This window comes from Cryptomeria japonica, chromosome 7 (genome assembly GCF_030272615.1).
Source record: "Cryptomeria japonica chromosome 7, Sugi_1.0, whole genome shotgun sequence".
Lineage (NCBI taxonomy): Eukaryota > Viridiplantae > Streptophyta > Pinopsida > Cupressales > Cupressaceae > Cryptomeria > Cryptomeria japonica.
In genome coordinates this window covers 376030274-376174452 of record NC_081411.1, presented here as the reverse complement: position 1 = coordinate 376174452, position 144179 = coordinate 376030274, and positions in this window count along the sequence as shown.

The window sequence follows — 144179 nt, the reverse complement described above, 5'->3', positions numbered from 1 at the left end:
CCTTCTCACTGCATTTCTCTGCATGGTTGAAGACGATGGTAGATATGGTCATTTCTAAATAGCAATACATTCACTTGACTTAATGTTTATGCACAAAATTTTATCTCATTAAAGCACAAAAGAATATGTACCATCACCAAGAGAGGGTCTTGTCAATGGCAAATTATCTAGCATGAACCAATATATCATCAAAAATCATAATGTGATGTACTATTGTATATCATCAATAAAGACCTGCATGAGCATAAAAGTTTTTCGATAATTATATCATCAAAAATTGTCAGATAGTGTTCTCTAATAACAAAAATTGTAAAGCTCATCAAATGCATGATAATAAGTCATGTTGCAAAAATACATCCCTTCTGATTATATTGTGTACCCGCTATGTGCATGCAAAAACCGTGTTGCTAAAAAAAATGTTCATCAATAGACCTTCATTTTCAACACATCCTTAATATACACGTAACAAACTTGATCATTAAGGTTTAATGATCATTGTTTGAAATGAAATGCATGATAAACAAAATAAGGCACCATTAAAGACCTACTACTCAAGTGTGCCTAAAGGGTCATCTCTTTGTTTAAGAGTATCCAGTATTGCTTCATGATCAACAGTAGTCACTATCCATAGCTCTTTGGTCTTCGGTTTTGCTTGATGCATCAGCAACTTGACATTTGTAGCTATAATAAGGTGTGAATACATTATAATGGTTTTGTGTCTCTCATAGTCTTCAAATGCAGGTATGCAATTCTTTCTAATCATGTATGTTCGCAACTAAGTTCCCACAACAACAACTGAACATGTAGGATATGTGAACCCGACATCATCTGTCACTGGTTGTGTTAGCTTTTGTTTTCCCTGTACACATCATGCCAATCAATATTCTGATCTCTCTTCATTCCCTTGCGGTGCAACAACTGCAAAAACATGTCTTGACTATACAAGATATGATAGACGATCATACTCAAGTGAACTCTCCATGTCATTGTTTGACAAGGATATTGTTTGAGATAAAGGAGTTATATAGTGGGGAACCCACGTATCAACCCACTAACTTGACTCACACTGATCCCAATCACACCGAACACAACTCTAACAAAAACAAGCCAACGCTCATGTCCAAATGGTCCATGTACTTGCATCTGAGCTGAGAAATGAATGCATTTTTGAAGAATTTTTAATTGTTTGACAATCCAATCTATCTCCCATTGTTCCCTCCTCAACCAACCAAAAGAATCTGCTCACTGCTGAATCAAGAGTCCCTCCATGTGACAATGCTGAACTACACCAATCAACAATAGAATGTGCATCAGAGAAATTTGCACCTGAAACCGTCATTTGCTCCTTAACTAGAGCTCTCTTCAAACATGCACCTGCTCCATCATACTCTCCCTTCCCATGCCTTGCCTCAAAAAAACACCAAATATGAGGTTTACGCCTCTCCACATGCATTCTACTCAACCAATAAAACATACGAGCATTCTTGAATTGACCTGTATAGTTATCTGACCATATTATATGTCGATCAATTGCAATATCTTTCTCATGCAAGAACTCAAAAAAATTCTTGAAAGAATGTTGCACATACTCAAAGGAGTGTGATCTATCATCACTCATATAAAAATGATACTCCCTGATTATCTTCATGTCCTCTTCTGTACTATCAGGAGCATGTCTATATGTAATGTGAACAAAAGTAGCAATCTGGACTGAATTGTAGTACTGAGACTGTACCTCATTCTGTGGTTGCAATGTATAGTTCTCTGCAAAATCAACCACCGATATAATAGTGCCAATCAGGAAAGAGGTCTTACACATCTTGAACTCTTGATCCAACCACTAAGACCTATGGGTGTGCCTTGCATACTTGTAGAAAAGATTTTCCTTAAAATCCAAAATAAAATCAGCAATACTCACTTCTCTTGAGACTAATTCACATCTAGAACCTTCACCTCCACTCTTCAAAGTATATTTCACTATCTCGTATCTTTTTTTCTCAACATAATTATTTCCAAACTCGTGTTCACTGCCCTTATGAAAACATGAAACAATCTTTGACAACCCACCACATTCTGAGCACTTCTCATTCAAACAATCATTTCTATAGAAATAGCAGCCATCATCTCTAGGGCATAAAAATAGATCTTGCAAGTCTCTTGATGATCTCAGATATAACATTGCACCAAACTCCTGCAACATCTTATTAGTATGCATCGTAGAACGAATATGACATAAAAGTTCATGGTACACTGAAAACTCCACATGGTACTTGCAACAACAGGTATTGTGAATCTTAAGAGGAACACAATAAAATGGTTTCAAATATTCAAAGGCCCTTTGTGATATTTGCAAAGTTGGATGTAATTCACAAAAAAATTTGTACAACATTGTTTGGCTTGATTCCAAGAAATGTTTGGGATGTGGTGTGCGGTCTCGGTTGCTGATTCTTAATTTCAAAACATCCTTTACATTAGGTGACACTCTAGAATTAGAGTGCCAAAATTGTTGAATCTCTTCCTTCACATTGTCAGTCAACTTTCTATCAACACATGGAAGCCTCCCACCAAATGCCCATTTATCTTGTTGAAGTGGATCGTCAAGTCTTTGTCTTCGTGCAAGTGCTCTATCCAAAGTTTTATGGTTTATGTTAAAATCAACACAAGTTTGTCTCATTTGACGAGCTTTCCTCAATTGTTGGCTTACTAAGGAGGTTGTAATCACTCTTTGAGCGGCTCTCTTATCTCTTTCTTTGGTATTCTTTCCAATAGAATTGACAGCGTCAAATAGATTTTTTGCAATAATACAATTTCTCTCCATCTTCTTGTTCATACGAATCTTCAATTTGTTTAGCAATGGTCTCATCTTTATCATCTTTAGCAATTGAACAAAGAGTTGGCATTGCTCGGTCAATGTCTTATTGCTAAAATTTTGGTTGAAAAGTTGTGTAGGCCACAACTGAATGGTTGTTGTTGACCTCTTGCCTTCAAGATTCACAATAATGTTCTCATCGATTTCAAATAACCATTTTGGGGTTCTTGAAGGTCTTGGATTTGGAATTTGTCTTTCATCCATGAGAGGGTCTTCATTTCTAAAGTAATTAGGTATTACATATGGTTCACTTGGTTGAGCAATTCCACCTTCAACGTTAAAGTTTTCCACATTTTCACCTCCTATGTCAAAATTTTCAGCATGTTGAGCATTTTCATTATCACATTTAACATTTTCACTTTCAAAATCTAAATTTTCATTTTCAATAACTTGTGGCACATTTTCAAATTCAATTTCCTCTTTAGTTGAGGTAACATTAGCAATATTTAACATACCTTGTCTTCTCCTTCTATGACATTCTCTAACTCTTTCTCTATACACTTCAATTTGGTCATTTGAAAGTTTTCTTTTGCATTTAGACTTCCGACGACTACTACTCCCCATTTCCCTCCACACATGCTCCTTCGTGATTGACAATGTAAGTATTCACTTTAAGAATCTCCCAAAAGCACAAATTTGTCTCTAGCTGTCTGAAAACCTGTGATCTTTGACAGAAAACAGAATAGGACCTAGTCTGTGGGCCATTGAAATCTACAAAATGGTCCACAAACCCTTTTTTTCTTGGTTTTTTGTACAAAAATCGGATATCGGATAAAATCGGATATCGGATTTTATCTGATATCCGATTTTAGTACAAAAATTTGTGGTCCCCCAAAAAATTCCTATTGCCGCCATTTATATAGTAAACTGCCAAATTGCAAAAATCCGATATCTAATTAAATTAGATATCGGATTTTATTAGTCATATTTTAGAGAGAGAGAGAGAGAAGGAAAGGGAGAGAGGGAGAAAGAGAGAGAGGAGAAATGGAGAGAGGAGGAGAGAGAGAGAGAGAGAGAGAGAGAGAGACGAGGAGGAGGAGGAGAGAGAGAGAGAGAGAGAAGAGGAGAGGGAGGGAGAGAGAGAGAGAGAAGGAAGGAGAGGGAGAGAGGGAGAGAGAGAGAGAGAGAGAGAGAGATGACCCTGTAAGACACAATATGATCCCTTAGGACACAATATGACCCAAAGCGACCCAATATGGTGTCATTAGGGGTCATATGGTGTCCTAAGAGGTCATAGGGGTTCAAGGGACATCATATGACCCCTATGGACACCATATGACCCCTAACGACACCATAGGACCCCTTAAGACACCAAATCATGTTGTTAGGGGTCATATTGTGTCCTACGACCCCATAAGACACAATATGACCCCTAACGACATGATTTGGTGTCTTAAGGGGTCTTATGGTGTCGTTAGGGGTCATACGGTGTCCATAGGGGTCATATGGTGTCTTGGGACACCATAGGACCCCTTATGACACAATATGACCCCTTAAGACACAATATGACCCAAAGCGACCCAATATGGTGCCATTAGGGGTCATATGGTGTCCTAAGAGGTCATAAGGGCTCATGGGACAATAGATGACGCCTATGGACACCATATGACCCCTAACGACACCATACGACATCTTAAGACACTAAATCATGTTGTTAGGGGTCATATTGTGCCCTACAACCCTGTAAGACATAATATGACACCTAACGACATGATTTGGTGTCTTAAGGGGTCCTTTGGTGTCGTTAGGGGTGATATGGTGTCCATAGGGGTCATATGGTGTCTTGGCACACCATAAGACCCCTTAGAACACAATATGACCCAAAGTGACCCAATATGGTGTCATTAGGGGTCATATGGTGTCCTAAGAGGTCATAAGGGTTCATGGGACACCATATGACCCCTATGGACACCCTATTACCCCTAACGACACCATAGGACCCCTTAAGACACCAAATCATGTCGTTAAGGTTCATATTGTGTCCTGTGACCCCGTAAGACACAATAGGACCCCTAACGACATGATTTGGTGTCTTAAGGGGTCTTATGGTGTCGTTAGGGGTCATACGGTGTCCATAGGGGTCATATGGTGTCTTGGGACACCATAGGACCCCTTAGGACACAATATGACCCAAAGCGACCCAATATGGTGTCATTAGGGGTTATATGGTGTCCTAGGAGGTCATAAGGGTTCATGGGACACCATATGACCCCTATGGACACCATATGACCCCTAACAACACCATAGGACCCCTTAAGATACAAAATCATGTCATGAGGGGTCATATTAATATGACCCCTAATGACATGATTTTGTATCTTAAGGGGTCCTATGGTGTCGCTAGGGGTCATATGGTGTCCATAAGGGTGATATGGTGTCTTGGGAGACCATAAGACCCCTTAGGACAAAATATGGCCCCTTTTCCCTATAATATGACACAAAGCGACCCAATTTGGTGTCATTAGAGGTCATATGGTATCCTAAGAGGTCATAAGGGTTCATGGGACACCATATGACCCCTATGGACACCGTATGACCCTAATGACACCATAGGACCCCTTAAGACACCAAATCATGTCATTAGGGGTCATATTGTGTCCTACAACCCTGTAAGACACAATATGACCCCTAACGAAATGATGTGGTGTCTTAAGGGATCTTATGGTGTCGTTAGGGGTCATACGGTGTCCATAGGGGTCATATGGTGTCTTGGGACACCATAGGACCCCTTAGGACACAATATGACCCCTTAAGACACAATATGACCCAAAGCAACCCAATATGGTGTCATTAGGGGTCACATGGTGTCCTAAGAGGTCATAAGGGTTCATGGGACACCACATGACCCCTATGGACACCGTATGACCCCTAATGACACCATAGGACCCCTTAAGACACTAAATCATGTCGTTAGGGGTCATATTATGTCCTACGACCTCGTAAGACACAATATGACCCCTAACGACAGGATTTGGTGTCTTAAGGGATCCTATGGTGTTGTTAGGGGTGATATGGTGTCCATAGGGGTCATATGGTGTTGTGGGACACCATAAGACCCCTTAGGACACAATATGATGCCTTTTCCCTACAATATGACCCAAAGCGACCCAATATGGTGTCATTAGGGTTCATATGGTGTCCTAAGAGGTCATAAGGGTTCATGGGACACCATATGACCCCTATGGACACCCTATGACCCCTAACAACACCATAGGACTCCTTAAGACACCAAATCATGTCATTAGGGGACATATTATGTCATATGACCCTGTAAGACACAATATGACCCCTAACGACATGATTTGGTGTCTTAAGGGGTCTTATGGTGTCGTTAGGGGTCATACGGTGTCCATAGTGGTCGTATGGTGTCTTGGGACACCATAGGACTCCTTAGGACATAATATGATCCAAAGCGACCCAATATAGTGTCATTAGGGGTCATATGGTGTCCTAAGAGGTCATAAGGGTTCATGGGACACCATATGACCCCTATGGACACCATATGACCCTTAACGACACCATGGGACCCCTTAAGATACCAAATCATGTTGTTAGTGGTCATATTGTGTCCTACGACCCTGTAAGACACAATATGACCTCTAACAACATGATTTGGTGTCTTAAGGGGTCCTATGGTGCCGTTAGGGGAGATATGGTGTCCATAGGGGTCATATGGTGTCTTGGGAGACCATAAGACCCCTTAGGACACAATATGACCCCTTTTCCCTACAATATTACACAAAGCAATCCAATATGGTGTCATTAGGGGTCATATGGTGTCCTAAGAGGTGATAAGGGTTCATGGGACACCATATGACACCTATGGACACAATATGACCCCTAACGACACCATAGGATCCCTTAAGACACCAAATCATGTCTTAGGGGTCATAGTGTGACCTACAACCCTGTAAGACACAATATGACCCCTAATGACATGATTTGGTGTCTTAAGGGGTTTTATGGTGTCGCTAGGGGTCATACGGTGTCCATAGGGGTCATATGGTGTCTTGGGAAACCATAGGACCCCTTAGAACACAATATGACCCCTTAGGACACAATATAACCCAAAGCAACCCAATATGGTGTCATTAGGGGTCATATGGTGTCCTAATAGGTCATAAGGGTTCATGGGACACCACATGAGCACTATGGACACCGTATGACCCCTAATGACACCATAGGAACCCTTAAGACACTAAATCATGTCGTTAGGGGTCATATTGTGTCCTACGACCCTGTAAGACACAATATGACCCCTAATGACATGATTCAGTGTCCTAAGGGGTCCTATGGTGTCATTAGGGGTGATATGGTGTCCATAGGGGTGATATGGTGTCTTGGGACACCATAAGACCCCTTAGGACACAATATGACCCCTTTCCCCTACAATATGACCCAAAGCGACCCAATATGCTGTCATTAGGGGTCATATGGTGTCCTAAGAGGTCATAAAGGTTCATGGGACACCATATGACCCTTATGGACACCATATGACCCCTAACGACACCATAGGACCCCATAAGTCACCATAGGACCCCATAAGACACCAAATCATGTCGTTAGGGGTCATATTGTATCCTACGACCCTGTAAGACATAATATAACCCCTAACGACATGATTTGGTGTCTTAAGGGTTCTTATGGTGTCCTTAGGGGTCATACAGTGTCCATAGGGGTCATATGGTGTCTTGGTACACCATAGGATCCCTTTGAACACAATATCACCCCTTAGGACACAATATGACCCAAAGCGAATCAATATGGTGTCGTTAGGGGTCATATGGTGTCCTAAAAGGTAATAATGGTTTATGGGATGCCACATGACCCCTATGGATACCATATGACCCCTAACGACACCATAGGATCCCTTAAGACACTAAATCATGTTGTTAGGGGTCATATTATGTCGTACGACCCCGTAAGACATAATATGACCCCTAACAACATGATTTAGTGTCTTAAGGGGTCCTACAGTGTCGTTAGGGATGATATGGTGTTCATAGGGGTCATATGGTGTCTTGGGACACAATAAGACCCCTTAGGACACAATATGACCCCTTTTCCCAACAATATGACCCATATCGACCCAATATGGCGTCATTAGGGGTCATATGGTGTCCTAAGAGGTCATAAGGGTTCATGGGACACCATATGACCCCTATGGACACCTTATGACCCTTAACGACATCATAGGACACCTTAAGACACCAAATCATGTCGTTAGGGGTCATATTATGTCCTACAACCCCATAAGACACAATATGACCCCTAACAACATGATTTAGTGTCTTAAGGGGTCCTATGGTGTCATTAGGGGTCATACGGTTTCCATAGGGGTCATATGGTGTCTTGGGACACCATAGGATCCCTTAGGACACAATATGACCCAAAGTGACCCAATATGGTGTCATTAGGGGTCATATGGTGTCCTAAGAGGTCATAAGGGTTCATGGGACACCACATGACCCCTATGGACACCATATGACCCATAACGACACCATAGGACCCCTTAAGACACTAAATCATGTTGTTAGGGGTCATATTGTGTCCTACGACCCCGTAAGACACAATATGACCCCTAACAACATGATTTGGTGTCTTAAGGGGTCCTATGGTGTTGTTAGGGGTGATATGATTCCCATAGGGGTCATATGGTGTCTTAGGACACCACAAGACTTCGTAGGACACAATATGACCCCTTTTTCTTACAATATGACCCAAAGCGACTCAATATGGTGTCATTAGGAGTCATATGGTGTCCTAAGAGGTCATAAGGGTTTATGGGACACCATATGACCCCTATGGACACCATATGACCCCTAACGACACCATTGGACCCTTTAAGACACCAAATCATGTCGGTAGGGGTCATATTATGTCCTACATCCCCGTAAGACACAATATGACCCCTAATGACATGATTTGGTGTCCTAAGGGGTCCTATGGTGTCGTTAGGCATCATATGGTTTCCATAGGGGTCATATAGTGTCCTGGGACACCACAAGACCCCTTAGGACACAATATGACCCAAAGCGACCCAATATGGTGTAATTAGGGGTCATATGGTGTCCTAAGAGGTCATAAGGGTTCTTGGGACACCGTATGACCCCTTAAGACACCATATGACCCCTAACGACACCATAGGACGCCTTAAGACACCAAATTGTGTTGTTAGAGGTCATATTCTCTCTCTCTCCCTCTCTCTCTCTCTCCTACTATCTCTCTCTTTCCTTCTCTCTCTCTCTCCCTCCCTCTCCTCCCCCCCTCTCTCTCTCTCCCCCTCTCCTCTCTCTCTCTCTCTCCCTCTCTCCCTCTCTCTCTCTCTCTCCCTCTCCTCCAGTCTCCCTCTCCTCTCTCTCTCTCTCTCTCTCCCTCTCTTTATCCCTCTCCCTATCCTCCTCTCTCTCTCTCTCTCTCTGTCTCTCTCTCTCTCTGTCTCTCTCTCTCTCTCTCTCTCTCTCTCTCTCTCTCTCTCTCTCTTTCTCCCTTTCTCCCTCTCCTTCTCTCTATCGCTTTAAAATATGACTAGGATATCAAATTTATGCCACGTGGCAGTTTACCAAATAAATGGCGGCAACGGGAAATTTTTTGGGGACCACAAATTTTTGTACTAAAATTGGATATCAGATAAAATCTGATATCCGATTTTTGTAGTCAAATTTTCAAATTTCAAATTTCGGCTCGGGAATGCTTTGGTATTTGGCTTGGAAGTGACAAGCTTGGGAAGTCAACTAAAAAAACGTGTTTTTTAGTATTCCTTGATTTTCCAAACTTTACACTGGTGGCTGATGACATTTTTTGTAACCAAAATTGATAAAATGAAAAGGGTTTTTTAAGGACGTCCCCAACTTTCCAATAATATAAGGCTTGTCTTATTTCGACTTTAATAAATAATTATTATTTATTTTCTGATTGATATACTAATTGAAAAACACTCATAACTTTCAAACAATATAACATTTTTTGAAAGCGAAACATGTCTCACATCCTATGCTTCGTCTAGTATAGGGTAAAATTAAAAAAAAAAAAATTTCATAAGGTTTTGACCAAGTTAAGGTGGTCAGACGTAGGAGTTTCTGAATTTCTGAAAAGCTGTAGTAAAAAATTCATAAATAATTATTTAATTTATAAAAAATTAAAAAAAAATATGTGTCACATCTAGACATGAGTCTAATACTTATATTATAAATACTATAAAAAAATATTAAGATTTGATTGTGATTAGGGTGGTCAGACATACGTCTACTTCTTATTTTTTTCCTGAAATTTTAGTACCACTGCATTGAAATTTGAATTTTTCATCAAATAGGATTTTTTTTCCAAAAACCAACTAGTAGCTTAGAAACTACATTCAGTTTTCTATATATTCTCTTCTTACATATTTTAAAAATAATGTTCACAACTTATTCAAATTTTCATGTCAAGTTGCATAACTCTGATTTCTAAAATTTCATTGCCACTTAAGGGCTTGTTTTGGCACACCATGATCCTACACATACCCATAGTTGGCAGGTGCTTCTTCAAACCATAGGGAAAAAGAAAGCCAAGGATTATAGGTGGAAAGAGAGAGCACTATTCGACAACATGCACTTATGTGAGGCTGAGATCCAAGACAATCCTTGCAATGTTGAACTTTCTCAAAAAGTAGCCCTAGCTAGGGATAACCTTAGAAAGCATCAATAGACTTAGACCATAGGGGCCATGATCAGGGCTCGGGTTCATTGGATGCAATTCGAGGATAAAGGATCCAAGTTCTTCTTCAATATGCAGAAGCAAAAATAGTGTAGAGAACAAATTGATAGGATTTGGTTAGAGAATAGAGAAATTAAGGATCTAGAGGATATCAAGGAGGCATTCTTTCAATTCTACAAAGGTCTCTTCACATCTAAAGATTCTGCTAATTCCCAAGAGGCAAGGGAAAAATGCAGAAGGATTATCCCCTCCAAGATTTCAGTGGAGGATGCGCAGATATTAAGGGGGCTCATCACTGTGCAAGAACTAAAAGGTGCCATTAAAAGCCTGAATAATGATAAATCTCTGGGCCCAGATGGTCTGATGGTAGAGTTCTACAAAGCTAATGAGGATTGGGTTTGTCATGACCTGTATGAACTTTACTCTAAGGCTTTTGTCACTAGTTCCTTAGGGGAACAAATTAATAGTGGGATTATCAAATTACTTCCCAAAGATGGTGACAAGTCTCTTATAAAAAACAGGAGACCAATAACACTTCTTAACATATCTTACAAAATACTAGCTAAGACCCTTGCGATCAGATTGGAGAATATACTTCCTAAGTTCATTTGCTCCATGCAAATAGACTTTATCAAATGAAGATATATCCTTGAAAATCTAATTACCAGTTGGGAAGCCATGGAATGGGTGAAGACCTCAGGACAAAACATGACCATTTTTCTCCTAGATTTCGAGAAAGCATATGACAGGGTAGAATGGGGGTTCATTCTGATGATGTTAGAAACATTTGGTTTTCCAACAAAATTTTGTAAATGGGTGATGGTTTTATTCAAAGATGCTTTGGCCTAGGTGGAGGTTAATGGTTCCTTGTCACAAAATATTACTCTAAGAAGATCTATTAGACAGGGCTGCCCCCTAGCCCCTGCTCTCTTCGTTATTGCAGCCGATGCTTTGTTTTACATTCTAAGAGACTCTACTATCTCTCCTAAAGTTTAGGGGGTCCAACTTCTGAATGGTGAGGAACTGATCAGTGCACAATTTGTTGATGACACGACACTCTTTATAGAAACTAGTAAACAAAATATGGAGGCCCTGGAAGGGAAAATCAAATTCCTAGGAGAAATATCAAGGGCTAAAATCTCTCAGGGTAAGTCTACCATGCTTGGGTGGGAGGAGCGGCCTCTTGAGTGGCTACAACAGTTTGGGATCCAATGGGGAGGGCCCAATAAAATAGTCAGATACTTAGGAATTCTATTTGCCATATCTCGATCCCTCAAAGAGATGTGGCATTGGGTTAGAAGCAAGATAGACAAAAAGCTTAACAAATGGGATAATAGGTATCTCTCGCTCGCCGGGAGAGTGCAAGTGTGTCAAAAAGTTATCTCCTCTTACAACATTTACTACTCCTCAGTATGGATGTTCTCCAATTACCACATCCTAGAGATACAAAAAACCATTAGGAACTTCCTTTGGTTTGATGGAAAAGGTAAAAAGAAGATGCACTCTGTGAAATGGGAAAGGTGTCATAAGGACAAGATTCTGGGAGGGCTAGGACTAAAAGACTTGAGAATCCAAGGGATTGCTCTTGCAACAAAATGGATATTCCAGGCACTAGATGGTAATGAACCTTGGAAGGTTCTGGTTAGGAATAACATTTTGAGGGTTGTACTGAAAAAAGCCAAATCTTGGAAATCCTTACCTTTTTTGTGACCTTGTGGTTGGAGACTTCGCGGTCTCAGTACAAGGGTCAAATGTTTTCAAGTCTATCTGGAAGGCCTGGAATAGTATTAAGCCCTTCATCAACAATCATAGAGTCGACAACAATGAGCTAGTCCATGGAGCTAGATCGATTTGGTGGAAGCTCTTGCACTCCTCCAAACCATTGGCTCTTACGCAGGGGTGCTCTGCCAAAGCATGGGTGGCAAAAGGCATCTCCTGCTTTAAAGACATTATTAAAGATGATAGGCTACTTGACTGGGATAGCCTCAAAGCTAGATTTAACCTTCAAGGCTCCCATAAATGGACTTATAACATGCTGGAAAAAGCTTGCGAGAAACTTTACTTGCCCAAAAAGTGCACGAATGATATTGACTGTTGCAAGGAACTTTTGTGGAATAATACCATCTTTGTATCTAATATTATAGCTAGCTCTATATATAAGACACTAACATATGATGAAGCAATAATTTTCCATGTTAATAAATTGTGGTTTGCAGATTTTTCAGTTAAGCAATGGCAGAAGGTTTTTACTAGACTATGGTGTAGCCCTGTTGTTCCCAAAGAAAGGTGTTTTAAATGGCTTATGATTATTAACAGGTTGCCCCTAAGAAAATATCATAACAACTGTGATATTTATAATATTTGTAGGGTTCCCAATTCAGTTAGACATATTTTTTTTTAATGCAACATTGCTAGAGAAATCTGGTTACTGTTTGGTATTGCTATTTCTAATCAATTTACTGTGCTTGATGTTATAGTCAGGTATATTAAGGGTCTGAAAAAAGACACTAACCTCTTTTGGTATGTTCTTACTTTTGAGATTTTATGGTACATTTGGAAAATCAGAAATGAAGATAAGTTTTAGGGCATAGGTAGGGCCCTTACTGAGTCTTTTCGTGGACTCACCCTTCACCAAATTCTCTTACAGGTATCAGTGATGATGAATTTAGAAAAGAACAAATTCTTCAGGTTCATAAAAGATGGAAAAACAAGGATGTTCCTTCACAAGATGGAAAACAGATACAAATGGAAGAAGGAAATCAGAGGGAAGCAAGATGTAGACCTAGCTCTGGAGTCCCTAGGAGTAGAGGTTGCCAGAGCTAGAGACCTTGTTTAAGACTAGATCCAAATGCTCACAAAACTTCTTGATGGACAACAAGCTGTGTGGATGGAAGACCGCAGTGGATGGACTACATAGGTTGATGCATCGCAGGAGTAGATTCTGTCTGGATAATTGGCTGGCAACTTTGAAGATAGTGGTTTTTTGTATTAAATATTATAGTCTCATGTTCTAAAAAATGTATTCCTCCATGTATATATCTTAGTAGACAATCTGCTTACTATTTTGTAAATGTGGAGCGGGGGTCTAAGTAGACATTCCAGACACTCTTTTTGTAACAACGTTTATTTACTTATATGCAATATAAAAATTTAAAAAAAAACTGAATATGAATACCTATTTGAATCCTGATTTATATATTTAATATTTAACAAACCATGGTCATTTGACTGCAAAACCTCGAGATTATATACTTATGCAGAAGTGCTCGAAAAGTTTAGTAGAAGAAATGTAAACGTAAACAAAAAGTTGAAGATGTTTCAGAGTCATTTTTAAAATGGGGAAAAGAAAAAATGAAAACTAAGCTATATACAACAAGAATCTAATTACATACTTTATACTGGTAGCTCTTGGAAAATCTTCACGAGAACCCCTACAGCAGTCCTATAGCATTCTTTAATTGTTGGAAAATTAATCATAGTAATCAGTGCTGTTTTTCCTAGATTCGATTGTGTTTTCTGATGAAAAATATAAAAACACAATCAAATCTAGAAAGAAAAGAGAGAAAAGTAATTATACTTAATTCTGACAAGAAACATTATTAAATGGTACTAACTTGCAACAAATCCTGGGTGGCCACCTATTGTAAATATTTCCTTTTCAGGTTGTTTAGATTGTGACACATTTACTTTTGAGTCGACAACTATTAATAGAAACTTATGGGGGCGAGTTATCATTGGACTTGTAATCAGGAGTATTAATGTTATTATTATTATTAGTAACAACCATTGGATCATAGCTCTATGATTATTGGATAAAATGTTCCAACAGTTCAAAATAACAGATATGTTTCTTGTATACAGTATTTTATTTTATTCAATAATTATATTTTGAAATATTTTATTTTAATTTATCTTTAATTCAAATGTGAGGTGGTTATTTTCTATCATATTATATTATAAAAGATGTTATATGAAATTTTTTTGATTGGAGGATAATTAACATTCTTATCTATCACATATGATTCATAATTGTTAGATGATCAACTCCCACCACCCAACTAACAATAGTCACAAAGGGAAAAACTTGATATGACAATTTATGAAGGATTATAAACAAAATAGGCTATAGAGAAATATATATTTGAAGACACACAAACAAGTCCAAGAATCCAAGGAGACAAAAACATGTGGCTTAGAGGAACATAAATTAACATCCATCAACCAAGTGAAATCTACAATCGGACAGATGAAATAATATATTTAAAAGATAATTCATCTTTTTTTTGCATTGATATAATTGATAACATTAACAATTTATAATAATATTAAAGATATAAATGGTATCTATGTTAAATTGGTATTAATTGAGAAGTAACACATCTATTTAATAGAGTTTTGGATTAAATTAATTTTTGTTTATTTTTATGATAAATAAGAGATGGAGAATCAATATGAATACTATAAAATAGTTTTCTTTTAAAAGAAATCCGAGACAAACCTTGTAAATTTATAGCTTTGCAATTAATAGAGAGAACATGAGAATCATTTAGAACATAGATTTTAGTGAAATGATATATTAATACTTATCTTTCAATATTTTACAAAAAAATAAGTAAATAAAAAGCACTATCTTATCGAGTTCAACTTTTATGAGTTTCATGATTTGCTTTTTGTGCAATTGTCTTCCTACATGCAAAAAGGTAAATGCATCTCTTGACTTAATGGAAGTGGATGAAGTATATCAAGCACAATATTAACATATTGTTTGTTTTTTGGACATGCATTCATCATCGTATACTTTTATTCCAACCTAGTAATTATGTTATCCATTACATTCCACCATTTGAGAACCTACACTTAATAAGGAAACTTGCATTACATTAAACAAGAACATTAAGAGAAAGCCTTATATGTTGATAAGAAAAAAAAATATATAACATGTAATAATAGTTAAAATTAAATACTTTGACATTTTATTTATTTTTATGGGCTCTGTAGTAGTCTAAACAACTAACATGTGTATGCTATTAGTTTTAAGAAATGTGTTTAAAATTGTTAACTACATTATAGTATTTTTATTTTTTTATAAAATAATAAATTCCAATTTAAATTGATAAATTTTCTGACATTTATTTAATTGATGCAAAAAATAAAATTAATATTTAATAAAAAAATTAGTAGGTTATTGATACCTTTGATGTATTCATGAATATTATATTTAAAATTATTAATTAAGAAATAATATGTATTAGGTAAGATTTTAAACCTATTAGAGTTTTTAATTTTTTTATAAAAAAATAAGAGATAGAAGATGAGCAACAAATTTATATAAAAAATTCAATTAAGATCAATTATGAGGAATTATTTCACTAATACTTATATTATTGAAAATTTCTAATAACAATAGAGTATATCATTTAAATGACTTCAACTTTGATGAATGTCATTATATATATATATATATATATATATATATATATATATATATATATATATATATATATATATATATATATATATATATATATATATATATATATATATATATATATAGATAGATATATATATATATATATATATATAACATTGCTAATTACAATAAGATAAATACATATCTTGACTACAACAAAGGGTATGGATATTATCAATCGTAATAATAATAATAATATACCATTTTTTGATTGGATATTGGTCATAATACATATTCCAAACTAGTAATTATATTCCCCTTTACCCTTTTTTTTACTTTAGTTCCCTCCACTATATTTGTAATTGCAATATATTTTTTTCTTTTTAAAATTTTATTCTTCTCACAAATATTTTCATCTAATGGTAGTGGTTAAAAGTTAAATTTTATTAAAATTAGATTATGATTTCGAAATAAAAATTAATATATTTTAAAGTTTTGAATTATTATGATGTAAGATAAAATATTTAAAAAGAATTAGATATAAAAGAATGAAAATATTAAAATTTATAAATTTAGAGAGGAGAAAGTATAGATCATACTCTTAGGTATTATTTTATGACTCTTTTTATGGATGTGGTGGATACATTTTAAAATTTAATTAACTTGTTTTAATTAGTTTATCCTATTCTTAAATCATTCATGATGTTAAGGTATTCATGACATGTTATTTATTTTAGTATCAAATAGTTATCATCCATTTTTTAGTACTTTTACCTCATTGGAATTGGATAGATGGCCCGCTATCCAAAAAGACTGGCGATGGGTCAGCTGCTCATAGGATGTGATTAATACTTCTAGATTGAAATTCAAAGTTTATGTTTGAAATATTAAAAATTCTACATGGTATAATTGTTACTCATTAAGGTATGCACCAAAAAGCTTGAATTAATGTCTCGGTTTGTATATTAAAGGGTATCATTGTGAGACACTTTAATTAAAAATATCAATTATGAAAAAGTTCCTTTAAAGTGGTTAGCTATCACATACCATGGATTAAATTAAGTTGTAATTTAGTAAGAAAGAGACTCACCAAATCAACATACTTACTATAGTTTGTATCTCAAATTTATTTTTAAAATAAACCTCAATGACTAAGTATCACCAAGGAAGTCAAATACTCTCTTCTCTATACATAACAAGCCTAAAAATGTATTTGTTAGTAGCACCATTTCTTGAAAGTAGATATACACTTTACTAAATTATTTTTATAGGAATCAAAAATTACATTCTACTTTAAATATAATTATAAAAGGAAAACTTTCCTTATACTATAAATTATGAATTATCTATCATTGGACAACATTTAAAAGATATTTATGTCACATTATTGTCTTACATACACATATATAATGAGAAGGGGGTGTGGGTTAGTATATTCCAAAACTCAACTTGAAAAACAATTCATCATTAGGACCATTACCACATCTTAATTGAAAATTAATGCAAATAAGAAATTGATAAATAGAATCACACAACACAAGAGAACACTAGATATATGTAGAAACCGAGAAGGAAAAAAATACAATGAGAATAGTTGCTTAGATCTATTGGTAAAATCAACCTCACAAAGAAAATAAAAAAATTGCACTATTTTGTAGGAACCAACCCACATGAATTATAACCTTAAGTGGAGATACAAATCCCCAACTAAATTTGTAGGCACCAACATACAAGAGACATCAATCCCTAATCCAATAATTGAGAAGAAACTAAAATAACAAGGCACCAACCTTAGATACAACAAGACATGAATACTATGGACCTTGCAAACTTAGAATGAACCAAATTTAGTCAAATCTGATCTGCTACAAATAATTCTCTTAGTCTATATAGCATCTGCCACTTAAGTCACACACCTTAATTCATCTCTACTAATTGAATATGTAGTTTGCATAATTCTTACACCATGCCTACTTAATAGAGCCACTGGGAAAAAACCTAGATCAATAATATATATGGATTTCAACGATAATTACATTGACAGGTCAGCGTAGAGAATAATTTTAAAGTCTACAAGCTGGGAACAAACAAATTCGTTAACCAAACTTATTGTTAGCTTAATCCTAAAGCTCACAGATTACAACAGGAGTGGGAATACACTATGCATTACCCAACATAGAAATAGTTATTTCCAAATAACCTTCACATACTTCCTCTCGCTGACACATATTAACTTTCTCTAGTGCATCAATCCAGCATAGCAGCACAGTGAACACTTTTTCGCTTCTCACTATGTATCCTCTTGACCAAATATTTTGAAACTTTGGAACATGATACTTCATATGTAAAATTACTTTACTGACAAACCACAACCCATAACTTGCAACTATGGTAGAATGTGGAGCCAAACACCATGACAATGCAATTGAGTTCATATATTGTTTCCAAGAAGAAAACCTTAAAAACATATCACAGATACATTCAGACCTCCTCAAATATACTAGACAATTAGGAACAACTAATACCAAAATATTATTATAACATAACGTGATCTATCCAACAATAATTGACTATATCCTTTACTATACTCAAATACTCTATCAAAACTCAAACTCTATGACAAAAATGAGAACAATTATAGCACCTTTGTCTTGCAACTTTGACATCAATGATAACACTATATCCAACACATTGACCTATGAAGATTCACAAAATAAAGTACTGATGGTGACAATCACTACATTTGCATGAATTGTAATAATTTTGGGGTTGTATCTCAAGTATGTAGTGATGAATACTAAGAGGGGGGGTGAATTAGTATACCAAAAACTATTGTACTTAAACACTTAAATAGTCTAGTAGTAAACCGGTAAAACAATTTAACAAACAAATTGGTTAACACACATGCAAACCAAATAGAAAATAAGGCATTCACCCATAGAAGCATAATCACCATAACACGAGATTTTGACATGGAAACCCAAATGGGAAAAACCACGGTGAGATGAAACTCACAAGTAATTATCTGTAGAATAGTAACCATACCGGTTAAGGTCATACAATGTTCTTTACCAGAACAGATCTTATTAGGAATCTCAATCTCTTTTAGGAGATAAGTCCAATTAAAGACTACCTTGTGAGAGGATTTCAGATCCACAGATGTGAACCACCTTGTTAGAGGATTTTGCAAAGGCTTTTCTGGGCCTACCTGGCTAAGGGTTTCTGACTTGTCAAAGATGTGAGTAATGAACAAATGAATGATCTAGCAAATGGCATAGTCTACTTGATTAGATCCATTGTAGCTCATAGCTAATGCTCTTCAGCATTACTTCAGTCTTTAGTAAATCCACACTCTATTGTAGTACACAAACTTGATCTTCTTAGTTAAGATCACACATACAAGAGCTTCGACGACCACCAAAACCTAACAGCTACCCTCATACATACACATACAAAACCCTAGATATGATGTCCTTAAAAGGAATTTGATTTCATGTCGGTCCAATAGGATTACATTGCAAGTTCCTAGGTTCATTGTATCTAGACACATTTGGTAACATGACACAAAATCACCATCAAAGTGTTGGTGGATGGTAACTCATCATAAAAATATACTGGTTGGTAACTCAGAGTACTACTGGTTTAACAGATTACTGGTTGACAAAAATTGAAGACTGGGAAAAAGATAACTGCCGCTTCTGGCTCCTTTGCTCCGCTCCGCTTGAGATCCTTAAACCACTTGATCTCTCTATGCTGCTTGGGTCTTTATACCACTTGAGATTGGTAAACACTTTTTGCATAACATCAATAGTCTAAAGACTACAACATGATACTGGTTTGGAACAATTACCGGTTGAGCATAATTCATGCATTCACAAAGTGATCTCATAGCAAGTGTGTGTCCATCAATGACAATCATAACATAATCATCAAAATGACAACAATCTCCCCCTTTGGCATTGATGGAAACACTTAGGAAATTTTTTTGACATCTAAGTGTTTTACAACAAAATTACTCCCCCTAAGCATATACACTATCCCTTTTGCAGAAAATACAATGTATACTACTTCCTTTCAGAGATAAACATGAAAGTATACATAACATGCATCAAAATATAGAATACTACTCCCCATCAAAATTTTAAAAAACAAAATACTACTCCCTCTTTGCCAACAATTGCAAAGTACAACTAAATAACCCCTGTTCCATTAGCATTAAAAACTGATTTAAAGTCCTGCATAAATGTTTTCATGGATAAAGACAATGATTCAAGCAATGAGGTAGCAACCTCATTCTCCGTTTGCATTTGATAGACCTACTCTTCCATGGCATCCAAGGTACTCATCTCTTGAGTGATCATTAGGGCATCCAGATTTAGATAGCATTTCTAAAGAATTTGCAATCTTGGCAGTAGGACCAGTTGGAGTTCCTACAAATTATGTGTCTGGTTGCTTATCTCTACCTCTATTCTTGTAGACTGGAGTTGAAACCAGTGCGCAGTTTGTCCATGTGTGGAGAAGGAATCATATGGTATCTTGAAGGTGCTTATAATTGACTGCATGTTAGATTGCAGTTTGGCTTTCTGAGTAAGCACAACATCACAGAATAGATGAGGTTGACATATCTTACTTAGCAATAATTTTCCCTCATCCATTGCATCTCTAATGTCCTTATGTGCCTTTTGTAGATCAGACCGGATCTCTGTTAGCTTTTTTACCAAGGAAGTGTCCAGAGCCTTTTAATGCTCCTTCTTGGCATTTTCTTCTGCAACCTCTTCCAGGCTTTGCACCTGGTCTTCTACAACTATGCATAGGAGCTTTAATTGTGGAAGAGAGGAATCGGTACTAGGGAGGTTGGTATCGGGTATCAAACCAGTAAGAGTGTCCACCGCATCTTGGATCACATCTTTCTCTTTCTTCCTCCTTATTACTTCCAGATGTTCTTGGGCAGCCTTAATGCTCTGCAACAACTCTAATTCGTTTGTAGACTGGTAATGTCAGCCGGTTTGGCTTGACTACCAGTTTTTAAGGCCTTCCCCAAAACCAAGCTTTGATTAACTCAGTTGACCATGTTTGACCCTATTTATAAATGCTATATAATACAATAGAATGGACTGTGTTAGACCGATACATTTGTGAGAAAAGAAATTGAACCAAGTTATAGAGTTATTTCACCCGGTGGTGTATACTTTGATGTATTATGAATTGAAATCCTATATCTGGATTTAGAACTTATCGGATTGCATGATTTGGATAACATTGATGTAGGATTGATGCGTCATTTATATGCTTATGATATAGGACTCTACATGAATCTAGAATAGGATGAATTTGAGATAGTGTATGTCATTATTGGAATTGTAGGACTTTACTATGATGATAGAAATAGAATGCATGTTTTATGTATGGAGTAAAATTATGAGAATTGTGATAATTGCTTATGTGGATTTATTTGGATATAAGATGTATTGTTTTGTGTAAGTGTATATTGTATGCAAAATGTTTGATGTGTATTTTTATTCATGTGCTTTATATAAGGTTATTCAAAATTATTAATGTACATTTGAGTTGCACAAGAAAAGTTATCCATGTGACCATGGAAATATTATGGAGAACCAAACCTAGACCTATGTATGTTCGTAAAACCAGGGTTTGTCTATTTGGAGAGACAACACCCCGTTTGTGTCATATTTTATTCATAATAGTAAAATGATGCATATGTGTTAAATGTTATTTAATTGATTTATTTATATCCAACAAGAGACACGATTTCATGTATAATTTTGTAAAAGTATTTTCTTTGTGTCACTTGACACATGTGTGGATTTATGTTTGAGTTTGTAAATTTGTCCCTTGGAGGGAATTGTTTAACTATAGCTTTTTCAATTAATGTAATTGATTCCATAAATGCCTTGGGTAAGGAATCTTTGGGATGGTCAACGTAGGTTTGACCCGAAAATAAACTTCAGAGGGGTTAAAAAAGGGTTAAATGGACACCTAGGGGTAGTTTAATAGGGTTTCCTAAAGCCCATAAGGTATACCTAAGGGTTAGGGGTAATTTTAGGCAAGTTTTTACTCCCATGTGACCTTTGAGACACCCTAAAAAGTGACTTTTCTAAGTTGTGCGAAAATTGAAATTAGAAGGCTTGAGCTAAGTTGTTAACCTTCCTTTTTGAATGAAAGTTCCCTTTTCCCATTTTACCTTACCTTCCTTTTCAGTTTTAGAAATTGGTGAGAACTCTAACTAGTGTCTTCTTAAGAAAGAAAGGAAGATTTTGTGGGTAATCACCCACTCTCCATTTTTGGAGACAAAAGAATTTTGAAAAGAAAAAAGATAGATTTGGGATATAGAATTTGGCTAAGGGTAGAAAGAAAAGATTGGTGGAATTGGGCTGCTCATCCTCAACAAAACTAGCATACCTTTGGGCAGTTTAAGGTTGGTTCTACTTTCTTGTAATGTTGTCTTATTGTATGTTGTTTTTAAAGAAAAATGCATGTGAAAAAAAAAAAAGACTGGTTTTTGTGCATGTATTTCTTGGAAATTTATTTGTTGTTTTGTGCTTATGCAATGTATGTGTTTTGGGAGTAATCAAGACCTCCTACTCTTGGGAGAGAGGATGGTCTTATGGGTGGTAGAAGTGACAACCCTCGAGTGAGAGGTTCTCATTATGAGAGTGATCACAAGGGATTTTATGTGACCCTTGCTGCATGGCTTGTTTATGCATTGGGGGTCATAAGGAGGGAAATAAGGCATGAATGCCTTGGGGAGCATAAGGAATGTGGGGTTGTTACACTTGATGTAATTGGTTTGCCATGAGGTGGCTATATGTTTTGGTTTGCCATGAGGTGGCTATTTATTTTACCATACTTGCAGTCTCCTCAGGGTACTTGGTCCACTACCACCCTTGAAAAGACATCACAATGTGTGGTGCAGTGTAGCCTTGGTTGGGAATGTGATTGTGGTTGTTTTCCCTTGTTTATTTGAGTTTGCATGTGTGTTACCTGTCTAGGGCTTGGTTCTCTGAGCTCGGGGGTGGCTACTAGTTAGCCTAGGCTGGGAGGTGAGCACTCCATGGTCACAACCTTTGATTTATTGTAGGTTGTTAGAAGAAAATTATCAGGACATGAAGATATGGTTGGAATTATTTGTTGTAGGAAGATGTTGTAAATGTAATTAATATTCTGTGAATGTCCTCATTTATTTGAAAAGAGAGACCTATTTGTAAAATGACAATAAAGATTCGGGGATATATTTAAAGATATGTAATATTTATTTATGTATAGGATGCTTCGAAAAGAAAGAAATGTATTCATTCCTTTTATGTATTTTAAGCAAAACATTAGAAAAGAAATGGAATGGAATTTGCATGCATGTAGTAGGCTGGTAATAAAATATCTTAGATCTATTCATGGGAATGCAAAACTTAGTATTTAAATCTGTTATTTAAACTAATTGCAGAAAATAAAATCAAAGATTTTATAGCCATCTCTAAGGTTTCTAGATTAATAAATTATAGCTATATTTAGTTGCTATTAAATTTATTTAAATTTGTCAGTTAAATAGTCTATCTCTGTTTTAAATCAATCTGTTAAAAAAGTTCAAACGAAACAAAAAGAAAGAAATAGTATATCACTGATTTATGATAATTTATAACTATAAAACAATTATATATATATCACATTAACTAACTTCAGAGTAAGAAAAAAATCAAACTATTCAGATCAGTTTTCTTCTTTTAAAAAAAAAATATAATATACAATATCAGTATTTTTGTAGAGAAATGGATCTGACTGAGTTTTAAATTATTTTTATTAAATATATACATACATACATACATATATATATATATATATTAAATAGTAAATATAATTTAATAAAATAAAATAAAACAAAACAAAAATAAATAAATAAATAAAAGATTTTTTTTGCAAAGTGGAAGGGGTTTCGGGACGAGGGTCGAACCCCCATTGTGTACCCGCACAGTGGCGCGGTGCTAAGGTCCGCCACTGTGTGGCACATAGTGGGCAACGCTCACGGCGTCGCCACTATGTGGACACATAGTGGTGTGGCACCTTGGCCACCAATGTGTGGACACACAGTGGTGCGACGCCCGGCTACCGCCGCCGCTGTGTGTTCACACAGTGGTGGCTGGGAAGAACCTGCCACCCCTCTCCATTAAACCAACCCTCCACTCCTCCCCTCCTTCGACCGCCCTCCGCCATAACTCCATCGTTCGACCCTGCACTCAAGAACAAATAATAAAATAAAAGCCCTAACCCAAAATTTGGGGTTAGGGCAAGTAAGGAGGTTTTTAAAAGAATAGAAAAGCTTTTTTTTTATAATAATAAAAATTAGGGTGTTCGAAAGATGGTAGTAGGAATTGAGAAATGAAAAATATTAAAAGGGTTTATTTTATAAACATAGAGAAAATTAGGGTTTCATCATTATTTAATTTTAGTTAAGTTGAAAAGGGGGCAAGTATATTTTAGAGAATGAATACTTATATATATATATGTGAAAAATATGTAGTTTAAATCATGCAAGTAAAAAAATTGATTTTTATGTAAATGTTTATTTAAAACCTTCATATTTTATAAATGTTAAATAAACATTTTAATATAATGAATAGGTGAATTATTGATTAAATATTTTTGTAACCTATATATGTTTTTTTTTAATAAACATATGGGTATACTTTTAAAAAGGATGTTTAAATTTTAATTATTTATGGAGTTTAATCTTTAGGAAATTTTAATGGGTTGATAAGTTATTTTTGGGTTCCCATAAGTTAGTTTGGGATTTAATGGAAATGGTAATGAAATTTTTCTACAACAGTACTATCATCATTATTAGGTAAATATATTTGAGAGGTTTAATTGGTTGAATTTAAAGCAAGAGGGAATGTGATTATTGAAAATGAAATATTAAATGGTTTTAATAAATAAATGGGATAATTTAATATAGTTAATTAAATAAATAATTTAAGAGGGTATTGTAGTGACATAATATAATTTCTCTATGATAAAATTAATGGACTAAGGCTTGCAAACCGTGTTAACCCAAGTGGATACTTGTATAAGATAATTTGATTACCATAATAAAGATTGGCACCTTATTTGTATCTATTCAAATAGATAATATTAATGCAAGGAAATAGCAATAGTGTTGAAACAATAGAAGCCTATTTAATTAAGTTATTAAGGAAGGATATAGTAACCGGATGGAGGAAACTTGATAATTAGTAAATAATTGAGATCAAACCTAGTAATTATATTAATGTCTATTTGGTAGAATTGGATCTAATTAAGTACTAATAAGCACAACTGAAAAGAAAAGGGACTTTTGAGAGAATTTAATATGTCCCTTATAAAATATAATTGTTTCGCATGATAATAGGAATTATCGTAATTGTTATGTTAGTATTTAGTATCAACTAAGAAATCATTGGGGCAACTTGATAAGTTGTCACAACTAATTAAGTATATGGATGCATGTAATTAAGTGTAAAAAAATAAAAAATAAAAAATAAAATTTGGTTGTGTTTTGCCCAAAAAGTTTATTAACAGGATGATGGGAGCTTGATATTTATTAAATAATTGATGTCGAACCAAGTAAATTTATTAAAGACTATTTAGTAGAAATGGATCTATTTAAGTATTAATAAGATGCTACTGAAATGATAGGGACTTATGAGTGAATTTAATATTCCCTTATAAATTTTATTCGTTCCACGTGGTAATAGGAATTATCGTAATTGTTATGTAAGTATTTAATATCAATTAATAATTCATTTGGAACAACATGTTAAGTTGTCACAACTATTTAAACAATGGTTGCATGTTATATAGTGTTTAAAAATAAATAAATTATTGGTTGTGTTTTGCCCAAAAAGTTTGGGCATGACACGGTTGCCTTTGGGGTCTCCATCTCAGTGCTCAGTGCCACTCCCTCTTTCTCTTTAGCTCTTTTCTTGTCCTCTTTTGCCTTCTTTTTCTCCTCTTCTTTCCGCTTCTCTTCTTCTTCATCCTCTTCCTACTTCTTCTTCTCCTCTTCCTTTCTCTTCTCCTCTTCCTTTTTCTTCTCCTCTTCCTTTTTCGTCTCCTCTCCCCTTTTCTTCTCCTTTTCCTGTTCCGCTTCCTTTTTATTCTTCTCTTCTTGTTGTTTCTTATTCTCCTCTTCTTTACTCTTTTCTTCCTCTTTTCTCTCCTGTTCCGCTTTTTTCTTCTCTTCTTCCTTTTGCTTCTTTTCCATTTCTGCCTATTTTCTATTTTCTTCCTCCTGTTTCTTCTTCTCTTTCTCTGCTTGTTTCCTCTTGTCTTCCTCCCATTTCTCCTAACCTTCTATTTCTATTGGTGCATCCAGAGTAACATTTTCACCATTCAAGGCATCAACATCAATCGGGTGCAATTGAGTAGTGTCCGGTTCTCCTTCACTGTCATATACTTCATCTGGTTGAGTGATTTCTGATTCTTGCTCAGCCTTTTTGTTGGCTTCAACCACTTGGTGCAATCTTAAAGCTGATTGAGCAAGGGAGTCGGTATCTTTGACCACTTCTGAAACTTTTCCTTCCAACAAAAAGAGTCTTCTTCTTCTTCTCATGAAGAAGAGGCCCTTATATCTTTCCACCACTTCATACAGTTCTATTTTGGGCACATTAGGATAGTATTGTGCAAATACTTCCTCTCCTATTTCTTGTTCCTTTTCTATAGCAATGCGCCACTTGTTATCTAAAGAAGTATACAAAGAATTTGGTGTCTTAGATTTACTTTTTGATGGCCACTGGTCATTAATACATAGATAATTGATAACTTCCTGTTCAACTTCCTTCTTTTCATCATCATTAAAATCATCAAAGTAGTCTTTCAAATCACCAAGTACTTTTCTTCTAATATTCTTAATTGTTCTTTGACAATGTGTCAAAGGTTTGTAAGAGGAAATATCAATATTTACCAGTGCCAATTTTGCCGGTTCATTCTTTGTCTTTTTCATCATTTGCCTAGTCTTCTTAGGCTGTTCTTCAGAGGCAGTGTCCTCTGAGTCTGGTGTATTGCTTTTTGTCTTCTGCTTCCTCTCAGAGACTTTGACAGGTGCCACTTTCGGTTTCTTCTTTGCTGGTGACCACTTGGTCACTTTGGGACTTGCTGTGGTAACCGATGCCGATGATGAAGGCACTGCCTTTCCCTTCTTTACTGAGGGTTCTTCAACCAGTGTAACCCTTTCCAAATAGGTGCCAGTTCTCTTTGCCTTTGGATCAAGGGGTGAGGCGATTAGGGTAGAGGCATACCCCTCTAGCATGTCATACGTTACCTCATATCCCATTGGTTCCACTTCTTCTTGTCTAGGCTCAACTGCCTCCATTATGCACTCATCAACTTCGATGGTGAAGCAAATGTCATCTTCATATTTCTTGACAATATCACCTGATATTCTCACCCTTTGGTTCATTTTGCATTTGAACTCATCAAAGTATTTGTTCAGCACTTCTGGATAACCGGTTCCTACTGCTTGTAGGGTTTCCTTGATTTGCTTTGTCACCGGTTGGTTAGTAGACCATTGAATATCACCTACTCCTGGAAAATAGACTTGGAAGTAGAAGAACAATCCAACCAATAGTTGTCCAAACTTAAATCTCAAGGCATTGTCCTGTTTGATCGACTTGAGGTTCAATAGAAGTTGTCTTTGCATATAAGTGCACAGATCAAATGATGCATCTTCCATGATCATCCTGTAGGCAACATTTACTATTGCAACAGAGGCAGAGTTGATTCTACTGGCATGGAACATCCAGTATCCTATCACCATACACGCATATTTGACCAGATCATCCTTGATGGAATTGATAGCCATTCCTTGTGAATCGCTCATAGAACCGGTGAGCTTAGTCATTTTTGTCTTGCTAATCTTCCTTAGGGCTGGCACTTCACTGACATTGTAGAAACCAATGATGGCATGAATTTCTTCAGGTGTAATATCATGCGTCCACTCTAAGTACATTTTATCACAGTGTACTCTGCTCAGAATAATTCGGATGTGATCATCTAAAAATTCTTCAAGGAAATAAACAGCATTGTGAAGTTTCTTCTTTTCCAGAATGCTGAATTCTAGTTTAATCTTTTTGTCCTTCCCACAAAACAAACTCGACTGAGAATGGATCATCAGAATTCCTAGATCTTCAATCTTACAATCAATGTAATCAGAAATGCCTTCCTCCACTATAACACCAGTGGGTATCTGAGATAGGGCATCGTATTTTTCCTTCCGTTGAATGAAGTCTATTGGATCAACGGGTGCACTAGGGCTAGAGTGATGCAGAAGTCATGTTAAACAAAGAATTTTGAAAAATATCTTCGTAAGTCAAAATTTAGGGCTCACAATTTAAACTTTGCTACACACTCCTTTGGTTGGTGAAATACCACTTTGTGTTCTATACTTCACCAACAGATGTTTGCTTCTGATTCTTCTTCTGGATTTTGATAAATTCTTTGAATCGCAATCCAAATCGCTTTTCTTCGCTCTGTGCTTGAAAAATTATTCGCTCGTGAACTGATAAGTGAAAAATGACTTTGAAAAATTGTTTTAAACAAGTTCTTCACCTACCACAATAAATGCTCCACTATTAGGGCCTAAACCCTAATTTTCCTTTTACCGTCTTCTGCCAATTGACAGGTATCACTTACCAGTTGAGGTCTTTTACTGGGGGTTGGAGATATTTCACCGTTTGCTCCTCCTAAGCTTTTCTGATGCTTAGTTTTCTAGTTCAATGACTTCCACACTAGGTGCAGAAACTGGTTCAACTTGAATCACTTCTTCTGGCTTCTTCTTCCAGGTTTTCTTCGTATCTGCTTGAACAATTTCAACATCAATCTTTCCTTCCGGAGTGACTGGTATATCATCCAATATACTCTTTCTTGTTCTATAGAATCTTGATGTATGACACAATTTGTTGCAATGATAATAAACCATTCTAGGTGCTTTCCAAGGTCCATTATTCATGTTTACATTCTTCCTTCTGCATGTTATAGTAGTGTGACCATGACCATGACAAATCCTACAGTTTGCTCTCCATCTGGTTGCCGCTTACCTGACTGATGATTATAGGTATTAAAACGGTTTGGATTCTAGTTCCCAGAGGGTTCAAGAAAAACTCCTTGACTCCTTTTAGGATACCTTCTAGTACTGTCCATGACAGACCTGCATTCAAATGCTCTATGCCTGAATTTGTTGCATGCATAACAATTACCATTGAATCTATTGGGTCTAGGCTTATCATTTAGAAAATAAGGAAAATTATTGTAAGTCTTACTTCTACATACATTAGCAATGTGTCCTTCCTTGAGAGCTTTAAAGTAAATAGGTTTGAACTTTTTCTTACCTTTATCTTTTGGTGGCGGTTGTTTCTTTGATGCTCCATCTTTTGTTCCAGAGGTCTCACCTTCCTCATAATTAGATAAACCAAGTCCATTGGTATTCTTTACCGGTTTAGCTGATTCAAGCTTCTGCTCTAGCTTGACAGTGCTCTTATTGAATTTGGCAAGTATTTCCTTTGACTCAGTGAGTTTTTTGGAAATAGCAGCATTGGATTCCTTCAAGGTTGCATTCTCAGAGATAGCCATGTTTAGTTCACCTTGCACTTCTTCTTTTTCCATTTTTCTTTCATGAAGACGAGCAGTAAGTGCACTGAGCTCTTGCTTCAGCTTGGGGATCTCATAATCTTTGTCTTTTACCATATCTTCAGCTTTCCTCTAGTTCTCAAGCTCTTGACACATTCTGATAGTTAGTCCTTTAAGTTCCCTTCTTAGGTTGGCATTGGACTCATTCAGTTTTTCAACTTCTTGGACTAGGGCTTCCATGTCCGCTTCATCGGAAGAATTGTTTTCAGTTAGCTCCATCAGTTTTTCAGCATGCTCTCTTCTTTTTGCCTGAGAGGCTTTATATTTGACTTTAAGTTCATCATAGGCTTGCTCAGTCTAAGTGAGCCGATGAGTAAGTTCCCTCACAGTGTATTCCCCCATATCTCTTTCCAAGTGGTTAGAATTATAGAAAGGTTGGCTCTGATACCAATTGATGAATACTAAGATGGAGGGATGAATTAGTATACCAAAAATTACTCTACTTAAATAGTCTAGCAGTAAACTGGTAAAACAGTTTAACAAACAAACCGGTTAACACACATGCAAACCAAATAGAAAATAAGGCATTCACCCATAGAAGCACAATCACCATAACACAAGATATTTTAATGTGGAAACCCAAATGGGAAAAACCATGGTGAGATGAAACTCACAAGTAACTACTGCAGAATAGTAACCAGACCAATTAAGGTTAGACTAGTTAAGGTCCTACAACGTTCTTTACTAGAATAGATCCTATTAAGAATCTCAATCTCTGTTAGGAGATAAGTCTGATTAAAGACTACCTTGTGAGAGGATTTTAGATCCACAGATGTGAACCACCTTGTTAGAGGATTTTACAAAGGCTTTTCTGGGCCTACCCAGTTAAGGGTTTCTAACTTGTCAAAGATGTGAGTAATCAACAAGTGAATGATCTAGCAAATGGCATGGTCTGCTTGATTAGATCCATTGTAGCTCATAGCTAATGCTCTTCAGCATTACTTTAGTCTTCAGTAAATCCACACTCTATTGTAGTACACATACTTGATCTTCTTAGTTAAGATCACACATACAAGAGCTTCGACAACCACCAGAACCTAACAGCTACCCTCATACATACACATACAAAACCTTAGACATGATGTCCTTAAAAGGAATCCGATTTCATGTCGGTCCAATAGGATTACATTGCAAGTTCCTAGGTTCATTGTATCTAGACACATTTGGTAACATGACACAAAATCACTATCAAAGTGTCGGTGGATGGTAACTCATCACAAAAATATACTGGTTGGTAACTCATCATACAGTATTACTGATTTATACAACTTTTCCGGTTACCGGTTGGTAACTCAAAGTAATACTGGTTTAATAGATTACCAGTTGACAAAAATTGAAGACTGGGAAAAAGATAACTGTCACTTCTGGCTCCTTTGCTCCGCTCCACTCGAGATCCTTAAATTGCTTTAGCTCTCTATGCCGCTTGGGTCTTTATACCACTTGAGATCGGTAAACACTTTCTGCATAACATCAATAGTCTAAAGACTACAACATGATACCGGTTTGGAACAATTAATAGTTGAGCATAATTCATACATTCACAAAGTGATCTTTCATACATTAACAAAGTGATCTCATAGCAAGTGTGTGTCCATCAATGACAATCACAACATAATCATCAAAATGCCAACATGTAGTGCACTATAGCATCACCAAATTCTCTAGGAAAAATAAAAAATCTATTTTAAAATATTTAATAAATTCCACATAATATACAAATTATTTATATGACAATAATTAATTAATCAAATGAACTATAGCTTCTATCACAAATCCATCCCAACAAAATACACCTTCTAGCAATACCACATTGTCTTTTCTAAATTTTCTCACCACATCATTTGCAATATATTTGTACAATACCTATATAGAGAAATTAGTGTGACAACCAGGCTAGAACCCACAAGGTTCATGAGACTCTGTGTCACATGTTAACTCTTTAGAGATATACTTGTAATTAGTTATTCTTCACAATTAATTCCCAAGATGAAAAATAGTCAATGAAAATATTTCATTTCTTAAGGTGCTTATTCAAATTCCAAATGAATTTGATCTCCATGACTTGAAACATTATCTAGTATACATAGGTTACATCATGTGCTAAATAAATATTAAAGTAGAATACATTATATACTTATTCATATGCTTTTAAAATTACTTCACATAATATTATTAATAAGCTTCTACATATACCAAAATTTATTTATATTCCCATATAAAGATTTATCCACTAAGTTTTTAATTACTAGACATTATATTAGTGGTATCTGTGCTATGCTCAAATACATCATTGCTAAGTAGGAAATAAAGACAATCACGAATTCCTTAACTATCTAAACAATTCAAACTTAAAACCAATGAAATAATGCAATTAAGAAATAGGAATGTAAAATGTGTTAATCAAAACTCCCTATTCCATGATCACATATGGCTTCTATTGCTCTTCTTCTCTTTGTGGTATGATGGCTCTCAGATATTGCACTGGCAACCTGCAATTGACACAAAGATTCCAAGTTTGCAATCTAGAGGAATTGTGAGGATTGAATGCTCAATTTATAGATTTTTGGAGAAGATTGATTGAAAGGTGGAACATAATGATCAAGAGGTGGAACTTAGGTGAGCTCACATGAAAATTGATAGTTGAACTGCTGACTTGGAGGTGAAACAAAATAGATTGAATAGATTAATTGAGTCAACTGATTGAGCAAAATCTAACTGAAAGAAGAAAAGGAATGATTGGAAGAAATAAAGAAGATGACAAAGAGAACTAGAAGATGGAAATAGAGACTGGAGAGATAAATGATTTAATTAATTAATTTAGCATGTGCTTGCACTTTAACTTAGATTTTCAATTTAATATTTGCATGAAATTTTTTAAATTCAATTTATTATTTGAATATATTTAGAACTTGACTTTGATTTTCAATTCGGTTTTTGAAATCATGCACATGTATTTGAATTTGGAAGAAATTAGAAGAATATGAAATTAAATGAAATTAGACGAAATTAGAATTTGGGGATTTGGAAATGGAAGAATTAATTAGCTAATTAATTAATTTAAAGCAACTATTTAATTATTTTTAAAAAGGAATTTAATTAATAATAAAGATTATTTAAATTAAAGGATTATATTACAATTGATTAAATAATAAATATTTAATTAATATTTAGAAAAGGGTCAATGATTAGATGATTAAAGATAGAAATTGAGAATAGAATTTATTCAAATTAGGGAATTAATCAAAATTAATTAAATAAAAGATATTTAATTAATATTTAAAAAATGGTTAAAATGATTAAATGATGATAGAATAGGAAATAGAATATAGTAAGATGATGATGAAATATGAAATTAGAAGAATATAATTAATTAACTTAATTAAAGAATTAAAGAATTATTTAATCAATTAGAGGAATAATTAGTACATGATCAATGAGATATTTTTAGGTGTCTACATTTGCCCCTCTTTGAGAAATGTCAAAACGATATTGTTTTAAAGAAAACGGAAAATTCTACCCAGTATGCCCTGGTGATACTTAGGGTGTAATGGCCTCTTGAGAGATTGTTTGTGCATTAAAGACATGAATGATCTCTCGAATAAAGAAGAATGTGAGATAGGAGAATAGTTAGAATGGTTAGTTGATTAGAGATAGAGATAGGTGATGTGAAGATGATATTGAGATAGAATATGGGAGAATGAACCTTAGAATGAAATAGAATAATGTTAGATGATAGAAAATTATTTAGAAAGAAGATGATGAGAAATGAATCAATAAACTATCAAGAAACAAACGAGATGAAATGAGAATGAAATTGAATGAATCATGAACCTGTGTCATTATTTATTGTGCAATATATATTCATCATTGAGCCTTATTATTGAACAATGAAGTTTAGCACGTCAGGGTATAAGGAACCAAGATGCAAAGATATCTTATTGTAAAAAAAAACACGTAGCAGACAAGGAGTGAACCCTCCATTCTAGGAAATACACAAGGGGTCGAGGTATGTGTGGCATTCAATAGCTGAGTGCTCGTATCACAGACACCAACTAGAGCAATTTTCCTAGAACTTCATTAGTTCACACCACAAACAACAAAGAAAGAAAAAGATAATGCCCATCATGGCTCCTCTAGTCACTTGTGGACATCCTTGAGTAGCATAGGAACATAATTTGTCACCAAATGATAAAAGATAAAGACTGACCCGGACAAAATTCAGTAGCTATACTAACCTTGTGCCTTCATTCTCAATTGCTTGATGTGATGGTTGATAATGTCTGATCTCAGAAAGTTGCGAACCCCATTTAAGACTGAACTATCTGATTTCGAGTGTATCCTCTTCTGTTTAAGACGAGATAATGATCACTTTGATATGGATATGATATGATTGATAAGACAATTTGATCAGTTGATTGCAAATGTTTGACTGGATAGTCGTATCCTTTGTTAACTTCGTACAAAGCGTTTGCTGGATATCTGCTAGGGTTTTTCTTTCTTGCAAGACATTTTATTGCAAGTTTTTTGATTGATTGATTTTTTATTTTTAGTTCTTTTCCAAGAGCTTTTTCGATGTTTTTGGATTATGTGGATTGATATTTGAATGTTTTTGGTATTTTTTCAGGATTTTTTTGCAGATGTTTTTTATTTCTTTCAAAGAGCATTATATGAAAGTTTTTGGTTTTTTGAGTTTTTCAGTGTTTTTGGAATTTGAGTTTTTTAGTGTTTTTGGATCTTGAGTTTTTTAGTGTTTTTGGATTTTTTCAGTTATGCCCCTAGTGTGCAGACCTATATGACATGATGATCTGCACAATTCATGTGGAGACAATGAATTTTCGACATGACCTATGTTAATGCAATATGCATGATGAAGATGCATTTCCTATTCGAACAAGGTTGACTATGTTTGTTTAGCCTTTTGTAATACACCAATTGAAATGGAGGTGCAAAACATTTCATAGATAAGCGGTCAATCAATCTCTAAGGTCCTTTGGAACATCCAATTCAACACACTTAGTGACCAGGATTTACAAATGGAGATGCAGAAAACTTCCCCATTGATTCTTGAAACTTTGATCTTCTTTTTCCCATGTGTGTACAGATGAGTTAATTCCTACTCTTGTGTTCACTAAAGATCCTTAGCATCCTACATGACTAGCTACATGGATTATCGTAACTTCAAAAGCATCCTGAATAGAGCCTCGCTGCCAGCAAGCTTTTAGAGCTTCGACAAGGTTATAAACTATAATCTATCAAATATTACTCCATTGCTAGTAGGCATTCATAGCCCTGATGGAGCTACTTGCATATTCCCATAGTCAATCTTTTTGTCACACTTTGTATGCATGATATTTCAGTTATATATCATTTCTCTTTTGCCTTGAGATGGATATTTGGCATAGCACTTTTTCTTTTTATATTTTCTTGCCTTGACTTGTAAGTAATGAAACCTACTTGGGTGTGACAATTATAGCAGCAATGAAGTAGAATTTTAGATTTTTCACTAGTCATATGATCAACTAGGTGTCTAAAATGAATTAGAGATCTTCTTAATATGTTTGAGAGATATAGCAATTGAGAGATTTTGGGTTAACAAGTCTCAAATAGTGAAATCACTACCCAACCATAAGTAAAGCAGCATCACAAGGTAATGTTGAAAATGAACGACCTTAGAACCTCAAAGACTTCATGTCCGAATATGTAAGAAAGGAGATGACCCTTGCTTCTCTTGAATGCAAACAGATGACAAACTTGGATAGTTGTCTTGTTTTATTGATGCTCCTATATGAAAATGTAGAAACTTTGAGAATGAGATGCATTTGAAAAAGAAACTATATGTGATGCAGTACTTTGAATAATATGATATGCAATGTGGAAAGTAAAACCTAAACTAACCCAACCCTTAGGTATAATATCGTTTAAGGTGCTTGCTGCTCATAGGATCGAGGAGTTTTGTGTATGTAATTCATCAGTCTTTGTTTGAAGAGTTGGATAAAGATGTCTTTTCCAATAGAATATAAGGACTCATCTAAGTGTACATGTTCAGTATCTCCAATGTTGAATTCTTTAGTTTTTAGATTTTGTGGATCATCAAATGGAAATCCATCTTTGGAACCCATGAATTCAGCTATAGCGTCATCATTTTCAAAGAAATCCAATCATGGTAGATTCACTTTTCCCTAGTCTACAAGTGTGGGTATGTGAGACAAATAGATTCTAGTTCTAAAGTTGTGACATGAGCAGGTGTTATGCTTGTTTTTGTTGATGTGTGTGAAGAGGACGATGAAGTCAATCAGGTGTTGATCTCATTAGTTGGTGTTATGCTTGTTTTTGTGACTACATTGAAATCTGATGATGGCACACATATAATTATTGACAAGTTGCTCTGTGTAGTATGATTTGGATTGGTGATTTCATTGATAAGGGGTTTATGAACAACTTGTGTAGAGGGTTTGGAATCATTAGGAGAAATGGTAAGTTTGTTTGAGAGGGAATATTGTGAAGAACATGGAGGATTATGACATGGAGATGAAGGGATGGAGGGATCTTGATCAGGATTTGGAGAAATAATGGGATCTTGTTTAGGACATGAAGTTAAAGGTATGATTTGATCTGGTCTTGGAAAGGAATTATTATGAAGGATGGAAGGGATGTCTCGATCTTTCCTAGGAGGTGGATGTTGGATGGGACTTGAAACGATGCTTTGATCTTGAGATGGAAGGGTTTGATTATGAATGGAATAGAGAAGAGCGAGGGGAATATATAATGCCAATCCATGATGTTTTCTTGATTGGTTTGGACATAGGATCACAACATGTAAGATGTTTTCTCCATTTCTTTAAATGTGACAATGTTTGATTGAATTTGACCAGCTTGTTTGAGTTGAGGTTGAGTTTGATCAATCCTCTGATTGTGATTTGGACATTAGGGGTATGAATTTCTAGGATGATAATGCAAATGACAATGAACTAAGATAGACGTATATGAAGTCTAGACAAGGACTAAAATGAATATTATAACAATAATAAAATGAACTAGGAGGTCAATGGGACACAAATAAGGACTTACGAGAAGATTATGACGACATATATGGGAACTCTATGAGGATGATAATGATGACATAAATAGAGATTATGTAACTTCTACGGATGATAATAAGAACGTAAATGAGGACTATGCAAGGACTTAGAATGATAATAAGGACATAAATGAGGACCATGCAAGGACTTAGAACAATAATAAGGACATAAATGAGGACTATGCAAGGACTACCTATGGTCACAAGTGTGTAAAACTTTGAGTTTGCTGGACTGTCTGATGTTTCAAAATGGACTTTGTTTTTAGTACTCCTCTGTGTAGGACAAGTTTTGTGGTTTTCCAAGTCTGAGACCAATTATTTGGAGGTAGATATAGTTGACTGAACTGGGTTTTTAAACAATCTCAGAGAATTCAGAGATATAGAGGATAGGGCCTGAAATAGCCCAAAGAAATGACTCAATATTGGTCTGATACAATGATACATAAAAAAGCACATAATACAATCCTAGGCTGGAAAGTGGACACCATTCAATGAGGCCCTTATGAAATACTGAAGCAAAATGAACATATAGAGAGTCTGGCAAGACTGGCTCCACTCCACGACACACACTTCTTGGGCATACCAGTCTCTCTTACCCCGAAGATCCGAAGATCTTATAAGCGAGTGATTTTTGTATCATAATACAAGGTACTTGAAGGGTATCTATGGGGTGCAATTCACACTCCCGGAATCACTGAATGTAGAGTTTTGGGCTACTAAGTTGGTTCTTATTGTAAAATCTTGAGGGGTCCCAATCCAATGATGAATTATCAGAGCAAGCCACTTAAGACTTTATTTGAGCTTATCGGTGCATGGAAAGCCCCCACATACATTGAATTCACTCAACACTCTAGCTGCCTATCCAGTATATTTATATAGCGGCTTGAAAAACCCACTCGAGAGTATGTTGGGAGAGATGATATCCCCAATGCATCCCAATTCAAAGTACCTTTGTGGGGTGATGAAATCCCCAGTCAAAGATACCCCTCACTACATGGAATAAAATAAAAATTGGGTGTCATTGTCACCTCCTTCCTTTCTCCCAAGATCCTGAAGGCGGGTGGAAAGTTAGTTAATGCAACAGTAGGTCCACCCCAAACATGATAAAAATTATTTCCCTTAAGAAAACCAAATGTGATTTAATCTAATGTAGCCTGATTCACATTCATTTTAAAGCCCAAATAAAGGTGTTGAATATGCATGTGCATGTCCATTTTAAACACCACATTGAAATGTGAAGGCATGCATGTCAATTTTAACCATTGTTGATTTTAAGCCCAAATCGAAGTGTTATACATGCATGTCAATTTTAACCAATGTTAATTTTAAGCACCAAAAGATGAAGTGTGATATTATGCATGCGTGTCCATTTTAACCATTGTTGATTTTAAGCACCAAAAGATGGAGTGTGAGATTATGAGTGCAATTGATCTAATACTAATCCAATCCTTTCTATAAATTTGCCACATGCTACAAACAAATGATTAGCAGTAAAATCAAATCAATAGAAAATAGAGAATCAAAAATTGATAGAAGTGAATGCGTGATTATACCTGCTCGATTGCGTGACTCTAGATAAATGATTGTGTAATTCTGTCAGATCGAATGCATGATTTTGACACGACAATTGCATGACTTTAATAGATAGATAACACAAAAAATAAAAATAAAAATTGAAACTAAACCTGATCAGAAATCTACAAAACCAATTGTGAGGCCCTATCTAGATCTCTCATCATCCATTCAATGTTAATTTAATCATATTTATCTTGATATGAGAGAACTAAGTTGTTGTATCTGTCGAAGGCTGGTTGATCTTCCCAATCTTGTATCTTCTTTTCTGCTTTGAGAACCCTTTGATAGCATTTGGCTTATCTTCTTTGTTCCTTTGTCCTTCTAGCACCTGAAATCCTGAATTGTACCTTACGTGCCATAAACCATTAAAATAAAAACATGCAATAAAAATAATTTGTTTCCAGATTTACTCAATTTCATGCAAAATTAAATAGATCAGAGAACAGAAAAGGAATAAACACAAAATTATCAAAATAGAAATATTCAAAATGAATGCATGATAGTATCAGAGCGATCACATGATGTTGTAAGGGTGATTGCATGATGGGTTCCGCATGAATGCATAACCCTATCTGGTTGATTACGTAGATTTTTCTATGTGATTGCATGATGATGTAACCACAAATGCATGATGAAGAGGTCTATCTTGAAATCTATGCAAAACCTGCAAAAAAGGAAAAAAAATTGTACAATCTACAAAAACAACATAGAAAATAGAGAAGGTTAATTAGTTGTTGTTCACATCGGGTTCACCAAAATGTGCTATGCTCAAATACATCATTGCTAAGTAGGAAATAAGGACAATCACGAATTCCTTAATTATCGAAGAAATTCAAACATAAAACCAATGAAATAATGCAATTAAGAAATAGGAATGTAAAATGTGTTAATCAAAACTCCCTATTCCATGATCGCATATGACTTCCATTGCTCTTCTTCTCTTTGTGGTATGATGGCTCTCAGATATTGCACTGGCAACTTGCAATTGACACAAAGATTCGAAGTTCATGATCTAGAGGAATTATGAGGATTGAATGCTCAATTTATAGATTTTTGGAGAAGATTGATTGAAAGGTGGAACATAATGATCAAGAGGTGGAACTCAGGTGAGCTCACATGAAAATTGATAGTTGAACTCTTGACTTGGAGGTGAAACAAAATAGATTGAATAGATTAATTGAGTCAACTAATTGAGGAAAAGCTAACTAAAAGAAGAAAAGGAATGATTGGAAGAAATAAAGAAGATGACAAAGAGAACTAGAAGATGGAAATAGAGACTGGAGAGATAAATGATTTAATTAATTAATTTAGCATGTGCTTGCACTTTAACTTAGATTTTCAATTTAACCTTTGCATGAAATTTATTCAAATAATTGAATTTATTTTAAATTCAATTTAGTATTTGAATATATTTAGAACTTGACTTTGATTTTCAATTTGGTTTTTGAAATCATGCACATGTATTTGAATTTGGAAGAAACTAGAAGAATATGAAATTAAATGAAATTAGATGAAATTAGAATTTGGGGATTTGGAAATGGAAGAATTAATTACCTAATAAAATAATTTAAAGAAACTATTTAATTATTTTAAAGAAGAAATTTAGTTAAATAATAAAGATTATTTAAATTAAAGGATAAAATTACAATTAATTAAATAATAAATATTTAATTAATATTTAGAAAAGGGTTAATGATTAGATGATTAAAGATAGAAATTCAGAATAGAATTTATTTAAATAATAAAGATTATTTAAATTGGGGAATTAATCAAAATTAATTAAATAACAAATAGTTAATTAATATTTTTTTTGTATTAAGTATCATAGAACAACATTACAATATTTAAACGTCCTAGCTGGAAAACACACAACCATCTATCCGGTAGGACTCACAATATCAAAAAACCATGGCTAGAAAACCCACAACCCATATCATATGTCCATTACATACAGGTTACAGATGAAGCATATGAAATAATATAGAATATATCCCAAAATTTACAAAAATAAAGCACTGGAGGTCCCATATTAGCAGTATATCATAAAAGGAATAGGTTATCAACTAGCTAAAAAGGAAGGAGGAGTCGGGATTAGTATTATCTCCTAGAGGGGGGAGCCATGCAGTCCATCCCAATTCACCCTCACACCACACCTGTACATGTCCCTGGATGAACTAGTCTCTAAAAGGGTGGGTACGCAGTCCTTCCAACTCCATCTAAGTGAAGTCCTCTCTCTACTGTCTTGCCTCCATCTCCAACATAAATTTAATTAATGCCTGCTCAAAGTGTGTCTTATTACTTCCCATTCGGTCCTAGGTAGACCCATGAGACAACTCCCTGATGAAGACATATGTAGCACCATCGTTCAACCATCTGTCAAATTTTTCCTCATCAAGCTAGAGAACCACTATGACCTACATAGCAACAAGGTAAAGAATGAGTCTCCTAAGAGACTCAGTGAGGTATCTACCCTTGCCAATAAACACATCATCATTCCTAGATTTCCAAATGATCCAAAGAATTTCCAAGGAGAGAACATACAAAAAGAGATTATCACATTTCTTGTCACCTTTAATATAACCAAGGAACACCTCATCAATAGTAAGACATTTAGTATCAATTGAAAGACCAAACAATTTCCACACCTCTTTGGCAAAATGACACTAAAAAATGATATGTAGCAAGAATTCAGGGAGACGACACAATTAACACAATAGGGGGGTTTCCATTATTGTCTTTAAGAGGGAGCTTGTGAAGTAGAAGTTTCCAGGCAAAGAACTTCTTTTTTGGTTCAAGCGGAGCAAACCAGAATCTCATGAGAGAAGAATGCCACTTTTTAGAATCCTAGGTGAGGTTCCAAAAATTATTGAGATGAGCTAGGATATCTTTGGAATCAGCAAGGGAAGAGTAGATAATTTTGGTTTTCATTAGAGGGAGGGGAGAGTTGTTAACCCAACAAAGGGAAGAAATAGGGGAGAGCGAAGGAGGGGAAGATGAGGAGAGGATGGGGTCCAGTGTAGTCTTGAGGACATTGTAGGTTCTGGCTTGGGAGATGGGGAGGTTGAAAGATGAACTAAGAGAATCCCAAGAAATCAGGGAACCATCTTTCAAGATGTGTTCAAAAGTAACAAGGCCCAAGTTGTGCCATTTCAAGGCAGAACACCCTTGAAGGCAAGCCAGTTGCTTCCCATTCTGCAGAATATTCCACCATATAGATCTATCCAAGTTGAGAGTACCCTTATTATCAACAATGCCACTGTTACTGGTAAATTGTTTGACATTGTTCCAAGCCCTCCATATGGACTTAAAGACCTCTGATCTAGTAGGAAAGATCTCAAAATTGCCAGCAATCAAGTCCCACATGGGCAAGTTCCTCCATTTCTTTGCCTTTTTAGGGAGGGAGCACTATATATTGTGTTTGATCAGAATTTTCCAAGGTTCATTGCCATTAAGGGATTTAAAAATCCACTTGGAAGCCAAGGTAATGCCCTGAAGTTTGAGGTCTTTGAGGCCCATGCCCCCCTGCATCTTAGATCTAACACACCAATCCCATTTTATAGCATGATGTTTCCTATTCCCCTTCCCATTCAATCATAGGAATTTCCTGATTTGTTTTTGAAGATAATTGAATTTGTAATTACTGAATAACCAAATTGAGGAGTAATAGATGTTGTATGAAGACAATATTTTTTGATAGACCTGAAACCAACCTGCCAGGGAGAGGTAGTTTCTGTTCCATTTATTTAGTTTTTTATCCACCTTATTCCTGAACCACTCCCACATTTCTCTCAGATTCAGGGAGTCAGAGAAAGGGATACCCAGATATCTAGTGATTAGGTTTGGTCCTCCCCATTTCAGGTCAAATTTAGAAAGCCAGTTAGGTGGGAGTCAGTCCATCCTAGCAAGGTTGATTTATGGAGAGAAATTTCGTTGCCTAAAGCCTTGCAAAAGATTTCAATGTTGTGCAGTAGAGAGGATATGCTCTCCTCTTCCAAAACAAGAAGGATAGTTGTATCATCAGCAAACTGAACATTGATAATTTCCTCTTTATTAGGGAGAGAGATGCCTTTGACCCTAGGGGTCATATTGCGATCTTTAATAACATAGTACATAACATCAGCAACCAACACAAATAAGGTCAGGGAAAGTGGGCATCCCTGTGTTATTGACCTGGAAAGAACAATATTATCAGATTTGATTCCATTTACATCAACAACAAAATTGACCTCATAGAATAAATTTTGAATAATCCTACAGAACGTCTCTAGGAACCCGAGGCTCACCAACATCTGAATTATGAAGCTCCATTCTATCCTATCATATGTCTTTTCAAAATCAATCAACAATATGGCCCCGTTCTGCCCTGATTCCTTAGCCCACTCGAGTGAATCCCAACAAGTGATCAATTTTTCAAGGATATATCTGCCTTTAACAAAGCCAGTTTGGGTAGGATTGATTATCTTTGGAAGGATTTTAACTAGCCTATGAGCCACCACTTTGGCCAAGATCTTATAGGAGACATTTAACAATGTGATAGGCCTCCAACTCATTAGAAATGTCTTGTCCCCCTTCTTAGGGATGAGCTTGATCACCCCTGGTTGATTTCTTTGCCCAAAGTTCCTTGATTAATAGATTCCATATATAGGCTATGTAGGTCACCAACAATCCACTAGATATTATTCTTGTAAAATTCCACCTGAAAGCCATCTGGTACAGGGGAACTGTCATTGCCCATTGAGGAGATGGCCTTTTCAATCTCCTCTTTTGAGATGGGACTCCCTACAATATCAATGTCCTCCTCATTAAGCTTAGGTGGGATCAAATCCTTAATGAGCACCCTAGTAGCCCTATGTTCATCATTTACATCTGCTGCAGTGAATAAGTTTTGGTAGAACCGAGTGAAGCACTTGAGGATCTCCTCTATGTCAGTAATGTGGGTATTGTTCTCTCAAATAACACTAATTCTCTATTTTGCCTCTTTGACTTTAAGCATTTGGAAGAAAAATTTGGCTCTAGTTTTCAACCCTCTAACCTTCTCATTCTGAATTTTCCTAAGCTAGTTCTTGGTTGACACCAAGGTGTTAGTAAGGCTTTCATCATTAGGTCCATCCTGGAGATTCATCTTTGCATTACATAGATCTTCTTGTAGTAGCCTCTCTACCCTCCTGGCATCCTTGGCTTTCTTTTTCCCTACTATTTGGCAGAGGGTGGTCTAACTTTTAATTTTCAGATTCCATTTGTCAATATTAGAAAGTCAGTGTTGCCTTTTCATGTTAAACAATCTGATAAAGGCTAGGGCAGAGTAGAGATCCTCATCCTCCAAGAGCCTAGTGTTTAAAGTGAAGGAAGTAGGTCTTGTAGAGGGGGGGTGACCAGAGGAGGAGAGATCAATACCCATTAGTATGGGGTGATGGTCTGATAGTGTGTATGGGGAGACAAAGTATTGATTCCCATGAGTTCCTTTGCCAATGTCAAAATGATTTTTATTGAAGTAAAATTTGTCTAGCCTGCAATAGATTCTCTTATTCAGCTACTAGTAATTACACCAAGTATACCACATAGTGTTTAGATGGTCTTTCCTTCTAGCAATAGGGTCAAAAAGATGTAGTTTATTAATCATTTTGTCCCACTACAACCTTTCCATACCCTTCCATTCAAAATTGTTTCCTCCTTTTTTGTCATTTGCATGTTCAATCATATTGAAATCACCCCCCATAATCCAAGGGATATCCTCCAAACTAACTAGCCAGTTCCAAATCTCTCCCCTCTATAGTCATTAGGGGCATATACAAAATAGATTCCAAAATTTTGGTCATCCAGCTAAATAAAAACCTAGATAGCCCTGGCATAGGGGGAATTGTCCCCAGTTAATCACTTTGTTTTCCCATCTAGGACTAAGTAGTATGGTTGTACCACCTTTACCCTTGGAATGGTTAGTGAAAAAAGGTGTAGCCTCTCTCCAAATACAATTGAGGCCGACTTGCAAAGTGAAGCCAATAGACTTTAGCTCTTGAAGAAGGAGACAATCCATGTCTTTATGTCCATTAGGGAATCTCTTGATGATATATTTCCTATCAGGAGCCTCAAGGCCCCTAGTGTTCCAAGGGATTATTTTCAGCATGGCTAACTTTATTGGGTGGTGTCCATTTGGGATTTAAATCCCTCAAAACATTTAGGCCATTCCTCTTTATTTGTGATATTTAATTAATATTTAGAAAATGGTTAAAATGATTAAATGATGATAGAATAGGAAATAAAATAATTAGTAAGATGATGAGGAAATATGAAATTAGAATAATATGATTAATTAACTTAATTAAAGAAAAAAAAAATTATTTAATCAATTAGAGGAATAATTAGTACATTATCAATGAGACATTTTTAGGTGTCTATAGTATCAAATTATTGTATCTACATATTACATACCCTTTTGTGTGTGGTAATAATGCTCAATCTATGGCATCAAAACTTAGGATGCATCATATTAACCAATGCAAAAGGAGGTGCATGCAATGATCAAGAGAAAGATTGAATAACTCATAAATAAATAAAAATTCATGTTCTTCACCAATCTACAAATGTCCTCAAAAGGTAAGTTCCATCAGCTCACCATCAAGAAAATATTTTAGTATTCAAGTCTCCTTACTACTGAAACAATCCTAGATTTTCTAACATTCAAGACTAAGATTTATATAGATACCTAGATTAATCAAATATAATCTTAATTTACCATGAATGATTTCACTAATGAGTAAAACAAAAAAATTATCCTAAGGTTTTATTCATCTATCAAGAAGTTATGGCAATCACATTAAGATTCATTGAAGCCTACTAGTATGAGTTTCATCCTAAATATATTTTTAATAATTTTTTATATGTATTGGGTATAATTGTTCTAATAACATTAATAGCTTATCCAAGCATATGTTGATCTCTTCTAAGATCTTTGTACTATAATAGTTTAATTTTACTAAGAGTGAATATAGTCCTTAAAATCTTGCAATGGTCATTGACTAACTACTTATGAGTGCAGAAGGTTAATGAAAAAACATAATCCATACACTTAATGGACCAACAGATCCATTATTAAGTAACCTACTATCCTAAAGAGTTTCATTTAATTAGTGATCAAGGATACAACCTCTTCGATGATGTTGGCACTATATGTGTATCCAAGGACCCTCTAAGCTACCTATCAATTTTATATAGGTAAACAACTAAATTCAAGGAATTAACCAAAATGTGAACTATATTGGAATTGGACCTATCCAGACATAGCAATGTATGTGGGTAACTGGCAAAGAGAGTCAACAATGGTTGCAAGTAGTGTAATATCATTGCTTTATTCCAACTTTAATTTAAAATCTTACGCTACTTGTATCTCTAATAGATTATATATATCTAACTAAAGAAGAACAATCATAACAACTAGTCTATCAAAGAAATGAACAAACTAACTAATTCTAAAAATAACAATATAATTGACGAGCTGAAATATTAGCTCCTTTTAATCCTAGAACTCATTAGTTTTTGTCATGTTTTTATTTATATGATTGGATGGTAATGATGTATTGAAGTTTGACTATATGCATTTCAGATGTTAATTGAGCCCATTAAATCATGTTTTGCCCTTGCCAATTATTCCTGCAACCATGTGATTCATTCTTGTTGCCATACAGATTGTAATAGGAGATATAATGTTTGAAATTAATAGATGTTATGATTAATTAAAATAAATATGTGTATGCTTGTATGCTCTTTCTTTTGAATTGCAGGAATAAATGAGATGTTGCGGAGAAGGTTCTCTTGTCATGCCAATTGCAGTTTGAGATAATCAAGGAGGCGACTAAAAGTTTAAATCAACGAAGAGGATAATGAGAATAAGGAATGACAAAGGAGAAGTAGGTGCGCAAGACTCATTTATGTATGACTCTAGTGGGACATCAATCTTGTCATACCGCCACACTATGTTTTGGTTGTGGTTTGGTTTAGATCCACATTTTTAGTGGCTTAACTTTGACTGTTCTCCTTCATGAATGTTATCCACCTCTTCTCATCGGTGTGATCTTAATTATAGGAAGTTATTGTTTTCCTTTAAATAAGTGTCTTTGTCTCTTTTTAGAGGTTAGAAAGAAAAGAGAAGAAAAAGAGCAAAAGATTTAGAAATAAAGTTGCAAAGTGTTTTGAGTTTCTTTTGATTCTGAATAATGTAACGACTTTTGAGAAACAATGAATAAAGATATGTTATTCTGAGCACTTAGAGTTATTTTGGAAGCTTGGAAGCACTCATCCAAGGGGGCCTACTTGGTGAGTGTTCTTGTGCCTTTGTTAAAATTAGTTTTCTTCTTTCACTGCAGTAGACGTCCCTGCAGCCAAAGCAAACAAAGTAATTCCTGTTTGACAGATTTGGACTTAGTATTTCTTGAGTGAAATTTATGTTAATGCAGAGCTTTTTTCCTATAGCCATTTAGTTGTTTTGATTCTTACTTTTCTCGCATAAATGTTAGTTGCTGCAATAATGTCGGGTAGCTATCACAAGAACTTAGTGCATATATAGTGCAGACCCATTTCAAGTATTACGTCGCTGGGTTGACAATCAAATGAACACCAGCTATGGAGATAGTAACTTAATAGAGTGAATGCCCAAACTTTGGGTTGAGACTTTACCTATAGTTATTATTCTTACTGTTGGATTGAACATTTTTGGCATCATTGCCGAGGATGGTGTCAAACTAAGAACCTATTATGGTTATTATCTTTTTAGTTTTCAGTTTAGTTGTTTTTGATAGACCCAATTGTTAAGTAACTTCTATGAACCTACATGCATAGGCAAAGAAGAGATACTGAAGGTCGATTCATCCCCAGTCATCCTAATCATGCAGAAATTGACCCCCCAGATGTAAATCCTTTTTCTGAACTTTATCAAATTCCAGAAAATTTAAACCATCCTGAATCTGAATTTCCTAAGAATGCCCTCCATTTTCTCTTTGGACCTCCAAAAGAAGAACTTCATTTAGTGAATTCTCCTAAAAGCCCAATGCAAGGAAATCCACCTCCTGGTGGGAATAATCCATCCCCACCTTTGGCACCAACATTTGAGTTTCCTATTTCAAATCAGCATGATAATGCTAATCTCAAGAACATTCCAACTTCTTCCCTCCCTAAATTCTATGGATTAGTGATAGGGGACCCAGATACATTCTTGTTTGAGTTTGATGTCCTTTATAGGAGTTTTGATTATACTACAGATGCCCATAGACTCAAAATATTCCCTACCACTTTCAAAGAATCATCTTTAAGATGGTTTATGAGTCTAGGGAGTAGTACAATCACTACATGGGATGAGAAGAAATGATTGTTTCTCACAAAATACAAGGATTATTGTAGAGGCACTAATCTCCATGGGGATGATATTTTTAGAATGATATAGAAAGAAGATGAAAGTCTTGAAGATTATCTGGAGAGGTTTCTATTCAATGTCAAAAATTCCAAGCATAGCACTCTAAATGAAGATTCTCTCAAGTTGATATTTTTGAGAGGAATTGGTGATGAATGCACTGATGCTTTGGATCTTATGGGAGGAGTTGACATAACAAAATCCAAATGGAATGACATTGGAAATTTTTTTCAAAATTATTCCAGATCTGCTTCTAAAAAATAGGCATTTCAAGCCAAGAGTTTCTTCATCAACATCTAGAAATAGAGTTTTTAGAATGGAACTTGGCCATTTGTTGAAGGACTTTAAGGAGGATATCATAAATAATATGGCTACTCAATTGGACACACTCTCACCTAAGAAGAAGCATGAGGAAGGTGATGTAGTTCTTGTAGAATTCTACCCTCATTGTAGACAAAGGAAAAGAGACTGCAGATGTAAAATAGTTGCATATCTTGAAGTTCTTGACTTCAAGACAATACAAGGTGATGATGAACAAGTTTTATATGTTTCTCAAAGAAGGCCAAATTTTCCAAGACAAGGTATGCCTTCTGATCCACTTTCTTTTTCAAGTTATAGTGGAAATTCCTATGCACCAAATAATCAATGGCAATCTCCATATGCTCAAAATTTTGGTAGTTATCCAAATTGGTATGGTCCTCAAGGCCAAGGGCAACATTTTGCCAGTAGAACTCCACAGTGGCAGCAACCACAAGGATATTGGTCTCCACCTCAGGGAAAATGGCAACAACTTCAAGGAAATTGGCAACCTTCTCCTCAATGGAGGGGGAGTCAACCATGGACCAATCAGTCTTTTGGATATCAACAGCCTATTCAGTAGCCACAACCACCTACAATAATGCCTCCCTCTATAGCCACTACCATTCCACCTAAGCCCACATAGTTGCCCACTCAACCAATGTCAAATCCTAATGGCAAATCTCAACAACAACAATAAGTTGATTTAGCTGATCCTAATAAATACCTAGCCTATTCTCTATCTATAAGTGATATTCACCTCAGATCTGGGATAACTTTGCCTAATCCATCCCCTCCAGTTATAACTAAAATACCCAAAGAACAAGAAATCTCTAGTCCAATAGTCCCAATACCTCAAAATTAGCAACTACCCCCATTTCCTCAGAGGTTGCAAGAAAAAGAGATTCTTCCAGAACAAGAGAAAAGTTTTGATATTATAGATCAATTAAAACATGTATGTGTTAAAATCCGATTGTTACAAGCTATAAAGGATGTCCCTATATATAGTAAGGCACTTAGGGAAGCATGTGTAAAGAAGCTTGGCAGAAAGAAGAAAGATTTGCAAACAGTGCATGTAATGGGTCAATTGGCAGATATTATGCTAGGAAAGGTTTCAATTCCTCAGTATGTTGATCCTGGTAGCCCTTTTGTGAAAATAGTCATTAATGGCACTCAGATAAAGAATACTTTGATTGATTTGGGAGCATCCATTAATGTTATGACAAGGGATATTATGCAGTGGCTTGAAATCTCTAGTCTCAGACCTACACCTACAGTCCTACAACTTGCTGATAGTTCTACAGTTTGACCTGAGTTTATGATTGAAGATATAGTTGTTGCTTTGGATTCTTGGGAATACCTTGCAGACTTTATGATCATATCTCCTAAGGCCACATTGGGAGGATATCCAATGATCTTGGGAAGACCTTGGCTTGCTATAGCTGATGCATATATTGGATGTCGAACAAGGGATATGACTATTTCAGATGGAAATACTACCCAAACATTAGCTTTGTATTCTCCTGCTCAACCCCAATTTGATCAACAACAAGCCATTTGGCCTAAGTTGGGAGAAGAATTTGAAGAAGGAGTTGACTCTATCAAACAACTTATGATGATTAATAGAGGACCATTCATCCAACTTCATGATGATGACTCAAATATTTATAAAATTATGACAAATGAGTTAAGACAAGAGCAATAGTCACAGGACTTAGTATCAAATATTTCGGAATCAAAATTTTCTACAGCCATTGATATATTGCATACTTTGTTGCCGCAGGAGGTCTGTACTTCTCATTTTTTTGATGTATCTCAGATTGATCTTACTATCAAAGTGAAAGTTGATTCAAACAAACATTTAAATATCAACAATAATCTTATAGAAACTCAAAGAGTAGCACTTGTGGACTTGCTGAAATGTCATAAACATGCTTTTGCATGGGATTATAAGGATATGCATGTAATTGATACTACAGTTGGTACCCACCATATCTGCATAAAAGAAGACTGTAGACCACTTAAACAACCACAAAGAAGAATCAATCCTGCATTAAGAGAAATAGTCAAAGAAGAATTGCAGAAAATTTTAAATGTTGGGTTTATCTATCCTATTTTAGATAGTCAATGGGTATCACCTTTACTGATAGTTCCCAAGAAGGGAGGAAAATGGAGAGTATGTGTTAATTACAGAGCCTTGATTTTAGCAACCAGAAAGGATCATTTTTCATTATCATTTGTGGATCAGGTATTAGACTCTTTGGTAGGGAAGCGATATTTCTCATTTCTTGATGGATTTAATGGCTACAACCATATTCAGATTTCCTTAGACGATCAAGAAAAGACTACATTTACTTGTCCTTGGGGAACATATGCATATTTTGTTCTTTCTTTTGGATTATGTAATGCTCCAGGTACTTTTCAAAGAGTAGTGATAAGCATATTTTTAGATATTTCTCAAGACAACATGGAAATTTATATGGATGATTGTACAACCTATTGTTCATAATTTGAAGAAGCATTGAAGAACCTGAAGAAAGTCTTGCAATGGTGTGAAGACTATAATTTATCATTGAATAGTGAAAAGTGCTTCATGATGATGTAGGAAGGTATAGTTCTTGGTCATCATATCTCTATAAATGTAATACAAGTTGACCCAACAAAAATAGAAGTTATTCAAAATATCATAGCACCGGTAAAGCAAAAAGATGTTAGAAGTTTTTTTGGTCATGCTAGATATTATAGAAGGTTTATCAAAGATTTCACCAAAATTGCAAGCCCTTTATATTCTCTTTTGACCAAGGGTGTGGAATTTAAATGGACTTCCTCATGCAATGAAGCTTTCTTGAAGCTCAAACAAGCTTTGACCCAAGCACTAGTTCTTAAAGGTCCATACTAGTCCTTACCATTTCAAATTCACACAAATGCATCTGACTATGCCATAGGAACAATCTTAGGAAAAAAGAGTGATAATTTGAAGAGGGCAATTTATTATATCAGCAAGAACAAATAGGGTAGCTATCATAGGAACTTAGTGCATATATAGTGCAGACCTAGTTCAAGTATTACATCCCTGGGTTGACAATCAAATGAATACCAACTATGGAGATAGTAACTTCACAGAGTGAATGTCCAAACTTCATGTTGAGACTTTAACTATAGTTATTATTCTTAATGTTGGATTGAACATTTTTGGCACCATTGTCGTAGATCGAACCCGGGTCACCCACGTGATAGGCGGGAATACTCACCACTATACTACAAAAAGAAATGTTAGCAGTTATCTATGCACTCAACAAATTTAGGCATTACATAATAGGGTATCCTATATTTGTGCATACTGATCATACTGCAATCAGATATCTCATGAACAAACCTTCAATTACATGAAGATTGGCTCGTTGGTTACTGTTGATGCAAGAATTTGATATCACAGCTATTGATAAACTAGGAAAGTCCAATGTGATTGCACATTATCTTTCAAGGCTTAAATTGTAGGATTATCCTGCAACCATAGATGATGCTTTTCCAGATGAACATTTATTCCTTATATAGGCACACTCTCCCTGGTATGCTAATATTGACAATTATTTAGCTGCTAATAAAATGCCAATTCAATTTTCTCCTAAAGAAAGAAGATTGTTGGTGGAGAAAAGCTTTAACTTCTCATGGATTGTTGATTGTTTATTTTATACGAGACCTGACCAAGTCATGAGAAGATGTGTTAGAGAGGATGAAACATATGATATCCTACATGCATGTCATGATGAACCATGTGGAGGCCATTTTGCTGCTAAGATAACATCACTTAAAATATTGAGCATAAGATATTATTGGCTAACATTATATAAGGATGCAACACAATATACAAGGAAATGTGATAGATGCCAGCGCATGGGTAGGCCTACTAGATTTGATGAAATGCCATTATATCCATAGATACTAGTTGCACCATTTGATAAATGGGGATTAGATTTTGTTAGGCCAATTGATCCCCCTTCCAATGGAAAATCTTATATTCTGGTATGTATTGATTCTGTAACCGAATGGGTGGAAGAACGAGCTACGACATATGCAAGAGATAAAAAAGTGGTTGAGTTCCTCTATGAACAAATATTTACCAGGTATGGAGTTCCAAGGGAAATTGTTTCAGACCAAGGACCATAGTTTACTTCCACATTGATTACAGCCTTGGTCAATGAATATGATATAAGGCACAGAAAGTCTACCCCATACCATCCATAAGAAAATGGACAAGTAGAAGTCACAAATAGGGATCTAGAAGCCATTCTTACTAAAATAGTAGTTGTTCATAAAAAATATTGGTCTCCAAGAATTCCTAAAGCCATTTGGGTATATAGAACAACATGGAAAACACCAATTGGTTTTACACATTTTGAAATGGTGTATGGAAAAGCAGCAATGATACCTATTGAGTTTGAACATAAAAATCTAAGAACAACTCTCCACTTGAATATGACACTTTCTGAAGAACAAAAAGACCGTATTTAGCAATTAAATGCTTTGGATGAGTTGAGAAGAATGGTTGTACAACAAATAGAACTTATTCAAAAACTAAGAGCTAAGTGGCATGATAAGTACATAAAGGAGAAGAAATTTCAAGCAAGTGATTGGGCGTTGTTGTATGATTCAAGATATAAAGATACTATGGGAAAGATGCAAACAAGATGGTTAGGCCCATATGAGATAGAAAAAGTTTTCAAAAATGGAGCAGTGCGCTTGACTACTATTGATCCAGTTCGATTCAAACTTTTAGTAAATGGTCATCGACTATGCCTCTATGATAAGCCTGCAACCAAAGAGCAATTCCTGCAACAATTCACTAGTAAAGATCAAATATCAGTTCCTGTAGCAACTAGGCAAGTTCCTACTACCACAGAAGGGAGCATTTGGGGTACGGTTCCTACAACTTTTGCAAGGAACATTCCTAACATTCTATAATTCTTCCGACATCATTTCATAATGATATTTCCATGTCTTATGGAAATATTATTCTTGATAAATAAATTTTCCATCCATGTCATCCCATCTCATTTCTTTATCTATCATTTCATTCATGTCAAATCATTTCATTTCATTATTCTTTTTGCTAGCCGTTTCATGCAACATTTATTCACACGACTGCAGATATGTACATATCTTATTTTTTCTTAATTATGCATTTATTATTTTACAATGATCATTGCCTATTTCAAATCCACGTACACTTTCCTATATCCTTTTTGCATGTGTGGAAACGTGCCAAAATAAGCTGGGGGGTGTTTTAAGGTCCGATTTCCAATATTAGTAATTATCTGTCATTTTCAGTAACTTGATTTGATTGAATACCATCATTCTTTTAATGAGATATTCTTTGGCATGAGTAAGTATTGAATTCTGCTAGCAAAACTGGAAGTAAGTAAGGAAGGAATTTTCAATAAAATATTTTCAGTCTCTAAATTACTTCAGGTCCTCATTCACAACTGTGGAAATTATTTTATGAGTTGAGATAGTCATGGGTGGAGATCCTATCCACCATGAACCAGTAATCCATGATGCATTTCTATAGGATGCTCTGTGTGAGAATTATTTCTAGCTGCATGGTTGGATTGACTACTTTATGAAAATAATAGATTATACATTTGAGGAAATTGCTTCCGAGTTCATGCATTCATTCGATCAAGGGAAAGCTTATGTCAAAGGATTAAGCGTTATTGCTACAAAACAACGAATAGCTGAATTTACCGAGTTGCCACAGGAAGGAGAGTTGTTTCCTAAATCAAAGGATGCAAGAAGCACTAGAGCAAAATTTATGCACCCTACAAATGGACCTCTAATGGTGGACAAGCAGGGAGCTAGATGGGTATCTCTTCTAACATAATGGCCCCAGGTGGCATTGTATATAATGAAATACATTACCTACGATGGAAGGTATTAAAATTTACACTCAGCCCATTTCAAATTGCTTAGTTATTTACGGCATGGTCGAAGGGTAAATGTTCCAAATTTTCTATACCACCTTCTTTCCATAAGTGCCAAAGAAACATGGAAGAATGGAAATCATTCTGTCAGTCATCATGGTTTGATAAAATTATTGGTAGAAAGTTCTCCTAGGGATATTTCTCAAATGGCATGGGGAGTATTTGAAGATATACTGCAATTTAGGGTTGAAGATCCTCTTGTTGCAGAGGAATTAGTAGCTCAAGATGAGGATATAGGAGATCCCTCATCTCCTATAATTTCTGTAGGAAATGAACCTCCTATTTCCAAAGAAGCTTTAACTATGACAGAGGAAGTAATGGTGGAAACAACCATTGTGTAGCCCTCCACTTATTTCCAAAGAGGAGTGGCATCTTCTAAAAGAAAAGGGAAAGAATTAAAAATAATTGATGCAAAAGATGAAACTATGGTTCAACTACAAGCAACACAAGTTTCTTTAGCAACCAAGAGATGTAAGCTAAAAGGAAATACTCCTACAGCAAAGCCTCTAGTAGAAACCGTTCCTGCAACTATTCCAAAGGTATATGCAAGAAGGACTCAGAGTGGTACACATAAATTTTGTCCAACAGGTGATGCAATGGAGGCTATTTCAGTTGAAACATTAGAAGAGGAACGTGAGAGTCCAGCAGAGGATAAAATCCAGGAAGAACATGGCATTGACAAACTTTTAAGTTTGGCATATGTGGCAGAACAATTTGAGGACCTTGTTGAATAAATTACATGCCCTAAGGTAACAACTTTCAGACCTCCATCATCTCTCACTAGTTTTTCTATTGCATTAACATTTTATAGGCAGTGGGAGATAGAGAGGGATAGGTTACATGGAATTATTGATAAGCAACAGAGGGAAATTAAAAAGAGGGATGATAAGATTGAGGAATTGGAAGCTAAGATTGATACAATTACTAGTATGGTCCCTGAATTAATGCAATGTAGGGCTCCCCCAATAGTTTATGCTTTAAATCTAAACGAGTAGTATTTAAGTTTTAAGCTAAACCGCATTATTAGAGACCTTAATCCTTCTTTAGACACCCCAGAAGAATTTTATGATGCTTATCAGACCTCTCCAGCAGTTGTTAAAAATTTATTGTGTGAATTTGACTTGCATAACTATGTTGTGACTTCTAATAGTGAGTGGAATCCCTTGTTATACATTGGTGATATCCACATAAAAGCATTAATGTCATGGGTGCAAAATGAAATTAACATGGGAACTCAGGCCAAAGCATATAGGAATCTTGAATTTGATTGTCCATTGCCACTTAGGACTGAAGCCAAAGACCCAAGGGTTCTTTATTATGATTGGAAAAGGCAATTAGCAAGGCCAGATGTAAGGAGTCAGGTATTACCAATGAGGGAAGAAATATTCCAAGCATATGAACACTTGATTGAGAATGAAAGTGCAACTATAATTGACTACCTGATTCAATGTTGGAATAATTTTTCCGAGGACTTGAAATAGGGTGATCCTCATTCACTACCAAATTATCATGTAGCTATACAAAGAGCCCCTAAATACATCCATTTGGGAAGGATGAAAAACAATGACCGGCTACCTTTGATCTTCCAGCCCCCTATCCTCATGTGGCCATTGTTGGGATGCAGGATTTCAGAAAAAACCTATGATGCAGCTACAGAAGAAGCCAGATGGGCTAGACTAGAAAAGATGAAGGGATTTTATTGGAATTTGGCTTCAGGAGGGACAGGTCAAGGAACTATTGGTGACTTAAGAGTTAGTGCCCAAATAAAAAACTTTCCTCTTGCTAGAGGATCAGCAATACACTAAGTTGGGGGGCATGATGAGCTAAGATATTAGTTCCTTTTATTCCTAGAACTCATAAGTTTTTGTCATGTTTTGAGTTATATGATTGGATGGTAATGATGTATTAAAGTTTGGCTATATGCATTTCAGATGTTAACTGAGCTCATTAAATCATGTTTTGCCCTTGCTAGTTATTGTTGCAGCCATGTGATTCATTCATGTTGCCATATAGATTGTCATAGGTGATATCATGTGTGAAATTAATAGATGTTATGTTTAATTAAAATAGATATGTGTATGCTTGTATGTTCTTTCTTTTGAATTGCAGGAATAAATGAGATGTTGAGGAGAAGGTTCTCCTGTCACGCTAATTGCAGTTTGAGATATTCAAGGAGGTGACTAAAAGTTCAAATCAATGAAGAGGATAATGAGCATCATGAACAATAGAGGAGAAGTACACACACAAGACTCATTTATGTTTGACTCTAGTTGGACATCAATCTTGTAATACCTCCACGCTATGTTTTGGCTGTGGTTTGGTTTAGATCCACATTTTTAGTTGCTTAACTCGGACTGTTCTCCTTCATGAAAGGTATTTGCCTCTTCTCATCGGCGTGATCTTAATTGTAGGAAGTTATTTTTTTCCTTTAAATAAGTGTCTTTGTCTCTTTTCAGAGGTTAGAAAGAAAAGAGAAGAAAAATACCAGAAGATTTAGAAATAAAGTTGCAGAGTGTTTTGAGTTTCTTTTGATTCTGAACAATGTATCGACTTTTGAGAAACAATGAATAAAGAAATGTTATTTTGAGCACTTAGAGTTATTTTGGAAGCCTAGAAGCAGTCATCCAAGGGGGTCCACTTGGTGAGTGTTCCTCTGTCTTTGTTAAATTTAGTTTTCTTCTTTTGTTGCAGTAGACGTCTTTGGATTGACTATTCCTACAACCTTTGGAAAGAGATCCATTGACTATTCCTATAGCCAAAGCAAACAATGTAATTCATGTTTGATAGATTTGGACTTAGTATTTCTTGAGTGAAATTTATGTTAATGCAGAGTTTTTTTCCTATAGCCATTCAGTTGTTTTGATTGTTACTTTTCCCGCATAGATGTTAGTTGTTGTAGTAATGCAAGGTAGCTATCATAGGAACTTAGTGCATCTATAGTGCATACCCATTTTGAGTATTACATCCCTGGGTTGACAATAAAATGAACACCAATGATGGAGATAGTAACTTCATAGAGTGAATGTCCAAACTTCAGGTTGAGACTTTAACTATAGTTATTATTCTTATTGTTGGATTGAACAATAACTATAAACAGGATTGCACTACCTCGAGTGGCCCTTATATGAGGGTTGCAACCTCTAATTACAAATTAGTCTTAACTCAGGATTGTTGTTCATTGTTACTACTAGGATATGTTCTTGTCATTGATATCAACATATTCCTGTGATTTACTGCTCTGGTGTTTGCATATTGGGAAGATCTTATGATCTCATTTTATAGGTCTTGTTTTTCTAATCAATGCTTTGCAGAGTTCAATATTTCCTACGGTATATTTTGATGTGATCAGATCATGAGCAGTATATTTGGGATGATCTTTTGTATATTCATTTCAGATGGTTCATTATTTGTTGCTCTGCAAGTTATCTTTTCTTCATGATAGTTGCTACTAGTTGAGTGTTCTTGAGGTTCAAATATTGATCGATGAAGATTTGAAAGATGGTATTGTTGCGACTGTTGTTGGTGTTTCTGAATTGTTTCCTATTTGTTTTGGTGATCCCCATTAATCATTGTGCAAGTTATTGGTGATTTTCATGATTCAGTGGTGTTCTTCATGTTATACGATTTTTCTGGTGGTGTAGCATGTTGTGGTTGTTCTTGGTGTGATTTTTGGTGGTGTTGCATGTTTGGAGATTTTAGTTAGGTCCATGTTATGCCTTGTATATCATTATATTATTGTGGTGGTCGATCTTTGTATCATGGGATGTAATTTTGTAATTAGGTGTTAAGGGTTGAGTCGACCTTGTTGTCAAGGTTGATGATTTGTATAAATAGGTGTCATATTCATGTAATTCATGTATTGGTGGTGTTTTTGCATTATCAGAGAGTTGTAAAGGTGCAAACAAGTGATTCATTCTTTAGCATTGTGATTGAGCAGAGATTGGTGTTGCAGAGCAAACATTTGTGCTTAACTAGAACTATCATCAAGAATTGGTATATCTCATTATTGCAGTTCATTTCTTTCAGATTGTTGTCTAAATCTTGTTGTAATTCAATGAGAATTTCTTGAGGGTTGTAGCCTTCTAGGTGATTGTATTTTGAGCTATAAGCTCTATGCAGTGTGCCTGAATGTATGCACATTCCCCATTGTAATATTTACACATACTACTGCAGAGTATCATCTTATTGTGGGTAGGTTTCCATTGTGGTTTTTCCCTTAACTGGGTTTTCCATGTCAAAATCTTGGCGTTGTGTGTTGTGCTCTTAATTTTCTTCTCTTTTATTATTGTGTTTAAGTTTGTAGATCTGGTGAAAACTAATTCACCCCCCCTCTTAGTTGTCTTCATTGTTGTTGCCAACAATTGGTATCAGAGCTAGATCCTCTGGAAGAAGCTTAACCACTTGAGGAGATCCGCGATGGCAACTAGAATTGTCTGAGATTTGATGGAAGTAACTATGCTATATGGAAGAAGTGGATGGAGGTGCATTTGAGATGTCTTGGAGAAGATTATTGGAAGATTACAAAGGATGTCTATTATGTTCCTTAGAATCGACTAGTTACTACTATTGAGATCAAGAATGTTGAAAATAACATTAGAGTAAAGGAAGCATTGTTGAGTGCCTTGACTGATTCAGAGATAACTAATGCAATGGGACTTCAGACCGCACTTGAGACCCTATATGAAGGAGATAAACAAGTTAAAGTTGCTAAGTTGGAAAGTTTGAAAGGGAAATATGAGATGTTGAGGATAGGAGAAGATGAGAACATAAATACCTTTATGGCTAAGGTGAATGAACTTGTCCTAGGTATCAAATGTGCTAGTGGAACCCTTGAAGAAGATAAAATTATTTCTAAGGTGCTAAGATAATTGCCTCCTACTTATAAACATAAGGTAGCTTCTATTGATGAGGTCTAGAGTGTGACTACTAAGAAAAGAGATATTCTATTTAGAAAGATTATTTCATTTGAGCTAAGCGAGTTTAGAGAATCACATGGAAAGTCTAAGATAGCATTTAGAGCATCAACATCAAGATTCAGAAATAAGAAGTATGATCCTAATGAATGTAGAATATACAAATATGAGAGAGAGAGAGAGAGAGAGAGAGAGAGAGAGAGAGAAAGAGAGAGAAGAGAAATGGAAGAGTAAGAAAGAGAGTTAGATGAGCTTGAAGCATTGATTGCCTAGGGATTGCCTAAAGGAGTCGATAAGTATGATGGAAAAGTTCCTTTGAAATATTTCTCTTGCAAAAAGATAGGACATTTTGCTTCTAGATTTTCGGAGAGAATGTCTAAATATGATAGGCATGATAAGTCTGATAAGCATGATAGGAATGATAGATATGAGAAGCATGAGAAGTATGATAAGACTTACAAGCCTAACTGAAAGTATAAGAATCAGAAGAACTGTTATTATACTTCTGATGAAGTTGTTACAGATCAAGAATCAAAAGGAGATGAAGTAGTGTTCATTGCCATTAAGGAAGATAGATCGGTACCTATTGATTCCACAAGTTGTTCTATTGAGGAGAAAGCTTTAGTTGTTAAAGTTGAGGAGAAAGGTGAATGGGTGATTGACAACGGTTGTTCACATCATATGACCCATGATAAAAGAAAATTCATGAGCATAGAGAGGTATGGAGGAATAGTAATATTTGGAGATGACAAAGCCTGTGTGATTTGTGGTAGAGGTTCTATTTCTTTTGATGGTAAGCATAATATTGATGATGTCTTGTATGTTGAAGGTTTGAAGCATAATCTTTCGAGTGTTGGATAGATGGTTGATAAAGGTTATGATTTACAATTCAAGAATGGTAAATGCAAGATCCTAAATGCCTCCGATATAGAGATTACATCTGGAACTAAGATTGAAGGTAATGTATTTCATTTGAATGTTGGTGAGAAAAGTTGCTTGATTTCTTAGATTGATGAAAGTTGGTTGTGGCATAGGAGAATGTGTCATGTTAATTTTGATTCAATGATTAAGACATGTTCTCAAAAGTTGTTAGAGATATTCCTAAGATTGTTAAGCATGCTAATCTAGTATGTAAAGAATGTTAGTTGGGTAAGAAAACAAGAATTTATTTCAAGAGTAAATAGTATACATCTAATAGATAGATATATCTTCTGCATGCTGACCTATGTGGACCTACAAATATTAGAAGTGTGCAAGGTGATATATACTTTATGTTGCTAATTGATGATCATTATAGGATGATGTGGGTTGTCTTTTTGAAGGATAAAACATAAGCATTGGACAAATTCAAGATATTCAAAGTAAAATTTGAGACTGAGACTGGATTGAAGGTGAAATGTTTGAGATCTGATAGAGGAGGATAATTTTATTCTAGTGAGTTTGATTCTTTTTGTGAAAAGCATGGGATTGCAAGACAATTATCTACTCCTAGAACCCCTCAACAAAATGGAGTTGTTGAAAGGAAGAATAGGACTATTTTGGATGATACTAGGACTATGTTGATTGAAGGGAATGTTCTGAAGATCTACTAGAGAGAAGTTGTTAGCACTGTTGTTTATACATTCAATAGAGTTCATATAAAAGGTGATATTGGTAAGACTCTTATGAGTTATGGTTTGGTCATGTTCCTATTATGAAACATATTTCAAAATATTTGGTAGCAAATGTTTTATCAAGAGAGATGAAGATATAGGAAAGTTTAATGCTAAAGTGATGAAAGAATTTTCTTGGGATATTCAACTAAGAGAAAAGCCTACCGGTGCTATTATAAGAGTCTAAAAATGATAGTGGAAAGTGCAAATGTGAAGGTTGATGAGGATTATGGAAAGTAAATCAGAGCATACAAATATAATGATGGACAACACATTGTTCTAGCTCTTATTCAGCCCGAAGAGGTGAAGCAAAATAATCTAATTGAAACAACTAATCTGAATGTTGTTGTTGTCGGTGAAGAAGTGAAGAAACCTAAAAATAAAAGTAATTATAATACTTTGAGGTATATAAGATTGGATCAATCTAAAAATTAGATTATTGGTGACAAAAATAAAGGTGTGATAACTAGAAGAAGGTTAGCTATTGAAGAGGTATGTTTGATTTCTAATATTGAACCTAAACATGTTGTTGAAGCTTGTAAAGATAGAAAACTGGTTGAGAGCTATGGAAGAAGAATTGAATCAAATTGAAAAGAATAACACATGGGGACTTGTGCCTAGACCTAAAGATAAGAATGTGATTGGTACTAAATGGGTATTTAGGAATAAATTGAATGAAGCCAATGAAGTAGTCAAAAATAAAGCAAGATTGGTTTGAAAAGGATATCTCAGAAGGAAGGAATTGATTATGAGGATACTTTTGCCTCGATGGCCAAACTTGAAGCTGTTAGAATGTTGCTTGCATATGCTTCTTATAAAGATTTCAAGGTATATCAGATGGATGTCAAAACTACCTTTTTGAATGGTGAGCTTGAGGAAGAAGTCTACATTGAGCAACCTCATGGATTTTCATTATCAAATGATGGAGACATGGTATGTAAACTGAAGAAATCTCTTTATGGATTGAAACAAGCCCCTAGAGCTTGGTATGCTAGATTAGATAAGTATTTGCTAAAATTGGGATTTAACAAAGGTATTGTTGATAGTAATCTATATTTTGAGATTGAAAATGATAACATATTGATAGTTGAAGTCTTTGTTGATGATATTATCTTTGGAGGAGATGATGACTTGAGTATGAAGTTTACCAGTGATATGCAAAAATAATTTGAGATGTCTATGATTGGAGAAATGAATTTTTTCTTAGGTTTATAGATTTTACAGGCCGGAAAAGGTATATTTATATCTAAAACTAAGTATGTGAAGGAATTGCTAAAGAAATTTGGGTTAGAAGACTCTAAACTTGTAGAAACTCCTATGGTGACTAGCTGTAAATTATCTAAAAATGATGAATCTCTGAAATCTATTCAGACTTTGTACAGATCTATGGTTGGTGGACTACTATATCTTACTCAAACTAGGCCTACCATTATGCATGTTCTGTGCATGGTTTTTATATATCAAGATGATCCGAAAGAGAGTCATGTCACTTTTTTTAAGAGGATATTCAGATACTTGAAAGGGGCTGTGGATTATGGTTTGTGGTATCTGAAGAATGACGACTTCATGTTATGTGCTTACATTGATGTTGATTGGGTTATTGATGTTGATGAACAAAAGGTTACATCCGGTGGTGCATTCTTTTTGGGTAAGAAATTGGTTTCATGGGCTAGCATCAAAAAAGATTTAGTGTCTTTATCTAATGTTGAAGCTGAGTATATTGTTGTTGCTAGTAATTGCACTCAGGTAGTCTGGATGAAGAAAATGTTGAAGGATACCATAGTTATATATGACGAGCCCACTGTCATATATTATGCTAATTCTAATGCTATTAACATGTCAAAGAATTTGGTGCAACATTCAAAGACTAAGCATGTGTCAATCAAATATCATTACTTGAGAGAGCAAGTTAGTGAAGAAAAAGTTAAGATGGAGTATGTATCTACAAAAGAACAAATTTCTGATATTTTCACTAAGCCTTTTCCCATAGATACTTTTGTCTAATTGAGAGATAACTTAGGGGTATCCACCTCTCTTGGTGAGAATTAGATGCAATGAGCTGCATCGATCTAGTGGACTTCACAGTCTTATCTTTCTATCCGAATTGATGAGTTGGTGTTGCTCCTCTGGTGGAGTAGTCTTTATTTTAGGGGGAGAGATTCTTGAGTTTCATGGAGAGAGAGAATTCAATTTTATGTCTTGAGGACCTTTGTGATGGGAATGGGTATGGGATAGACTAGCCTAGTCTATGCTCTTTGATCCTTTCCTTGGATCACCAGGTGTTCTAACCACACCCTAGGGTCTCTAGGACTTCCCTTGCTTGTGGAATCCCCTAACCTTTCCCAATCCACCCACCAACAACTTGCAATACTTCTCCTAAGGTCTCACCTACTCATGAGATTCAAAAGAACCCTTATTTAGGCTCATAAGGGTTTGGCTTGCCCTACACCTTCTTAGGTCCTAGCAAGGATAGGACAAGTTTTAGACATGGTTTTCCATCCATTCATGTGCCCCCAAGAGGTTTAGGCCTTCCTAATTGTTACCGATCTCACAATTTTGCTTCTTCCCTGCAAAATAGGGCTACAAGGAATGAGCCCAATTAGGCCTCCATTCTGGACTTTTAGGGTTCTCTCTTGCAAATGATGACCCAACTAGTGAAACTCCCAAAAAGGACTGCTATTCAATTGGAAAAAGCTCAAATATTTTCTAGGTTCTGGGACTCCAAGTGTCCATACACTACCCTAGGTGAATTTTGGGGTTTTTAAGGGTTTTTAAGAGGGTTTTAGGCCTGCCAGGGTCACGGTGATGATTTGGTGTTTCTACCACCTTGTATGGATTGGTGGAAGCTCCTCCTTCTCACCAATACTGCTCCACACACCCCTCTACAACTCCTCCAAAGGGTGCATCCTCCTCTGACCTTCCTTGCTCTCACGGACCTCTACAACCTTAACCCTTCCTAGTCGGGCACTGTCCAATCTCGCCTAGGAGTGTGTCTTTGGATGGCTTCCCTACATCTTCAAGGACCCTACTTTCTCTAAGGTAATTTAAAGGGTCTGTACTCCTATTCCCCATGGTTTCATGGTGATTCCACAATGGGGAATAGGATTTGTCAACCCATTGACACAAAATAGTCCAAAACTGGATAGTGAAAGAGTGTTTTACAAAATATTTACAAAAGACTCAAAACCTGCACAACACACTAAAGATAATTACTCAAAATGGAAGAGTAAACACAACACAAAGCTCTCAACATAGTTTGGTTTGCAAAATAATCCATGATCACTCTCTAATGCTCCATTTGTGTCGACTGGCAACAAAATCACAATCACAGTCAAGGTCTCTTTTCTTGGGCCATACAAAAACTAACATCCCACACATCATTTTATGGTTTGTAACTATATATAGTATCCTTTCCTCAATTTGTGTGCCAAAATTAGGGTTCTCCATGCTAAACTAAGGTTTTTAACCTATTAGGTGGAAAAGTTGTCATGCAACTTTTTGCAACTTTTGAGCAACTTTTGCAAAGTTTCTTTTCTTGACTCCTAGGCCTACATTGGGCTATCCTATGGACACCACCATGCTAAAAGGACCCCAAACTCATCAATGGAACACATAACCTCTCCTCCACAAGAAATCTCAACCAAGACTTGAGAACCTAGGACCTAAGCTAGGACCTAAATAAGACCAATGAGCTCATGGCTCTTATTACATTTACTATGGCTTCTCAAAGAAGGAAAACACTAACAAAAACCAAAACGAGGAAGACCTTAGAAGGGTGATCCTGCACCCTACTCCCCCTCTATGCAAAATTTAAGGAACTAGGGGAGAAATGCGAGCTGGGTCAATACCAAGTTTCTTGAACCTGCCCTCTTCAACCCAAGTGGCTTTAGACTCAAGTTGACCTGCCCACTTCACCAAGTGTTCCATATAGACTTGGTGTCTAGTAGACTTTTTCACCCTTGACTCCAAGATCTCCTCTGCTATGGTTTTCTTCACTTGAAGTAAAGCATTCACATCCAAGTCTTGTAGTACCTCAACTTGATTCTCAGTTTGCCCTTCTATTTCACCCTTGTATAGTATCAGGTCAGCAACATTGAAGACTGGTGATATAGCCAAATCTGAAGGAAGATCCACCTTGTAGGCATTTTCACCATATTTGGATAGAATTCTACAAGGTCCTACCCTCTTCATTTGCAGTTTAGTAGGCTTTCCACTTTGCATTCTAGCTTTGCTCAGATGGACCATCACATAGTCACCCATTTTGAATTGAACCTCTCTCCTTTTCTCATCCACTTTAGCTTTCAGTTTTTGGGTAGACTCTAGGATGGCTCTCTTGACCTGTTCTTGGACCTCCTTGATGGTTTGAGTGAAGTCCTCTAATTGGCCACTCTTCATCTCCATGGAACCAAGTTCTCTTAGTTCACACACTCCCCTTGGATGTCTGCCATAGACAACCTCAAAAGGACTCCTTCTAGTGGTCCTATTTACATTGTCATTGTAGGCGTACTCCACTTGTGGAATGACTAGATCCCATGTCTACCCATACTCCTTGGTTAGACACCTCAACAAGTTGCCTAACAACCTATTAATGACTTTAGTTTGACCATTAGTTTGTGGATGGTAAGCTAAGCTAAATGATAAATTGGTCCCTAGTCTTTTCCATAAGGTTTGCCAAAAATGGCCCATGAACTTGCTATCCCTATCTGAAACAATACTTAGTGGGAGTCCATGAATCCTTACAATCTCCTTAAAGAAGAGATGTGCAACATAGATAGCATCATGAGTAGTTTTACATGGAATGAAATGGCTCATCTTAGAAAACTTGTCTACTACCACATAGATGCTATCCATACCTGTCTTTGTCTTGGGGAGTCCTACTACAAATTCCATGCTCACACACTCTTAAGGCCTATTTGGGACCGGTAATGGTTGATAGAGGCCTGCATTACTTGACCCTCCTTTGGCTCTCTGACATACACCATACTGCTCCACATACCTTCTCACATCCCTTGGCAACCTAGGCCACTAGTAGTACCTCTGTACTAGATGCAAGGTTTTATTGATCCCAAAATGTCCACTTAGACTACCATTGTGCTTCTCTTGTATGAGATTTTCTCTCATGGATCCTCTAGGCACACATAACTGATTACCTTTGAACAAGAGACCACTTTGAAGAGTGTATTCTGCATACTCACCATGAAAATGGTTCTGAAACTCCTTGCAAAGCTTGTAGGCTAATGAGAAGTCTTCATCTACTTCATAGAGGTCCTTGAAACCTTCTATTCCTATGCTCTACAATTGTAACTCTTGGACAATCAACAACTTCCTACTTAAAGCATCTGCCACCTTGTTGAGTTGCCCCTTTTTATGCTTGATGATAAAAGCAAAGGATTGGAGGTATTCCATCCATTTCAAATGTCTATTGCTAAGCTTCTCTTGAGCATTAATGTAACTCAAAGCATGGTTATCTATGAACACCACAAATTTCTTTGGGAGTAGGTAATGCCTCCACTTTTTGAGAGACTCAACTAGTGCATACAACTCTAGGTCATAGGCTGAGTACTTCTTCTTTTCTTCATTAAGCTTCTCACTAAAAAATGCTACAGGCCTTCCCTCTTGACTCAATACACCCCCTACTGCAATGCCACTTGCATCACATTCCAATGTAAATAGCTTGTCAAAAGTAGGTAAGAGTAGGATGGGTTTTGTGGCTACTTCTTTCTTCAATATTTGGAATGCTTTATCAGCCTGTTCAATCCACTTGAATTTGGTTTTTAGGCCTCCTTTTATGGTGTTAAGTACTAGTGCACATATGCCACTGAAATTCCTCACAAACTTTCTATAGAATTGGGCTAAACCATGAAAACTCCTAACTTCAGTTCCTGTTTTAGGGGCAGGCCAATTCAATATTGCCTCCACTTTGCTTGGATCCATCTTCAAGGTTCCCTTAGACACCACAAATCCCAAGTAGACCAACTCTTTCTTCAAAAAGGTACACTTCTCTAAGTTGATTGCCAACTTCTCTTCATGCAACCTCTCTAGGACTAACCTCAGATGTTCTAGGTGCTCCTCTTTGGTTCTACTATAGATGAGTATGTCATCTAAGTACACTACCACAAACCTGCCTATGAAGTCCTTTAACACCTCATTCATCAACCTCATGAAGGTGCTTGGGGCATTGGTGAGTCCAAATGGTATCACAAGCCATTCATACAACCCTTCTGTGGTCTTAAAAGTAGTCTTCCACTCATCCCCCTCCTTGATCCTAATCTGATGATAACCACTCTTAAGGTCTAACTTAGTAAAATACATGGTACCACCTAAACAATCCATCAAATCCTCTATCCTAGGAATAGGAAATATGTACCTTATGGTGATCCTATTGATTTCCCTTGAATCAGTGCAAAGTCTCCACTTACCTCCCTTCTTTGCTACTAGCACTACTGGGACTGCACATGGGCTGATGCTCTTCTTGATCAGTCCTTGATCCAACAACTCCTACACTTACCTTGCCACCTCCTTGTTTTGATCATGTGTGAGCTTATATGCAGCTTTATTGGGTAGGGATGCACTAGGAACAAATTCTATTTGATGGCTTATGGACCTTCTTGGTGGAAGTTTTGCAGGTGCTCCATCACTCACTATGTGGTTATACTCTTGCAACATTTGCTTCACCTCCTTGGGTACCTCTATCTGCAACTTGTCTTCCTCCTCCTTTGGCTTCACAAAGATGGCATATCCCACTATCTCCTTTTCATGCAGCAAGTGTAAGAACTCTTTATCAGTGTTAAGTAAGACACTAGGTTTTCTTGAGGTTCCTTCATCATCCTCTGTCAAAGACTGAATCTTAAAGGTTTTGCTATCCTTCTTGAAGGAAATGGAGTTCTCCTCTCCATCATAGATCACCTTCCTATCAAATTGCTAGGGTCTACCTAGCAGTAGATGACAGGCATCCATGGGTAACACATCACAAAGGATCTTATCCTTGTATCCTCCAATAGAGAACTCTACCCAAGTCTGTTCATTGACAAGAACACTCTACTCTTGATTCAACCATGACACCTTGTAAGGGCTAGTGTGGGGTATCCTTGTGAGTTTCAACTTCTTGGCTGCCTCATCTGATATGGTGTTATCAGTTGACCCTGAATCAACTATCACCTTGCAAACTTTACCAAGGATCTTGCATCTCACCCTAAACAATGCTCTCCTATGCTTAGGTTCACCCTTAACTGGCTGTCTTATCAAGACTCTATTAAACATCAGATTTTCTCCAATCTCTGATTCAATATGGTCCACCTCATGTGTCTTCATGGGCATAAGCAACCCTTTTTCCACTGTTTGATGATGTAGGCTTGTCAGGGCATCTATAGGCTGGGTGTCCCAATTGACTACAATTGTAGCATTTCATGGTTGCAAAGTAGGAACTACTCCTGCTAGTACCTCTGCCCCTATTTAGGCCCCCTTGTGTACCTCTACCTCAAGAATGACCTCCTCTAAGAGTGGTCTCACTGTTATGTTCATTCAACTTGGACTCTTCTTGATTCCTTGGTTCACTTGTCTTGCTTTGGTAACCACCTCGGTGATTCATTTGATCTATACCTCTGCCTCTACCCCTATTGTTGGAGTCACCCTTCCTTTTGTTCCTCTCTTTTACCTTAGCAGCAAGTTGATGATACTTTTGGATAGTGGTAGGAGTCCATAGGCTTATCTCCTCTTAGATGCTCCACTTTAGACCACTTAGATACCTAGCCACCTTGATGGATTCTTCTTCTTGGACTTTGGATCTAAGACAAAGCTTTTGAAACTCCTCTATGTAGGAGACCACATCAAGATCCTTCTACTTTAATCCCTATCTCTTCTTATGAAGTTGGACTTCATAGTCCTCTGGCAAGTAGTTCTCTTTGATCTTACTCACCATGGCCTTCCAATTTGCAATAGGTAGCTTCCCCATGCTAATCCTCTCCTCTTGCAAGTATTTCCACCATGTCAAGGCTGCTCCCCTTAGTCTAGATTTGGCAACCTTAACCTTTTTGGCTTCTGTTACACCCTCACACTCAAAATGGTTCTCCATACCCTCAATCCATTCCATGACGGTGTCAATATCCATCCTTCCACTGAATTGTGGCAATCCTTCAAAATCTTTTGTATTCAAAGCCTTGATGGCCTTTACAAAAGGTTCTTCATTGATCAAGGGGTCTGGTTTAGGTATAATGTCATCTATATCAATAGTTTTCTTGCCTTTATCCTTGGTGTCCTCACCCCAGAGTCCATGTGCTCTCTGATCAACCACTTCTTGCAGCTTGTCCCTTATCTCACTCATAGCTTCTTCAAGGAGTCTATTTTTCTCCTTCTTCTCTTCTACCTCCCTAGCTAGCTCTCCATTAGTGACCATTATTTTCTCCCCTACTAATTCACTAGAATATAGAGACATGCATGGTCCACCCAATCTTTAACTTGCTCTGATACCAATCTGATGGGAATGGGTATGCGATAGACTAGCCTAGTCTATGCTCTTTGATCCTTTCCTTGGATCACCAGGTGTTCTAACCACACCCTAGGGTCTCTAGGACTTCCCTTTCTTGTGGAATCCCCTGACCTTGCCCAATCCACCCGCCAACAACTTGCAATACTTCTCCTAAGGTCTCACCTACTCATGAGATTCAAAAGAACCCTTAATTAGGCTCATAAGGGTTTGTCTTGTCCTACACCTTCTTAGGTCATAGAAAGGATAGGAAAGGTTTTAGACATGGTTTTCCATCCATTCATGTGTCCCCAAGAAGTTTAGGCCTTCTTATTTGTTACCGATCTCACAATTTTGCTTCTTCCCTGCAAAATAGGGCTACAAGGAATGAGCCCAATTAGGCCTCCATTCCAAACTTTTAGGGCTCTCTCTTGCAAATGATGACCCAACTTGTGAAACTCCCCAAAAGGACTGCTATTCAATTGGCAAAATCTCAAATATTTTCTAGTTTTTGGAACTCCAAGTGTCCATACACTGCCCTAGGTGAATTTTGGGGTTTTTAAGGGTTTTTAAGAGGGTTTTTAGGCTTGCCAGGGTCATAGTGATGATTTGGTGTTTCTACCACCTTGTCTGGATTGGTGGAAGCTCCTCCTTCTCACCAATGGTGCTCCACACACCCCTCTACAATTCCTCCAAAGGGTGCATCCTCCTCTAGCCTTCCTTTCTCTCATGGACCTCTACAACCTTAACCCTTCCTAGCCGGGAACTATCCAGCCTCGCATAGGAGTGGGTCTTTGGATGGCTTCCCTACATCTTAAAGGGCCCTACTTTCTCTAATGTAATGTATAGGGTCTGTACTCCTATTCCCCATGGTTTCATGGTGATTCCACAATGGGGATAGGAGTTGTCAGCCCATTGACACAAAACAGTCCAAAACTGGATAGTGAAAGAGTGTTTTACAAAATATTTACAAAAGACTCAAAAGCTGCACAACACACTTAAGCTAATTGCTCAAAATGGAAGAGTAAACACAACACAAAGCTCTCAACATAGTTTAGTCTGCAAAACAATCCATTATCACTCTCTGATGCTCCATTTGTGCCGACTGGCAACAAAATCACACTCATAGTCAAGGTCTCTTTTCTTGGGCCGTACAAAAACTAACATCCCACACATCATTTTAGGGTTTTTAACTATATATAGTATCCTTTCATCAATCCATGTGCAAAAATTAGGGTTCCCCATGCTAAACTAAGGTTTTTGACCTATTAGGTGGAAAAGTTGTCATGCAACTTTTTGCAACTTTTGAACAACTTTTGCAAAGTTGCTTTTCTTGACTCCTAGGCCTACATTGGGCTATCCTATGGACACCACCATGCTAAAAGGATCCCAAACTCATCAATGGCACACATAACCTCTCCTCCACAAGAAATCTCAACCAAGACTTGAGAACCTAGGACCTAAACTAGGACCTAAATAAGACCAATGAGCTCATGGCTCTTATTACATTTACAATGGCTTCTCAGAGAAGGAAAACACCAACAAAAACCAAAAGGAGGAAGACCTTAGAAGGGTGATCCTGCACCACTTTGTCATTAATGTCAAAGTGGGAGAGAGAGCATGTGAAAAACTATTTTGATTTGCTTGATCTTAAGGGGAGTTTGTTGGAGATATCTTCTTTCTTTGCATTGATTTTTTTTACATTCATAGGTTACCATCAATGCCAAAGGTGGAGATTGTTGATCATTGATGCTGCTAGGATATGTTATTATCATTGATGTCAACATATTCATGTGATTTATTTCTCTGGTATTTGCAGATGGGGAAGATCTTATGATCTAGTTTTGCAGTTTTGTTTTTCTAATCAGTGCTTTGCAGAGTTCAGTATTTCCTCCAGTATATTCTGGTGTGATCAGATCTTGAGCTGAGTTTTTGGGAGATTATTTGGGATGGTCTTGTGTATCTTATTTCAGATGGTTCATGATTTGGTGCTCCACAAGCTATCTTTTCTTCATGAAAGTTGTTGTTGGTTGAGTGTTCTTGAGGCTCAGATGTTGATCGATGAAGATTTGAAAGATGGTGTTGTTGTGACTATTGCTAATGATTCTAACATTATTACTAGTGTTTCCTAATTGTTTCCTATTTAATTTGGTGATCCGCAGTGATCATTGTGTGAGTTGTTGGTGATTTTCATGATCTAGTGGTGTTCTTCATGTTATGCGGTTTTCCTAGTGGTGTACCATGTTGCAGTTGTTCTTGGTGTGATTTCCGGTGGTGTTTTATGTTTGGAGATTTCATTTAGGTCCATGTTATGTCATGTATATTATTAGATTGATTCATTGGTCAATCTTTGTATCACGTAATGTAATTTTGTAATTAGGTGTTAAGGGTTGAGCCGACCTGCTTGTCAAGGTTGATGATTTGTATCAATAGGTTTCATATTCATGTAATTCATATATCAGTGGTGTGTGCATTATTAGAGAGTTGTAAAGGTGGAAACAAGTGATTCATCCTTCTGCATTGTGATTGAGCAGAGATTGGTGTTGCAAAGAAAAAATTTGAGCTTAACTGAAACTGTCATCAACCATTGGTAGATTTTATTATTGCAGTTCATTTCTTCCAAATTGTTGTCTAAATCTTGTTGTAAGTCAGTGAGACTTCCCCTTAGGGGTGAACTCACAATGCTAGTTTCCACTTTTTCGTACATCCTAATTTTTGCTGTAATCATACATTTTTTAAAAAATATAACGATTTAAGATTTAAGAGGTCCCATTTGAAGTAATTAATTGAAGAGAGTTAGATCAAAGGCTCTTAGAACAAAATTTCTTGGATAGAATCTCTCTACTTCTAAATTATACTTGCAATAGAGTCTCCTTTGCATCTATCAAATATTGATAAAAAACCAATTTTACATTAGCTTTTTGGGGGTCAAATGAATCCATTGAGAAGTTGTTTTTTTTCTAAGTATTTATCCCTTATTATAAGCTTTCCAAATAGTATAAATTTTAATATATTTAATCTCATTAATATATTTTTATTTTATTTCTTATGAATGTAGGGTTTTCACTCAACATGAACTTCTTTGTTCAATGCTTATGGAAAAATAGTAAATCTCACCAAAAAAATTTTGAAAAATATTTACGCACTAGGTATTGAAGTCCTCTTTCCAACAAAAAAGATAAAATTAATTTTTGGTACATATACAATAAGTTATGTAATATCAAATGGACATATGTCAAAATTATAGTTAACTCGACCTCAAATCTTAATAAAATATGAAATATTAAAGATAATGTTACAAAGCCAATTGAGAACACTAGATATGGACGTTACAAAACCAAATTTGAAAGAATAATGTTCATATCTATTATAGAAAAAAATGTTATGCTATACAAAGTGAGTATCACTCTTTAAAAGTGTTGTTTTTGAAAAAAACTAGTTTTCGGGGGAGAGAGAAAAATTGAAGTAAATTGATTCCAAAATTATCAAAAAAATATTTTTAGAATCTATATACAAAGTGACACAAATCACTATTCACATCATCTACAAATTTCTTATGGTTTAGTATTAATAGGTGTCTAAATCCAAAGTTTTTTTTGAAAATAAATATTGCAGTGTCAAAGTTGGCAAAAAAGTGTAACCCACTATTCTGGGTTCATGGTTGTAGCCTCCCGGGTCATTGTATTTTGAGTTGTAAGCTTTAGGAAATGTGTCTAAATGCATGTGCATTCCCCATTGTAATATTTACACATGCTACTACAGAGTATCATCTTATTGTGGGTAGGTTCCCATGGTGGTTTTTCCCTTAACCGGGTTTTCCACATCAAAATTGGTGTAGGAGCACCTCATCAACAAGATATTCATGACCCTAAGGATGAATACTAGGATCATTAGGGTATCTTAGTGTGTTTTGTGTTTCATGTATGCAATAAACCCCACCATGTAAGCCCATCTCACCAATTAGGCAATTTGAGAAGCCAATTGGGACAATGTGGTAAAAAGGGGTAATAAATGGTCTAGATTTGTGTTTGGTTGGTCCATGTGTGTGTATCCCAACCTTAGAGAGTATGACAATGTTTTGTGCAAAATTGCAAAAATGCAACTTTTGTAAAATGCAACTTTTGAGTGCAAAAGTGCAAGTTTCTATAAATCGGTTGGGGGAAGCCTTTCAAGGGCTCCAACCTAGTCCAAATTTTGTGGGAAACCATTGGGTATTTATATAATCCTTGTAGGAATGATTCCCAAGGTGGTTGATGTTAGAATTGGAGTTTGAGAATCAATAATACACAAAATACTATAGTTTTCCCAAAAATTCTGAGTTTACAGGAGTTGTACATGCCTATACGGATTAATCTGGATCCCACCATCCATGGAGTAGATAGGGAGATGAAATATATTTCCTTTGGTGGAGATCTGAGGTCTTAACTATTCTAGAGTAGAGAGAATCGTCCATTTTTTTTACTGTAACCCAAAAAATTAAGGGTTTGGAGAGGGTTTTGAATAAAAATGGCCTTATCTTGCACTCCAATCCATTAGAAGACTCTTCCTTTGGATGGATGAAGGATAAGACACTATAATTTACAATTCTCATGGTTTTATGCAGTGGAAACATAGTTTTGAGGAGAAAGGAACAAGATTAGGTAGGCATCTCTATGTGACTACCTAGGACAAGTTTTAGGATAGTCATCATAAGTTGTCATAATGGAGGATTCCAGACATGTAACCATGGAATTAGAGGTTTCTAACTATCCCCCTCATGCCTATTAATTTTATTTGTCATTTGGTGTACTGGTAAAGGGAGTTGCTTTGGAAAATAGGGCTAATTGCCCCTATTAGGTCTCTTAGCCTCTGAAGGGAACATACCTTGTATCTATAGATTTGGCCAAACCATTTTGGGGATCAGTATAACTTCCAAAAGAGTGTCAAAAATGCTAAATGGTTTGTATGGGTGTGTGGAAATTTTTTGAGTTAAGGTACATTCTATCGTCAAATAGGGCTACAAGCCGAGGGGGTAGGTTTGCAAAGGAGGTATAAGGATTTGGTGTCTTAAATCAAAACCAGTGTTTGAAAGAGTCTTTAGATGACATGTCTTGGCCAGCTTCAAAATCCCAAGTAGTAGAGGTCACTGATAACACATGTTTGAGGAGTTGAGGCCTTTTACTCATCTTGAGTAGGCCTAGGCATAGTGAATGTGTGTGTAGTTTCATCCAAGGTGTAGAGTCCTTCCTTGCAGGACCCTTGTGTGTAGTTAGGGGGTCACTAGCCTAAAATTGTTTGGGCTTGTCACTAGGAGTTTGGGTAGGCCTCTTCATCAAGTGGTATCAGAGAAAAGGAGTGTCTTTTGGAAGAGAAGGAGAAGACAAGATGTTGGAAGAAGAAGGATCCCATGAGGCACCTTCAAGAATGACCAATGCAGAATTGAATGTCCTAGTGAAGAAGCATATGGTAGAGAGAAGAGTAGTTAGGTCTGGGAATCAGACCTTGAGAAATGAGATGGACTGGTTGAAGGACATAGTGGAGAGGGGAGAGAGAGACTCTAGAGAAGAAGGGGATGAAGAGGAGATCCATATGCAGGAAGAGCTAAAGGTTCCTGTAGACCAGATACCCCTGATGAGTGTCCTCAAGTCCATGGAGAGAAGAAAAATGGATGTGAAGATGAATGTGCCAATATTTGCAAGCAAGATGGAGCCTGATATAGTGATGGAGTGGATAGACTCCTTGGACAGTTTTTTTGAAAGTGAAGACATACCAAACCACCAGAGGGTGAAGATGGCCCAATCCAAAATGAAAGGGGCTACAATAACTTGGTGGATTTTCATCCAAGATGAGAGGGTGAAAGAGGGAAAGAGAAGAGTAGCTACATGGAAGAAGATGATGGATTTGGTGAAAGAAGCCTATGTCCCAATGGATTACAATATCCAATTGCATAGGAGGAGACAACATTTGAAACTAAAGGAGATGGATGTGAGTTCCTATACCGAGGAGTTCATGAAGTTGTGTGTGAGGACCAAGGTGAAAGAGAGTGAAGATGAGAAGGTAGAAAGGTATCTCAATGGGTTGAGAATTACAATCCAAGAAGACTTGAATCTCCACACCCCGGAGACAGTCCAAAAGTGCTTTCAATTGGCACTCAAGGTGGAGGAGAAGTTAAAGAGAAGGCAAGAGAAAAATGGAAGAGGTAAAGGGAGACAACAAAGAGAAGGAAGAGGCCCTTTTAGAGGTAGAGGAAATGGTTTTGGTTACCAAGGAGACTCTAACCAAGAAGGCAATAGAGGAGAGAGCAGTTACAACTAAGGAGGGGGCTACAATCCAAGATGAAGCTCTAGGGGTAGGAGACCACCCTCTAGAGGAAGATCCCAAGACAAAGGACCTCCTAGGTACTACAATTGTAATCAAGAAGGGAACATGGCCAATAGATGTCTGGAGAAGGCTTATAGCTCCATGGGAGAAAGGAGAAGCAATTTGGTGCAGGAATCCGATTGTCAAAGTGTGGCAAGTGCAGACACTTATCAATGTGTTCTCGCTCCTAATAGCTATGGCTATCCTGAAAGAGGAAAGGCTTTGATGATGAGGAGAGTAGTAACCACCATGAAGGTACCTGATAAGGAGCCTACACAAAGGAAATCTCTTTTCAAAACCAATTGCAAGGCAGGAGGAAAGGTATGAAAGGTTTTGATAGATTTTGGATCCACTAAAATTTTTTGTATCAATTGAAATGGTAGAAAAGCTTAAACATAGGAAGTTGCCTCACCCTTATCCCTATAAGGTCTCATGGCTCACCCAAGGTCAACAAGCAGTGGTGGAAGAGCAGGCTTGGATGGAGTTTCAGATTGGATCTTACAAGGATAGATTTCTATTTGACATAGCCAAAATGGATGCATGTCACCTCTTGTTTGGGAGACCATGGCAGTATGACTTGAAAGCTCATCATGATGGGTTGAGATACACCTACTCAATTACCAAAGATGGGAAGGTGATAGAACTCTTACCTCTGATAGATGAAGAGATGGAACCAAAAGGGAAGGATACAAGAGTGCTAATAGTAGAAGATAAACAATTCATGAAGGAGATTGCAGAGAAAGGCGCATTTTTCTATGCCCTCTTGCCTAGTCCCAAGGTGACAAGGAAAGAGAAGTTTGCAGAAGAGAAAAAAGGATCACCGAAGCACCTAGAACTGATAGTCAGATAGTTGCTTTATAAGCATCAAGGCATGATTTTAGATGGAATGCCAAGGTCCCTACCACTGGTAAGGGACATCAGTCATTGTATAGATCTGATCGCTAGATCTACATTTCCAAACAAAGCAGCCTACAAGCTCACCTAGACCAAAATGTAGAAATGGCAAGGTAGATTGAAGAGTTGCTTGAATCAGGACTGATTGGCAAGAGTCTAAGCCCATGTGTAGTACTGACAGTCCTTCCACCCAAGAAATAAGGTACTTGGAGGATTTGTAGAGACTCAAGAGCCATCAACAAGATAACCATAAGGTATAGGTTCCCAATCCCTAGAGGGAGTGCTAAGTATTTTACAAAAATGGATCTAAAAAGTGGATACCATCAGATTAGAATAAGGCTAAGGGATGAATGGAAGACAAATTTTAAAACTAATGAAGGGTTGTATGAATGGAAAGTCATGCCATTTGGGTTGTCCAATGCCCCTAGTACCTTTATGAGGTTAATGAATGAAGTTTTGGTGGAATTCATAGGAAAGTTTGTCATAGTATACCTAGATGATATCTTGATCTTCAGTCACACAAAGGAAGATAACCTCAAACATATAGATATGATTTTCAAGAGGTTAAATGAAGAGAAACTAATGATCAATTTGGATAAGTGTCTGTTCATGCAAGAGGAGATCATCTACTTGGGTTTTGTAATCTCACAAGGTGAGTTGAAAAAGGACCAAGAGAAGGTAAGTGCTATATTGTCTTGGCCTACACCTAGAACTATGAATGATGTTTGGAGCTTCCATGGTTTAGCAAATTTCTATAGGAATTTCATAAGAGGATTTAGTCATGTTTGTGCACCCATGCTTGAAACCATAAAGGGATGATAAAAGTGCAGGTTCAGTTGGACCAAAGAGGCAGATTATTCATTTGAGAGATTGAAGAAGAAGGTTGCAGAACAACCAATCCTTGCCTTACCAGACTTTAATAAGATATTTTAGGTGGAATGTGATGCAAGACATATGGCTATTGGAGTAGTGCTCAGTCAGGAAGTAATGCCTATTTATTTTTCAATGAAAACCTAAATGATGCTAAGAAAAGATACTCATCTTATGACTTGGAGATGTATGCTCTAGTACAGTCTTTGAAGAAGTGGAGGCACTATTTATTGCCAAAGGATTTTATAGTTTTTACTGATAATCAGGTACTCAATTTCATAAATAGCCAAGAGAAGTTAAACCATCAGCATATGAAGTGGGTAGAGACCCTACAAGCCTTCACATTTATCCTCAAACACAAGAAGGGAGTTAAGAACAAAGTTGCAGATGCTTTAAGGAGGGTCTTAAATATCAACCAAATTAAGATGGAAAGTGTTGGTATTGATTCCTTGAAGAGTATGTATGTTGCTGATGAAGACTTTGGAGAGATATACAAGGTATATGAAAGTTTTGGTGACCAGTATCATATTGAGTTTTCTAAATTTCTAATACAAGATGGATTGTTGTTCAAAGGAGAGTAGTTGTGTATTCCTAAGTGTTCCATGAGATTGAATATTATTAGGGAGAAGCATTATGGAGCTATGGTAGGTCATTTTGGTCTTGACAAGACCCTAGACCTTGTGAAGAGACATTCTTTTTGGCCTAAATTGCAGGTAGATGTAAGAATGTTAATGGAGACATGTGTTATATGTCAGAAATCCAAGGGGAAGTCTACAAATGTAGGTTTGTATCAGCCCTTACCCATTCCTTCTAGGCCATGAGAGACCATAAGTATGGACTTTGTGTTGGATCTTCCTAGGACAAGGAGAGGATTTGATAGTGTTTTTGTAGTGGTGGACAGGTTTAGTAAAATGGCTTATTTCTTGCCATGTAAGACTTCTTGTGATGCATCATATGTTGCAGATCTATTCTTCAAAGAGATAGTCTAGATACATGGATTTCCCCTAGACATTGTTTTAGATAGAGATGTGAAGTTCATAGGTCACTTTTAGAGGACTCTTTGGAAGAAGTTGGGGACTAACCTAGCTTTCTCATCAGCCTTCCATCCTCAAATGGATGCGCAGATTGAAGTTGTCAATAGGTCATTGGGAAACCTACTAAGGTGTTTAACAAGGAAACATGGAGAGAAGTGGGATAACATTTTGTCACATGTATAATTCTCCTACAATGACACCATAAATAGGAGTAACGGTGAATCTCCTTTCTAGATTTTTTATGGCATCCACCCAAGGGGAGTGTTGGAGTTAAGAGATTTACCCAAAGAAGAAGCCATTAGTACAGATGGTGAAGCTTTTGCATCAGCCATAAAAGAGGTACATGACCAAGTCAAGTCTCATCTCCAACAATCAGCAGTGAAGTATAAGGCTCATGTTGATAAGAAGAAGAGAGATGTACAATTTAATGTTAGGGATTTGGTATGGGTAGATTTCAAGAAGGAAAGACTCCCAAAATGCAAATACACCAAACTCATGCAGAGGAAGATTGGACCATGTCAGATATTGAAGAAGTGTGCACAGAATGCCTATGAGATCCAAATTCCTCCTAATCTTGGATTATCACACATTTTTAATGTGTGTGATCTTACACTTTTCAAAGGTGATGGAAATAAAGAAGAAGAACCAATGCAGGTTGCTGTAGACAATGACATTCCAAGGCAGGAATCACCCAAGTTGAGCAAAGTGTTAGACACTAGAGTCACAAAGAAGACAAGAAACAAGGAGTATATTGAGTAATTGGTGGCTTGGAAAGACAAACCAGACTTTGAGGCAGTTTGGATGACAAGTGAGCAAATATCTCATCATGGTGCAGATTTACAAACTCTAATATCAAGTGGGCTTAAGATCTCTTCTCTCAGGGAGTATGGTGTAGGAGCACCTCATCAACAAGCTATTCATGACCCTGAGGATGAAGAATAATATAATTAGGGTGTCTTAGTATGTTTTGTGTTTCATGTATGTAATAAACCCCACCATGTAAGCCCATGTCACCAATTAGGCAATTTGAGAAGCCAATTGGGACAACATGGTAAAAAAGGGTAATAGATGGTCTAGATTTGTGTTTCATAGGTTTTAGATATGTTTTATGTGTGTTTAGTTGGTCAATGTGTGTGGATCCCAACCTTAGAGAGTATGACAACTTTTTGTTCAAAATTGTGAAAATGCAACTTTTGAGTGCAAAAGTGCAACTTTTTGTAAATCGTTTGGGGGAAGCCTTTCAACAGCTCCAACCTACTCCAAATTTAGTGGGAAACCATTGGGGAGTTGTATAATCCTTTTGGGCATGATTCCCAAGGTGGCTGATGTTGGAATTGGAGTTTGAGAATCAATAATACACAAAATACTACAGTTTTCTCAGAAATTATGAGTTTGCAAGAGTTGTACATGCTTTTACGGATTGATTTGGATCCCACCATTCATGGAATAGATAGGGAGATGAAATATATTTCTTTTGGTGTATGTATGAGGTCTTATATATTTTAGAGTAGAAAGAATCCTCCATTTTTCTGACTGTAACCCATAAATCGAGGGTTTGTAGAGGGTTTTGAATAAAAATGGCCTTATCTTGCACTCTAGTTCATTACAAGACTCTTCCTTTGGAGGGAAAAAGGATAATCCACTTTCCTTTATATTTCTCATGGTTTACTGTAGGGTCAATTTAGTTGTGAGGAGAAAGGAGCAAGATTAGGTAGGCATCTTTATGTGACTACCTAGGACAAGTTTTAGGTCAGTCATCATAAGTTGTCATAACAATGGATTCCAAGCATGTAACCCTAAAATTAGAGGTTTCTAACTATCCCCCTCATGCCTATTAAGTTTATTTTTCATTTGGTGTACCAGTAAAGGGAGTTGCTTTGGAAAATAGGGCTAATTGCCCTTATTAGGTCTCTTAGCCTCTGAAGGGAACATACCTTGTATCTATAGATCTGGCCAAACCATTTTGGGGATCAGTATAACTTCCAAAAGGGTATCTAAAATGCTAAATTTTTTGTATGGGTCTGCAGAACATTTTTGAGTTATGGTGCATTCTATCGTCGAATAGGGCTACAAGCCGAGGGGGTAGGTTTACAAAGGAAGTATAAGGAATTGGTGTCCTAAACCAAAACTAGTGTTTGAAAGAGTCTTTAGATGACATGTGTTGGCCAACTTAAAAATCCTAAGGAGTAGAGGTCATCGTTAAAGCAGGTTTGAGGAGTTGAGGCCTTTTACTCATCTTGAGTAGGCCTAAGCATAGTGAATGTGTGTGTAGTTTCATCCAAGGTGTAGAGTCATTCCTTGCAGGACCCTTGTGTGTAGTTAGTGGGTCACTAGCCTAACCTTGTATGGGCTTGTCACTAGGAGGTTGGTCAAGCCTCTGCATCAAAATCTTGGTGTTGTGCTCTTAATTTTATTATCTTCGTTATTGCTACAGTTTATCAGATTTGAATTTGTCATTAAGTTTGTAGATCTGGTGAAAATTGATTCACCCCCCCTCTCAATTTTCTTCATTTTTGTTGTCAACAAGGATATCATGAATCATTCACTTTATTCATTCTTCAATAGTACATAACAAAGAATAACAAATTCACTAATTAACCATAAAATCTAGTAGAATATAGCATCTATTATATATTTAGAGATATCCCAGACTCTAACAAGATTGGTCTTTATAAACATTCTTGGGAGAGTGAATTAATTAAATCTTAGAAACTACTATGAACTCTTGTCAATCCTCCCTCGCATAGAGGATGACTAATTATCCTATAAAATTAAAATTAACAACTAAACTGATAGGAATCACAAACCTAATATGATTCTTATGCAACTATAGAACAAAAATAATAAGGAATGTGCGAGAATTAAATGAATTCCATAATGAGGAATGACTCCACAAGCCTACAAACTCCTCCATATCCTTCGAGTGAATTTTTTATTCAGCAAAAAGTGAGCAAAGCTCCTTAATAGTTGTGCTTTAATTGACACCTTATTGGTTGCTTCTTCATGGGCTACAATGAACATTTTACATTGGTTGTGGCCTAGCAATAAATCATTTAGTTATACGTTAGTATTTTAAACCAATCATCATCCACATTATCACCATTTATAAAATTATGAGATTATATCATCCATAAATATCCACAAAATATATTCATTTACTATATGTCATACACCACCTATAAAGTTAAAACATTTTTTTTAGGATGAGGTATTAAAAACATGTAATTTTCTTGTGAAAGATGGAATAAAAAAGATAAAACAATATCATTGATAGAGCTCATCACTTCCCCCAACTACACTTTTCTTTCACTCGTAAAAACTAAGGACTAAGATTATATTGTATTATAACAAGCCTATATTCTACTGACTCAATACCATGTATACCCTATATCATATATAAGACTTTTTGTTCTATTACCTTCTCCCATTGTTCCTACTTTGCAACCATATTTACTAACTTTCTTCTTGAATAATGTGTATTGGATATAGGAGGAGTGGTGAATGAAATGTAAGTTGAAGTCACATGATATCAATGTCTAGGGAAGCTCTATTGTACCAAATTAATTTTAATTCCAATGCACTATAATTGAAAATTGAATGGGTTTCTTTCCTATTTAGCTTATAGGTTGGATCAATCCATTTGTTTTGATAAAACACTATTTTATCCTTTCATAATCCTATTACCAATACTTTGAATCTTTTCTAGCCCTCTATTTTTTATTGGATAATTTTATCAACCACTTCCTATTTATTAATGAGTTCTACTCATTCATCCACAATCTTCTCTTGTTTTGTTGTTTTTGCTCTGATATGTCTAAAAATAACTCCCTACTTTCTTGTCCATTTCTAATATAAGAAGTAAGAGCCTTAAGCTAAGCATATCATACATATATCAAGGCATTTTGTGTGGCATAATAGGGAACAACTAGGTTATGAAGGTAAAAATCAAACATCTGATCTTGCTTTTCTAGGGTGGCTCTTGTATAAGAAATTTTAAATGATCTTGATGTAATGATGGAGATATGAAGGCTACTTATTATAGACCTAATTTAAAAACATATAAGTTTTGGTTGCAAATATAAGACATATACCTAGGCCAATGGTCTATAGCTTCTTAGTTAATCTACTAAGTCATCCAACTTTCCAAGATAACTCTCAATTTATTCACCTCTAAGTCCAATTCCCTTCCAATTCTGCTTCATACTTGGCCTTAACAAACTCCTTCTCTTTCTCCCATTATTATTTATAATTTTAAAATTCATTGTTGCTTGGATCAAATCAAGTCCAAGCATCAATGTTGTAAGTGGTAGGGGTGTCATAGGAGGATTGGATTTCTTAGTATGAAGTGGCTCATACTTGTATAGCTCTAATATAGCTAGGTGTGCTAGCTTGGTGAACCTTTTACCTTCTTACTGATTGTTGGCATGATTGGCACGATAATATGACTTTGATCAGTTATTTGTGTTGTCATTGATGGAAACTAATGTTTACTATGTTGTATTTTGGCATCTAAGTCTTTGATGCAAAGCCCTTCTGACACCTAGGGACAGGTCCAAAAGGTTTGGTTTAGACCCTTCAAAAGATAGCAAGGATCCTACAAAAATGACTCAACACCTTAAGGGTTTGAACTCCTCTCAACTCCTCAAGACTAGAACCTACTCAAAATGAGTAAATGGCTTCAACATCTCCAACATGCCTCTCCATGACTCTTTCTCTTGGGGGCCTTGGATTTGGTCAATTCATAACACCAAGGAACTATTCCAAACATTGGTTTTAGGCTTTGGCACCAATGGCCTATACTTCCTTTGGAAACTTACCCCCTTGGCTAGCAGCCCTTAGAACCAGGTATTTTGCCCTTAAATCCAAAATATTGAACTCAACCTGGAAAACTATTTACCATTCCAAGTACCCTTTATGAAGTTACACTTATCCCCAAAAGGGATTGGCAAGATCTAAAATCTAAGGGTCTGAACCCTTTTATTAGCCTAGAGGCCTAATTAGGGCTAATAGGCTTCAAATTACAAATAAAATCCAATTTATAGACTCTCAACCACAAAAAAAACTTTAGGAGCATGTGGGGAATCACAAATAACCTCTAATTCTAGGGTTACACACTTGGAATCTACCGCTATGAGATTTTAGGGTGACTGTCCTAAATTTGTCCAAGGTAGTCACATGGAGATGCCTACCTAGGTTTTCTTCATGCTCTTCACAAAAAAGTGTCCCCTACAAAGACCCATGGAAATATTAAAATACATTGGCCAATATTGCATTCCACCAAATGAAAGGACTTCTAGATAGGTGAGATGCAAGATATGACCATTATTTGGCGAAACCCTAGCCAAACCCTGGTTTTCTAGGTTATAGTCAGGAAGCCAAGGGGTTCTCACTGCTCACAGAGGATCAAAACCTCAAACCACTACCAAAAAAAAGGTAACTTAATACTCTATCTTCTCCATGAACAAATTTTTTAGAATCAATCCATACAATGACATACAAACAACAACAAGATCAGATTTTCAGGGAAAAACTCATATTTCCGTCTTATTATGCTTCCAAACTTGAATCACCAACAACTCCAACCTTGGGAATCATGTCCACAAGGTATCTAGGACTTCTCCAAATAGTTTCCAACTTAATTTTGAATATTTTGGAGCCATTGAGAGGCTTACATCAACCAAAATTCAAAATGTTGCACTTTTGCTTACAAAAGTTGCATTTTCTTAATGTTGCACTTTTGACAAAAGTTGTCAACCAAAACAAGTTTGGGACCCACACAAATTGGATAAAAAAAAAACACCCTACACACCCTAAAATTATTCAAAACATCAAAACAAACATCATTCTACCCCTATTTACCAAATTGTCCAAATTGGCTTATCAGGAAGCCTAATTTGGGACATTGGTTTACAAGGTGGGGTCCTTATTCCAAACATGAAAATGAATAAACAAAAGAAATTCAAAATGATCCTACAATCCTAATCCTCATCCTCTAATCCATGAATGGCTTGTTGAAGAGGTGCCCCTACACTAGTCTTTTTGGTCTACTGGAAATGCCTTATTGGTATTATAGATAGTGAACTAGGAATTAGGACCTTAACTGGTAAACTTGGAATGTTTTGATTTGATCTAGTGATTGGTGATGATTGAAGTGTTACAGTTTGGAATGTGATCTTGTATCATTATAATATGTATCTAACCGGAACCACATCATGTTCTGGTTATCAGAAATCATGTTTATGATTTATGTTCTATTTTTGCTAGGGTTTAAGAAGGTTTTAAGGACCGGTAAAGAATTCTCTCAATCAGTAATGTTTTTTGGTTTGGTGGTGATACATCAAGTTCAAATGTTGGTGATGATGTGAGACAAAGTGTGTGAAGTGTTTGAAAGATGTTTTGGTGCATTTGCGGAGCTAATTTCTTAGGAATATGCAAAGTGCTTAGTGGAGTGTACCTAGATGTGATGATCATTCAACGGTTGTAATTGATTGTAATGATCCATATGATGATCAATGATGATCTATAATGAGTTGTAAGAGATTTGTGATGATCTATATTATAATTCTTAGGGTTTTGTAACTGACGAAGCTGTAAAGATTATTTATGTCAGTACAATTGATGTTTGGTGTGTCAGTGGTTTAAGAAAAGTGTGAAGCCAAACTAGAGTATGCGATCTGCTAGAGAGTAGCAAATTTGGAGCTTAATTAAATCTAATGAAGAAAGCAGTTAAGTGTTGTATCCATATCATTCATTGTTGTTATCTAACTATTGGTATTTTGGTATGGTTTTGTCATTGATGTCAACACCTACTAAATACACCTACTTTGGAGATCCAGCAACATTCACCGACAAGCAGTAATCTATGCAACAGTTACTGGTATATGATTAACTGACAAGATATAATGTTCACCGATACCTGGAATGACATGGAAGACACTTGGTAATGTCGAAGACATCATGTGGACACTTTATTTTGAAGTAATAATCATTGGTATATTCATATTTGCATATTTTCTTTTATCGACAAATAGGTCCAGGTTATCTAGGGTTACACTGGTAGGTTTATCTTTTCTAGATCAGCATGGCATGCTATGGAGATGATTTATTATTGATGTAAATGCATTAAGACAACATGATTAATCGGTTATTGCATCAGATATTATATTATTTGTAAAATGTTTGTATTGTAATATCTTGTAGAGCTGACCTACTAAAATTTGTCTTAGGGTATGGTATAAATGTAAGATCTTATTTGTAAGATCAAGTGTGGAATGTGAAAAATATTCAAGTGAAGGTATATGTGAGATAAAGTAGAGGCATACACGACGACATCATTTGAAGGTGGAGTTAGGTTTTTGTAGAAGCATATCAGCATTACACCAGTACTGAATTCAGCATATGAAGATAAGATTTTGTGTAGTACATTCTTATTGGATTTAACCATCCAATTGTAGTCAGTGTGACTCCCATTTGTGATTGAGCAGTGAGCTCTAGGCTGTTGGCCTTTCTGCATGTGCAGACCCCTTTTGTACACTTACTATCTACAGTAGTATCATTTGATTGTGGGTAAGGTTTCCCACAGTGGTTTTCCCCTTACAGGGTTTCCACGTACAAATATTGGTGTTATGTGTTGTGGATGACTTTGTGTTTATGTTTCATGCATTAATTCTTACCGGTATAGCAATTTACTGTTAACACTGTCTACCAGCATACTAAACTAGTTTACTGGTATAAAATATTAAGTTGGTTAATAAGTTTTTGATTTGAATTTATTAGACAACTAATTCACCCCCCCCTCTCAGTTGTCTCCAAGACCTAACAATTGGTATCAGAGCATAGTCCTCTTTTTGTAGAAGTTTAACAACTTGAGGAGATCCAATGTCTACTAATTATTTCAGGAAGGATAGTCCTAAACTTGATGGAACCAACTATGGGATATGGAAGATCAGAATGGAGACACATTTGAATTACATCGGTAAAGACATCTGGGAAGTTACTAAGAATGGTTATATTGCTATTGTAGCTAGTCAGACTGCTCCAACTACTTTAGCCAAAGATGAAGAAAATGACTGCAAATCAAGAGAAGCACTCTTGAGCGCATTATCAGATCAACAAATCATGGGATTATCAGATAGGTCTACTACTAAAGCTATTTGGGATCATTTGGAAACACTAAATGAAGGAGATTCCACAGTCAAGATTGCAAAACTTGAAAGCTTCCAAGTCAGGTATGAACATCTGAAAATGGAAGAAGATGAAAGGATTTCTGCTTTTATGGAAAGAGTAAATGAAATTGTTTTGGGTATCAAATGTTGTGGAGGAACCTTGAGTGAGGATGAGATTGTTTCAAAATCTTAAGAGGTTTTCCATCGGCATATAAAATGAAGGTTACTGCTATAAATGAGTTGAGAACAATGCCTAATACATCAGTAACTAGGGATACATTGGTTGGAAAACTTTCAGCTTTTGAAATTGAGGAATTTGGTCCTATTGCTACTATAAAGACTGATTTGGCCTTCAAAGCATCAACATCATCTGCTCCATCTTCTGACAAATCAGACTGGAGAGCCTTTTATGCAAGAGAACTTGAAGAAACTAGGAAGGAGAATGAAGAACTTGAAGAACTTGAAGTACTATTTGCAAGAAAAATGTCAAAAGGTCCAATTGGAAGTAAGTATGAAGGTAAAGCACCCTTTAAATGTTTTAACTATGATAAGATTGGTTATATGGCTTCAAGATGCCCTGATAGACATGCTAGACTAAAAGAAGAAGCTAGAAGAACATACAAGCCTAATCCTGAATATTAGAGATATAGATTTAAGAAGAACAAAGATAAATCTTGTTACATTGTTGATGAAGGTGTGACTGATGATTTTGATGAGGATCTAGCAGACAATGGATGGGTTTTTGTTGCTATAACAGAAGATCAACCAACACCTACTTCTCAACCGGTAGAACAAGCCCTAGTAGCTAAAGTTGAATCAAAGGATGAATGGATTATTGACTCAGGATGCTCACATCACATGACTAGAGACAAAGGTAAATTCTTGAACTTTCAAGAATACAATGGAGGTTTAGTAAGATTTGGAGATGACAAAGCCTGTTCAATCAAAGGTAAGGGTTCAATATCTCTTGATGGTAAACATAACACTGACAATGTATACTATGTTGAAGGATTAAAGCATAATCTTTTAAGTCTTGGTAAATTAGTTGAGAAAGGTTTTTAGTTACAATTTAAAAATGGAAAATGCAAAATCATGAATAGAACTAGTTTAGAAATTGCAACCGGTAATCAGACTAGAGGTAATATCTTTCATTTGAATAATAGTGAAAAGGCATGCTTAATTGCACATATAGATGAAAGTTGGTTATGGCATAAAAGACTATGTCATGTAAATTTTGATTGCATGGTAAAAATTAGTACTTCTAAGGCAGTTAGAGATCTACCTAAAATTGTGAAACCTTAGAATACAATTTTCAAGGAATGTCAATTTGGAAAACAAGTTAGAGCTAGTTTTAAAAGTATTCCAGAAAAATCCAATAATACTCTTGATTTAATTCACATTGATTTATGTGGTCTAGCTAGAACTAAAAGCTTACAAGGTGATAGATATTTCATGCTAATTATTGATGATTACTCTAGAATGTGTTGGGTTACTTTTCTCAGAGAAAAATCAGAAGCACTTTTCTGGTTATCAAAAATCATGTTTATGAATTATGCTGTATTTTTGCTAGGGTTTAAGGACTGGTAAAGAATTCTCTCAATTGGTAATGTTTTTTGGTTTGGCGTTGATCTACATCAAGTTCAAATGTTGGTGATGATGTGAGACAAAGTGTGTGAAGTGTTTGAAAGATGTTTTGGTGCATTTGTGGAGCTAATTTCTTGGGAATATGCAAAGTGCTTAGTGGAGTGTACCAAGATGCGATGATCATTCAATGGTTGTAATTGATTGTAATGATCCATATGATGATCAATGATGATCTATAATGAGTTGTAAGAGATCTGTGATGATCTATATTATAATTATTAGGGTTTTGTAACCAACTAAGTTGTAAATATTATTTATGTCAGTACAATTGATGTTTGGTGTGTCAGTGGTTTAAGAAAAATGTGAAGCTGAACTAGAGTATGTGATCTACTAGAGAGTAGTAGATTTGGAGCTTAATTAAATCTAATGAAGCAAGCAGTTAAGTGTTGTATCCATATCATTCATTGTTGTTATCTAACTGTTGGTATTTTGGTATGGTTTTGTCATTGATGTCAACACCTACTAAATACACCTACTTTGGAGATCCAGCAACATTCACCAGCAAGCAGTAATCTGTACAACAATTACTAGTATATGATTAACCGGCAAGATATAATGTTCATCGATACCTGGAATGACATGGAAGACACTTGGTAATGTCGAAGACATCAAGTGGACACTTTATTTTGAAGTAATAATCATTGGTATATTCATATTTGCATATTTGCTTTTACCAGCAAATAGGTCTAGGTTATCTAGGGTTACACCGACAGGTTTATCTTTTCCAGATCAACATGGCATGCTATGGAGATGATTTATTATTGTTGTAAATGCATTAAGCCGATGTGATTAATTGGTTATTGCATTGGATATTATATTATTTGTAAAATGTTTTTATTGTAATATCTTGTAGAGCCGACCTACTAAAATTGGTCTTAGGGTATGGTATATATGTAAGATCTTATTTGTAAGATCAAGTGTGGAATGCGAAAAAGATTCAAGTGAAGGTATATGTGAGATAAAGTAGAGGCATACACAAAGACATCATTTGAAGGTGAAGTTAGGTTTTTGTAGAAGCATATTAGCATTACACCAGTACTAAATTCAACATATGAAGAAGCGATTTTGTGCAGTACATTCTTATTGGATTTAACCATCCAACTATAGTCAGTGTGACTCCCATTTGTAATTGAGCAGTGAGCTCTAGGCTGTTGGCCTTTCTGCATGTGCAGACCCCTTTTGTACACTTACTATCTGCAGTAGTATCATCTGATTGTGGGTAAGGTTTCCCACTATGGTTTTCCCCTTACAGGGTTTCCACATACAAATATTGGTGTCATGTGTTGTGGATGACTTTGTGTTTATGTTTCATGCATTAATTCTTACCGGTATAGCAATTTACTATTAACACTGTCTACTGGCATACTAAACTGGTTTACTGGTATTAAGTATTAAGTTGGTTAATAAGTTTTTGATTTGAATTTATTAGACAACTGATTCACCCCCCCCTCTCATTTGTCTCTGGGACCTAACACTAACAATTGCAGTAGTCAAAATCCCTTAATTGGGTAGGTCCTAACAGGCCTTACACTGTAAATCCCTTAACCGGGCAGCTCTATATCATAGTGTTAAATCCTCTTGCGATGTTGACCCTAATAGGTCAAAGCTCCTAATAGAGCTCATCATCTAAATCCCTTAACTGGGTGACTCCTAATAGGGTCTGCTCCTAATAGGGCATCATTGTAAGCTTCTAATCAAGCTAGGCTCCTTAAAGGGGGCATTCCTAAAGAGTGCACAATTTTTTTTGTGGTAACAAATTCTCACCGTGGTCTTTCCCTATTTGGATTTCCATGTAAAAAACATGGTGTTCATATGGTGAATTTTTTTATGTTCTGTTATGTTTTACTCTCATTTTATGCATATTGATGAGCACTTAATGAGCTATTCTAATAAACCAGTTTAACAATTGGTTATCAGTCATTACCAGTAATGGTAAAGAGTTTATTACTAGTTTATGTTTGATTTGAAGAAATTCTATAATTCAAGTTTTAAGATTCAAATTATTGTTAATAGTGCTTCACCCCCCCTCTCAGTATTAATCGGATCCTCTAAGATTATCAATTGGTATTAGAGCATTGGCCCTATGTGTGTAGAAAGTTTAACAACTTGAGGGAAAGATCCTAAAGAAAGATAATGAAAAAGGAGGGTCATAAGTTTACCAAGGAAAACTACCAGATATGGAAAGACCAAATGAATATATATATATTAAAGGATTGGGTGATCAGTATTGGAATCATGTGATGAACAAGTATGTTTCTCCTACTACTAGCCCCTTGACATTGGATGAGCTTAAAAAGAAACAAAAAATATTCAATCCTTGGAAGAAATTGTAAGTACTTTATTTGATTCTGAGTATATAGATGTTCATGGATTAGAAACTACATTTGATGTATGGGAGAAATTAGAATTGATTTATGGAGGAGATGAACATGTTCAAAGAGGAAAAGAATAAAGTTTAAGAGGCAAATTTGATGCCACGAAAATGGTTGATGGTGAGAACATTCCACAATATGGTCAAAGGATTAAATAAGTTGTTGGTGGTATTAAGAGTGTTGGAGGTAAGATTTATGATGATATTGTTGTTAGTAAAATACTTAGAACTCTCCTACCACAATATGCTATTAGAGTTTCTGTAATTCAAGAACTGAGATCTATATCTAAAGATAAAGCCATTATTGATTCTCTTATTGGAAAGTTGACTATGTTTGAGTTAAACAGCTTTGATTATAGTGTTTCAAAACCATCTGAATCTTCTTTTAAAGCTTTTTTTACCGATACATCTGTTAGGAAAGGAAAGGATATTTGTCATAATCATGATTGCAGGTCTAGTCATGGTGGTAGTAAAAGGCGAGGATGATAACGAAGATCATCTGAAGGAACTTGAGGCACTATTGGATAAAATATTTTCTACACGCACCAGTAAGTATAAAGGTAAATTTCCCTTGAAGTGTTTCTCTTGCAATTAAATTGGACACATAGCTGCTAACTGTCCTAACACTGATAAGAAAGAGAAGTTTAGAAAGTTCAATGGATAAGGACATAAACATTGCTATGTTGCAGTTGATGAAGGAGTAACTGATGAAGAATTAGAAGAAGATGACAATGAGGAGATAGTGTTTGTTTTTGTGAAGGAAGATCCAACTGATGAAAATGCATTAATGTCTCACATGGATAGCAGTGATGAATGGATAATAGATGGTGGTTGCTCACACCAAATGACCAGTGATAGAAAAAAGTTCTTATCTTTTGAAGAATTTGATGGAGGTATAGTAAGATTTGGTAGCAACTCACCCTGCATGGTTAAAGGTAAACGAACTATTTCATTAAATGGAAAAAGCAATGCAAATGATGTCTTTTGGGTTGATCGATTAAAGCATAACCTTTTGAGTGTTGATCAATTAAATGATAAGGGTTATCTTCTATAATTTAAAAGTGGAGTGTGCGGGATTCTTGAAAATAATGGAGAATTAATTGCTACTAGAAAGTGGACAAGAGGTAATATTTTTCATTTGAATACTAATGTGAACAGTTGCTTGGTGGCAAAGATTGAAGACAACTGGTTGTGGCACAAGAGATTTTGTCATGTTAATTTTGATAATTTTATAAAGGTTAGTAAATCAAGTATTGTGAGAGGTTTTCCCTAGCTTGTTAAACCAAATAATGTGTTATGTAAAGACTGTCAGATGGGTAAGATGACTTTTCTATATTTCAAGAGTAAGTCTTTCTCTTCATAAAATATCCTTGATTTGGTTCATACTAATCTTTGTGGTCCTATGAGGACTAAGAGTTATTTTGGTGATAGATATTTCATGATTTTCACTGATGATTTTTCCAAGATGACATGGGTAGCTTTTGAAAGAGAAAAGTCAGAGGCATTCAGTAAATTTAGAGCATTCAAAGATTTAGTTGAGAAAGAAACCAAGAAGAATTTGAAATGTTTAAGATCTAATTGGGGTGGAGAATTTACTTCTGATGAATTTGTTAAGTCCTACAATGAATAGGGAATCAAGAGGCAGATGATAGCTCCTAGAACTCCACAATAGAATGGGATAGAAGAGAGGATGAATAGAATAATTGTTGAAGCTACTAGAACCATGTTGATTCAAGGTGAAGTACTGAAAATGTTTTGGAGAGAAGCAATTAGCATTTTTGTTTACACTTTGAATCGGGAACCTATCAAGAGAGGTAACAACAAAACATCTTATGAATAATGGCATGGAAAGACTCCTACTGTAAGTTACTTTAAAATTTTTGAGAGTAGATGTTTCATTAAACATGATGATTACACTAGAAAGTTTGATGCAAAGTGTGATGAAGGTATTTTTCTTGATTACTCTACAAAGAGTAAGGCTTTCAAATGTTATAACAAGAGAACAAAAAGGATCATTGAGAGTGCTAATGTGAAGGTAGATGAACTCTCTAAGAAATCTAATGAGACCAGTATATCTGAACCTGAGAAAGATGAAGATAAACTTGTGTTTATTGAACTGGAGGTACAAAAGAATGATGAGCAAAACAATGCAGAAATTGGTGATCAACCAATAAATGAAGATAGCGATGAAGAAGATGAAGAATGTAAAGTAGAAGGCACAACAATGGAACCGATAATACCAAGATATGTTAGATTGAATCATTCAGAAGAACAAATTATAAGAGATAAAAATACTGGTGCACAAACAAGAAGGAAAATCAAAGAAAACTCCTGTCTGAATTCAATTATAGAGCCTAAAATAGTAAAAGAGGCATTGAAGGATGATGATTGGATTAATGCCATGAATGAGGAATTGGATCAAATTGAGAAGAACAAGACATGGACACTTGTTCCTAGACTAGAAGACAAGATTGTAATCGGCACTAAATGGGTCTTTAGAAACAAGTTGAATAAAGAAGGCAAGGTTGTGAGGAATAAAGCAAGGTTGGTATGCAAAGGATATGCACAAGAAGAAGGAGAAGACTATGGAGAAACCTTTGCACTAGTGGTGAGATTGGAAGGATTCAAAATGTTACTTGCTTATGTTACATTTAAAGGAATTAAGGTCTACCAGATGGATGTTTAATATGTTTTTCTTAATGGCATCCTTGAGGAAGAAGTGTACAAAGAACAACCAAATGGATTTTCCTTAACTGAGAATAAAGATATGGTTTGCAAGTTGCATAAGGCATTGTATGGATTGAAGCAGCCACTGATGGTTTGAAAGATTGCATGCACATTTGAACAAGATAGGATTCCAACATACCAATGAGGATAGTAACATATATCTTAAGATTGATGGAGACAAAGTATTGATAGCTGAAGTATTTGTAGATGATATAATTTTTGGAGGTGGTGATGATTTATGTAGAGTGTTTCGTAAGGAGATGAAGAAAGAATTTGAAATATCTCTTATTGGTGAAATTAAGTTTTTCATTGGGTTGAAGGTCGAGCAATTGGATGGTGGAATATTTAGCTATTAGAGTAAGTATGTAAAGGAAGTGTTGAAAATATTTGGCATGGAGGATTGTAAACTAGTTGGTGTTAGGATAACCAGTGAATAACTAAGAGGGGGGGGGTGAATCAGTTGTTAACACATTATATCAACCAAAACACTTAATAATCTTGAACTGGATCACATAAACGTTAAGTACTAGAATAGCAGAAATAGATACCATAACAATAAAACTTAATAATAAAATAGATACTCAACACAATGTAACCATACCACATAACACCATGATTTGTACATGGAAAACCCGAAAAGGGAAAAACCATGGTGGTAAGCCTACCCATAGTCAGATGATACTTTTGCAGAAAGTATGTGATATAATGAGGGGGTTGCACATGCAGAAAGGCACATTGCCTAGAGCGTACTACTCATTACAAAAGAGTCTCACTAACTACAAAGAGGTTATAACCACCTCAAGATCAATGGACAACAATCTAGAATAATGAACTGCTAGAGATAGTATCTACCATGCCTGATTACAGTCCCAGTTAAACTCAATGCCGGAGGCCTTTGACCTCTTCCTTAATCCCAATTTGATCACCTATGATCAACCAAATCTCCTTCACATATGATATTACATTTCTATTCACATACCATTCCTATACCATGATCTATAATGAGATCTTACATCAATTTATACCAACCCTAAGGCCTAAACCAATTAGGTCAGCCACCTAAAAGATATTACAATAAGATCATTACATATATCCATATTACAATGATATGTCATGTCTGCTTGAGACCAAAAAACCAATAAACAATCCATAAATCATCTCAGTAATGTGTAGAGAAAACGTTAACATGATACTAGTCCATAACCTAGATAGGTACCGAACCTAATCTAGGTCCACCATGCCAAAGTGATGTCTTCAATTAGTTGAGGCATGATCAAAGAACATCTTCAACATCCTGAAACCGATTTGGAAGCCACACCAACACCACTTATGCATCATGTCCAAGATTCTCAATAAAAACTCTATCGGTTAAACCTTAAACCCATGTCACTAAGGGTTTACAAGAGTGTGTGATAGCATCCAATTACCAAGTCAATACCAACTAACCAAAACATGCTCCAAAAGAATGTAACACATAAAGTCAAACATACTCCATTGATCCAAACATGTCGGAAGTGTCCAAGAAATAGTCCTTTTTGTCAGTAACACTAGATCTTCTATCGGTAACCAAAACCTGTTTGTCAGTAACCAACCATAACAGCTACTATTGACATTAATGATAAAACATAAATGCAACATATAATCAATTCATCCATAATGCCAACAATCTCCCCCTTTGGCATTGATGGCAACACTAGATGTGAAAGACATCTAAGTACCAAGAAATGCCAAACAAGTCTCCCCTTGTGGAAGACAACCAACAATCTCCTGAATATCAATAACTCTTCCCCTATGAATAATATCTCTATAAATTTCTAAATTTATTTTTCACATCACTATCTCTCCCCCTTTGACATCAATGCTACAAATCTAACAAAATATCAAAGAAAGAATATAAACCTCTAAATCTCAAAGCTGACTACTCCCCCTAAGTAGTAGCACCACTCATTAGTGCCAAAATGAATAATTTTTCTTATAATGCATGTCAGATTGATGAAAAACTACATCAATCAAGTCTCTGGCGCAGGGGCTGAAACCCTTAACTTGTCTTTCAAATACTCAAATGAATCCTTAGACAGCGGTCTAGTGAATATATCTACAATCTGATCTTTAGTGTTCACATAAACCAATTTGACTTCCTTTTCTTCTACCTTGTCCTTCAGAAAGTTATATTTTATTGACATATTCTTAGTCTTAGAGTGAAATACCAGATTCTTAGACATGTCCTTTTCTTCTGCAAACCATATCTTTATCATCTATCAGTGAAAATCCATCAGGTTTCTCAATATATACTTCTTCCTCAAGTTCATCATTCAAAAATGCACATTTAACATCCATTCGATAGACCTTATAGTTCTTATAAGCTGCATAGGCAATAAATAGTCTAACAACTTCAATTCTAGCTACGAGTGCAAATGTCTCACCATAATCAATTCCTTCCATTTGATAATATCCCTTACAAACCAATCTAGCCTTGTTTCTTAACAATTGACCATCCTCATCCAGTTTATTCCTAAAAACCCATTTAGTTCCAATAACTTTCTTATTTTTAGGGTGGGGAACTAAAGTCCAAGTCTCATTCTTCTCTATCTAATCTAATTCATCTTCCATAGCCTTTAACCAATGTTTATCTTTACAAGCTTCAATAACAAATGTCAGTTCAATTTGAGAAATATGACATACCTCTTCATTTGCCAATCTTCTTCTTGCCATAACTCCCTTGTTCCTATCTCCAATGATTTAATCTTTAGAATGATTTATTCTTACATACCTTGGTGTCTTATGAACTTTAGGTTCATTGCTCTGATCATCAGTGACAGTTGAATTTTTTGATTGTACTGGTGTAACTATTTCAGTTTCCTATATTGGTTGAGGCATTATCAGTTCAATTATGATCAGTTCCACTGCTTGTTCCCTGTCATATGATATAGATTGATTTCTATATTGCTCATCGACTTTCACATTAGCACTCTCCACAATTTTTTGCAATATTTTGTTATAACATCTATATGCTTTTCTATGAATTGAATAACCAGTAAATATTCCTTCATCACATCTAGGATCAAACTTCCCAAATGAATCATCCCTCTTGATTATAATTTACTTCCAAAAATTATGAAATATTTAATAGTAGGTGTATGTCCAAACCATAATTCATAAGGGGTCTTACTGGTTTCACCTTTGATGTGAACTTTGTTGAATGTGTAGACTGTTGTACTCACTGATTCTCTCCAATAGATGTGAGGCAATTTTGCTTCATCATCATAGATCTTGTTGCATCCAAAATTGTTATATTCTTCCTTTCCACTACTCCATTCTACTGAGGAGTCCAGGGTGCTGATAACTATCTCCTAATTCTATTTTTCTAACAATAACTGTTAAATTCATGAGAAGTGAACTCATTTCCTTGATCTGATCTTAGACATTGATTTTCAATCTAGTTTATTTTTCAACCTTTTCTTTAAATATCTCAAACTTCTCAAAGGCTTCAGACTTCTCCCTAAGAAAAGTCACCCACATCATTCTAGAATACTCATCAATTATTAGCATGAAATACCTATCACCTTGAAAGCTTCTAGTCCTTGTAGGACCACATAAGTTAGTGTGAATCAAATCAAGTAGATCATTAGATTTATCATGTATACTCTTAAAATAAGTTCTAACTTGATTTCCCAATTTACATTCCTTACATACCAGATTATGAGGCTTCATAATCTTAGGTATATCTCTAACTACCTTTGTTTAACTTATCTTAACAATACAATCAAAATTAACATGACAAAACCTTTTATACCATAACCAACTCTCATCATAATGAGCAATCAAACATGTCTTATTACTAGTATTCAAGTGAAAGATATTACCTCCATTCTGAGTATAGGTTGCAGTCTCCAAACCAGTTTTGTTAATGATTTTGCATTTTCTATCTTTAAACTGAAGTTGGAAACCCTTGTCCACCAATTGACCAACACTCAAAATATTATGCTTTAAACCTTCTACATAATAGACATTATCAATATTATGCTTTCTATCCAGATAAATAATACCTCTACCTTTGATCATACATGCTTTGTCATCTCCAAATTTGACTTGACTACCATTGTATTCTTGTAGGGACAATTTTTTTCTTTTATCTCCAATCATATGATGTGAGCATCCACTATCAATTATCCATTCATCCTTATCTTGAACTTTAGCTGCCAAGGCCTTTTCTTCATTCATGATAGCTGGTTCCAGTTCATCTTCCTTTAAAGCATAGAACACCCATTCCTTTCCATTGTCAGATCCACTAGCAGAGTCTACTACTAGTTCATCCTCAGAGTCATCACTTACTTCTTCCTCATTTTCTATGTAGCACTATTTGCTTTTCTTAAATCTATATCTGTTCTGATTAGGCTCAAATGATTTCTTCTCTTTCTTCAAATCTTGCATTCCTTTCAAGACATCTAGATGTAAAATGACCAATTTTATTACATACAAAACATTTAAAAGGTGCTTTTCCTTCATACTTACTTCCTGTCGGTCCTTTAGGTACTCTTCTAGCAAATAGGGCTTCAAGTTGCTCAAATTCTTCATCTTCTTTCCTCATATCTTCCAATTCTTTTTCATATAATGCTTTCCAATCACTTTTACCAGTAGATGATGATGATGCATGAAAAGCAGGTTCAGACTTTGTAGCTCTAGAAGGTCCAAATTATTCAAGCTCAAAAGAAGATAATTTCCCAATCACAATGTCTCTGTTAACTAAAGTGTTTTCCATTGTTCTCAACTCATTAATTGTAGTTTCCTTCATCTTGTAAGCCGGTCAAAGGGCTCTCAATACTTTGGAAACTATTTCATCTTCACTGAGAGATCCTCCACAACATTGAATTCCCATAACAATCTCATTTACTCTTTCCATAAACATAGTGATTCTTTCATTATCTTCCATCTTAAAGTTTTCATACCTTACCTGGTAACCATCAAGTTTAGCAATTTTGATAGTAGGATCACCTTCATTCAGAGTTTGCAATTTATCCCATATAACCTCTATCGATGATTTATCAGTCAATTCCATGATTTTTGGATCACTAAGTGCACACAAGAGGGCTTCTCTAGCTCTGCAATCATTTTCAATATTCTTGTCCAGGTCTGTAGGAGCAGGATTGCCAGATGTCGAATCATAAGGTGTGTATCCTTTCTCAGTAATCTCCCAAATATCCTTTCCAAGACATCTAAGATGAGTCTCCATTTGAATTTTCCATATCCCATAATTTGTTCCATCAAGCTTAGGGACTTCTCTTCTGAAAATAGTTGCCGGTGGATTTGAAGTGTTAGCTACCATAGGATCTACCTCAAGTAGTTAAGCTTCTGAAAAAGAGGACCAAAACTCTGATACCAATTGTTAGGATAACCAGTGAACAATTGAGAGGGGGGGTGAATAAGTTGTTAACACATTATATCAACCAAAACACTAAATAATCTTTAACCAGATCACATAAACATTAAGTACCAGAATAGCAGAAATAGATACCGTAACAATAAAACTTAACAATAAAACAGATACTCAACACAATGCAACCATACCACATAACACCATGATTTGTACATGGAAAACCCAGAAAGGGAAAAGCCATGGTGGGAAGCCTACCCACAGTCAGATGTTACTTCTATAGAAAGTATGTGATACAATGAGGGGCCTGCACATGCAGGAAGGCACACTGCCTAGAGCGTATTTCTCATTACAAAAGAGTCTCACTAACTACAGAGAGTTTATAACCACCTCAAGATAAATGGACAACAATCTAGAATAATGAATTGCTAGAGATAGCATCTATCATGCTTGATTATAGTCTTGGTTAAGCTCAATACCAGAGTCCTTTGACCTCTTCCTTAATCCCAATTTGATCACCTATGATCGACCAAATCTCCTTCACATATGATATTACATTTTTATTCACATACCATTCCTATATAATGATCTATAATGAGATCTTACATCAATTTATACCAACCCTAAGGCCTAAACTAATTAGTTTAGCCACCTAAAAGATATTACAATACGATCATTACATATATCCATATTACAATGATATGCTATGTTGGCTAGAGACCAAAACAACAAAAACCAATCCATAAATCATCCTGATAACATGTAGAGAACACGTTAACAAGATACCGGTCTATAACCTAGATAGGTACCAGACCTAATCTAGGTCCACCATTCCAAAGAAATGTATTCAATCAATTGAGGTGCGATCAAAGAACATCTTCCGCATCCTGAAATCCATTAGGAAGCCGCACCAACACCACTTATGCATCCTGTCCAAGATTCTCAATAAAAGCTCTGCTAGTTAAACCTTAAACCCATGCCGCTAAGGGTTTAGAAGAGTGTGTGATAGCATTTGATTACCAAGTCAATACCAATTGACCAAAACATGCTCTAGAAGAATGTAACACATAAATTCAAACATACTCAATTGATCCAAACATGTCAGAAGTGTCCAACAGATAGTCCTTTCCATCGATAACACTAGATCTTCTATCGGTAACCAAAACCTATCTGTAGGTAACCAAAACCTGTTTGCCGGTAACCAACCATAACAACTAGTGTTGACATCAATGACAAAACATCAATGCAACACATTATCAATTCATCCATAATGCCAATAGTTGGTACTTCGATGGTGACAGGTTGTAAATTGTCTAAGCAAGATGATTCATTCTCTATTGATGAAAAGGAATACATGTCCATGGTTGGTAAGTAGTATTATGTTATTCACAGTAGACCTGATATTGCACATGCTATTGGTTTGGTTTCTATATTTCAGAAGGATCCCAAGGAGACTCACTTAGTAGTGGTGAAAAGGATATTCTGGTACTTGAAAGGCATAATAGACTATGGTTTATGGTATCCTTATAAAAATGTTTTTTCTTTGGAAGTGTTTACTGATGCAGATTGGGGAGGCAATGTTGATGACCGAAAAAACACTACCAGTGGTGCTTTTCTTCTTGGAGGTAGATTGTTTTCTTGGACAAGTAAGAAGAAAAAATGTTTATCACAGTCAATAGCAGAGGCAGAGTATGTTGCAGCATCAATGAATTGCACATAGGAAATTTGGATGAGACATGTATTAGAAGTTTTAAACTTGATATGTCTGAACCGGTAACAATTTATTGTGACAATAAAAAAGCTATTAATATTTTAAAAAATCCTATGTTACATGCAAGGACAAAGCAGGTAGAATTGAAATGTCACTTTCTGAGGGAGAGAGTTCAGGAGAAGCAAGTCAGAATGAAGTATATGCCAAGCAAAGAGCAACTTGCAGACATTTTCACAAAACCATTACCGAAGAGTACCTTTGTGTACCTCAAAGGTAAATTAGGGGTCAAACCCCTACATAAGAAGAACTAAGATGCAGGAGATGCATCAATCTAGTGGGCTTACTAAATAATTTTCACTGGGGATCGATGAAATGGTGGCTACTCTGTAGGGGGAGAAACTTAGATGAGATTTGATGACCAGAAATGCATATGCACCTTTGGCATTGTTGTCAAAGAAAGAGAAGAAATATATTAGCCTAAGGAGGAGAATATGTGTAACAAAAAGGGGGAGAAGACATGAAGATTTAGTTCCAGGTAAAGATGAACTCAGTGAATCGACAAAAGAGTGAAGTACAACAGTAGAAGAGTGAAGTACAACAAAGAAGTTTCAGAACTAAGAAACATGATTTTAGTTGAATATGTTGAAGTTTATGTTGGTGTTGCCATCAATTCCAAAGGGGGAGAATGTTGGTATGATTGGCATAACTGATGTAGATCAAGAATGGTGACTGAATCAGTAAAGGATTGTTTGTGATGACATTGTGATGAAGAGACTGAGATTGCATGATCGGATGACTTTGATTAGTTATTTGTGTTGTCATTGATGGCAACTAATGTTTACTATGTTGTATTTGTTGCAAGGTGTGCGCCCTTGGTCTCCTTGTGCTATGCAGTGCAAAACTTGGGTTTGTGACATGGTTTAATTGCCTCCTGTGGATTCTATAAGTCTAGTGGTTGTATCGAGCATTAACAGGTTGATCTTTTGGTGCATTGGAAACCACACTTGTAACAAGTAGTATCAGAGCTTGGTCACAAGTTCAAACCCCTCGCTTGTTCTAGGGAGGATTTTTGCAAGGTGTCCGCCCTTGGTCTCCTTGTTTTGTGCAACATAATACTTGGGTTTGTGACATGGTTTAACTGCCTCCTATGGATTCTATAAGTCTAGTGGTTGTATCGAGCATTAATAGGTCGATCTTTTGGTGCAACAAAAAACAACACTTGTAACAATTGGTATTAGAGATTGGTCACAAGTTCAAACCCCTCACTTGTTCTGGGGAGGATTGTTGAAAGGTGTGCACCCTTGGTCTCCTTTTGTTGTGCAACACAATACTTGGGTTTGTGACATAGTTTAACTACCTCCTATGGATTCTATAAGTCTAGTGGTTGTATCGAGCATTAACAGGTCGATCTTTCGGTGCAATGGCAACCACACTTGTAATAGTATTTTTTCATATAAGTCTTTTGGGTATGTGCAGGATCATGGTGGGCCAAATATGCCCTTAGGTGGTAATGAAAATATGAAAACAAAGTTAGGCAACTTGATGTAAAAATTTGAGTATGCTACCAACATTATGTCAAAAATATGTAAGAATAGAATCTATAGAAAATTGAATATAGTTTCTAAGATACTAGTTTTTTTTTCTGAAACTAAATAAATCTATTTGACTAAAATTTGAAATTTCAATGTTGTAGTACTAAAATTTTAGGAAAAAGATAAGAAGCGGGCGTCTGTCTAACCACCCTATTCACAGTCAAATCATAATATTTTTTAATCAGATTTTAGATATAAGTTGGAGACTCATGTCTAGATATGACACATATTTGTTTGTATTTTTTTTTGAAATAGATAATTAATTATGATATTTTTACTAAAACTTTTAAAAATATTAAAAACTCGTATGTCTAACCACCATAACATGGTCAAAACTTTATGAAACTCAATTTTTATTTTTTAATCCTATAGTGTATGAAGCATAGAATGTGATGCATGTTTCAGATTCAAAGAATGTGATACCATTTGAAAGTTATACATATTTTTCAATCAACCTATCAATCAGAACTTTAGTCAAAATATTGCCACTTTTTGGCCCCTCATGATCCTGCACATACCCTTTTTGGTCTATCGAAAATGCCTTACCAATATTATAAACAATGAATTGGGAATTAGGACATTAACCGGTAAACATGGAATGTTTTGATTTGATCTGGCGACTAGTGAAGATTGAAGTGTAGCGGTTTGGAATGTGAGATTGTATCATTGTAATATGTATCTGACCGAAACCGCATCATGTTTTGGTTATCGGAATTCATGTTTATGATTTTTATTGTATTTTTGCTAGGGTTAAGAAGGGTTTAAGGACTGGTAAAGAATTATCTTAACTAGTAATGGTTTTTAATTTGGTGGTGATCTACATCAAGTTAAAAAATTGGTTATGATGTGGCACAAATCGTGTGAAGTATTTGAAAGATGTTTTGGCATATTTGGAGAGAAAATTTCTTGGGAATATGCAAAGTGCTTAGCGAAGTGTTCTAAGGGTTTGACTTTGTATCAGATCGAGATGAAATGATCATTCAACAATTGTAATTGATTTGTAACTGATTATAATGATCCATATGATGATCAATAACGATCTATAATGAGTTGTAATAGATCTGTGATGATCTATGTTGCAAGTCTTAGGTTTTTGTAATTGACTAAGTTGTAAAGGTTATTTATGTTGGTATAATTGATGTTTGGTGTGTCGATGGTTTTGAGAAAAGTGTGAAGTCAAACTAGAGTATGAGATCTACTAGAGAGTAGAAAATTTGGAGCTTAATTGGATTTGATCAAGCAAACAATTAAGTATTGTACCCAGGTAATTCACTGTTGTTATCTAACAATTGCAGCAGTTAAAATCCCTTAACCGGGTAGGTCCTAATAGGCCTTACATTGTAAATCCCTTAATTGGGTAGTTATATATTAGAGTGTTAAATCCTCTTGCGAGCTTGATCCTAATAGGTCAAAGCTCCTAATAGGGCTCATCATCTAAATCCCTTAACCAAGTGATTCCTAACAGGGTTTGCTCCTAACAAGGCATCATTGTAAGCTTCTAACTAGGTGATGCAGGAGCATCCCCGGTCGATGAGCAATCTTGCATCAACCAAAAACATTTCCCTTAAGTTTTGTTCTTGTTTAGTTCTTTGTGTAGTCTCAGTATTCTTACCGGTATGTACTGGTAGTTTCTTGTTCTTCATGCAGATCTTGTTTGCAGTTTCCTGGCAGTTTCATGTGGTTGATTCTAGATTTCTAGTTCATTTGGATTCTTCTCCGGTTAGTTATCACTTCTGGTTGGCTGTTTTTGGATTCCCGAGATAGTTCTTGTGCTTACTAGTTGGTTTTCCTTCATTACTGACACAATTCTTGGTGGGTGAATCCATCTTGGGCCTTGTCTAATGTTTTCTAGCATATGGCTGACCTTCTTGCTGAACCGCATCACTTGGTTGTGATTTTCTAAAAAGATTTTTTAAATCTTAGGGCCGACTTAATTACATGTTTCGTTTTCCTGCATTGGTGAATGTAATCTTTTGAGGCTGACTTAGATATATTTTGGTGGATATAAATATGATGTTATGTAATCATTTGTAGAGGTAGAGGAAGTAGAACTAAGAATAATGATTGAGATTCAAATGTTGTGATCCGACTGATTCTTAGAGTCTAGGTTGGATTGTTTCTGGCTTGAATCCTACATGTAACTGGTTAATTATCGGATGTTCTTTGATGATTATTTGATGATTATTAGATGGTTGCCAAAATTTCTATGACTTGAATATGATTTGTTTATATGTATTTGTTATTTTTTCTTATTGTTTGTGTTGTGTCTCTCTTGTTGCATAAGTCGGTTGACTCTTTTGAGGGTTCTTATTGGTTATGGATGCATCAATTGGTATCAGAGTTGGTTAAGGACTAGTTAGTGGAAGAATCATTTTTAAACATTAAGGAGTTCCTTGAGGTGTATAGATTGTTGATTGGAGGCAGGATATGTGTGTGTTCAATAGATAGTCAAGGGGAGGCAATTGAAACTGATAGTCAAATTGTCGAGTTGAGGTAGTTTTTTGGAGTGGAAGAAGATTGCCACCAAGGAGAACAAACCCCCAGAGTGTAGAACAGATGATGGAAGACTACAAGAATGAAGTGAGGAATGAAATCCAGAATGCTTTGGCCAGTTTGCGAAGAAATTCTGATTCTAAGGATGAATATGAGGAAGTTGGTGAAGAGCTTGAGGAAGCTGAAGGACCGGAAGATGAGAGAGAGGAAAGATTCCTAAGAGCAGTGGCCCAAGAAAGTAAAGTGCATAAAGTTGAGGTTTCTAACTTTTCCAGAACATTGAACCCAGAGGATCTGATCGATTGGATCGGAGAATTGGAGGACTACTTTGAGTTTGAGGATGTCAAGGACCTATAGAGAGTCTGGTTGGCACATACCAATTTGAAAGGGCATGTCGCCTTGTGGTGAAAAGAGTTGCAGAAAGACATAGTGGAGAATGGTGAATTGAAGATCACACAGTGGAGATAGATGGTTGCAAGGTTGAAGGCCAAGTTCATACCAGGAGACTATGAACTAGAGTTTTTCAAGAAGTTACAAAACCTAAAATAGAGAAACATAACTATGAAGGAATATACTAAGGAATTCTATAATGTAGTAATCAGATCTGGACATAGAGAGATGGATAGAGAAAAGGTGGTGAGGTACATCAATGGGATTGCTTTTAATGTTCAACATGAGATGAGTATGTTGAGGATTTCAATAGTTGAAGAAGCTTACTAGTATGCCTTGAAGGCTGAGGAGAATATGAGAAGAAGATAACCAAATAAGGAAAAGGAGAAATTCAAGATGAATGATAGTATGAAGAAACTAGTTGAGGAAGAGGAGTGAAAACCTAAGTGGAGTAAAGAACTGGAACAAAAGACACCAAGGAAGGGTAGTAGAAGTACTGGTAGAGAATTCCCTGGCAAATGCTTCAAGTGTAGAGAAACTAGACATAGCTTTTATGAATGTAAGCAATAAATGTCAAGAATTTGTGTGGAAAGTTAAGAACTAGATGGTACCAGATCTGACTATGCATTGGAGCAAGGAGAATCCCTTATGTTTAGAAGAAAGGATACCAGATCTACTTAGAGGAGGAGTCTTTTCCAAATTGTATGCAAATCAGGTGGAAAGTGTTGTAAGGTCATTGTAGATAGTGGAAGTACTAATAATTTAGTATCTGAGGAGATGGTTGAGAAACTTGGGTTGAAGAGGCTTGAGCATCCTTGTCATTATGAGGTAATTTGGTTACAAGATGATCAAAAGATAGAGATAAAGGAGCAGTGTTGGGTGAGTTTCAATATTGGGCCTTTCAGAGATGAAGTTTTATGTGATATTGTGTCAATGAATGTTTGTCATGTCGTGTTGGGAAAACCTTGGCAGTGTGATAGAGGAGTTATTTATGACTATAGAAGAAACCTATTTACTATTAAAAAGGATGTGTATAAATTCACATTGATTTCTTTGAAGGAGAAAGAGAAGGAGTTGAAGAATATGAGTCCTGAGAAAAGTTGCAGGAAACCAGTGGCAGAAGTTATACTGGAAGGTTTTAAGGAACCAGTTGCATAGGTTATACCATAGGTTTTGAAGAAAGATTTGATAGAACTAGTTGTAGAGATTATACCAGAGGGTGACATGAGTTGGCAGAAGGATCTGATAGATGATCCTATAGACAAGTGGAGCTGGATGATAGGGAGCTAATGGTAACAAACTAGATAAGGTCTTGTGGTAGAACCAAATCAAAATTATAGAAACAAAATAAATGTGCAAATCTAAAGAAAAGAAAGAGAAACAAAGAGAGTCATAGGTTAGAGAAGTTGGTTGAAGAATTGGGAGAGATAGAGAAGATATTGGGAGATAAAAAAGATATTTGGATCAGAAATGAGAATGGGATCTTCATTCCAAATTATTTTAGATGTTCATGAGATGCCTCTCATGGAACATCTTTTTCTACCTGGGTTGTCTGACATAGGAGCGTCCCCGATCGATGAGAAATCTTGCATCAACCAAAAACATTTTCTTTCAGTTTTGTTCTTGTTTAGTTCTTTGTGCAGTCTCAATATTCTTACCGATATGTATCGGTAGTTGCTTGTTCTTCGTGGAAAATCTTGTTTGCATTTTATTGACAGTTTGATGTGGTTGATTCTAGATTTATAGTTCATTTAGGTTCTTGTTTGGTGAGTTATCCGGTTGGCTCTTTCTAGGTTCCTGAGATAGTTCTTGTGCTTACCGGTTGGTTTTCCTTCATTACCAGCATGATTCTTGGTGGGTGGATCAATCTTGGGTATTGTCTTATGCTCTTTAGCATGTGGACGACCTTCCTTCTGAACCACATCACTTGGTTGTTATTTTTTGGAAAGATTTCTTAAATCTTAGGGCCAACCTAATTACATGTTTCATATTCTTGCATTAGTGAATGTAATCTTTTAAGACCGACCCAGATATGTTCCAGTGGGTATAAATATGATGTTATGTAATCATTTGTAGAGGTAGAGGAATTAGAACTAAGAATAAGGATTGAGATTCACATTTTGTGATTTGGTTGATTCTTACAGTCCTGGTTGGATTGTTTTAGGCTTGAAGCCTGCATGCAACCGGTTAATTACCAGATGATCTTTGATGATAACCTGATGATTATCGAATGCTTACCAAAAGTTCTATGGCTTGAATATGATCTGTTTATATGAATTTGTTATGTTTTCTTATTGTTTGCATTGTGTCTCTCTCATTGCATAAACCAGTTGACTCTTCTGAGCGTTCTTACTGGTTATGGCTGCATCACTGGGCTAGGCTCCTAACAGGGCACATTCTGAAAGAGTGCACACTTTTTTTTGTGGGTACCAATTCCCACCATGGTTTTTCCCTATTTGGGTTTCCATGTGAAAAACATGGTTTTCATATGGTGAATGTTTTTATGTGTTGTTATGTTTGACTTTCAGTTTATGCATATTGATGAACACTTAATGAGTTACTTGATAAATCGGTTTAACGGTTGGTTATTAGTGATTACCAGTAATGGTAAAGAGTTTATTACCAGTTTATGTTTGATTTGAAGAAGTTTTAGAAGTTAAAGTTGTAAGATTGAAATTATTGTTAATACTGAATCAACCCCCCTCTCAGTATTAACTAGATCCTCTAAGATTATCACTAATAAATTATGAATTGTGTCTCTAAATCATTTACCTTATCTTCTAGTTCAATTTCCCTTTGTTTATAGCCCTTCAATTTCTCTTCTAGTTCCTAAATTGTCTTAAGACCTGACTATAGATCACTATTCTCATCTTCTCTAAGGAAGAAAATTCTCAAGTCCAATATTCATTCTGACATCATCATTTCATTCCATAGGAGAGGTTAACTCTTTCTTCCTTGCGATCAGTGGGTATTTTGTATTTTTCTTGGCTATATAAGATTCATCATTTGATTCACTCTTTGACCTAGATTGTATATTAACTTTTTATATTTTATCATCCAAAGTTTTGTAATTACTTTTACTAAATAATACTCCCTCTTTGATTGAGTTTCAATATTAAAAACATTCTCTTGATCCAAAGGATTTTTTTATCCTATAATTCCTTTCTACTTGAGGCAATATGAATGAATTTCTAGTTTCCTTTTTTTAAGCTTTTACATTTTAGGTTTTTATCTCTAAGTTTCCTCTTTGGCCTTATGTTCTTCAAGTTTTTTCTTAGTCTTCTACTTCTTAAATTCCTCTTTAGGATTCTATTTCCTAGGCTTCTATCTAACCTTATGTTTCTTAGGCTTCTTCTTAGTTGAAGAGAAATAAGCAAGTTCTTTTCTTTTCTTAGTTTTAGGTGGATATAAAGGAACAAGGCTTCTTGGTTGGGATGCTAGGGTTGAATCCTTAGATGTTGCAGGCTGGACCAATGGCCTAAAACTTCACTTATGTTCTCTCTAGAGCTATGGGAAAGTGACAAAGGAGCAAGTATGTTACCCCCACCCCCCCACGAAAAAAAGAAAAAAAAAAAAATGATACATTTTCCTTGGGGCATTCATTTTCATCCTTTCCTTAATTGTTTAATATTTTCATCAACCCTATTATTATTAGTTGGAATGTGTAATGGTATTTTGTTATCAGTGTCATCCTAAGAAAACAATTCTTCCTAGGTAATGTTTAAGAATTGAGAAAATATGCTTCTTTTTAGCAAAATGAAAACCAAGCAATTTCATTTGTAGACTTGTCTATATCATCTATTTTCTTATTTCTATTATTCTATTTGTAACTATAGTGTCATAAATTGTACACCCTTTCTAGGGTGGTACAATTCCACGCTTGGTTTAGCACCCACCTTAGTGTGTTTTGCATTTTGCATTTTGCATTTCTAATCTCTTTTAAGTATTTAATTAATCAATTTAATTAAATCTAAATCCATATTTCATCACTTCAAAGATTATTAAATTAGGCCCTTTATTCTAAGTGTGCCCCTTTTCATCTTATTCCTTCAATTAATCATTAATTCATAAACCCTAATTATGTCCTATTTTGATCTTTAAGGCCCAATTTTGCATATCAAAACATCTTAGAATCAGCTGTAACTTTGGGATTTTCTCTAATATGATTATATCTAATGGCCCTAAAAATTTGGTGAAAAGTTGGTTGGACCGTGTGCAAGTGCAACACGGTCCTCGATATTTTTCCCAAAATTTTAGGAGCACATTTATATGATATTATAATACTTAACCCCAAAAAATTGGCAAGAAATTCAAATCCTAGGTCAAACTAAAAGTGAAATTAAGATCTAGGGTGTCATACATAAGATCTCTCTTTCTTCATTTGAAGGTCTAAGGAATCAAATCTGGAACTTTTTGGCTAAGGGCTAGTGATTACAAGGAACCTTATATGTAGCGAAAGAGAAGATCTTTGGAGTCTTGAAAAATATTCACCAACACCTATCAAGCATTCATCAAGCATTCTTTCATCAATTTGGGGCTTTGAAGATATATGAAAGCAATAGGAGATCACCAACTGAAGATTGGCTTGTACCTCTCCCTTGGGGTTGGGTATGGTTTCATGTTGTTTCTATGTCTTTGTCTGAGCTTCATTAAATAAATTTGATTTATATTTATGCTTTAGATCACTTTATATCATTGATTTAGAGCATTTACTTTGTTAATTACAATCATTTAGTGTTTACTCTTTAGGGTTGCTCTTGATTGTTTACTCTCATCCTAGGATCTTGCACACACTATTTTACTATACAAATCAGCTAATTGTTGAGGTGGAAATCACTGAAATAGGGGTTTTACTAAGGAAAAACCCCATATAGCCACACAAAACCCTATTTTCAGCTACAAGTGTAGATTTGGGATTTGAGCATTGTTGTAACTTTTAGGACCGACAGAGTGCAAAGAAACTATTCTGAGGGTCAGATTTGGTTAGAAGCCCCTAGGATAGGGGCATGGAACCCTGTTCCCTCCTAGGACAGGGGTGTGGTGCACTGGTCCTCCCTGTTTTTAGCAGAGTTTGGCATATCAACAGTTTATAATCCATAGATCCCAATCTGTTAGGTACAACTTCTAGTCTACAAAATCAGGACAGGGGTGTAGCACTCTGGTCTTGGACATTTTGGCTCATATTTCTAGCATAGGTGCACCTCTAAATTTGTCTCTTAATTTGTACTTTTCAGCAACATATCAGTTATTCTTAGTTCTGCATTTTCAGATTAGGGTTGTTTATGCATACTTGTATTCTAGGTTCAAATCTCCACTTTGCATCACTTCTTCCTCTCATTTGCAGCAAAGGAATAGAAAACCTAAGAGGTAATCCTTGGCTCTCTCTTCCTCATAAGAAGTAGCCAAAGTATGTTACCTCCCTAAGCTCTTTCGTATTCCATAGTGTTTATATGAGAGTGGGATTAGGACTTGTTTTCTTAGTCTCAATTTTTTCCCTACACATTTTGGTGAACCCGACATGAATCCAATCTCATTTTAATTACATTTCATTTTTAGATCTAGACTTATCACCTTTTTTTTTCTTTATAAGCAAAAAATTCCAAAAAAAGTGAAAAATTCAAGAAAAAAAAGAGATTTCCCTTTATTTGCTTGCATTGTGTATTTAAATTTCATTCAATTTTTATTCCAAAATGTCAAATTTTTATTTGCAATATGTTCATACTTTTGATGATGTATGCAATTGTGTTGATTATGAGTTTAATAAAAATGAAATAGATGAAGCTCTAGATGAGTTTTTGAACCCTAAACCTTCTAACCCTCATTTTGCTAAAAACTAATCAACCTTCTTCTTATGCTATTTCATGGTGATGAGAAAGATAAGTTGAATGATTCCTCTCATGCGTACATTCCTATCAACTCCTCCACTAGATCTAGAAACATGGTTTCATACAACAATTCTCTTTATGAGAATATGTCTCCCTTTGAGTCAAAAGATAAACCTTTCAATCGATATGACCATGCTTTGTTGGATGATGCCCTCGATGACTTTATGTCTTTGCCTGAATCTTCAAAGAAGAACAATACATCTAAAAGGTTAATCAACATGATAAATGTGAATGAACATAGAAAGCCTCTTTTTGTAGTCAAAGGTGCTTATCCTTCCTCAACCTCGCAACTTCCCAATCAACCTCTTTTCACTATTCAAGGTGGATATAGTCATGATTCCTTTAGTACTCCTAATAAACCTATCATTACTGTGCAAGGAGGAAATCCCACTAAGAGTCCTTATGTTATGCTAAAAAAATAACAAAGGAGAGTCATCATCCAATTGCCCACACTTATAACACAAGAAACAATAGGAAACCTAATCCTCCTCTGGTTATTCCCACTTCTCTTCTCGATCCTCAACCTATTCTTCCTCAAGAACCTCGCATTTTACAAACTCTTGGTAAGGAGTGTGATCTTATTGAACAACTAAAAGATACTCCTACCAAGATATCCCTTTGGGAATTGACTCAAAAAATTTCAACCCATCATGGAATGTTACAAGATACCTTGAAAACTTTGAATGTCCCACCTACATTGACATTGAATAATATGGCTTCCTTGATTTATTCTATCTCATCTCGTAAGGATCAAATTGTGTTTACCCAAGAAGAATTACCCACCAGTGAGATCCAACATCAATACGATCCTTTAATGATTTGTTGGCCATTTGGAGGAATTGATTATGTGTTGCATTGATATTTTGTCATTGATGTCAACATTAGCTATTTTGGCTACTTTATCAGTATCCTTCTGGTCCTGGTAAGTTGCTTGATTTCTGGTTGGATTAGATCATGATGATCCAGTATGCTCTGATATGTTTTGGCATTTGGAATTGGCTTACTCATGATACTCAAGTTCATGTTCAGTTAGTTGGTTTTGATTTGGTGATCTAATGCTATCTTGTATGCTAGTAAGCTTGGTTTGTTGATCCGGTGAGGGTTTCACCAACATAGCTTTGTTGAAAATATTTCATATTATGGATAAGTGGTGTTGGTGCGGCTTCTAGTAGAGATTCAGGGTGCTAATGGTGATCATGTTTGAGACTTGGTTGATTGGTATCATTTCTTTAGCATGTATGGACCTAAATTGGGTCTGGTATTATCTAGGTTATGGACTGACTTAATGTAATGTGTTGATTAGACTTCTCGATGTGTTTCCAAGATGTCTTATGGGTTGGATATTATTTGTTTGGTCTCAGGCTGACATGTTTTATAATTATGTAATTGCTTTATTGTCTGGTGGCTAACCTTATTGTTTATGGTCAAATTTTTGTATATATATGATGGAAGATCCCATTCTAGATCATATATGTAAGGGATATGGATATATATTGGAGCAAATAATGTAATAATCATTCATATAGAGGATTTCATCGATCATTGGTGATCGAGTTGGGTTTATGTAAGAGGCCTTAGTCCTCCAATATTGAGCTTAACCAAAATTGTACTCATGCATAGGAGATGCTACCATTGCAGTTCATTCACTCTTCCGGATTGTAGTCAAGATTTCTGTGTAGTCAGTGAGACTCCTTTTGTAATGAGCAGTGTGCTCTAGGCTGTTGACCTTCCTACAAGTGCAGGCCCCTCATTTGTAATCACATACTTATTAAAAAAGTATTATTTGACTGTGGGTAGGCTTCTCACCATGGTTTTTCCCTTTATCGGGTTTTCCACGTACAAATCTTTGTGTCATGTGGATGGTTTTTATTCTCTAATTGTTGCTTATGCTTAGTTGGTATATCTGCTATTTCTGTAATTGGTTTATGCATTCCAGTAATGATCTTTCGAGTTCCGGTATTAAATTTCTAATTTCTCAAGATTCCAATAATCTAGTGACAACTGATTCACCCCTCCTCCCACCCCTCTCAGTTGTCTTCCAGTTATTTGAACTATCTAACAATTGGTATCAGAGCTTTTGGTCCTCTCTATAGAAGCTTAACTACTTGAGAAAGATCCTATGGTGACTGACAGTTCAAGTTCATCTAGCTCATCTACTGCTATCTTTCAGAGAGATAGTCCTAGGCTTGATGGAACAAATTATAGAGTATGGAAGATTCAGAGGAGACTCATCTGAGATGTCTCGGTAAGGAAATTTGGGAAATCATAGAGAATGGGGTAACTTGTTTTAATTTGGCATCTAGAAATACTCCTTCAGCAAACCTGGATAAGGAGCTTGAGAAGGATTGTAGACAAAGAGAAGCCCTCTTGTGTGCACTTTCTGATCAACAAATCATCAGCAAAGGCTATATGGGACAAGTTGGAGACTCTTAATAAAGGTGACCCTATTGTTAAGATTGCTAAACTTGATGGTTACTTGGTGAGATATGAAAAATTGAAGATGGAAGAAGATGAAAGGATTATGACATTCATGGAAATGGTAAATGAAATTGTTATGGGAATTCAATGTTGTGGTGGAACTCTGAGTGAAGATGAAATAGTTTATAAAGTTCTGAGAGCTTTGCCACTGGCTTATAAGATGAAGGCTATTGCAATTAATGAATTGAGAACAATGTCTAATACTTATGTCAATAGAGATACCTTGGTTGGGAGATTATCTTCTTTTAAGCTTGAAGAATTTGGACCTTTTGGAGCTGTGAAGTTTGGACCTGTTTTTCATGCATTTGCATCATCAACCGGCAAGCAAGATTGGAAAGCTTTGTATGCAAAGGAATTGGATGATATGAAGAGAGAAGATGAAGAATTTGCACAACTTAAAGCCATATTTTCTAGAAGAGTACCTAAAGGACCAGTAGGAAGTAAGTATGAAGGAAAAGAACATTTTAAATGTTTTGTATGTAATACAATAGGTCATTTTGCATCTAGATGTCTTGAAAGGAATTCAAGATTTGAAGAGAGAGATAGAATATCTTTTAAGCCTAACCCTGGATATCAGAACAAGTATAAGTACAGGAAAAATAGAGATAAATCATGCTACATTGTGGATGAGCAAGGTGTTGGGTCTCAAATCAATAGATTGGATAGGTTCTAAGGAAAGGCCAACTCCTATGATCAAACCCTCCAATTGACTTGGCCAACTTATAGAGTGAACCTATTTGGTTACTAACTCTCTCACTTTAGGCTCTGCAGGACCTAGGCGGGTATACCTACTCACTAGTTGTTCCTTCAACTAATGCTTTTTATAGCAGATTTAGTGTCTTAATCTGATGTCTCCTAGTCTCAGATTGGCATAAGTTTCTTAAACAGACTGACTTTAGATGTGTGTACTGATCTATGTATCTTACAAAAGTATGTATGTTATACTTTGGCTAAATTACCTACTATACCTACTCTACTAATCCTAATGCTTAAAAGTAAAGGGTAACTGGTATGGTTAAAGGGTTTGTTTACAAATGATCAGTGCCTTTCCTCTTATTTGGGCTACAGAGTCTTATATTTCTTCAGGACTTATTGTGTAAACTTATGAGACATTTTTTAATCCCACCACCTCTCGATGAGCCTGTCAGTTACTGTTTCTTATGAGCTCTACTTCAATGTCTATATTGTAAACTGCTTGAATGAATTTAACCCTAACTTTGAGAGACCATCCAAGGAAGAAATACCAGGAACAATTATAATTCACAAGTAAATCTTTTTTAATCCAAATCTACAATATGAAACACAGAATTTCACTAGAAGAACACAAATAACCTCATCTCCTTTAGATAATATCACAAGCAACTGCCTTCTGAAAATATGTTAACTCTCAACACATATGAGAAAGAAAATGCAACTGTTTATTTTTGATAAAAATTTAAAAGTACAAAATTGCCTCCACCTTTTGTCTCTCTTCTTTTTTCTATTTTTTTTACATTTTACATCACACATATATATGTGTTTGAATGGTTTTCATACCCCTTTGGATGAAAAGACACCCCCCTTTTAAATAAAAATAATTCCAAATCCCGAAATTGCCTTAGTTTATGTAATTAATTGTCACTTTACTAGTTGTTTAGGCATATTAGAGGTATTTTAAGGCTATTTTATGGGTATATAATGGATAAATGGTCTTTAAATGATGTAAATACCCCCTTTGGTGCTTCACACTCCATTTTTTATGCCCATTATTATGTTTATGTTATGGTTTCATATTGTGCAACAAATATAAAATATATTACTTGTACCTATTCAATATATATATATATATATATATATATATATATTTAGAATTTTTCTTGCTCCTTGTCTTGGAATTTGGAATTCTAAAAATTGCAAATTTTAGGGTTCCAACAGAAGGTGTGACTGATTTTGATGATGAACCAACACAAAACTCAACTAGTGGTTTCGGGAATGGAAAGGAATGGGTGTTCCTGACTATCAAGGAAGATATTCTAGTACTGGTAGAGAATGTACCTAAAGAGAAAGCCCTAGATACTAAAATTAAAGATAAGGATGAATGGGTAATTGACAATGGATGTTCACTCCATATGACTAGAGATTAAAGTAAGTTTCTATATTTGCAAGAATTTGATGGTGGTTTGGTTAGATTTGGAGATGACAAAGCATGTATGATAAAAGGAAAAGGAACTATATCATTAGATGGTATGCACAATATTGATAATGTTTATTATGTTTAAGTTTTAAGGCATAATCTTTTTAGTGTAGGAAAATTGGTGGATAAGGTATTTCAATTGTAATTCAAGGATGGAAAATGCAAAATCATTAATAGATCTAGATTGGAGATTGCAACCGGTACTCAGACAAAAGGTAATATATTTCATTTGAATTCTAGTGAGAAGACATGTTTGATTGCATAAATTGATAAGAGTTGGCTATGGCATAAAAGTCTATGTCATGTGAATTTTGTTTGCATGGTAAAGATCTATTCAACTAAGGTAGTTAGAGATATACCTAAGATTGTGAAGCCCTATAATCCGGCATGTAAAGAATGCCAAATAGGAAAATAGGTCAGAACCTCTTTTAAGAGTATACAAGACAAATCTAATGATGTTCTTGATCTTATTCATACTGGTTTGTGTGGCCCTGCTAGAATTAAAAGTTTTCAAGGTGATAGATATTTTATGCTAATCATTGATGGTTATTCTAGAATGATGTGAGTTATTTTTCTAAGGGAGAAATCTGTGTTGAGCACAGAGTACCACTAAGAGGGGGGGGATGAATCAGTGGTTCATAGGTCTATTCTTTTTCTAATCTAACTTGAGAATATAAACTATTTACTTAATCACTTAGACAACCAAACCGGTAATATAAGAAAGAAGGGCAAAGTGATCATGCATACACAACCAACTCACAACACCAGATTTATGAGGAAACCCCAATATGGGAAAAACCCTAGTGAGAAAAGTTGTTGAAGACTACTCCTCCAATCCAGCCTCATAGTAAAACACTGTTACAAAGTTTAGGGAACCAACCCAAGGAGCACCAAGCTCCAACTTAGCTATGTATATTGAAATACTATTTGAGTACAATTTAGGCTTCTTACTGCAAATGAATTATGCAGCTCTTGAATCAATTAACTTTCTGTTATCTTTCTCTCCTTCTCACACAATCTTCTTAGTACACTGTGTCATAGTGGGATGTTGCCTGCTCTACCATGCCTTACCGATAAGGCTCAACTGTTGGACTATGAAACTACTAGTAGGATCCTCTAACCAGTCTGCCTGCTTACTGTAACTTGATCGAAATCCCTTCTCAAGTTTTCTTCTACCAACTCCTCTCCACACAACTTTCTTCACTGCAACAACATCTTATCTGTTCATTGCTCCAATTTCTTATAAGATGATTTCCCACCAAAAACAATTCAAAATCCAAGTGGTTAGGGTTTATTCACCATCTTCTAGGCAAATCAAATCCAATCAGATCTTGCAGGATCTAATCTCCTTGAAGTCCATCAGTTCATCTCCATCATTTTTGTGCTTTTTAAGACATGTTTTCTAGATAGGGGAAACATGATCCTTTATATAGATTTACATCTGTCAAATTGCTATTAATGCCTTTGTTGTTTCCTTCTCAAGGTATTCTTTTAATCTGATCTTCTTACTTTGATCCAGGCGCCAACAACTCCCCTGATCTTCCTCTGTCATTCCTTCTTCCTCGAGCTGCAATCAATCTGATGCAATCCTTGCCACCTCGGCTTCACACTAATCAAGACATGACTTTCCAATGTTCAGTTGGTCTGATAAAAACATACTGATAAAACCCTTTGCCAGTAGAGTGTTCTTCACCTGTTAACCGACATAGCATCCTATATCAGTTGTACATCTTAACATTTTGTCTCTTCATCATTATCTAGGCAGCTATCTACCATGCTCAATCTCCATTGGTTGACATCAATGACAACTAAGTGCCAAAATGCCAATAATCTCCCCCTTTGGCATTGATGTCAACTTCCCACAGTCCACTCCATACTGCTAGATTTCTCCCCCTTTGACACAATGTGAAAGGGTACTTGCACACTCCCCTTTTGAACCACACAATGCTCCCCCTAAACCACACAACCCTTCTTAGGTAGATGATACAACTCCCAATTTGTGTCAGAGGTACTCAAATGTACTGACCTGTAGTGGTTTGGTGAAAATGTCTGCTACTTGATCACTTGTAGGAACATAATCCAAACTTCTCTCTGAGGAAGTGATATTTGATTGCAATGTGCTTTGTTCTAGAATGCATGACTGGATTCTTTGCTATGTTGATGGCACTTTAATTGTCACACTAGATGAGAATGGGATTAGGGATGTCCACTTGGATAGCTTTGAGAGTTTGCTTCATCCAAAGCACCTGAGAGCAACATGAGGCAGCAACAATGTATTTAGCTTCAACAGTAGATAGGGAGACTGAGTCCTGCTTCTTGCCATGCCATGAGACCAATCGGTCACCCAGAAAGAATGCACTACTGCTTATGCTCTTTCTATCATTAATACACCCTACCCAATTGGCATTAGTGTATGCTTCCAAAATAAAATTTCCCTATTTAGGATACCACAAACCATAGCTAAGCATTCCTTGTAGATACCTAAAAATTCTGCTAACAACATTCATGCGTGATTGCTTTGGTGTAGCTTGAAATCTGGCCACCATACATACTACCTGAACAATATCTGGTCTTGAATTAGTTAGATATAGTAGACTGCCTATCATGGATCTATACAAAGTCTGATCCACTAACGTGATTCATCATTCTTACTTAATTTGCTGCCAATCACCATGGGAGTACTTACTGGTTTGCAATCTTCCAGTTGCAATTTATTCAGCATCTCCTTTGCATACTTGACCTATGAGATAAAGATTCCTTCATCTTTTTGTAGTATCTTCAATCCAAGGAAGTAAGTCAATTCACCAAGCATTGACATCTCAAATTCTGACTGCATCTAATTAGCAAACTCTTTGCAGAGAGTATCCTTGTTGCCAACAAAGATGATGTCATCTACATACACAACCACAATAATCATGTAAGTCCCATCTTTTCTTATGTACAAATTGTTGTTAGAACTTCCCTTTTTGAATCCCTGTTCCTTTAGATACAAATCTAACATTGAGTACCATGCTCTGGGGGCTTGCTTTAGACCATACAGAGCTTTCTTCAACCGACATACAAATGTCTTATCATCATGCAACAAAAATCCTTCTGGTTGCTCCATGTATACTTCTTCTTCCAAATTTCCATTTAGAAAAGTAGATTTTACATCCATTTGGTACACTTTGTAGCCCTTGTAGGCAGAGTAAGCTAGAAACATTGTAATGGCTTCTAATCTAGCCACCAGTGCAAATGTTTCTTCAAATTCAAACCCTTCTACTTGAGAGTATCCTTTGCACACTAGTCTAGCTTTGTGCCTCACAACCTTACCTGCTTCATTCATTTTGTTCCAGTAGACCCACTTTGTGCCAATGATGTTATTATCTTCTGGTCTAGGGACTAATTCCCAAGTCTTGTTCTTCTTAATCTAATGCATTTCTTCTTCCATGGCATCCATCTATTCTTGTCTCTTGCTAGCCTTGCTAAAAATTTTGGGTTCAACTTCAGTCATGAGACATAGGTTGACTTGTTCATCATTTTAGGCAAGTCTTCTTCTAGTTTGCACACCATCACTCTTATTTCCGAGAATTTGTTCTTCGGATGATTCAATTGTACATACTGATTGGGAGCCTTTTGAGGTGTTGCCTTTGGTTCAGTGTCAGGCTGAATATCAATATTTTCATCATCAAAGTCATCATATTAGTTAATGTTTGGTTAACATCCTTTGTGCATATCTTCATCAACTCTTACATGCACGCTTTCAACAATTCTTCTTAGTTTTTTATTGTAGCATTTGTAGGTCTTGTTGTTTGACGAGTAACCAAGGAAGATTCCTTCATCACTTCTAGAGTCAAAGCTTCCCAAACCATCCATATCTTTCTTAATGAAGCATTTGCTTCGAAAAACTTTGAAATATTTTATTGATGGCTTCCGATCATACCATAATTCATAAGGTGTCATCTTGTTTTTTGTTCTTAACTGAACCCAATTCAAGGTGTATGCAGCAGTATGCACTACTTCTTTCTAATAAGTATCCGGTAGACTGGCCTCATTCAACATAGTTTTGGCCATCTCCTTGACTGTCATGTTCTTCCTTTCTACCACACCATTTTGTTGTGGTGTTCTAGGAGTAGAGTATTGTCTTCTAATTCCATGTTTTTCACAATAATATCCAAATTCATTTGATGTGAACTCTCCACCCTTGTCTGAGCTTAGACATTTTAACTTGTACCCACTTTCCTTTTCCACCATATTCTGAAAGATCTTGAATCTTTCAAATGCTTGTGATTTATCTTGTAGAAAGGTGGCCCATGTCATTCTTGAGTATTCATCAATGAAAAGTATGAAGTATCATTCACCAGCAAGTGCTCTTGTTCTAGTTGGACCACACAGATCTTTATGCACAATTTCAAGTGGCTTCGAGGTGTTGTGCTCCTTTGTTCTGAAACTTCCTCTTGTTTGCTTGCCTTTTACACATTCATCACAAAATGTGTTTACTAGCTTGATGATGGGTGGAATGTTCCTCACACACTCCTTTTTGCTTACTACAACCAAGTTTTCAAAATTAATGTGGCCTAATCTTCTGTGCCACAATCAACTTTCATCTACTTGTCCTAACATACATTGGGACTCATAGCATTCCTTCAGATTATAAACATTTCCATTAGTTCTCTTTGCTTCTGCTACCACTTTGTCGGTACGGTCTTTCTTTATTTGATATCTGGTTGAGTCAAAGGTGAATTTGTAACCTTTGTCGCACATTTGACTCACACTTAGCAAATTATGTTTGAGGCCTTCCACATAATATACATCATGTGCCTTTAGCTTTCTATCAATTCTTAGTGTTCCTTTTCCCTTTATTTTGATGGAGTAATTGTCTCCAAACCTTACCGATCCACCATTCCAATCTTCAAGATTAATAAATTTTCTTTAGTCACTAGTCATATGGTTTGAGAAACCACTATCTACTACCCATAGATTTTTTCTCTCAACATGCAAGGCAGTCTGCACTATGAGACTTGATTCTGCCTTTTCCTTTTTCTTTCTCAACCCAAACTAGTTTGATTTCCTTCTTACTGTCAGCTCCTAAATTCTGCTCAGGTTCAAATCTTTGTCTTTTATCAGGATTTTCCTGTTGGCATATGCACACTCCAATGAGACATTGTATATGATTGAAGGTTTTGTCATTGAAGGAAACCTTACAGTCCTATGGACCGGCAAGGCATTACACTGGCAAGGCATTACACCGACAAGATAGTTCACTAGCATCTATAGATCACACTCTACACCGGCACGCAGACCACTAGCATCGACACAGAGAAAGGAAGCATACCGGCACAGAGGCCGACATGATTTTTGTTTTATTATATTTTATTTATTATTGTAAAAACTTTGTAAGCCAACTTGGCAAGTTGTAAAATGACTCTTATATATAAAAGAGATCATTATAGACATTTAGTAAGTGATGTAAGCGAAAAAGGAAGATATCAGGCAGACCTATTATGCAAAATATAGGTTAAAGGTTTTATGTAAAGAACAGAGCAGAAATCGGTACTGGATCAGGCATTGTAGATGCTATTGTAAAGTAGTACAAGATATTGGATTTATATAATCCACATTGTAAGTTAGTGAGACTTCCCATTGAGCAGTGAGCTCTAGGCAATTGGCCTTCCTGCATGTGCAAGCCCCCTTTTGTAAGTAATATTCTCTTATTGGATAGTAAGTGGATATTGTGGGTCACAAATCCCACTGAGAGTTTTCCCACACCAGGTTTCCTCGTTAAATCCTTGTGTCATGATGTGCTTTTCATGTGGATGTTTTTAATTCTGTTTATTACATTATTTCTTGCATACCAGTACACTGTTATAATATGTTCTGCATATTTTAAGTTGAGAAATTCTAATTATCGGTTAGATACTGATTCACCCCCCCCTCTCAGTATCTATGAGATTCCTAACAATTGGTATCAGAGCTTGGTCCTCTATTTTCAGAAGCCTAACAACTTGAGGAAGATCTTGACATCGGTAGATATGGAAAATATGATGAAGCAACTTGAAGCAGCTCTCTCAGACTATGATACAGAAAAATTGAAAAATATCAAACTAGAAGATGATCTAAAAGTAGCTCAAGGATATCATTCAGGCACTTCAAGAGAATCTTACTATTGCAAGAAATAAGAGAAGAAAACTTTGTGAAAAGATGCAAAATGAGAATGATGAAAAGGAATCACTTAATGATATGTTAAGTAAGCTGAAACTGGAGAACATAATTACAAATAATGAGATGTAGGATATGACTATGAGATTTTGTAAAGAGATTGGAGATAGGAAGAAGAATGAAGAAGAATTGACCAAAAGACTTAGTGATGCAGCAAATGAGAACACAAGACTTGGCTATGAAAATGATTTATTAAAGACATATCTAATGCACACTCAGAATGACTCCAATGAACTGATGAGATAAAAAGAAGTCTTAGAAAGAGAACTAGAAACTGCAAATCAACATAAAGAAAAATTCAAGAAAAGCTCAGAGGAACTTGGTAACTTACTAAAGAATCAAAAACCTAAAGGTGACACTTCTGGAATTGGCTTTGAAGTTGGTGAAAGCTCTGGTACTACAAACACACAGGATCATAGCAAACTGATAAGGCAACCTAATGCTTATAAATTCAATGGAAAATGCTTTAACTATAATAAGTATGGTCATAAAGAAAATGAATGTAGATCTAGAAATTATCAGAATATCAACACACCCATCGGTCAATGTTCAAAATGCAACAAAGTTGGTCACAATTCTGAAAATTGCAGAATGAATGTGAGATGTTATGTTTGTGGAAGATTTGGATATTTATCTAATCAATGTAGAACACAAATCAGCATAGGTTATGGGAAAGATATTCAGAAGAATAATGTGACTTGTTATGCATGTAACAAGATTGGGCATATTGCAAAATTCTATAGAAGTAAAGGTTCACTAACAGACAACAAAAGTTCTAGCTTGAAAGGTAAAGAAAAAGTTGAAGAGGTTAAGAAAGAATTCTCAAAAAAATGGATTAGAAAAGCTGATCTAAATATTGAGAATACTCCTCCACCGGTAGAACCAATCAATGCTTCACCGACAAGACAAAGTGATGTTTCACCAATAGGACAAAGTGATGCTTCACCGGCAGGACAAAGTGATGGTCCACCGGCAGGAAGTTCTTCATCAAATTGAAGAAAGTTTCCTTTAGGGTTTGGTAATCTAATAACACATGTGCTATTATTCCCTCAGTTAGAGATGAGAAGTTGGAAATTACTTCATTACTAGCAAACAATGTTAAGTGAATAGTTAACCGACATGCATTTAATGTGATAGATGGAAAATTAACACTATAAATTTGTGCTTTTGGCTCCATTTCATTTCACCGTGATTTCAAACATTCGTAGAGCGTGAAATTTGCAAAGCTAAGGAATTTCAAGCAAAGAGGCGAAGCACTTCAAGTAATCAATCCATCCAAGACAGATAAAGGTATTTATCATCATGGCATCCACCTCTGCACTTGAATATATAGTGTCATGCCCAAAATTTAGGGCAAGAACGGAATAATTTTTTTTTTTAAATAACAACTATATAACATTAAGTTCGCTAACACGAAACACACTCAGCAATTTGGGTTTTAACTATATTAAAATGAACTTTTATCTACTGCTTAAATAATAGAAAAACAATTTAAGATTAAATACGGATTAAAAAGGGACTAGCTTATTGTCGCTCAATCTATTTAATTTAAAATTAAATACCAACTTCATAATATTTAGTTCATAACCATTCAAGCTCTTCAAATTTAAAATCAATATTAACTTTATTAATATTCATTTCACGAATGCCTAAACCTATTTAAGTTAAAATAAATATTAATTTCATTAATAATCAGTTCATGGACTTCTCAATAAATTTAAATTTAAAATAAATATTGACTTCACTAATATTTAAACAAGTCAACTTATTTAAATTTAAAGTCTAATATTAATTCATTATAATTGGATTCATAGCATTTCAATTCTCTTTGAAAATTAAAATTAAATAATTCCACCATACCTATATATAAATATAAATAATATTATATAAATATAATATTAATATATTTTAAAACCTAAATGGGTTTACCGATGTAAACCCTAACCCTTATTTTAATCTATAAAATAGTCCCTTATTATTTTATTTTTATTTACTCTTTACTTAATTACCCTAGCCCTAACCGGGCTAGGGTTCCATCTTATTTTATTTGTGTTGCAGGGAAGGTCGAGCGGCGGCCATGCTAAAATCCGCCGAGTTTGATTCGGGAAGGCGGCGGCAATTTCAGCAGAGGGGCCGAAGAGGAAATGGTAGCCAAAAAGGGGAGAGTTGGAGGAGGCGGTGCCACCAGTGGGATGACCCACTATGGGGGTCGCGGCCCACACAGCGGCCTTGGCCGTTGTGTGTGTCGTGGCCCGCACAGTGGCTGTGGCCACTAGTGCGGAGCGCGGCCCACACAGGGAGCTGCAGGCCCCTGTGGGTTCTGTGGCCCGCACAGAGGCTGGGACCTCTGTGCTAGTCATGGCCGCATAGGGCCTGCATGCCCTGCACGGCCCTCCCTTTTCCCTTTGCTAAATATTTTTTTTTTTTTGTTTTACTTAAACAAAATAAATTTTGTAAAATATTTTTTTCTTTTATTTGAAAAATATAATTAAATATATTTTTATATATGATATATATTTATATATATATATATACACACATATATATATATTTCTATATATATATATATATATATATATATATATATATATATATATATATATATATATATATATATATATATATATATAGAAATATATATATATATATATATACCTTATTTGTATTTTGGTGACCATTATTCTGATTTTAGATAAAGAGATATAATTGGTTTAATACTTTCCTAGATCTTTCACAACAAGGGTATAGTTTTTTTTGCTTTTAAAACCAAAATACTTTATTGCTAAAACATAGATGAACTATATTAACCTTAAATTTATCTTCTACATACAGTAACTGACTGAATTAAATTAATTTTATATAGCAAATTTAACAAGTTAAAATTTTACATTTACTAGATGAAATTTCTATTTAGATACTAACCTTCTGAAATAGATGAAAGAATAATTTCCAGAAACTTTATTGTACTATATAGCTTTTATAGAAAACAAAAACATATAAATTATTTTCAATCTACAATATGCATGCAAATCTAATTTATGCCTTTCTTGTTTTATTTTATTTTAAATGCTTAAGAATGGAATAAATTTCCTACGGATCAATTTTTTCATAAACACATCAGATATTCATTTTTATTTTTTTTTGACTTTGGAAAATACTAATTTAGGAATACTCATTTCTTCCTACCATAAATAAATTACTAATTTTGCAATTATTACAGCAACTAAATAGATATTATATATATATATATATATATATATACAATCTATCAGCAACTACAACTCATATTTTCTGTAGTTAAAATGAAGACAAAATCGCAGATAAAAAGGGAAACACAGAATTAAATAAAAATGAATTTTATATTTTAGTGACTATTGCATGCAATTCAAAAGTATTTCTTTTCAAATAGAAAGATGAATATATCTAGCTTTTTACAATCCAAAAGGTATTCTGCAAAATTTACAAGATGTTTCTTTATCTAAATAACAATAACTAAATCTCATGTCTTTATTTCTAATTTACAATTAGCATCTCATTTCAACGAATGAGGGTATATTTCTCCTTTTAAAACTAATAATTACAACTGCAAATAAATTTCTGCAATAATAACTCCTGCAACTTTCCACTTGACCTATTCTTTTCTTCCGATAATCCTGCATATTAAATCACAACTATGACCATGGAGTGCTCACCTCCCAACCTAGGCTAACTGGTAGCCACCCTCGATCTCAGAGAACCAAGCCTTAGATGGGAAACAAACATGCAACACATAGAAGACAAAATAGACACAGATTTCAAACACACTCCCATCCCGGCTACACTGCACCACACTTTGGTGATGACCTTCTTAAGGGTGGTAGTGGACCAATACCCTGAGGAGAACTGCAAGTATGGAAAACATGTAGCCACCTCATGGTACAACAAATACATCAAGAATTTCAACCCCTTATTCATTATGCCCCCTAAGGCATTCTAGCCTTATATCCCTCCTTATGACCCCAATTGCACAAACAGGCCATGCAACAAGGATCACACAAAAATCCCTTGTGATCGCTCTCATAACAAGAGTCTCTCACTCAAGGTTTGTCACTGCTACCACCCACAAGATCCTCCTCTCTCCCAAGAGTAAGAGGTCTTGAAGACTCCCAAAAAAAAAACACATACAAAACATTATACAAAATACCAAATGAAATTCCCAAAAAAAAACATACGAGGAAACAGATTTCTTACACTAACATAATTTCAAACACATGCAAAAAGAAGTCATTTTAAGAAGAATGTAACCAACCTTAATCTGCCCAAAGGTAGGTTAGTATTGTTGAGGAAGAGCTGCCCAATTCCACGGATCTTCTCCTTCTACCCTTAGCCAAATTTTTACTATTCCAAATCTATTTTATTCTTTTCAAAATTTCTCTTGTCTCCAAAAATGGAGAGTGGGTGATTACCCTCAAATTTTCAAATTCTTGCTTAAGAAGCTCATTGTGAGAGTTCTCACAAGTTTCTAAAAACTAAAGAGGAAGGTAAGATAGAATGGGAAAGGGAACTCTCATTCCAAAAGGAAAGTTTACAACTAAGTTCAATCTTCTAATTTCAATTTTCGCACAACTCAAAAAAGTCAAATTTTAGGGTGTCTAAAAGGTCACTTAGGAGTAGAAACTTGCCTAAAATTACCCCTAACCCTTAGGTATACCTTATGGGCTTTAGGAAACCATATTAAACTACCCCTAGGTGTTCATTTATCCCATTTTAAACCCCTTTGAAGTTTATTTTCGGGTCAAACCTATGTTGACCACCCCAAAGATTCTTTACCCAAGGTATTTATGACATCACTTTACATTAATTGAAAAAGATATAGTTGAACACTTTCCCAACAAGAGACAAAAATAAAAATTTAAACTTAAATCCACACATGTGTCAAGTGACACAAAGCAAACACCTTTACAATTTAATACATGAAATCATCTCTTGTGGATTTTACACAAATCAATTAAATAACACTTAACACACATGCAACATATACTGTTATGAATAAAATACAACACAAATGGGGTGTTGTCTCTTCAAATGGACAACCCCTGGCTTACGAACATACATTGGTCTAGGTTTGGTTCTCCATAATATTTCCATGGTCACATGGATAACTTCCTGTGCATCTCAATTTACACATTAGTACTTTCAAATATCCACATATAATATAATTCAAAGGAATAATAATACACATCATCACTTACATACAATTTACATCTGAACAAATTAAATACATCTTTTATCCAAGCAATTTCACATAAGCAGTTCATCCCAATTCTCATAAACTTAAGCATACATCATAATTCTATTATCATAGTAAAGTCCTAGAATTTCAATAATGACATTTATCACCACAATTTCATCTTATCTAACAATCATGTAGTGTTCTATCTCATAAAGCATATAAATAAATCATCAATATATAGCAATGTTATCCAAATCCTGAAATCATATAAGTTCTAAATTCCAAAATGCATCAAAATAAAGTATCCATAATAGTCTCAATATAAAAATCACTGAAATGTCAGACTGAGTCAAGGTGAGGCCTCACACCCTCTCGCTCTAGGCATGAACTTCCTCCTGGAGTTCATCAAAGAGGTGGGGGTACTCTGATCTCATACGTGCTGCATCCTCCCATGAAGCCATAACCTCATCATAACAATCCCACTAGACCCTAACCTGGTCCAACTCTTGACCTCGAAGGGCCAACGTTCGGCATGCCAAAATGCGAATGGGCTCCAAAGCTAGCTACCCATCCGACTCCACCTGCAAGGCATCCCAATCTAAAATATGAGACTCATCATAGATATATTTCCTCAAAACTGATACATGAAACACATCGTGGATGCGTGATAGGCTAGGTGGCAATGCTAAATGGTAGGGAACTGGGCCTATCCTCTCAAGAATCTCAAAAGGTCCTACAAAGCGAGGTGTGAGCTTAGAACCCTTTCCATAATGGATTGGACTCTTATGCGATCGCACTCTCAAGAAGACTCTATCTCCAACCAAGTAGCTACGATCTATCCTCTTTGCATCAGCATATTTCTTCTATCTATCCTGAGCCTCTTTGAGACGCTGCCTAATCAAATCCACCTGATGTTCCATATCTTGAACTATCTCAGGACCAATAGAAACTCTATCCTCTATGCGATCCCAACTCAAAGGTGTCTTGCAAGGCCTACCATATAATGCCTGATAGGGTGGCATCCCCAAAGAAGTGTGATGCCCATTGTTATAGGCAAACTCCACTAAGGGAAGATACTCCTCCCACCAAGTCTGATGATCCATGACGTACATACGGAGTATATCCTCTAACACCTGATTGACCCTCTTTGTCTGACCATTTGTTTCCGAGTGATAGGTTGTACCGAAATTGAGCTTAGTGCCCATAGCTTCCTTTAATGACTTCCAAAAGGAAGAAGTGAAAAGAGAATCCCTATCCAAAATAATCTTGTGGGGCATGCCATGAAGTCTAACAATGTCTTGCAAGAACACTTGTGCTACTGCTGGAGCTATGAATGTAGTACAGACTGGTGAAAAGTGGGCCACTTTGGTCAACTTATCAACTGTCACTAAGATAGCATCATGGCGATGAGAAGACATAGGAAGACCAATGATGAAATCCATGGATATAGTATCCCACTTCCACTTTGGTATAGCATGAGACTGGAGCAATCCACCTAGATGGCGGTGCTCCGCCTTTACTCTCTGACACTCGAGGCATCGAGCTACTATCTCAGCAATGAGCTGCCGCATTCCTGGCCAATGATATAACTACGTCAAGTCAACATGCAACTTTTTAACTCTGGGATGCACTGCATAAGGAGCTCTATGAGCCTCCATGACAATGAAATCTCGCAATCCTCTGGAGGAAGGTACATAAATGCACCCTCTGTGGCATAACAGTCCATCGGACTCCAAAGAATAATCCACATATTTCCCCTCGAGAGTAACCTGAGATTGTATTACCTAACAAACCTCTGCATACCATCCATCCTCTGGCAAGTGCTGTAGTATACAGTCTCTCAAATCTATGCCCATAGATATGGTGTAAACCTTGTGACGTCTCCTACTCAAAGCATCTACAACTACATTTTCCTTTCCTTTGATGTAGTGAACATCAAAATCATATTCACACAAGAACTCCATCCATCTCCTCTGACGTGCATTAAGGTTCGGCTGAGTGAAGATGTACTGAAGACTCTAATGATCTGAATGCAGTTCAAAGTGATGACCTAAAAGGAAGTGTGTCCACCTCACAAGTGCATGCACTACTGCTGCGAGCTCAAGGTCATGAGTGGGACAATTAAGTTCATGAGTCTTAAGTTTCTTAGACTCGAAAGCTATGGCCCTACCATCCTGCATAAGAACTGCCCCTAAACCCTCTAGTGAAGCATTAGTACAAACCATGAAGTCAGCTATTGGATCTGGTACAACAAGGATCAGAGTGCTAGTAAGTGCCTTCTTGAGTTCCTAAAAGGCCTTCTCGCACTTCTCTATCCACTCAAATTTCTTCCCTTTACGCTGAAGAAAAGTAATAGGGTGTGTGACTCTGGAGAATCCCTCGATAAAGCATCAGTAATACCCTACTAAGCCCATGAAACTCCTAACCTCTATCACACTAGTTGGCACTGGCCAATCTATAATAGCCCTAATCTTTGATGGGTCAACTGAGATCCCATCACCGGAAATAACATGCCCAAGGTACTTGACCTCTGATTGAAAGAAAGAACACCTTGACAAACTGCCAAACAATTGGTTATCCTGCAAACACTGCAACACCTATTTTAGGTGCTCCTCATGCTCCTTCTCATTCTTAGAATATATCAATATATCATCGAGAAACACAATAACAAAATGGTCCAGAAATGTATGGAATACCCCATTCATGAGGCTCATAAAAACTGCTGGGGCATTCGTAAGTCTGAATGGAACTACGGTGAACTCATAGTGACCATATCTAGTGCGAAATGCGGTCTTGTGGATATCACTCTCCACTATTCTCAGCTGATGGTATCCTGACTTCAGATATATTTTGGAAAAGACTTTGGCACCCTGAAGCTAGTCGAATAAATCGTCAATTCTGGGCAAAGGATATCGGTTCTTGATGGTTACTTTATTTAGCTAATGATAATCCATACATAATCGGAGAGATCCATCCTTCTTCTTAATGAAGATGACTGGTGCACCCCAAGGGGATACACTAGGATGAATATGACCCTTCTCAAGGAGTTCCTCAAGCTATATTTTGAGTTCATTAAGCTCATTTGTGGTCATCCTATAAGGTGCTCTGGAAACTGGCTCGACTCCTAGTACTAGGTCTATATGCAAATCAATCTCTCTATGGGGTGGCATTCCCGGTAACTCTGAAGGAAATACATTTGAATATCCCTTAAGGATAGGATGGTCATCAAGCAATGTTTCTTGTTCTTCCTCTTCTCCTCTATCACTGATAGTGATAGCAAAAAGCTGACATCCCTTTCACATGCTCTACTTAAGCTGCATTGCGGAGATCATACAAAGAGACACGGCCCTCTGAATCCTAGTGATAACTATGGGCAAACCATGATCATCCTCACACTCGATCTTTTTCAGGCAACAATCCATCTTGGCTCTGTGGGCATAAAGCCAATCCATGCCAAGTATGATACCGTAAGATCCAAGTGGTGTCACTCTAAGGTCTACTAAAGTGGTGGTCTTGCCAATCTACAGTTGACATGCCCTAACCTCTGATTCCACTGACACTCTAGCCCCTAAAGCTAATTCCACTTCCTAATTGACATCCTATCTAGTTGCCACTAGCCCGCAACGCTCCACAACGAATGGAGATATAAAGGAGTTAGTAGCTCCTAAATCAAACAAAATAGATACATTGTTACCTTTGATCATACCTATAGATTCGATAACCATGGCCTGATGCTCTGCCTGGTGGTTGTCAACCATTGTGAATACTCTATGGGACCTACCCATATCACCAACTGTCAGCTCTGAAGCAACCATCCACTGATTCCCTGCCACCTGACCCTAAGGGAAATCCCTTGCCATATGCCCCATGGCTCCACACGTAAAGCAAGCACCCCGTGCCTGGAACTAGGTGCCTTGAGGCCTAGAGAAAGCCTAACCTCCTATCCTACTAGATCTACTATACCCACCCCTAGAGGACTGTTGAGTCCTCATCGGTGGTGTGTACTGCACCTATGCTCTCTGATCACATCTCTGTCCCTGAGTCTACCACTGCTTGGGCTTGGAGCCCTGTTGATACTATGGAGGCTTCTGCCTCTGGTTCTATGGTGTCTATTGTAGAGGAGGGGGTTTGGAGAACCCCTGTGAGTTTCAGTTGTTTCCTTTCCAATGTGGTTTCTGGAATCCATAAGTTTGAGGTGTGGGATTTCGGTTCTGAAACCGATCCCTATTGTCCTATGGTCTGACTTGAATTTCCTCGGCAATCAGTGCCTTCTCCATGGCAACCTGAAGGCTCTCTGGAGTGAACATCCTAATAGGCCCAGCTATACCGACATTTAACCCTCTAATGAAGTGGTTTACCAAAAGTTTCTCATCCTTTAGATAATCTAAATAAAGCAACAACTCAAAGAATTTGCTCTCATACTAGGTTACTGATAAGCCCTTTTGTTGGAGGTCATGAAATTCATCTATACAATGCTGTCTGAAGTGTTCTGATTGGTACCTCTCGCAGAACCTCTCTATGAATATCTCTCAAGTGAGAGTATCAGGAACTAATCCACATTTGTACTCTTCCTGTCTCCACCAAGTGGAGGTCGACCCTCTCAGTAGATGGACTGCAACATGTGCTTTTAGGTTGCTCTCATAAGAATGCAACACAAAGCACCTCTCAAGACTCAAAAGCCATGCCTTAGCCTCTACCCCATCAGTAGAACCTCCGAAGGATGGTGGCTGGAGGTGCATGACCTCCCTGATAAGATCCCCTGGATCCTGACGAGCTCTCTCAAAATAAACTAGTTCCACCACTAGAGGTGGTCCTGGCATGTGCATAGACTCTAGCTCATTTCCACCCTGACTCTCTATAGGAATAGGAGCTGGGCTCCTACTTCATTCTCTATCAATAGATCTATGACTCCCAGAGTCATGACTCCTAACCTGAGGGTTCTCTGCTGGCATCCTTTCCTGAACTATGCCAATAAGATTCTGTATTGCTTCTAAGAGGTCTCGGTTAGGTTCATTTGGTTGTTCAGGAGGTGCTCCTGGGTTCTCTTCTGGAACTGATGCCTCCCTCACTACCTCTTTGCATGCTATGTGCACACGTCTAGGACCTCGTCCGTGCTAGCGAGCTTGTTGCATTGTCGGAGGCATCCTAAGAGGAAAATAAAGTAAAATAAATAATTAATTTCTTTTAGAATAATATTAATTCAATTAAATTTAAATGTCTTATAAAATCAATTTAACAAAAATAATTTAAATAATCTAAGGCAAAATGTAAGTGGAGTAAGGTTCCTAGTGTGGAAACCTTGCTCTGATACCAAAATGTCATGCCCAAAATTTAGGGCAAGAACGGAATAATTTTTTTTTTAAATAACAACTATATAACATTAAGTTCACTAACACGAAACACACTAAGTAGTTTTGGTTTTAACTATATTAAAATAAACTTTTATCTACTGCTTAAATAATAGAAAAACAATTTAAGATTAACAACGGATTAAAAAGGGACTAGCTTATTGTCGCTCAATCTATTTAATTTAAAATTAAATATTAACTTCATAATATTTAGTTCATAACCATTCAAGCTCTTCAAATTTAAAATCAATATTAACTTTATTAATATTCATTTCACGAATGCCTAAACCTATTTAAGTTAAAAATAAATATTAATTTCATTAATAATCAGTTCATGGACATCTCAATAAATTTAAATTTAAAATAAATATTGACTTCACTAATATTTAAACAAGTCAACTTATTTAAATTTAAAGTCTAATATTAATTCATTATAATTGGATTCATAGCATTTCAATTCTCTTTGAAAATTAAAATTAAATAATTCCACCATACCTATATATAAATATAAATAATATTATATAAATATAATATTAATATATTTTAAAACCTAAATGGGTTTACCCATGTAAACCCTAACCCTTATTTTAATCTATAAAATAGTCCATTATTATTATTTTTTTATTTACTCTTTACTTAATTACCCTAGCCCTAACCGGGCTAGGGTTCCATCTTATTTTATTTGTGTTGCAGGGAAGGTCGGGCGACGGCAATGGTGAAATCCGTCGAGCTTGGTTCGGGAAGGCGGTGATAATTTCAGCAGAGGGGCTGAAGAGGAAATGGCAGCCAAAAAGGGGAGAGGTGGAGGAGGCGGCGCCGCTAGTGGGATGACCCACTGTGGGGGTCGCGACCCACATAGCGGCCTTGGCCGCTGTGTGTGTCATGGCCCGCACAGTGGCTATAGCCATTGGCGTGGAGCGCGGCCCATGCAGGGAGCCATAGGCCCCTGTGGGTTCCGCGGCCCACACAGGGACTGCATGCCCTACGTGGCCCTCCCTTTTCCCTTTGCTAAAAATAAATTTTTTTTTGTTTTATTTAAACAAAATAAAATTTGTTAAATGTTTTTTTCTTTTATTTAAAAAATATAACTAAATATATATATATAACATTTTTATATACATGCAAACATAAATACCTTATTTGTATTTTGGTGACCATTATTTTGATTTTAGATAGAGATATAATTGGTTTAATACTTTCCTAGATCTTTCACAGCAAGGGTATATTTTTTTTTGCTTTTAAAACCAAAATACTTTATTGCTAAAACATAGATGAACTATATTAACCTTAAATTTATCTTCTTCATACAGTAACTGACTGAATTATAATTAATTTTATATAGCAAATTTAACAAGTTAAAATTTTACATTTACTAGATGAAATTTCTATTTAGATACTGACCTTCTGAAATAGATGAAAGAATAATTTCCAAAAACTTTATTGTGCTATATAGCTTTTACAGAAAACAAAAATCTATAAATTATTTTCAATCTACAATATGCATGCAAATCTAATTTATGCCTTTCTTGTTTTATTTTATTTTAAATGCTTAAGAATGGAATAAATTTCCTATGGATCAATTTTTTCATAAACACATCAGATATTTGTTTGTTTTTTTTTTTTTAATTTGGAAAATACTAATTTAGGAATACTCATTTCTTCCTACCATAAATAAATTACTGATTTTGCAATTATTACAGCAACTAAATAGATACTATATTTTTTATCTTTTTAATAAAATCTATCAACAACTACAACTCATATTTTATGTAGTTAAAATGAAGACAAAATCGCAAATAAAAAGGGAAACACAGAATTAAATAGAAATGATTTTTATATTTCAGTGACTATTGCATGCAATTCAAAATTATTTCTTTTCAAATAGAAAGATGAATATATCTAGCTTTTCACAATCCAAAAGGTATTCTGCAAAATTTACAAGATATTTCTTTATCTAAATAACAATAACTAAATCTCATGTCTTTATTTCTAATTTAGAATTAGCCTCTCATTTCAACGAATGAGGGTATATTTCTCCTTTTAAAACTAATAATTACAACTACAAATAAATTTCTGCAACAATAACTCTTGTAACTTTCCACTCGACCTATTCTTTTCTTTCGATAATCCTGCATATTAAATCACAACTATGACCATGGAGTGCTCACCTCCCAACCTAGGCTAACTGGTAGCTACCCCCGATCTCGGAGAACCAAGCCCTAGATGGGAAACAAACATGCAACACATAGAAGACAAAATAGACATAGATTTCAAACACACTCCCATCCTGGCTACATTGCACCACACTTTTCTGATGACCTTCTTAAGGGTGGTAGTGGACCAATACCCTGAGGAGAACTGCAAGTATGGAAAACATGTAGCCACCTCATGGTACAACAAATACATCAAGAATTTCAACCCCTTATTCATTATTCCCCCCAAGGCATTCTAGCCTTATATCCCTCCTTATGACCCCCATTGCACAAATAGGCCATGCAGCAAGGGTCACACAAAAATCTCTTGTGATCGCTCTCATAATGAGAGTCTCTCACTCAAGGGTTGTCACTGCTACCACCCATAAGATCCTCCTCTCTCCCAAGAGTAAGAGGTCTTGAAGATTCCCAAAAAGAAAACACATACAAAACATAATACAAAATACCAAATGAAATTCCCCAAAAAAAACATACAAGGAAACAGATTTCTTACACCAACATACTTTCAAACACATGCAAAAAGAAGTCATTTTAAGAAAAATGTAACCAACCTTAATCTGCCCAAAGGTAGGTTAGTATTGTTGAGGAAGAGCTGCCCAATTCCACAGATCTTCTCCTTTTACCCTTAGCCAAATTTTTACTATTCCAAATCTATTCTATTCTTTTCAAAATTTCTCTTGTCTCCAAAAATGGAGAGTGGGTGATTACCCTCAAATTTTCAAATTCTTTCTTAAGAAGCTCATTGTGAGAGTTCTCACAAGTTTGTAAAAACTAAAAAGGAAGGTAAGATAGAATGGTAAAGGGAACTCTCATTCCAACAGGAAAGTTTACAACTAAGTTCAATCTTCTAATTTCAATTTTCGCACAACTCAGAAAAGTCAAATTTTAGGCTGTCTAAAAGGTCACTTAGGAGTAGAAACTTGCCTAAAATTACCCCTAACCCTTAGGTATACCTTATGGGCTTTAGGAAACCCTATTAAACTACCCCTAGGTGTTCATTTAACCCATTTTAAACCCCTCTGAAGTTTATTTTTGGGTCAAACCTATGTTGACCACCCCAAAGATTCTTTACCCAAGGTATTTATGACATCATGTTACATTAATTGAAAAAGCTATAGTTGAACACTTTCCCACCAAGAGACAGAAATAAAAATTTAAACTTAAATTTGCACATGTGTCAAATGACACAAAGAAAACACTTTTACGATTTAATATATGAAATTGTGTCTTGTGGATTTTACACAAATCAATTAAATAACACTTAACACACATGTAGCATATACTGTTATGAATAAAATACAACACAAACGGGGTGTTGTCTTTCCAAATAGACAACCCCTGGCTTACGAACATACATAGGTCTAGGTTTGGTTCTCCGTAATATTTTCATGGTCACATTGATAACTTCCTACACATCTCAATTTACACATTAGTACTTTCAAATATCCACATATAATATAATTCAAAGGAATAATAATACACATCATCACTTACATACAATTTACATCTGAACAAATTAAATACATCTTTTATCCAAGCAATTTCACATAAGCAATTCATCCCAATTCTCATAAACTTAAGCATACATCATAATTCTATTAGCATAGTAAAGTCCTGCAAATTCAATAACGACATTTATCACCACAATTTCATCTTATCTAACAATCATGTAGTGTTCTATCTCATAAAGCATATAAATAAATCATCAATATATAGCAATGTTATCCAAATCCTGAAATCATATAAGTTCTAAATTCCAAAATGCATCAAAATAAATTATCCATAATAGTCTCAATATAAAAATCATTGAAATGTCACACTGAGTCGAGGTGAGGCCTCACATATAGAAAAACCTACTGTAGTCGAGATCATAAAATACCCTAGGCCCGTATTTCAACTAGTTCCCGAAGTAGCAAAGAAAGATGACAATATAGGTGCTTTCTCACAAATACCAAAAGGAGTTGTTTATGCTGAAGACCCCAAAATTTACGTTCACTGCAACATAGAGGAATTGGGAGATGAAGAGATCAAAACTATGTATTAAACTGTCATATGTGATAATTCTGGAAATGTGAAACTGGAACATAAAATCATTGAAACCCTAGGATTTATTGAAATCCTCTGCATTCCTAAATTTCCCAAGGATGTGATTAGGATAGTCTTAAGCAGGGTACATGGTGAATTTTTTTGGTTAGATGCAATTCACAAAATCACCAAGGAAGCTGTGAAAGTTGTCACAAGGTTACCGACCACTAGTAAAAGGCCAAACAAAACTAAGAAGGTCTCCAATGACCTAGTTACTAAGCTAACTAGTGCTACATCTGATAAAAGGTCCCTAAGAGTCAATGATGTAACCAACATCAATGTAAGGTTTATCAGCATGATATTAGGGTATATGGCAACTCATGCAAATAGACTCAATTCAGTTTCAAGTTTATGCATTAAAAGCGCTTATGACATGATCACAGATAATGTAAAGATTGATATATGTGAGTGGTTGAAGGATGAGTTAATTGACAACCTAGGCAAGATTAAGAAGGATAATAAAGGAACTTTTAGGTTTGGAAATATGCTAGTATGTTTGATGCTACATATAACCAAACAAGTTCCCGGTATAGGCTACAAAGAACTTGGATTTGATATATCGGTAGGTAAACAGCTAACAAAACTATTCAACAATATGGGAGAAGATAAGGAAAACAATATCCTTGATTTCTTTCAAGCACTTAAGGCCAAAATGAAGAAGAGAATCAGATTATCACAAAAGATTGTTGAAAAATATAAGGATGAAATCTGGATGGAAGCAGTCATCCCAAGAACAATCTGGGTAACAAAGATGGGCTATGAGATAGATGATCATATAATTGAGAGTTATGCTAAAGAACTTTTGGAAGCACCAAGCAAAGAAAAGGAAGAAGTATTTGGTAGTGCTGAGACTATAGAAAAACAAATACAATCTATGAAGAGAGTGAAAAAGGTTGAGGCAGTTGTGAGAAGAGGCTCTAGACAAGCAAAGGCTATTAAAGAAGATGTGTTAAAACAAACTGGTATCACTAAGGATGAGCTAGGAACTCTACAGCCTGAGACTCATCTATCACTGGTAGGCACTTCTTCAGAGAGTGACATGCCTGCAACTTTCAAAATAGTTGTAAGGAAAAGAGATCCCTCACCAACAACCACACCCTCACCTAGGAGGACAAGACAGAAACAACAAGCAGTGAGATCACCGGTTAAGAAGACTACACCAAAGAAGAAACTGACACCCAAGAAGAAGAAGAGAACAAAATAAAACCTGGCTCCTCTTGACATACTACTGAATGAAATTACAGAGGAAGGGAAACTGAAGAATATAGAAAAATTATATGACACTCTGACTGCAGATGAAAAAGAACAAGTAGAATACAGTGTTATATTGCATATGGACATGTATGAGAAATTTTTGATGGAAGTTGTAGATGAAGTACCAGATGAACTATTCAAAAGACTGGAAGCAAGGAGACAAGTAGTAATAGAACTTGACAAGAAAATCAAGATAGAAAAGCTACTTGTTGTGTACCCAGTGAACTCACCTAAATAAATTGATGATTTAATTGTTGAAGCCAACCGGTCAGTATTCTCTACTGCACACCGGCACAATGCATTAATGTTTGGAAGAGTCAGTGAGGTGACTGAAGAAACAAAAAATGGATGGGATATATTCCTAGTTGAAAAAGAAAAATAGGAAGAATACAGGAACCCCAAACCAATAAAGATATATCAGAAAGAAAGAGACAAAGGAAAAGGAAAGGTTCGTGGACCTCCGAGTATTAAAGTAAAAGACAACTTACCCCCACCTTCTTTTACATCACCGGTAATAGCAACTACAAAAGATCAATCGACAGTTGAAAGTATGGATGAAGAGGATGTCAATCCTAATCCTAAAGTCTTATACACAGTAGATGTTGATACATAAAAGATCAACATTGTGGTAGACAAAGATACAACTGGTAAGACTAAAATGGTCAGTGAGCCACTGGTAGCTGAGCAAACTATTAAAACACAAGAGAAACTGACAGATGACAAAGAGCAACCATCAGGAATTCAGACAGAGATAGTGCAACAAGAAAAGCAATAGCAACAGGAACAGGTTCATGAGGAAATAGTGCCACCGACATCTGGAGAAGTACACAAACCATTGCTTAAAGAAATGCAAACACAAACAGACCTACCAGAGGTCACAACAAGCTTGCTTACTTCTTCCACTGGCGGAATTCAGAATGTTGGTGTTAGGTCCCGGAGACAACTGGGAGGGGGGGGGGGGGGGTGAATCAGTTGTCAACTAATATCAAACCAAAAACAACTTAACCAACATAATGTTCAATACCGGTAAACCAGTTAAGTATGTCGGTAGACAGTGTTAATAGTTAATAGATATACGTATAAAGATTAATGCATGAAACATAAATACAAAGTCATCCACAACACATAACACCAATATTTGTACATGGAAACCCTGTAAGGGGAAAAACCATGGTGGGAAACCTTACCCACAATCAGATGATACTACTGCAAATAGTAAGTGTACATAAATGGGGTCTACACATGCAGAAAGGCCAACAGCCTAGAGTTCACTACTCAATCACAAAATGGGAGTCACACTGACTACAGTTGGATGGTTAAATCCAATAAGAATGTACTATACAAAATGGCATCTTTATATGTTGGATTCAGTACCAATGTAATGCTGATATGCTTTCACAAAAACCTAGCTTCACCTTCGAATGATGTTTTCATGTATAGCTCTGCTTAATCTCGCATATACCTTCACACAATTCTTTTTCGCATTCCACACTTGATCTTAAAAATTAGATCTTACCTTTATACCATAACCTAAGACCAATTTTAGTAGGTCGACTCTACAAGATATTACAATAAAAACATTTTACAAATAATATAATATCCGATACAATAACCGATTGAACATGTCGGCTTAATAAATTTACAACAATAATTAATCATTTCCTTAGCGTGCCAGGCTGATCTGGAAAAGATAAACCTGTCGGTGTAACCTTAGGTAACCCTGGACCTATTTGCCGGTAAAAGCAAATATGAAAATATGAATATACCAATGATTAATTCATTAAGATAAGATGTCCACATGATGTCTTCAACATCACCAAGTGTCTTCCACATCATTCCGAGTGCCAATGATTAGTAAATCCTGTCAGTGAACTATATACCAGTAACTATGCAGTAGTTACTTGCTTGTCGGTGAATGCTGCTGGATCTCCAAAGTGCTATTGTTTAAGTAGGTGTTGACATCAATGACAAAACCATACCAAAATACCAACAATCTCCCCCTTTGGCATTGATGGCAACACAGGATGGAAAAACCATCAAAGTGCCAAAACATAAATGCCAAATACCAAAAACCAACAATCTCTCCAGAAAAGATTATAACAAAAAATCAAAATACATACAAAGAGTAATAGTCTCTCCCAAACAACAATCTCTCCCCCTGGGAGCAACATGTGTTATCCAAAGTTTCCATACCAATCTCTCCAAAGATAATGTGTTTTTCCATAGATATCTCTCCCCCTTTGACATCAAATGCCAAAGTTATAATAAAACCAAGTTCATATACAAAATACCAATCAATTCAGTATACCAACTACTCCCCCTGAGAAGTAGCTTCCTCATCAAAGACCAGAGTAAAAGATTTGTCTTTTAATTCTCTGGTTGATGACAATCATGAACTATCTAAGTCTCTACTGGTGGTGGTATGACTCCAAGTTGATCTCTGAGATATTCAAAAGTCTCCTTAGGAAAAGATTTTGTGAAAATATCTGCAAGTTGTTCTTTAGTATTCACATAAACCAGTTGTATCTTCTTATCTTCACCTTTTTCCCTTAGAAAATTTAGTTTGATAGAAAAATGTTTTGTTTTAGAATGTAGTACTAGATTCTTAGATATATCAATTGCTGTAGTGTTATCACAATATATGGTAATAGGTTCCTTTCATTTTACCTTTATGTCTTTCAACATTTTCTTAAGCCATAGTACCCATGTACAGTTAGTTGTTGATGCAACATATTCTTATTCTGCTGTTGATAAAGATGTACAACTCTATTTCTTACTCAACCAAGAAACTAGTCTGTTTCCAAGAAAGAATGCTCCGCCGGTGGTGCTTTTTCTATCATCCACATCTCCTGCCCAATTTGCATCTGTGTATGCACATAGATCAAAATTTTCATCTCTAGGATACCATAATCCAAGATTTATAGTGCCTTGTAAGTACCAGAAAATCCTTTTACTGTTGATTCATGATTTTCTCTAGGATTACTTTGAAATCTTGAAACAATACATACTGCATTCATAATATAAGATCTGGTTTGTGTCAAATAAAGAAAACCTCCTATCATAGATTTGTATCTACTTGGATTAATAGGTGTAGATTCATCCCTTTGAGATAATTTATCATTTGTAGCCATAGGTGTGCTTACCGGTTTAGATTTTTCCATCCCAAATTTTTTTAGTAACTCTTTTAAGTATTTGGATTGACTCAAGAATATACCTTTATGTTAGGTCCCAGAGACAACTAAGAGGGGGGGGGGGGGGGGGGGGGGGTGAATCAGTTGTCTAATAAATTCAAACCAAAAACAAATTAACCAACTTTATACTTAATACCGGTAAACCAGTTAAATATGTCAGTAGATAGTGTTAACAGTAAATTGCTATGCCGGTAAAGATTAATGCATGAAACACAAACATAAAGTCATCCACAACACATAACACCAATATTTGCATGTGGAAACCCTGTAAGGGGAAAAACCATGGTGGGAAACCTTACCCACAATCAGATGATACTACTACAAATAGTAAGTGTACATAAATGGGGTCTACACATGCAGAAGGCCAATAGTCTAGAGCTCACTGCTCAATCACAAAATGGGAGTCACACTGCCTATAGTTGGATGGTTAAATCCAATAAGAATGTACTGCACAAAATAGCATCTTCATATGTTGGATTCAGTATTGGTGTAATGTTGATATGCTTCTACAAAAACCTAACTTCACCTTCAAATGATGTCTTCGTGCATATCCCTTCTTGATCTTGCATATACCTTCACTCAATTCTTTTTCGCATTCCACACTTGATCTTACAAATAAGATCTTACATTTATACCATACCCTAAGACCTGTTTTAGTAGGTCGGCTCTACAAGATATTACAATCAAAACATTTTACATAGAATATAATATCCGATGCAATAACCGATTAAACATGTTGGCTAAATGCATTTATAACAATAATAAATCATCTCCATAGCGTGCCATGCTAATTTGGAAAAGATAATGTGCCAGTGTAACCCTAGATATTCTAGACGTATTTGTCGATAAAAGAAAATATGCAAATATGAATATATTCAAAACAAAGTGTCCACATGATGTCTTCAACATTCCCAAGTGTCTTCCATATCATTCTAGGTACCGGTGAACATTATATCCTGTCGGTGAACCATATACTAGTAACTGTTGCACAGTTTACTTGTTTGTCGGTGAATGTTGTTGGATCTCCAAAGTGCTTGTTTTCAGTAGGTGTTGACATCAATGACAAAAACCATACCAAAATACCAACAATCTCCCCCTTTGGCATTGATGGCAACACAAGATGGAAAAACCATCAAAGTGCCAAAACAGAAATGCTTAATACCAAAAACCAACAATCTACATTTCTCCCCCTGGGAGCAACATATTGTTTATCCAAAGATATATTTTCAATACCTATCTTTCCTCAAAAGATAATGTGTTTATCCATAGATATATCTCCCCCTTTGACATCAAATGCCAAAGTTACAAATTTTAAGACCATACAAAATACCAACTACTCCCCCTGAGAAGTAGTTTCCTCATCAAATACCAGAATAAAAGATTTGTCTTTTTAATTCTACTGTTTGATGACAATCATCAACTGTCTAAGTCTCTACCGGTGGTGGTATGACTCCATGCTGATCTCTGAGATGCTCAGAAGTCTTCTTAGGCAAAGGTTTTGTGAAAATATCTGCAAGTTGTTCTTTAGTATTCACATAAACCAGTTTTATCTCCTTTTCTTCAACTTTTTCCCTTAGAAAATTTAGTTTGATAGAAACATGTTTAGTTTTAGAATGTAATACCGGATTCTTAGATATATCAATTGTTGCAGTGTTATCACAATATATAGTAATAGGTTCCTTGCATTTTACCTTTATGTCTTTCAACATTTGCTTAAGCTATAGTACATGTGTACAGTTAGTTGCTGCTGCAACATATTCTGATTCTATTGTTGATAAAGATGTACAACTTTGTTTCTTACTCAACCAAGAAAGAATCCTCCTCTAGTGGTGCTTTTTCTATCATCTATATCTCCTGCCAAATTTGCATCTATGTATGCACATAGGTCAAAATTTTCATCTTTAGGATACCATAATCCAAGATTTGTTGTGCCTTGTAAGTACCAGAAAATCCTTTTTACTACTGATTCATGATTTTCCCTAGGATTACTCTAAAATCTAGAAACAATACATACTGCATTCATAATATCAGGCCTAGTTTGTGTCAAATACAGTAAACCTCCTATCATAGATTTGAATCTAGTTGGATTAATAGGTGTAGATTCATCCCTTTGAGATAATTTGTCATTTGTAGTCATAGGTGTGCTTACCGGTTTAGAGTTCTCCATCCCAAATTTCTTTAGTAATTCTTTCAAGTACTTGAATTGACTCAAAAATATACCTTTATTAGTCTGTGAAATCTGCAATCCTAAAAAGAATTTTATTTCTCCAATCATAGACATTTCAAATTCTTGTTGCATTTTAATAGAAAATTCTTTACATAGTCCATCTTCTCCTCCAAAGATTATATCATCAACAAATACTTCAATAATCAAGATGTCATCATTAGTTACTTTGTAATATAAATTGCTATCTGCATTTCCTTTAGTAAAGCCAATCTTCAAAAGATACTTATCCAACCTTGCATACCAAGCTCTTGGGGCTTGTTTCAATCCATACAGAGCTTTTCTTAACCTGCAAACCATATCATTGTCATATGTCAAAGAAAATCCATCAAGTTGTTCAATATATACTTCTTCTTCAAGATCTCCATTCAAAAATGCACATTTAATATCCATTTGATAAACTTTGTAGTCCTTGTGAGCTGCAAAAGCCAAGAAAAATCTAACTGCCTCAATTCTGGCTATCGGTGCAAAGGTTTCATTGTAATCAACTCCTTCTTTCTGAGAATATCCCTTACACACTAGTCTTTCTTTATTTCTGACAACCTTACCATCTTCATTAAGCTTGTTTCTAAATACCCATTTGGTTCCAATTACATTTTTATCTTTAGGCTGGGGAACTAATGTCCAAGTATTATTTTTCTCAATTTGTCCTAATTCTTCTTCCATAGCTTTAATCCAAAATTTATCTTCACATGCATCATTGATAGATGATGGTTCAATTTGTGAAATAAGACATACCTCTTCATTTGCCAATCTTCCTCTTATCATAACTCCCTTAAATTTGTTTCCAAATATCTGATCTTCAGAATGATTCAATCTTACATATCGGGGTGTCTTAGTTTGTTGTTGTTCTTCAATTACTGTGGAATCTTCTGATGATACCGTGGTAACTGGATCTTCATTCTATACTGGTGGATTCAGTATAGGTTCATTTGTCACAATTTCTATTGCCAGTTCAGAGTCTATATATCTTGAAGTTCCTCTGAATTGTTCATCAATCTTTACATTTGTATTCTCAACAATTTTCTACAATCTCTTATTAAAACATCTATATGCCTTTCTCTTAGATGAATAACCAAGAATTATTCCTTCATCACTTCTAGGATCAAATTTGCCAATATACCCATCTCTTCTAATATAACATTTACTTCCAAAAATTCTGAAATACTTAAGAGTAGGAGTATTACCAAACCATAGTTCATGAGGGGTCTTACCGGTTTCACCTTTGATGTGAACTTTGTTGAATGTATAGACAATAGTGCTAACTACCTCTCTCCAATACACATGTGGTATATTTGCTTCTGATAACATACTTCTT